The sequence below is a fragment of the Calidris pugnax genome, unplaced genomic scaffold (genome assembly GCF_001431845.1).
Source record: "Calidris pugnax isolate Ruff unplaced genomic scaffold, ASM143184v1 scaffold172, whole genome shotgun sequence".
NCBI lineage: Eukaryota > Metazoa > Chordata > Aves > Charadriiformes > Scolopacidae > Calidris > Calidris pugnax.
The window spans coordinates 1,196,656-1,311,173 of record NW_015090897.1 but is presented as its reverse complement, the minus strand read 5'-3'; the positions used below and the strand labels follow the sequence as shown (position 1 = coordinate 1,311,173).

Here is a 114,518-nt window from a genome sequence, read left to right as displayed (position 1 = left end):
GCCCCCTTCACCGCCCGCCACCCCTTGGGCTGGAGGGTCCCCGCAGCCCGGCCCCCCCTGCCCCCCCATCGCTCCCCACCACGGCGGCTCGGGAAGGGTTTTGGGGTCGGTTGGGAACCTGGAGCTGTGAAATGCAGCCTCCAGCCCCCCCCTTTGCACCCCCCTTTGCCAAAGCAAAGCCAAGGAAATCACTGCCGTGGAGTAGCGCGCCCGATAGCTCTGCACGAAAGCCTCTGCAGGAGATAATTGTTATTTTATGAGTAATAGACATACATATCTATATACACACTTTAAAGCAGGGACTTGCTTTTTATGAGGCTTCTCTCCAGACTCCAAGCTGCATTCTCTCCTCGCAGGAGTAATAAACTCTGCCCGGGGTTGCGGTGGTGCTCTCTCCCGGAGCGGAGAGCAGAAAAGGCAAAAAAAACCCAGCAAACTGGGTTAAAAGATGGGCTGATAACACTTCACACACAGTTTGCAGATGCAGGGAATGGCGAGGAGCTTCCCTCGCGCAGGATTTGCATTTGTGTTTTCACTCGGTGGAGTAAATCATGTTCCCTCCCCAGTTCTTAGAATATCATGTAATGCTGGTGTGCCCTTCACCGCATTTCCTAACAGGCACACCACTTCTGCAAAGTTTCATTATTAGAGAGATACACTCGTAGGTAGTGACTCAGATCCCTGATTTTGACATTACTTTTGTCCGTGCCCTTTCCCCGGATTTATTTGTGTCAGGCTGGGATGTCAACAGCAGTTTTAGTTCTGCTCCTACCCCCTAGGCTTCGCTGCCCGCATTAATGGTCACCAGTGTGGATTATGCCTAATTCCAAAGATTTACGTTGTCTGTCTGTAAGAGAGATGCCAGACTCTAAATTTGAGATCTGTTCTAATCAGCAAACAAAGTGGTTTTTTTTTATCAGCTTAGGTTGATTATTGACTATTTCTCCTCATGGGAGGAGTGAGGTAGGAAAAGCATCCTGCAGCATGCGTGTCACAAATCTGCAACCATGTCTTACAATCCTTTAGGGTTTCTGGGGTGATATTATTGGTTTTATTAGTTGGTTGTTGTTTTGTGGGGTTTTTTCCTATTTTTTTTAACTTGTAATTGCAAGCCCCCACTTAAATGCAGATTCATTTCACTCCTCGTGTTTAAAGCTCTTAGTGGATGTCTCAAGTCCCCGTAGCGGCTTTTTATCTTAAAGGTCATGTGCCTGAGTCAAGTTCCTCTTATTTTAACTTTAGCCCTTTCGGTATGAAACCAAGCCACGGTCCTGGGCCGAGGATCTGTAGGTACAAAAGGCTGATGTCTTGCCTGTGACCTGCTCCTGACCCCCAAAAATCTTCTATCTTGTCCTACTTCTGAGAACTCCCCATACATTTACGTCTGCTTTCCATGAATGTTTAGGAAGTTCACATATAACTGGTGTTGATACTTACTTTCCACTGGTTTTCTTCCTTCTCCTTTCAAACGGATCCTCCTCTTCATTTTTCTTTCTTCAACATTCCATACGATCATCTGCTTTTAATTTTCACGATTCCATAGGCACCCACTGGTGTGCAATGGAGGCACAGAATTACTCTACATTCAAAAAGGGAAGAACAAGGCAGTTTACACTGAAGCGTGGGTGACAACTTTCATTTGTGATGAGATTCTTCTTATTGTGGGTAGGGAATAGATGGGATTACTGTAGGCAGGTAAACATTTACCAGAAATATATTCCAAATCGGGTAGTCATTCTTTATTTTAACATAGATACGCAAGCAGCTTGAAAGCATTTGGCTCTTTTCTTGATGTGTAAACTAGAAAACTACAATTAGTCCAGACTGTGTGAATGTAATAAGCAAATAATTGGCAAAAGTACTAGCATCTGTGGTGGGTTTTGAAGGCAAAAGATTCTATTTAGAATGAGGTTGATGAAAGATGCTATTTTGGAGAAGGCTTAAAAGGGAATCAGAGTTTCCAAAATTTGAAAGCCGATTGAGGACCCAAACTGTGTTTATTTTACCCATTGAAACTAAGTTAAATAATCAGTTCTGCTCCTAATTAAGCCAAAGGGTTTCACTTGCCCTTGCTGAGGCAGGATGGGAAAGACGAGAAGTGACTGAAGAGTTAAATTGAGAAACCAGAGAATGAATTAGCAACAAACACGACAAAAGCCAAAAAGGCAGCCTGCCAAAAAATAGAGGCTTTAGCAATATTGAAATATTCTAGTACAGAATAAGAATATTAGAAAGATCTGTAAAATAAAGGCAGTTGGACAAACAAAACCTTTCCCACCTGCTGCCCAGCCCTTGTTCTGATGACAAGAGGACGACTGGGAAGGACCTGCAGAGCTCAGGAGAAGAAAAGGCCACCTGGTGCCAGAAAAAAACTCAGTAAATCCCTGCAACTGCTGCAAAAAAAATAAGGTCAATTTCTCAAAGCTGCTAAAGATCAGGTAATTAGGATCACTTTTTAGTGGTGTGGTTTCAGTAAGCCCTGCCAAGCACGATTTCAGTGTACCTGAAATACCCTAGGGTTTAAGTCAGTCATCAAATGATGTTTTTTAAAACAATATGGGGGGGAAGGATGTGTCTTGGTTTACATAATAATAAATATTTAGTGAGGAGGAACAATATTTGAAGTGGAAAAAAAATTGTCTTGGTTTACATAATAATAAATATTTAGAGAGGAGGAACAATATTTGAAGTGAAAAAAACCCCTCAAGCTGTATATATACATGTCAGATAACGTCTGCAGTCATGGAAAATCTTAGCCTGGAGTGAGCACCTGGAGGTCATCTCTCCGACCATCCTCCCATCCTACCCCAGATAAGTTTGCTCATTGCTACAACATCATCGTGCTTTTCCACACAGCTTTTACCTTAGCTCAGACACCGTCACCTGGGAGAACACAACGTCCTTGGGAAAGTTTCCCAGCTCTTTATTTTGACACTCTTTGGAAGGCAGGTCACTGTTTTCCTCAGCAGAAGGAAGGTGGGGTGAATTCGAGAAACAAATTGTTGAAGTTACCTGAAAAATAGGATATATGACAATTTATTCGTAAATGGATAAATTTAAACCGGAATCACGATGAATTATTTGTAGTTGACAGACTCGTGATAGTTATCTCACTGAATAAGATTGAGTTCTTAGGTTAAATTCAGACTCAACCAACTGTGCTCTGAACACATGAGGCTTTTATTTGTCCTGTAAAATAGATGGTGCCAAATCTTGAACTCACTGGCTATATCCACCTGTTACAAACCGAGCTATAAATGCTTAATTTATAGAATTAGGGTGCCAAACATCCTATCTAATATGAAACGTATGGGTGTTAAGAGCTTTCATTAGCTCCTGTTATCAGGCATTGTAAAACTGAAGGAAAAGGTGATGATGGTATCTTAACCCTTTCATTTTTCCTCAATATGTTTAATACTGGTGAATGGTCAGATAAAGCTTTTCATTGCGTGTTGCTCCTTAGTGGTTAAGAAAATAGCAAAGACATTTTGGTAGAGTAACCAAACATTGATTTATATGCATGCATTGCATTTTTATATCTTTCTTTCCGTAAGTTCTAACAAATTTCACCCTTGGTTGTTACCACAGGTGCTTTCAAAAAAGTAATCGAGCACTTTGGAAGGCTGGACATTGTGGTTAACAACGCTGGAGTGAACAATGAGAAGGACTGGGAAAGCACTATCCAAATTAACTTGGTAAGAATTCTCTTCTTTCATATGTACATACTTTTGTTTAACACTGGAATACGCCTAGAGGCCATCGTGCCAGGAATGGTTGGATTGGGAAGCACAGCTACTGGAGCAAAAACCATGTAACTACTGAGGTTCTAACAAATAAAGCTATAAAACCCAATGAAATTCCAGGAAGGTGGAACAATCATAGACTAGTTTGGGTTGGAAGGGACCTTAAAGCCTATCTGGTCCCACCCCTCTACCCTGGGCAGGGACACCTCCCACCAGACCAGGTTGCTCAAAGCCACGTTCAACCTGGCCTTGAACAGTACGGTGCCCAAAGCAGTAGAGCTGTCTCTACAGGAGAACAGTCTGTTTATTTGATTTATTTAGAACATTTTAGTTACTTGTGGGACTCAGCCTGTGCTACAGAGTAAGTTGCCATTTGTTGGTATTACAAGAAAACTCGTTCAACCAAGAGCTCCACATTTTCTCCACCAATGAAGCAGACATAGAACCTGAGCTCTTCACACAGGCCATGTCACCATCCTTGCCGATCGAAGCACATCACTTAAGAGTGCTTACTTGCTAAAACCCAGTACATTCAGTGAGCCTCTCAAATTTATTTTCAAACAGACTATTACCAGTCACAATATCCTAACTTAGAGTGACGTTCAAGCAAATTTTCAATGCCAAGAGCTTCAAACAGAAGGCATCAAGAAGCTCCATCTGCTATTTTTTTTCTCTTACTACCAGTGATGAGGCTGAAGCAGAGCAGAGGTGGGGCTGAACCACCTCAAGGAGCAGAAGAACTGGAATCCAAGTCTTACAAATCTATATGCTTAACTATCAAGATACTGCCCTTAAAAATAAAAATTTTAAAAAAAGGAAAATTTTCAAGTTTATAAATTATTGTATAGGTAAATTCACTATAAATGTCCTAATGACTTAATTCATAGTTGAAAGCTGGTGACTGGAATAAGAACATCTAAAGTGATGAAGCAGAGTAGAAGTACAGCCATGGGGCTTAAATCAAGGACACTCTAAGACCCAAATACCCTCATTTATCTTTTGATTTAGATATTCTTTCCCTCTCTAACCCTGAGTCAACCAACTACCTTATTTCCACAGGGCATTTCTAGCGAATTACTGTAATTTCCAAAAACCAAGATATAACATTTGGTACTTTTTGCTTTTTAACTATAACAATTGAAGAATAACTGCATTTAATATCTTATATTGGTTGGTTTCATAAAATATTTTTTGCTTTTGTAGACAAGGGAGCAAAATATGTGCATATTTAAAATGTCTTTATTTTGCCAACATCAGACATTTGAAGTATCCTTTGTATTATCCCGTCCTAATGACTTAATTCATAGTTGAAAGCTGGTGACTGGAATAAGAACATCTAAAGTGATGAAGCAGAGTAGAAGTACAGCCATGGGGCTTAAATCAAGGACACTCTAAGACCCAAATACCCTCATTTATCTTTTGATTTTGATATTATTTCCCTCTCTAACCCTGAGTCAACCAACTACCTTATTTCCACAGGGTATTTCTAGTGAGTTACTGTAATTTCCAAAAACCAAGATATAACATTTGGTACTTTTTGCTTTTTAACTATAACAATTGAAGAATAACTGCATTTAATATCTTATATTGGTTGGTTTCATAAAATATTTTTTGCTTTTGTAGACAAGGGAGCAAAATATGTGCATATTTAAAATGTCTTTATTTTGCCAACATCAGACATTTGAAGTATCCTTTGTATTATCCCTAAGAACAGGAATAACATCTAAGGACACACGTTTTGATACAAATTATGCACATATTTTCTACTTTTAAAAAGGGAAAAAAAAACCCCAACCTCTACATGCCAGTCTTCATCTTAATGATACCATTTCTATGTTGATAGCACAAATATTCCCTGCCCCAGTATAAAGTACAAAGTACAGAAGCAGAGCAGGGCAGCACAAGATAAATCAGAGCAAACACGTGTGGGGTGTGTTCTTTATGGCTAAAACACTCCACAGAACCGGTTGGTCTTCAGGAAAGCTTCTAAAGGAGTGTGAGGAAGTTCCCTGGTAGTACTGCTTGAGGAAGCATGAAGAACAGAACTGAAGAAGCAGGTTCCAAAAGTGGGGCTTAATTGGCTTAATTTAGAAGGAAAAAGGGGGAATAAAACACAGTTCCTACTTGTATCCATTAGAGTTTCCTGAGAGCGAGAGAAAGGACAGCTTGGTAAAGATGGGGGGAAAAGAGTATAAACAGCTAAAAAGAGATTTCTGTTGCAGCACCTCCCGCCATTTTACTATATTGTGTGCAAAAAAACCCCACCTTTTTTGTCACATCATTAACATTTCTATTAAATTTTTAAGTTAAGTATTCCAGCAATGCCATCCATTCCTCACTTCAAAACCCCAACACCGATAGCGTTGACTTGATCACTGCCAGCTTCATCAATGGCAGCTTCAACTGCTCGTACCCACACAAACGTACACTCTGGTTATTGTGGTATTTAAAACAATATCTTGGCAACCATTCAGCAATTCCATTTTAAATTAGATGACCCCTGTAGTTTCAACAGCCCGGGATGCGCACACACGCCCATGCACAGAAGGGCACAAGGACACAGCACGTATGTTCTTAGTGAGGTCCTACCTTCAGTCCTCCAGCATGACCAGACAGTTTCTTGCATTCAATTTCATGAGAATTTATGCCTGAGGAATCCAGAAATTTTATAATCTGACGTTTTTTTTCCCCTCTTCAAGTCCCTAAAGAAAGAAAAATGCCCACATCTTTATGAGCCTGGAACATAGTGTTAGTTCAACACCATTTGGGGTTCTAAGAAGCTTCCCTAATTTTATCTTGTCTTGGTGACATAGGCTTTTGGGAACCACAGTAATTATAATGGCCACTTAATTACAGTATCTCTTCTCTTTACAAATGCACTTAGCACATTTTACACTGGGACAATCCCAAAATTTATTTGGAGGTTCCTTTTTTGTGCTCGTATCAGAGGTTTCTGGAAACTGACAGTTAAGCGTAGCAGTACGGGCATCGATTATTCTTACATTTTAAATATTCCCTGAATCAAAAGTACAGAAGCACTTTGCATAATATTTTGACTCTCTTACTGTTTTCTTATGCCAACAAATTATTTTGTAGGTATATTTAAACCAAGTCCCCAAAGGAAATTAAATGACTCATGAATGTGACAGCAAAATCCCAGTTATCTCCTGTTTATGGGATGATTTTGCAGATCTTAACACATTATTCTGGCAAAACGGTAAATTGCAGGCCATAACATGGGCAAGCCAAAAAAAACCCAGTCATATGGGATCCATTATCTAAGTGTTGCCCAGAGAGAAGCAGAACTCAAATACACATGTGGAATTTGTTCAGGTGCATGACAGTCTCATCCTTCGTTACTGGGCAAAATGTGGCAGTACCCAAGGATGCCAAGTTTTTGCATTTTTCATGGGTTTGCATAGTTTATCTCCATAAATGACAAAGGTAACAAGTTTCTGTGAATTTAGGAAAGTCCTTTTCTTAATGAAGTCTGCCTAAGTTGGGATTTCTCCCTGCAAAAGACTTAGGTTGGTACCACAGAGCAGGGAATGCAATGCTGTGTATCTACATGTGGCCCCAAACGTAGCCTATGGTGACATAAAGGTTCCAGCAGCTCACAAACCTTCCAAAACCAATTCATTTGCTCATCTGTAAGGAACTAATCCTCAAAAGGCCAATTAACATCCCGGCAGAAACCAGAAGGGTAACTAGGCAAGCTTCAGAAGTGACTAATTTCATTTATTTTGGGGAAAAAGACTTCATGGTCATCACAAGGTCAATTGTGCAAGCCATAAAAGGGACCCCTTAGGAGAACACTGCAACCTTCTTCTAGTCCATCCGCATTGCTCTCCTTTCCCAGTGGAACAGGAGAAATGTCAAGGGCCAAACTTTCCTCCCAAAATAACATGACCAGGACACACAGCTGGATTCAGCAGGTGGGAATTGCCACCAGGACTCCCAGTACAGACAGGGGCCAGGACTGTGTCCTAATGCTACCAACACAGAACCAAACAGTGGGATCTGTAGAAGACAAAATTATATAGGTAAAGAGTTCACCAAACTTGCAGTCCAGGCAACCAGACATGGAGTAACTCTGTTGTTCAGTGGCTTATTTGATGTCAGGAGGAGGACTAAGTCCCTAGGGAGAGATGTGGCCACCAAAAAGTGACGAGTACCACTTTACCTTGCAACCAGTGGCACGAGGGTCAATCCGCCAAGTGCATAAAGAAGCCTCTAAATAGAATTATTTTTATTGTCCATCTTACATGAGGAAGAACACAGACTTACCTTAACTGCACAGTCAATCAAGCTGCCATTGATCAAAGTTGATGAACTTCCCAGCTCACAGTTTTAACATATGTTTACAGTAACCAATGCTGAAATACAATGAAAAGCAAATTTCTTTGAACTTAGAACTCCTTAAGCCCAGCTACTTGAAGGGCAACATTACTCTTGTGTCCTTCAGGAATGTCTGGGGCAGAGAAGTAAAGAAAACTGCACAATAAAAAAGCTTAACCCCAGTATTTCAGTCCCACATTGTACAAAAGCTGCTGATTTCAAGCAAATGATCAAATCCTACTGCATATTTCCTTCTCCTTTCTCCTCTCCCTCCCTGGGCTGCTTGTCTTCCACAGTTTGAGCTGGAAATTCAAACTCAAGAGCCTGCAATTTCATTTTATATAGCAAGGAAACTATTCCTCTACACAGGAATGCCAAGGGACTTGTGCGCTTGCTACAACCTGTTTGCTTCCTACAAAATCTACATTAAAGGCAAAATCAGTCCCACCTCCCCGTCCAGCAGCAAAAAGCTAAATTTTTCCATGAATATCACGAGCAGCACTTAGTCTCAGACTTCTGAAGCTCGTCTTATGCAGCTTGTGAAGCACTTTGCAACGTTTCCTTATAGATAACCATCGATTTACAACATCGCGGCATGAAAGTCAAATGATCTTGGGTCAAATTCCAGCCCTGTGCTGACCTGCTCTGTGAAACCACAAGCCAATGGCTCCTCATTTGTTTTTCGCTCGGTAGTCCAGGCTCTCGAATAGATTTAGCTCAAAAACCTATATATAATGTTGGGACTGATTCTTAATTACCATTTTCTTCTCTCAAATCAATTCATATTGCCTTATCACCTTGATAACAAGTCATCCTCAGCACTGAAATAACGCAGATAGAGTTATATAGTTTCTCAGCATAAAATAATTAGCATGCATAAGGAGACAGCAGAATTATCAAGCACGAGGTAGCCTATTTCTTAGTAAACAGGCATAAAAAAATTACGTCAGTTGGAAAACCTGCCTTGAAACACTAGGGAAAAAAAGCACTCTCTACTAAATTACTTTCAAAGCAGTTGTCACTTACAAAGGATGATGATAAATGACGTTCTGGGCACCATCACTGAAGGATGCTTTCTTGTTTTTGGTTTTTTTTTTAATAGATCAAGCTAAAATTAAACACAGAGTATGGAAATGGGCTTACAGGTGTAATGGTGGGGTACAAGAACATTGTACTGGCTAACGTGGGTTCCTAACACTGGAAAAATATTAAATAAGTCTCTATTGAAGACTCGGAGTCTCATTAGGATCAGAGTTTTAAGATATGGTCTCTTTTAGAACAATACAATTAAAACTGTACAGCCATGGGACACACAGAGATGTCAAGAATCACAGATTTTGTAAGATTCTTTCTGATTTTGACAGTGATACCTAAATTGCCATTTAACAGTTTGCTAAGTGGAATCATACAATTGTCTGGGTTGGAAGGGACCTTTCAGATCATTGAGTCCGACCATCAGCTGATTACTGAGATGGTACTTCCAAAAGCAACTGTAAATGTTTGAGTATTTGCAGAATTATTTTTTGAAGTTTATCACAGTAGCAGATATTAAGTTTGGGGTGTATTACTGTGTGGTGCTTCAGAACCTCTGATCTCCTCTAATTTAAAACCTGTAATTTATGGAAGCCAATACCAGGAGATGTTCCCACACTCACCCTCATAACTTCATCGGAAAGAATCCTAAATTTTCTGCCGGCAGTTGAGTAAAGTTTCCTCTCTCAGACCTGCAGAGCTCAGCGATGGTCCATCATTATGTGCTACAATACACTGTATTTTGGTAAGAAAACAAACAGCAGTATCACTAAGATGACAGGAGGACAACCCTTTAGATTATTTTTTGACTTTGAATGACACTAGTTTTCAGTGGCTGGGAGCAAAAAAAAAAAATCTAAGTAAGAGTCAGCTGTCCCAGTTTTCACTTTACCTGCATTTAATCACAAATTTGACAACTTTCCTACTCTTGGTTCTTGCCATGTTTATGGACAATATCCGTGTGGCTAATGGAACTGTAACAAAAGGAACTGTAAATAATTCAGCTGTAAGATGCAACACTCTTTGTTGTACAAAGTTAAGTCTCGCAGCACATTTTCATCTTCAAACAAGTTAGACTTTTTTTTTTTCTTAAAATTGGCGATTTTAAATGGTAACTTTCCCAAAATTTCTATTTGTAATGGACAAAATATGAACTATTGCTGGATAGGAGTGTGGGATAAAAGTATTATTCTTATAAGTGTGTGTGGAAATCTACAGGATCTGAAGATCCTTCAGTTAATTGAAAGGCAAACTGCAGATATCTTTCGTCACATCCCAAATCCAGGAAATGGGGCTACACAAACTGCATCATTCTTTGCCAGTTTTACTTTCCCTTGTGGCTTTCAGGGTATAAGGAACTAATGGCTGATAAGCTTTTTTCTGGAATTCAGATGAAGTATTCTGATGTCAACACATACGAAGCCAAAGTTTTACATGAGAGGAATTTATGAGGCTGCAATTTATGCACTTGCAAAGATGGATTTCATTACAAACCCCAAAAGAAATATGTTATTTTTCTTTAGAAAACTATTTTTTCTTTGGAAAATCTCGTTCCCGTTTGAGTGTTTAGCACCCAGACAGGATGGTCAGCTTCATTTTGGGCTGGAAAGTGGCACTACGGCTTCTGAGCACACGTTGTAGGAGTTCCCTTCTGCAGGAAGTTCTTCCTTGGAGAACTGTTGAGAGGAGAACTCTGGCAGGAGAATGGGAGATCTACCACACAACCTTCAGCTGAAGTGCAATCCGTTGAGCGGGCAGACAACTGGGGTTTTCTCTATATTTAGTTCAGAATTTACCTCCAGAATAATTCTTTGTGTGACCTGCCCAAACCTCAGAAATAACCACATCGCCCAAGATCACCCACACTTGACGAGAAGGTTTTTGCAAGGATAAGAGCAGCTGTAAGGGCAATACCTGAATAAAAGTCTGCCTTAATTCTGAAGACAACCTCTCACAATACCTACGAAAGGAGAAGGCTTCCCTGCCCTTGAAGAAACGCCGAGTTAACGAAGTCTGAGGAAAAAAAGGAGCAGTATAGTGATTTTGAGAGAAGAGTCAAGCTACTCACTTTTTCCTTGTCCTCTAATTGTGGTTTGGCCAAAGACTCCTCTAGCTCTGTTTTCTCCTCCAATGAGAAGGCTGGAGGAACAGAAAAATCCTCAAGGAGTCCCAAGCTACTTCCTTCTCAGGATTATTTATTCCCTCTAATCGTCCCAAGTGGAAATCTCTGTTTTCTGTTGGGCAGGTTGAGCCACTGCTCCAGGGTATGGCAGGACCCGAACCTGCTCTCCCAGGCAGCATTAACCCCATCCTCCCTAAAACCTCCTGTAGACAGCCTAGCATATAATACGTTAATTACTATTGTTATAATTAATAATAAATTATAATATTAATATTATATATTAAAAAAACACCACCCATGCTTAAGTCCAAGTCACTTGAGCTGCCAATGAGTTCATATTCAGAATAAGGACCCCTCACAGCAGCACTACTGGGCATTAACCATCTTCTTTTTCAATAAATCCTTTAAAATTTACTCATGGCAATCAATGTTAAACAGCACTCGACTACGTTTATAACGGCTCTGAAACTTTCCGGGACTTGCAAGAGAAATCTGATTTAGTCTGGTGTTTTACAAGCCACTGAAGACACTTCTTTGGAAAGTTTCTGTTAAAACATTCAATCAATAACATTCTTTTGATATTAATCAAAAAATTTTTTAAAGTACTTAAAACGAAAATTTCCAGGGGAAAAACAACCAAAAAAAGCTTTTTACGGGAATTTTTGGTTTAAGAAAAGTTTGGAATGTTATTTCAGAATTTTGAACTATTCATCTTTTGTGTTTTTCTTTTTTTTTTTTTTTTACATTATTCCAGAAAATTGGTACACTGAAAATATAACGACATTGAAAACATCACATAAAACGTTGCAATTATAGAAATTGAAAAAAAGCTGATTCTTTATCAAAATTCCAAAGCAAACTTGGTAATGAGGTCTCAGGTTGTTTTATCTCTGTCAATGGGCAGCTTAACCTCACGTTTCTTGGGCAAAAAACAAGGAATATTAACAAAGCAGGAGATGCAACACCCTCCCAAATTTGGGTCCTCTGAAAACCCGTAAATGCGAAGAGCAACTGAACTGAACTTGAATTAGGACCTTTACTTTCTGTTTTATACCACGTATGTCTGAAACTATCAGCTAATAAAAATGAAACGTAATACATGTCTTCAAATTATTTCAATTTTGCTTTGGGAATTTAGATAACGGTAGACAAATACTTAATGTTCTAATTTTAAAAGCTTTTCCTTTCCAGTACACCCAGCCACTATCCAGTAGGTTTTAGTCATATACAGATTTATTTTTTTTTAAACTGTGGTTTTTTATTAGTTTGGGAGATTTCCTTCTCCATGATTCACCATTCTGTAGAATTGGTCAAAACTCTCAGTGAAATAATTGTGCGCAGATGTGAACATAGTTGTAGGGCCACTTCATCTTTTGAACATCTTCATTTGGGTCAAATAAATAGCAATAAATGGTCATAAAAAACATTTTTAAATTGAAATAATATTTCCAGAAAAATGAAACTCAATACACTTGTTCATTTTAAGTAGAAATTGTAAACCAAATGGGAACTGATTATGGTGAGATCTAACAAAATTAGTAAGGAATTACGAAACTCATCACGGATGCAGGAATATTGCAACATTTCACTAAAATTAGTATCTTCCACTGTCTGCTGCCTTTCTATTATCGCTTCTAAAGTCTCTGCTGAAGTGACTTACTTTCTGGGAAATTCCACTTGATTCATGCTGGAGACCAATAACCCCAGGCCTGGCATTTCTTTAGGCATCTCATGGTTTAAAAGTCTGAAATTGGGCGAGATGAATCCCAGCAGAAGTTCTGGCTGCAGGAGGGTTCAAAAAACAGATCTTAAGGAATCGAGATAACACAGGTCTTAGTAAAATATTCTTCCTCAAAGATCTTTTAAAAAACATTTTAAAAATCACGTGCTGCAGATTAATATTAGACTAAATCCACGTTTCACACCTCTCTGAATTTTGAGAGGACAATTATATTGAGAGGACAATATAAAAGATGATTTATATTTGTCTTTTTGGGTTAATCTTCTTTTGAGAGGAATGGTAGTCAGAAAAGAATACATATTTTTAATGTTCTGGGACCAGAAATGTAAGTTATAACTTAATCCTAAGAAGAAATCTCATGCCTTGAGCCAACGGAGTCACAAATGTTAGTATTTGATTCCGTCTGTACATTTTTTATAACACAGTTTGTCTCAGTAAAAATGCTGGGAATCGGATCAGTTCATCCACCACTTGTATCCTCAGATAAAGCGTGTGTTTCATCAACAAATTATTTCTGTACTCTCTATTTCATTTCCTTCACAGCATTTCTTTCACATTGTAACATTTTAGTTCAAATATTGGTCTCCTAATAAGACCAATAATTAAGCTGCTGTTATTTCTACACAATGCAATTGCGCTTCTGAAGCTCTTGAGCTGCATTACTGTGGAATGTATCAAAATATAAATAAGATCACTGGTAAAGCAGTACAGATTCTAGGCACCATGATTAAAGCACGATTCGGTTTTTAGGAGCACAAAAGAAACCCAAGCTGCTGTTATTTCTACACAATGCAATTGCGCTTCTGAAGCTCTTGAGCTGCATTACTGTGGAATGTATTAAAATATAAATAAGATCACTGGTAAAGCAGTACAGATTCTAGGCACCATGATTAAAGCACGATTCGGTTTTTAGGAGCACAAAAGAAACATATTTTGACTATAATAATCCCTTTCCCCCCTGTATCAGACGTCTGTGATCAGAGGAACCTACCTCGGCCTAGAATACATGAGAAAAGGAAACGGAGGCGACGGAGGAGTGATCATTAACATCTCATCTTTGGCAGGTAAGAATATTTCCTGTATAAACATTTCCTACGCACTGGTTTGTTTCTGAAATAAATGAATCGTACCAATCAGTCACACCTTTCCCTCTTTCTTACACCTTTTCCCTGTTTATTCCCATTTTGAGCTGGTTTTCGTCATAGCAACCTAAGTAGTATCAAAGGGCCATGACTTTCATTTCCTTTTTAAACTCAGTTCAATGAAAAATTCAGTAATTTTCCCAACCTGTCAGTCTCATATTTAACAATCTTGCACATGATATTTGTTCCCTCTTCCTACTGCCTGGGAAAAATAATACATTGTGTTGGTTTACGCTCGGGTTGTTAGTGTTTTCCTTGGTATCCATGAGGAATACCAAATGGCAGTAATTTTATTCTGGGGTGTTCCTGTGCATTTTAGCAATGAAAGCAGTAAAAGGGTTCACCAGCACAGGTCAAAAATTAAACTTTCCACAGCAGGGCTGATGCCCCAGCAGCACTTGGGAAAGGGCAGGGGCAGGAAGTAGCCTGAGTCCATTTCCAACCAGCTCCAAGTGAGCACAAAATAATTCTGATTTTCAGACCTAACAGCTTGGCTTTTTTCAGTTTGGTAAGAGCTCAAAAGTGCCATTTTAATTATTTTCAACAAATTATTTCTGTACTCTCTATTTCATTTCCTTCACAGCATTTCTTTCACATTGTAACATTTTAGTTCAAATATTGGTCTCCTAATAAGACCAATAATTAAGCTGCTGTTATTTCTACACAATGCAATTGCGCTTCTGAAGCTCTTGAGCTGCATTACTGTGGAATGTATTAAAATATAAATAAGATCACTGGTAAAGCAGTACAGGCTCTAGGCACCATGATTAAAGCAAGATTCAGCTTTTAGGAGCACAAAAGAAACATATTTTGACTATAATAATCCCTTTCCCCCCTGTATCAGACGTCTGTGATCAGAGGAACCTACCTCGGCCTAGAATACATGAGAAAAGGAAACGGAGGCGATGGAGGAGTGATCATTAACATCTCATCTTTGGCAGGTAAGAATATTTCCTGTATAAACATTTCCTACGCACTGGTTTGTTTCTGAAATAAATGAATCGTACCAATCAGTCACACCTTTCCCTCTTTCTTACACCTTTTCCCTGTTTATTCCCATTTTGAGCTGGTTTTCGTCATAGCAACCTAAGTAGTGTCAAAGGGCCATGACTTTTATTTCCTTTTTAAACTCAGTTCAATGAAAAATTCAGTAATTTTCCCAACCTATCAGTCTCATATTTAATAATCTAGCGCACAATGTTTGTTCTCTCTTGCTACTGCCTGGGAAAAATAATACATTACATTGGTTTACTCTCGGGTTGTTAGTGTTTTCCTTGGTATCCATGAGGAATACCAAATGGCAGAAATTTTATTCTGGGGTATTCTTGTGCATTTTAGCAATGAAAGCAGTAAAAGGGTTCACCAGCACAGGTCAAAAATTAAACTTTCCACAGCAGGGCTGATGCCCCAGCAGCACTTGGGAAAGGGCAGGGGCAGGAAGTAGCCTGAGTCCATTTCCAACCAGCTCCAAGTGAGCACAAAATAATTCTGATTTTCAGACCTAACAGCTTGGCTTTTTTCAGTTTGGTAAGAGCTCAAAAGTGCCATTTTAATTATTTTATCAAAATTTGCATTTATTTACTTACTTTTTTGTAACATGAACGTTGTGCCGTAATGATTGCGGGAACCTGTCAAAAACAGTGTCTTTTTCTGCTTTGTTTATTTTTCCCGAGCTTGTATTTAGCAATTGTCACCAAGGTCAGCAGGGAGAACACGTTAGAAAAGCTGACATGCGCTAATTTTTACTGTTTATTTATTTACTACTCTTTGTGACACTCATTCTCCTCTCCAGTCTGAAGGTCCAAGTCCTGCAGTTTATTCCATATATAAAAGGCAAACTGCCACTGGCCTGTTTCCCATTCCCTCCCAGTGTTTTCTTTTCGGAGCGAGCTCCTGTTGATCATTAAACTCTCGAGTGGTTTTGATCCCCCCTGTCCAAGTTCTCTAACAGATTTTATCACCAGACACGCTCTACAGGCAGCAAATACTCTGGTGTCCTGCTGAGCAGCCACAAGAGTTATATTTAGTGCTTTTGTGACATTCAATAATATTTGCTTTACCCACTAATTAGTCTCTCGTTCTTCGCCGTGGGATTTTTGCCAATGACCTGAACTCGGGTCGGCATCGGGCCCGACTGTTTTATATTTCCAAGCACCCACAGAAGGACTTGAACGCTTCCTGTGAAGTGGATGCTCCAAGTGCTCATTCAGTTGGGTGAAAGCCAGCATGTCCACCCTTTCCAGTATCAAATCTTCCCTCTTTAGTGTCTCCAGGAGACAGGACTAAGCGAAAAAGGGAGAGAAAGACGGAAGGACAAGCAGCACGTACCCAACTCCCAACCCGCTGCATCGCGAAGCCATACAGCTTTCTGAATTTTAAGGGATTTGTGCATTCATCTCAAGAGGAAGCAATGCTGCCAAGCAACTGAGAGAGTGGGAAATGTGTTTTGCTGCCAGCTTGCCCCATAAAAGATAAGGCTAATGGCTGCAGGTTTTGGCACTGTAATAAGCTTCATTCCAAATTTAAAGAGCAAATTATTCTAAAATTTCTTCTGTAGGAAGCTACCTACAATAATTTTAACAGAATAGTTGCAAGCAACAGAAAAAGCACACAAAACTAAATTTAACTCCTGACATCATTTAGATAATTAAATTTAGCAATATGAAATTTGGCTCTTACCCTTTGGTGGCTGGTACCTACACACTTTTATTAAGCAAAGGGGGGAAAGGGAATTCATGTGTGTGCCTGTGCTTTTGCTTTGATAACCTCCAGACTTTCAAGGTGGTACTCTGTGAAACTGAATTTCTATCTGTCTGGATTCCTTTGTTTATTTCTTGACCTCGTTTCTCTTCCCTTTCACGTAACAATAAATTTGTCTTACTATGTTGAAAAAAAAAAATAGCATAAAATTCCTCCTCTGTGTTTTCCAGTTATTTTCTCTTTTGTATGTCTGTGAGCTGCAGCCTCATTGGGATTGGTTTTTTTCCTTTAAAACAAGTAAAACTGCTAGGAGATATTTAAAAAATAGTACCATAATATTTCTGTTGTGCTCATATTCCTCTATTTCCAATTATTTAAAGAACGGTGATGATCATCAAGTCACCAAACAGAGAGTGTTAAGGAATATTGTGATCACAACCCAGAGGGGAGAAGAAAAAACCCATTTTCCATAAAGCACATGGAGCTGAAGCATCACACGTTAATCCCAGCTAAACAGATAAATACAAGTTTAAGGGAACAACCAGCCACGAGGTGAAATTCTTCATTTCCCACCACTGAACAGTGTTGCTTTCACCGGATCACCAATGTAGAGCTTAAACCAAGATAACACCTTGAAGCTCTCAGGGGCATAATTAGAGCTTTGTGCCGTTTTAGAAAGTTCTTCCCTTCAGACCCAACGGCTTCAGGAGCAAAGAGCCCAGGCAGGTCTCCAACACACAGAATTTTTGTGCCAAATCCATCCTTAAAGCTGGGTAGCAGATTCCTCACCTCCACTGAGATAAGTCACACCTTTTCTTGGTTCTATCACATAAAGAATGAAAAAATGTATCTGAGCCATTAATTGGGATGACTTCCATTAGAATCAAACACTAAGGCATCAAAACCAGTACCCAGTTTTACAATATCATATTCAGGAGCACAGAGGAATTTTATCCCCTCGTTCAGGACAGGCTGTGGTTTCTATTCCCAAGACCCAAGCGTTCAGGTGGAAGCACAGCCTCCACGTGGCCTTCCCACAGTGGAAATTGTTGGCACACCAGGCAGAAACTTCTACGCACTCGTGGTCTCTCATCTCTTCTCAACCAGCATTTTGCCACCAAACTCAGTCTTAGTAGAATTAAGTTCTTAATTTTCCTCAAAAACCTCTGTTCTCTCTCCTTTTTCTACTATGAATAATGATTTTATGCTCTCTCACCGTAAATATCCAGTGTTGGCACCCATTTTTCATTTCACCTCTGCTTTTCCCTACAGAGGGTAGCAATGATATTATAATCATTATTATAATTATAAAGGATGGTTACTTCTTTCCTGTTCCCTTCTAAAAATCTTCATCCCAGCTTCTCATTCCAGAACAGGAGCCACTCTAGGAGGTACCAAACCATAAAATCATTTTCAGCCAACCTCATTCAATCTAGAAAATGCTTAAAAAAAGCTTTGCTGTCCACACCTCTGCTTCCATTTCCAAATAAATACCAAATAAACTCACAGTAAGACCATTGCACAGGTGGAGGGCTGGGCTTAGGGCAGCTGTGCAGGCCACATAAACAAGGGATTGAAGTCAGACATTATATTTATATTTACATTTTGATGTGTTACAAAGATGATACTAAAGCAGATACAGTAGTCAAAACAGACTTGGTTATTTCCCTTACCTTTTCCCCACGCTGTGTCCCTGAAATCACTGCAAATGACTGCAGGTGCCCAGTTTACCCAGTAGTAATGTCAGCAATCAAAGCTTATCTAAAACACTTTCTATATTTTATGCACTTTAAGTGCTTTACAGACTCATAGAAGGCGGCTCAAAAATCTCATCCTGGAGTGCTTTTTCCAGTCACACTTCATAGATACAACTTTTCCTCTTAAAGTTATACTTTTTTATCACTCTTCTCTTGCCTCCTCATGTGTTTATCAGTCTGGTATCTTTTCCCACCCTACCACCAGTTACAAAATAATTTGAAAATTTTCACTCATCTATTTTGTTGCATCTCTTTAAATTCCTCACTTATTTTTTTTAACATTATAGAACCTGTGTGTGTTTAAGGTAATCATAAATAGGAGTACCTGATGTCTTTATTCAGCTACCTTTTTATTTCTTTTCCAGGCCTCATGCCGGCTGCGTTCCAGCCCGTGTACTGTGCTACAAAGCACGGTGTCATCGGATTCACACGCTCCATAGCAGTAAGTATGTGTTTTTGGAAAACAGGATCAGCAGCTCCTTGGGATCACGCTCAGTTTTCTGTGTTCCCTCACTTTTGTCACACGACTGGGATGTATTTTCTTAAAGAAAGCAGAGTGTCCGAAGCAGTCATCGGATTCACACGCTCCATAGCAGTAAGTATGTGTTTTTGGAAAACAGGATCAGCAGCTCCTTGGGATCACGCTCAGTTTTCTGTGTTCCCTCACTTTTGTCACACGACTGGGATGTATTTTCTTAAAGAAAGCAGAGTGTCTGAAGCAGTCGGAAGCCTCCTTCCCCAAAAGCTGGAATAATTCAGACGTGTGTGTTTTGAAAAAGTCGGAAGCCTCCTTCCCCAAAAGCTGGAAAAATTCAGACATGTGTGTGTTTTGAAAGAAACTTTTGTTTTGAAAATATTTTTCATAACTCCATCCCGGTCATTTAACATATTGCTTTCCTTATTTGTAAGTAAGTCGGGTTGATGACTTTTTCTAATGATCAATAGGCACTAAATTCTACAAAAACTGACTTGAACACATAAATGTTTATCATTATTTGCTGTTACCAACTCTCAATACACTGAAAATGCAAAATGATGTGTCCAGGATAGGAGGTGTTAGCTGTTATATGACCACAGAGTAAGTCTTAGCCTCTGAATCCAAAACTTTCTCGTTAAAATGAACAAGCAGTAAAGGTAAAATAACTTGGAGGGAGCAGATATGATCCTTTGGATAGTTTGTGCATATTTTACCTCCCAACTCTCCACTCATATAACTTCTTTATTGGATTGACCTAAATAGATTAGTGCGGATAAGGGTCATGTATAACACACAAGCCATGGCATCAACCTGAAACTTGGGTTTCCATTTTTGTTTTCTCATGATAACACGAACATCACCAAGTTCAAAAAAAGAGGGTCTTCTAGAAAATTAGAAGAAATGCTGTCTCTATGGAATATGAAAATGGCAAGGAGAAAAAAGAATAACAAACAATGATTCTCTGTACTTACCAGGAAAGGCAGGATGTTGGACAGGTAGGACACAAAACGTGTAGGACTTCAGTTTCTGTTCTTCTCCAGACTAAAGGGCAGGTGACCATCTCAGGAAAAGGACATGTACATAATACCAAAAAGGATACCTGTTAAATGTTAAAATAAACAGAATTGGGCATTGAACAATTATGGTTATTCTTGGCTGTATCGTGTATAGTTCCTAAGTTCTGGGCCATGGCTAAGGAGGTCCATCCAGTGCTCACCATGGGCCTGGATGCATTGGGAGTAACCACAAATGAAGGGTCCCACCATTCCCAGAGCAGTTTGCGCTGTCATCATCTTCCTGAACTGCATCCTGAAACACTTCTGCCCCTTTCCTGGAGTTCAGAGGGGCTTTTCCTGCAGAGATGCTTGGTGGAGAATTCATCCCTTGGCAGGGACAATAGAGCAGCTGGAAAAGTTTAGCACTACGGTTGTAGGGGTAGAGACCAAATCCCATTTCTGTTGACGTGAGGGAGGTAAATACAATCTTAGAGTTAAATCTTGATTTGATTTCAGACAGTTTTCTTTTAATGAGAAAGTTCTTACAAGATTGGAAGCACATGGGAGATATTTTTTATTTGGTTTTGCTTATGAGAGTGATATCATCCCCCTAGAACACTGCTAAGGACGTGCCAAGAGCACTAATAACAAAAATATTAGAAAAAAACAGCTGCGTGGAAAGAAGAGTGTTGATTTCTTGTGGAATTGTTCTCCCAGCAACGCAGATGTTATTTTTCTAGTAATCTAGTACCATTACTAGAGAAAACGTGCCTCAGACTTAGCTGTTGAAACCAAACAATCAGTAGTAACAAAATCTGCTTACTGGGCAGGGCTGGAAAGCGCTTAGTGGTAAATCTCATTCCGTGAGAAGTCATTCACACGGTGCTATGTTGAAGTGTTGGTGACAAATGCCATAACTTCTTCTCTTTTCCAGTTAGCAGCAAGTATGGAAAACTACGGCGTGAGGCTCAACACAATTTGCCCAGGATTCGTCAACACGCCCATTCTGCAGTCGATAGACAAGGAGGAGAACATGGGACAATATTTTTCGTATAAGGACGAGATCAAAAATATGATGCAGTTCTACGGCGTGATGGAGTAAGTCAGATAGGAGGTTGTTCTTTATTAATGAAAAAGAAGCACACACAATAGTGCTTTCAGCAAAATTAACATAAAAGGGAAACACTGCCCAAGATAAAGGTCTACCAAATGTGTTATCCTATAGACAAGGAACAAATGGCTGCTATTTAAGGCTGTTTTAAGATTATCACCTACATAGTGATATTTCCCTTCATGTGTTCCCATTTCCCAGCAAAGTGCAGATGAATTTTCCAAGTATCAAGTTTTTAATAGCCCTTGGTGTTCTTTCGTAAGTGTGTTCAAACAAACTTGTTGCAAGATGCACGGTATATCGTTTATATTGAATTTTCATGAAGTTGCAAGTGATCCAAGATGGAAATCAGCCCAAGAACTGACAAAATTGGACTAAGTTGATAAGATGATGGTGGATGAGCTCAAGAAGTCCCCTACCTCGTTAAGGGATTGCAAATAAAGGCCAAAAAACCCTGATGATTTGTAAAGTTGCTGCTTGAACGTTGTACGACCTGATCAAGCAGACTGAATTTCTCCCCAGAAACACTCAGAGGTGGTAACCTCTGCTTCTCTTGAAAACAAATTTCTTCAAATATTTAATTTTCAGGGTATAGAGACTTACACTGAGTTGCTTTGCTTCTCCTTTTCCCACGTTCTGTTACATCATTGTTCGGAAATAACAACTTTTCTTCTTTTTTTTCCAGCCCATCCAGAATTGCTGAGGGACTGATAACAATCATTGAAGACGACACTCTAAACGGAGAAGTGATGAAGATTACAGCATCCCAAGGGATTCATTTTCAAGAATACAGCCAAACACCTTTTACATCATCAAAGAGATAAAAAATTGTTTTACACTAATTATTTTTGGCTTTTTTTAAATATAAAAAATTTTTTTAAATTGCAAATTTTTGGAAAAAAAAAGGTTAGTGTTGTGTCTGGAGCAGTGTTCAAACATTTGCACCGTAATAACAAAGAGATGGAGAAGAAAATCTGGTGTGGGAAAACGTTACCATCCTATTTTGATTCTATAAGTGCCAATAATAGAATTTATTCTGTAGAATAAACACACTGCTCTGAAGATTTTTGATTCTGCAGCAGCTGGGGCCAGTTTTTTCCTTCTGGTAGTTCTGATCTACCTACTCCAGGCGTATTTTGGTGGACCTGACTTACTTTTTATCATTCTTTTCACTGTTGTAACCGTCTGAGTATTTAAATCTCGAATTCCTCAGGCCGGGAATTTGGGTCAGGAATCCAGAAGACAAATATACCTATAAGGAGTTAGGAAATTATATTTTCTTAAGAAATGTAAAATAGAGCCAAAAGAAAAATTCTCTCTCCTTGCTTATATGTGCAACTAAATACGTTGCATATCACACAAGGAAGTACAGATTTTTATCTTCTTGGATTTTAGCTATTTATAAAATAGTTCTGAAATATTTTTGTTTTCTTTTATAGATTTATATATTTGAATTTTCTCTCTCTGTACATACAAGGATAAATACTTGGCATTGATTGAAATGTCTATTACTCATTAAATCTCATTTTCTAAACCTTTCAATCTAATTTCTTGCCTTGATTGATTAAAACCTCAGTTAAATCCTGAATAATCTGTTTTTTTCGTGTTTCATACATGTCCATTTTGGTATCATAGTACATATTATTAGAGGGAATGTGTCACATAGTGGAAATGAAAATAAAAATGAGCTTCCTACCTCCAGAGCTTCTGGGACCTTCTGAATCCAGGTCAATCCCCAGCTACATTTGTGAAGCAAACCCTTGTGCTCCATAGGTTGCTTGCTGACAAAAATCCATTTTTACATGGTAATTTATTTAGGCTCATAGCATGAGTTGACTTAATAACTGCTGGGAAAGCTGGGAAAAGTTAATATTTTACCCTCCTCAGGAGCACTGACTTTAATTTCACTAATATAAGCATTATTTTTTTCAGTGTTGTAGCTGGAAGAGTGGAAAGGAGGAGGGGAGGAGTGAGACTGTGGGGAGAAGAAAAGAAGCAGACACACATGCCTTGAATTACTCACCATTCTCTCCCTCCTCCCCCCTTTTTTGGCTGTTTTTACTATTTTTAAAGCCTATTTTGAACGCATACACGATGCTATCCCCGCCATCAGCATCCCTGAAAGCATCTGTGTATCCCTCTGGACTAACCACTACTGCCTGACAGTAGTTAGGTAGTAACTCAGTAGCTTCTCTTAATAACGTAATTCAATTAACAATGGGAATATTGCAAAGGTCACTATTTATAGTGATGATATATTTTGGCCTTGGATGTTTTTGTTCATCTCTGCCCCTTGCTGCCCCAAATCAAATACTTGTTCAACAAGGCTGAGTTTTCCAAGGGATCAATGAAAGAACATATAATTTAATGATGTTAGTTAGTCAAAGGCCAGAAGTCCGATGTATGCTCCCTGGAGGAAGAAAACCAGAAATTAGTGAATCAGAGCAAATCACTCCAGACATCTCACAAATTAACTTGCGGTATTGAACTGCAACAAAATCCTAATTCTGTGAATTGGCAGTATTCTAAGAACGGATTCCATTTATGGGGTATGTATCAATAGTCACACATGGAAAAATTAGGTTAATAAAATACGCAATTAGATTCCAGGACACCTGGAAAATCTGAGCCTGTATCTGGGAAAGAATCAAAGCCATATCTTTCTTGTATCTGTAGGTCTTTTCTTCTGGATTATTTTTGTAACTTGGAGACAGCTGTTTTCAAATGAAAGCCATGCAGGAAACTCCATGGAAAGCAGAGACTGCATTCACTTCCATCTGATAATCCCATAAGGAAGTCCCAGAACGCAAGACATGCTCATTTGATCAAATAAACATTTATACTAAGATAAATCTCAAATTATTAGCACATCTGGAACTCGCCAAAAAGAAACAAGGAAGTAAAAATGAAGCAAAACTCTCAATGCAAATTCTAATAGGAAAAAACTCATCAAATTTCTACATTTTTAATTAAAAAAAAAAAAAAAAGGTGCCCCAAACCAAATATTCCAGTTTGTTTCAGTTATTCTGTATTAAAACACATCGAGGCTTTTATCTGCCTAAGAAGAACAAGTCCTAAATATGTTTTGGAAAGGTTTCCTGTAAGACTTCCTTCCCCTCAACCTTTGGAGGGCTTCCAGGAAGCCAGAAAACGAGTGTATGTTTGATTTCCAGACAGACCCAGACGCAGGAGCAGTCAGTGGAAAGAGGAGTTAAAGGGAGAAAGTGAGTTTCATTCCTGCAAGGAGATTGTTTTGAAACTTCATCTTCGGTTAAAAGTCTTGACTTCATTCCAAGACTTAATTTATTTTGCCTGGGAGATGATCGTTTTAAGGCAACTGTTCCAGTTTTGTAGGGAAACTCAGCCAAATGGAAAAATAAATATTTTAAATGAGAGATACTAATTGCCAAGAACATAAAATGACAACTAATAATCTAGACTCATCTAATGATCATTATTTGTAATGAACATCCAGTTCCACGTGACCTGAGTTAACTTTTCAGTGGGTCTTTGTAGTTTCAAACAGGAATCTTTTAAGGGCAAAGAATAAATATTCCCAGGGAAATCCATTTCTTCAGTGTTTATGATCCTACATGAAAGCCCAAGTCATAAGGCATTTCCACCGTACTGGGACACGACAATGTTACTGTACCTGTATTAATGCCTTGATTCAAGGAAAGCCTTTTCAAAAAAGGTAAATATCCACTGCCATCAACGTAATTATGTGGATAACACATTATATTCTGTGCAGTTCGGAAGGACCTGGGACTGACTGACATGATGTGTATCATAAAACCACACGGTATCAATTTTAGTATTGAGGGGGTGATCCACGCAGCAACAAACCCTCCTGGGAGTTTCCCTAAATTAAGGATTAATTTACAATACGAGAGGCGAGAGTCTCTTCCTCTTGTTTGCAACAGAAGTTCTGCAAACAGCAAACCAAAAATAAACTTTAATCTGGTTTCCACCAAACTCTTCAATCCCTCTTTAAGGGCCCGGCGTTATTTACCTATCGCTGTGGCTCTGGGGCAGGACAAGACAACGACTTCCTTCCTCCAGCACTGAACTGCTCAAGAACTTCTACCAGGGGATTCTCCAGCCTGAACTTCCCTTTTAGCTCAGTCTCTTTGCTTCCCGTCAGGAGACGTTGACAGTTTTCAGCTCTGGCTCCAGGAGCCCAGATGGTTCAGTGAAAGTGAAGGATAACACCATATGACTTCATGGGTTTGGGTTGTTGTTTTTTTTTTTTTCTCCAGTACAAAAAGGAACAGCTTAATGTCAGGTCAAATTTATAATTCCAACTGAGAGGGGCAGTAAACAAGAAGAGTTATGGCTCTTACTCTGAAAAGGACAGTAAACAGGAAGAGAACAGGTCGGGTAAAAAAATATAAAAGGTGTCAAAAGGCTAAACCTAAAACATCTTTGAAATAAGTAACTTAATCCCGTTGTTTATGTGAAAGCCCATTATTATGAGCCATGGACCAAATCTGAACCTGAATGTTTTCTAGAAACCCAAGCCTCAGGGATTCAGAGAATAAAACGAGGGTCTTCACAGTAAAAATCAACCTTAATGAAAAAAAAATAATAAAATTAATCAATTCCAAGCAATCATGCTTTAAGCAGTGAAGTGTTTGCAACAGTCACATATTGAGCTCCTTTTATTTTCCCACAAGCTCTAATTCACTGCTGGCATCTGCTGGGCAAACCTGACAGAGGTTCTGCTGCTGCACAATTAATGCCCTGCTACAGAATTGGGCTTTTTCAGGTTTTACTTCCACGAGAGGGTTTCCAGCCCCCCTGTGCTCACCTGGATAGGACAGGTTTGACATCTGGTCCAGGTTTGACATCTGGTCACAGGTTTGACATCTGGTCCAGGGTTTCTGGATAGTTTAAGGCTCCAGATTTAGCCCCTCATGAGGTGGAAATTCACTGTAGTGACACCCAAGGCGGCGACAAAAAAACCTTTTTAATCCTTTATCTATCACCCTGACCTCACCACCTCCATCTCTGCATCTTTCCCCCTGGACTACCTTAAACAGGAGAGTTCAGCTCGATGACCTACACTCCAGCTGCACCAAAAGTCAACTGTTGATTTTCAGCAGTCACCAAGAACAAATTCTCTGAAAACATCGCCCATTTCACCGATTTCAGACAAAATGCAAGGCCGATTTGTTAGCTCACACGATGGTCCAGCTCCACAGAAGCAGCCCAAAGGTTTTCAGCAGCATTGTTCTCTTTTCAGAGTGAGCTTTCCTCAACAGCTGCAATCTGAAGAAGATTAGGAAGAAATAAAGCAGAATAGGAAATAAGGCACTTTGAACTCTTTACTAGAGGACACGGGAGGGAGCACACTTCTGCCTGCTTTCGGAAAAAAAAGCCCAAAGAGAACTTTGAGTGCACTTTCCCACAGCTGCAAACAAAACCCACAGAAGAGAAGAGGAAATAAAGATATTTTCGGAAGGGAGGAATGCAAAACTCTTGAGAAAAATAGTTGTGTTTTAGCTCATCTAAGCCAGCTCCATTTACATAAATGACTAACACTTCAGAACCTCGTTTGACCTTGAGGCCGAGTAGCTGCAATTAACACTACAACCTTCTGGACACACTGAGGCCAAGGCTGCAGCTCCCAAAGACCCACAGCTGGGCAGAAAACACTCAAATCTCCGCCACTGACTCTGGAGCCGCTGCTCCAAAAGTGAATCATCTTCCTTGGACACAATCCTTCTGGCAACCTCACCTCAAACAGAGAGAGCACATTCCTTTACGGGGCTGTTTTGTTGGTTTTTTTTTTTTTTTCTCCTCTGCATTTGAAATATCTGTTTAAATACACAGCCCTCAGCAAGGCTGACAAATTAGCTGACACTTATCAAAACCACGGCTCCTGTTTTGATTTAAGGGAGCTTCTTTCCCTGGGATGTCTTAATGCAAGCCTGGAGAAAATGCAGCTAAATCTGGGGATTTGTGCCTGCCCAGTGCCAGCACTTCATCTTGTACTTCTATTTTTCTAGAGGAAGAACAGGACATATTGACTTTATTTTATTTTTTTTATACACACACACACACACATATACACACATAAATATCTCCACATCTATGTATCTATATATCTACAGGCTCACAGAACATACAGATAATATAATTTCTATAATTACCTTTTTTCTAGAGCAACATACACCATTTACGCACGTACCTGAAGCCAGTAGCTTTTCTAAAAGTTGCAAAGTGTTATTTATCAGTGACATTCATCTGCCAAATCTGTTCCGTGAAGCTCATGGAATATGCTGAAATCTATACAAGCTACATTTCATTCAGCTGGTTTTACCTACTCTAAATCCAATTTCCAAATTCATTTTTCCTCTCAGTTCCTGAATTCTATAAAAATTAGATTTGCTCTTTAAATGAAGCGTTCACACATTAACCAATGTATAATCTTTGACATATTGTGTATATCTAAAATTCCACATGCTGAGGCAAATCTACTGCCTTACCTGTTATACTATATTTTATTTTATATATTATCATAGATGGGTCCATTTCACAGTCACTGAAATACTTGCAATTCTATGCACTGGACATTTTCCAAATATTTCACGATGGACTCTTTGTGGCAGGAGGAATTTGGGTTTTTTCATGGGTTTTTCCCCTGCTGGTGCCTGAGCTGCAAATATTACTTTTGACTTGTGGAAGGCGAAAACAAAATAAAGCAAAAAAAACCCCAAACCCTTCCAAAAAAACCAACTTCCCTCTGAAAGCCACCTATCCAAAGAATAACAGCAAGCCAAAAAAGCAGAAGAAAGCAAACATTGCCGTTGCGTTTTTTGAACAGAACTGTCCCCTGAGTGACACAGGGAGTTCTGCCTAAAAAAATAAATTGATAATAATAATAATTATGGTACAGTGTAGCCAAAACCAGAAATGTGTTCAGGAGGCCCATCCCTGGTACTGTGATCCTTGAAAAAAAATCATCAAATATATAATCTGAGTAGTCTTATTATTCCTTGTCATTCCTCATTATGTTTAATAGCTTAACCCTTCCAAAAAAAAAAAAAAAACAACCAAGAAACAAAAACAAACCAGAGAACAAAATATTTCCATAAATTACAAAGTTAGTCCTGCTGAGCTGAACTGAAGATAAGTAGCTGTTTCTCCCAGTCTGGATGTTTGTCTATGAAACATATACGGTGCAAACTCTGGGGCTAAAAATAATAAGATTTATTTGTATGAACATCAAAGGGCACATATTGGTGTGAACAGTAAAGTTGCTTTTGGCCACTAATGTTCCCTCAAGTTGTCATCATACCATAAAATGTTGGAAAAATAAGTATTTATCCAGAGTAAGGAAGAAGAATGGTTCAGTAATCACTCTCCACACTGGAATGAAATCCAGACTGCATTTCCAAGGAGAGTTTCTCAGAAAGTTTGACCATGAAAATATGTTGGTGGCATAAATTAAAATACTCGGTGCCAACAAAGTTCTGCAGGGCCTGTTTCACAGATATGGGGACTGAAAACCTATTAAAATTTCATTTTCAATTAGTGAGAGCTTGAAAAGCAATCATAGCTGTTCAAATAAACTTAATATGTGTAATTTCTTTAAATTTCAAGCCTTGGTGATGTGTTTACCTTGGTGGGAGATGTCCCGGCCAAGGGCAGGGGGTTGGAACTGGATGAGCTTTAGGGTCCCTTCCAACCCAAACCATTCTACGATTTACAATAAAATATTTTTTTTCCCCAATTAAATGGAACTTGGGCACAGAAACAACAGTCATTTTGGAGGAACAGCCATATGTAAAGAAATGGTTGAAAATGCACGTTCAGCTTCAGGGAAACGCTTAGATCCCATCACCTCCTGCATGACAGTGCTCTCCACCTTCTGGAGAAACATGGGCTGCATTAGCTCTCTGCCTCCAGTTTCCCTTAATATCTGGATATTCAAAGAAGAATTCAGTTAAAAGGTCATTTTTGGCATATCCCAGAAAACTAAAGTTTATCTCCAAATGTATTTGGTCTTCTGAGCTGCCCAGCTCTGGAGGAAATGCAGAAGAAAATGTTAGTTTCATGGACTTGGGCACAAATTAACGATAAACCCTGCCCCAGAGCGTGTGACAAACTGTCAAGAGTCATGAATGGGAGGTGAAAATACACATAAACTGAGGTCTCACCTGCAATTTCTACCTGAAATTCCAGTGTTGAACCAAACTGAGCACAGATACCCTTTCCCTCCTCTCCAGGGAGAGGTGATGGAGTCCCCAGGTCCAGAAAGTCAACAAACAATGTTCTAGAAGAAATGGAAAGAAAAAGGAAGAGCCAGCATGAGACTTTACAGTCCTGAGTGCAGATTAGCATGAATTAGCAAAAATTAAGTCTACCCACCGAGAGTACAGCATTCTGGTACAGGAATCATTCTAAATTTTCAATATTTATAGGGATTTGCTTTGGGGCGCAAATAAAAATTTGCAGTTTTATGCTGGCAAAGGTATCCTCAACAAATATTAACACTTATTGCTATCGAATTCTGGAGTATAATTACATTTTACAGCACTTGCAGAAACTGGCAAACAACAGTTAATAAGCAGCATGACTACGCTTGGAAATCAGCTACCTCTATAATATAACTCTGAGGAATGATCTGACCTGCAGAACGATAGTTATTCCTTTTAAATTATTTAATGGACTTTTTTTTCCTTGCACGCTGCTATTTTTTGTATATTTAAACCACACAGAACACATGAACAGGCCCTTAACCATCTGCAGGGCAACCTACCCTACTGCATCCTCAATATCTGCCCGACATTGGAGGTTGGGGGTTTTTTTAGGTGACCAGCAGCGGTGACAGTGATGTCTGGCGCAGGAGCTGGAGTCCTGGAGCAGAAACACAAATTATAGTCATAAAGACAGAGAATGCAAATCCTTGAATTAGACTCAGGGTGTATTCATGTCCCATTAAAACACAGAGGCTGAAAACGCAACTATTACCATCAGATTTCTAAACCCTCCTCGAATTTGTCGACTCAGTTAGCAATTCACACGTTTTGGTCACGTTTTCACTCTCTAGTAATTCTCCAGAGCCGAGCTTTGCAAGCGAGCTGTGCAAGCAGGAGAGTCCTGTGGTTCCCCAGATCCCAACCCAACTCAGTAGCTCTGTTTGTAGGGCAGTTGCCAAGCCCTGAGTCACCGAGTCAGCCCGCGACATGCCCGCTTGTATAACTTGTGTGCTTTGGCAGCATCCGAGGGCTCTGCGTGCTTCGTGATGGACTAAAAAAAAAAAAAAAATGAAATGAAATGGAGTGATAAATTTGTACAAAATTAGTTTTAAGACTGTACTCATTAAATCCAGCGGGGACCAGTGTGTGTTTCTACATCCTGCACCATCTTCTTACCTGGTGGCCAAAGGAAGGAGGGAAACTTGAAGGTAGTAAAAAGCAAACTTCTTGCCAGTCACATTTTTCACTAAAAGAACAGCTTTAAAATCCCCCAGGACACCGGATCATCTCTGACAGCACAACCTGGTAGATATACCAAAAGGCTAAACTCAATTAATTTATCACACATACCGTGGACTTCAGCTTCCTGCAGAGCAACAGCCACCTCCGTGCGGAGGGAGGAATCACGTTCTGTCTGTCTCATGCTCTCTCTCCATCTACTTAATCGAATTTGGGAAAAGGGTAGCAAACTTCAAGCACATTTGTTCATTTTTGAAGCTAAAGTTGAATGCCATACTGAAACTATTGGTCTCCACCACTCAGAGATCTGTTCCACTATTTCGCTGTGGATTTCGTACCTCCCAGAGTTGCTTCCCAATTAAACAGCTTGAGAACAACAAAAACCAATACATGTTTTGAGATATGATTTGCTTCTAACACCTAGCCAATGGTCAGGTTTTTTAAACCACCAGTCTCACAGGCAGCATTTCAGTTCTGAATTTAAAGAGCTTCCACTCACCAACTTATTTTTTTTCCTCCTAAACCAGAGGTTTATTTAGTGCAACAACCAACTCTTATCAATTTGATGACTCCGTGGCATCCCCTCAAGGTGGTATAATACAATCCAACTCCATATCAGATTTTTAAGCTTGTCAGAGCTTGCTTGGCTGCTCCTATCTATCTTTCACTGGAAGGAAAGGAAGTGGTTTGTGCTTTCTTGTCTCATTCTGCCTTTGAGGATTTCCAGTGGCCCAGGTTGAAACCCAGAATATTAATTATCGTGTGTACCATTATGTCAACATAATCTGGAGGAAACAGATTTTTTTCTGGGTTTCCTGTTCTAAATGATATGGGTTAGAGTCAGGCAGAACACACGATAGTTGAGGACTGGGGCCCCTCCACATGCATCCAAGTTCTTCCTTATCCAGTAAAGCTTCGGTTTTCATTTCATGTTCTGTTGGTGCAGGGCTGAAATTAAATCATATTATTATTTTTCATATTTGACCTTTCCACAGCTACAACTTCATGTTTTTACACTTTGAGGTGGGGTGTCTGATGGTCAAGGATGAGAAGGTGAAGATAGCCACTAAGGAAGGGAATCTGTAGAGCTTGAGGTCACCTTAGCAGACACAGAACTGGAGTGTTTCCCCCCATACTTAGAATCAGACTGTTATTGGGTTAGTTTCACTGGAATTCTGGTCGAACACATTCCACAGACGACTAAATACAGAAGAATTTGAAGAGGAATTTGTCATTCACTGGCTGGAGGTCAGTCCAGAGCCTGAGAGATGAAGTGTCAAAACTCCAATGGGGGAAGAACATGAACCAGCTCCAGTAAAAGCACGAGGAGACAGACAGAAATCCCCCCAAGCTGCAGGAAAGCCTTGTCAGAGGCACTTCCTCTTCAACAGAGAACTCTAAGATGTTCTAGGTCATCTAGATAATCTCATCCAGGCTCCCTGTCCCATGAAAGGTTGGACCAGATGATCTTTCAAGGTCTCCCCTCCAACCTGGCCTGTCATATGGCTCTGCACATCACTTTAACCCCCTCCACGTGGACCATTCTATGGTTCTTCTAGAACTACCCATTTGCAGACCACCACAGCATCCCAGAGCAGCCTGAACTCTAATCTGTTGACAAACTGCTCATGACAGATGGTGGCAATCAAAGGCATAAAGATCCCCTGGACAGTGGGTGGCTAGGAACATCTTTCTGAGAAGAATGTTGGTTCTAGGCTTTGGGTCAGAAGGAAGAGAAAGGCAAAAGGCCTTTTTGGATGCAAAGTTCTCGGTTTCTCTTGCAGTCACTGAGTGTGGCTGCAAAGTTCCACTTCCCATGTCACATCCAGGGGTTTGGAAATTAGACACAGAAGAAGGGGCTGCGGGATTTTGTCTTCTACCAAGTAACTGATAACAACATTTTAATTGTAGCGTAACAGGGAAAAACAGAAACAGAAACTAAAATAACCCAACAGAAAAACCTGACTGAAACCGGTTGTGAGGTTGGCCACTGCCTGGAACAGTAGATGTCCTGCTTGCACATGCACGTCCTGGTGAAGGAAGTGCTGGTGGCAGCAGGAGGACACCAAACAAAATTCCCTGTTTCTGAGTTAGAAATCTTAGAAATACTTAGAAATCGTGCATCAATTTGGACAGCCCTTTCAACAAATCTAAGTGTATTTATTTTATATTTTAATGCTTCAATTTAAAATTAAACATTTTGCTTCCCTCGAGACATATATTGTCAACTCTCAGCTTCTGTTCATATTCTGATCCACAAAATTTCATGAAATGAAATATGCATTACTTATTTGTTTGCGTGCTTCCCTCCAGAGTCCGCTGTGGGATTTTTGGAATGCTGATTACTTCACAGTTTTTCCTCTGCACTATTGGGAATCCTGCTGGGGATCTAGACAGAGAGAAAATTAAGCAAAATTAAATAAGTTATAGAAGGCCCAGTCTTGCAATCACCTTCTGAGCTACTATCTATCTCATGTTTTATTGCACTTCCCATTCTCACATTAATGAAGCATATTCTTAATTTTTAATGCTTGATTGTGCAATAAAGAATGACTACAATCTACAGGGGAGGACCTGAAATGGGGAGACATTAAAGGTTAACTCCTACTTTCAAAAAGTCTATGGGCTTTTACAGGTTTCTTTAATGGAGGCAGTATTTCGTATGGCAAAAACATCAGGTGCTTGACGGCTCAGGGGCATTGAAAAGAATTTCTGAGTAGTTCTTTAACCACTTGACCTGTCCTTTTTATCCAAACCACAGCTGCCCTTTGCACCCAGCAATATTTAATTAGCAGTGGAAGGCAAAACAACATTTTTCTGGGAAATGCTAAGAAATAAAACAACCTGTTACATTTCCCCCAACCCTATCCCCCCCCACAGACAGCTATTTCACTCCAAGTGTTGCAATTTTATATGCTAAGAACTTTGATTTGCAGATTGAATTTTAAAGGAAGAGTTCCTGTAGTGTGGAAACTCTGTTTTTTTCTCACCAGAACTTCATTTCGGTTTGTTTCTGGAAGCTGCTTGTCTGGATTGAAACTGAAAGCAAATGCGGTTTTGCCCTCAGGGTTTAGAACAAACCAAGGAAGAACGCAGATTAAGTAGTAAAGGAAGAACATTTACACATGAAATTTCATTTTTCAAAACATTCAGGAAAAATCAGTGACCTGCAGGAAATATGCAACTGGGAAATGAGATGGCTAGATAAGCAATAAATGATCTTTTCTTTTTTTTTTTGCTGAACGTGGTGCCAGTTTGAATTTTCAAGAATTAGCTGTGAAATACATCATGAAAAGCATAAGGTTGAGTCAAAAACCCAGTAGCAAGGTACTTAGCTAAGATTTAGCACCAAAAAAGTCCTTATAAAGAATGTATTTATAGAGGGATTAAAGAGCACGTGTATAATGTACAAATATACCTGTTAATGAAGTCTCCTGAGGAAGCAGTGAAAGCCCTGTTGCTTGAACTGTAAAATAAAGGCTGAAAGTTACCTGGTAATCATAGAAAATACCACACTAGAGATAAACCCAAACACAGCACATGTAGAGATAAACTTATACGCCACTTGATCTGTAGTAAAGAAGGTGGTAAAGTTCAGGAGATTAAATTGTTTTGATTTATTATCTCAGCAGGGTTAATTTGTTTCATATATATACCATTTGTCTGGGGTTTTTAATCAATCTAGACAGTTCTCTGGTTAATTATTAAAGCGCCATATCTTCTGCATGGACTTCTTGTAGCTGATGTAATGGAAACAGAAACGAAGAGGTTTTTCTATGTGATTCTGTGAACACACTGTTCAGAGCAGGAGAACAGGGACATCCCACCGCATTATTTGACTGTTAAGAAAGGAAATGCCGCTTAGAAGTTACGCAATTCCGCCTCAGACGTCAGTGTATTGGTGGTAACGTCCTACAAACATTAACAGTTAGGAGTTATGAATTCATATATATGCAACAAAAATCACCCATCCTTTGAAAAGCTCTTGCTGTGCCTAGGTATGGGGCTATCTCCATCCTCTCGTCCAGACTTTCAGATGACCCGTCAGAACCTCCCACGCGCCCCACGACAGGCACCAGACTTTTATTTTGCTCCTACATTTAAAAGAGGATCCAGGAGGAAAATGACTTCCTGTATCTACAGCCACAGGTCACAACAGCCCCGAGCTCCGCTGGTCACAGAAGACTTATCTGTCTTTATCTTTTTATTTTTTATTATTTTCATAAGTTCCTTATCTGTCACGATCTTGGCTTCCTGCTTTTGGGGAACACTTTGTATAGATTACTCTGATCTTGTTCTTTTTCCTAAAATGCTTCCAAATTAAAAAAAAAACAACAACAACAACGGATTTTGATGCAGGAGAATTAAATTAGAAATCAGAAAACTATCAATTAACAGGGCAGGCCCCAAACCCTGAACTGATGACATGAAGTGGGAACATTCAATAGCTAGTTTATGGTTTTTGGGCTTTTCTCAACAGAAAAACAGGGATCAAAATGGTTAGGAAAGCCCCAGTAGTGGAACAGCACAACCTTTTCCGTTCCTTCTACCATCAGGGCAGGGAAAGAAAAATGAATTTAAAAGTTACATGTCTGAAATAAAGGCATGCATCTTCCCCCGCATGGCTTAGGGAGTATTTCTCCAGCACACGGGCTTTTCATTTAGTCTTCTTGGAGCCATTTTCTCCATTAAAAAATGAAAGCAACCTAGAGTGGAAGTGTTTCCCCCTGCTTTATGTAAACAGTGAATTTATTGGGGAGCACACTGGCATTGTCAGAGCACGGGCAGCAGAAAGCAAGCGGTAGTAACGGGACATCCCGATCAACATGGGAGGCTCTTCCCACCACCTGAAATTGATATCCATCCTCAAAATAACTGCAAAAAACACCAAGAATGTTGCTACCTCTCCAAAGCAGCAGCCTGTTCTTTAGTTTAGTCCTTTGACTTTGATGCTACATAAAAATTCTTGACCTTCTGGTGCCTTTCCAAAAAAAACCATCTCGTTTCTCCATTCCAGCCCAAGATCCTGTCTCTTGCTCAATTCTGTTGCCCAACGATAGAAGACCGTTCCTTTTTCCCAGCCGAGCCGGTGCCAACAGCAGCAAACAGAAACCATTTGTACAAAGTCCCTACTCTACAGCCACCCTCAAGATATGGCAGCGAGCTTTGAATTACACAGCATGTTTGGCCATCATTAAAATTCTGAATAAATCATTACACAACTCCCTACGGAACTGGACCAGCAATATCAAACTATTTTCCCCCCTGTTCTCTGCTTTATCAGTGACTTTACACAGGCCATTATTGAACCCACTGCTGCTTCTCAGCATCAGGCAATTGGAATGGAGAAGGCAATGGAATTTGGAGAAGTCACTCTGACCTTCCTAAAATGCCTCTAATTTTTTAAGGGATGTTTTGAAACCAATCAAAAGAACAATTTCTTTTTTTTTTTCCCCAGCTCTAGTACTCTGTTTACCTGTAAGAAGTCGTGGCTCTTCAAAGTAATCTCAAATGTTAATTGAAAATGAAAACTGAAAAAAAGGAGCTTTTTCAGTGGGAGGGTTGAATATCCTCACTGGGCAAACCACCAAGAAAATTCAGCAGAAATAAGCTTTATAAGAATATCGCCCTTTGTAAACTCATTTAACTTTCTCCATCAAAACTTCAAATATGTTATTCTCTGTTATCTGAGGTTGCATAAATCCAATTTCTTGGGAAAAAAAAGTCAGAGTATGGGAAGAAGATAATGAAAAGTTGCGATGAAAATGCGTTCTTGTATTGAGTGGGAAAGAAGTAAAAAGATTTAGACGAAACTTTGGAGTGGTTTTCATTTTGCAGTTCACCTTTGTGCCAGCTTGTGTTCCTCTTGTTGCTGGCTAATAGGTCACACAATTAAAACATATTAGTATAGGATTTCAAAGTTAACTTTTTTTTCCCCTCTATCTTCGGTATCCAGTCCTTCTACACCACTCAAAACCCCCTAGGCAGACCTGCTGGATGTGATCACCCAACGTATCTCCATATGGGCTTCACAGACAGGATTTGGCGTGGTTTGTTCTATAAAAATCCACCACGTTGGGATTTCTGCAAATTTTATCCCCTTTAATGTCCCTTTCTTAATAGATTTCACTCTGAGGATCTTTCACATATTCAGATCTTGATTTTATTTTACAGATCTCATCTCATTGTATTGACTTCTAGCTCAGTGGTTTATATTGAGCAATTCCTCTTATTCTTTGTACCTACAAAAGCATAAGCAACTATAAGTTGATTTTTGCTTGGTTTTTTCTTGGTTTCTTCCCTACCACTTTTCTGAACTAATAATCAATATCAGGAACAAGATGAAGGCCACATCAGAGCTGAGTGTGAAAGAAGAGGGAAGGCAAAGAGAGGCCACTGGGTGTTCTGAAGGTCAAGGGAAGTAGCTCTCAGTTCCCATGAGATACATGAGGAGCCAGAGACCCAGACTTCCAAAATAACTTACACTGCCAACTCTTCTGTTTAATAAATAATTAGTAACTGACTAATCTACTTGAATTTTGCAAACTAAAAACAACTTGAAACCTTATTACACAACAGAAAGAGGGTAAGTATAATGTTCAAGATCTTTTCCTGTAGCAATATGGTTTTGTGCACAGGACACACGCAGAAATAGATGAATAAAAATAGAAGACCGTATAAAAAGAATTTGAACTAAACTGTTCAGTCTTTCGTGATGTCGGATATCGTCATTATTTTCCCCATAAGTATTTTGATTAATTCAGGATCTCTGCAAAGGAGAGTCTTACTATGAATCACCTCGAGTTTGGCTGGTTTTCGCAAGGCCACAGGAATGTTCCCACTCTGAAACATATATTTAATTGGAAGGAATTAATCAACTGTTTAGAGCAGAGGTAAAACGCAACAGACTCCATGTGCTTGAGAGCTCAGTAGTTTTTAGGAGACTTGGCTCAGCAGTAAATTGTCTTGCAATATTTCGATGAGTTCTTACTAAAAATTTGAAATACCCTCAGCATAAAGATTCTCACCTCTCTTCTCTGTTCTTCTTACCCTTCTCTTCTCACTCCACGCCCAACGCTGTGAGCTGTGCTGTAGATAGAGATGTTGCTAACAATTGTCTGAGAATATTTATCCAGAAATCCTAAACCAGTTACAAATGAATTAAATTATTCAAGCCACAGGGGAAAATTTTTTTTGGCAAATCCCATTATTTCCAGAACACGAAAGGGTTAAAATTTTACTGGGTTATGATGGAGGCCAGCTCTGCAGAGAGCTCCAGTCACCCCGCAAGCAAGAGGAAGAGGGCATTGCAACACAACGGGCTCTGAACAGCCTGTACCATCCGCAGCTGGTACCACGTCAATGCTAATTAGAGAGAGTTGACACAACTTTTGTGAGGCGGCATGGAGAAAGATGTCTCAACTCGGGAAAACTTGCACAGTTTTTTCTTGAGTAACGTTGGGGTTTAGGAAGTATCTGATTTGTACAATGTTCACCTGGGAAAGAGACAGATGTTACGTGCGTGGACTCAAATCTGAAAGGAAAGAAAGGGAAGTTAATCTGCCCGAGTGCCGGCGAAGCAGCGTGCGGTAAATGGATACTGTGAGAAAGAAAAACAGAGTATTTGTACAAAGTAATTCAGCTTCCGAGGCAGAAGAGAGAAATTTGCTCAGATTACACCTTATGACAATAACACAGCTCTTTTCAGAAGAGCTGCCAGATGGGACATAACTAGTCCAGGTGCCTGATTAACAAAATCTGCAAGACAAGAACGTAAAATCACACCTGACAGTGCCTTGGGAAGACAAACACCATCAACGTCGATGTCCTCCCCACTTCCTTCTTCTTCCCCCAGCTTTATACCCTGAGCATGACATCCTATGGGATGGAATGTCCCAACTGGGGTCAGCTCTCCCAGCTGTGTCCCCTCCCAGCCCCTTGTGCCCCCCAGCCCGTTGCTGGTGGGACGGGGTGAGGAGCAGGAACATGCTCTACATGAACACCACTTAGCAATAATTAAAAAGCCCTCCTGTTATCAACACTGTTGTGGTCACAGATACAAAAGACAGCACCACACGAACAACTGCCCTCCTGTTATCAACACTGTTGTGGTCACAAATACAAAAGACAGCACCACACCAGCAACTACGAGGAAAATTAACTCTATCCCAGCCAAAACCAGTGCATTCACACACACACACACACACATGCAAAAGATCAGAACAAACAAAATACTTTAACAAGATACAGGTGAAATACGCAATCAGAGTCAGCTCAGCCCAATTTATAAACCAGGTTGTTATAAGCCATGAAAAGAGAAAAGCCTCAAAGAGGAGAGACGGAGGCACTGAAATCACCATCTACTCAACATTTTCTTTTTAAGAAAAGTAAAACAATATCAAACACTACCGACAAGCGTGTACTTTAGAGTTGTTTTTTTTTAAAAAATGAATTTTCTCTGTGCAAACAGACACATACAGACACAAAGCAAATAGCTCTCTCAAGGCTTTAAGCCTATTGTTTTTTGGAGAGGAGGACCTTGGTACATATTTAACAGTGCACACCTTGAATTTGAGGTATCTGAGCATCGAAAGAGACAGAACTAGATGATCTTTAAAGTCCTTTCCAACTGGAACCATTCTATGATTCTATGGGAAATTGCAAGTGCACTTCTGAACTCACAGATACAACGGCATTTTCCCCACGGCACAGGAGAATTCTGTTGCAAAAAGACAAATAAAGCTGAGAAAAATGCCAAACGGTTACTTGTGTGAATGGTGACCTCAAAGCAGGTCCTCAAAGGTCAGTGAGAAGCCAATAATGCAGAGGATGAATTGCAATGAAAACTATAGCACTTCTTCTTCTTGTTAAAAAAAAACAAACGAAAAACACAGCTTAAGAACATGCATTGAAAACATGAATTTTACAGTGACCCAGATGAGAGGAATTAAGAAAAATGTCTGACATAACTTTTTTTTTTTCCTGGAAATGTTTGTGAAGTATGTCTTGGCCCACTTAAAGACCCCCATACTGGAAAAAAAGTTAATAAATAATTATTATAATTAATAAATAATTAATATAATGTCCATTGAGGACACAAGCAAATGGCCAGTAAATGTCCCCTTGGGGCTTGCTTTCTTGTCTCTGCTTCTAAAAGAACCCTGAGCTATTAGTTCACAGGATGGAAATATTTTGGCTGGGCAGGGGAAGAGCAGTGGCCACCATGGGCTGAGGCACAAAAGTCATGGTTGCATGTGCGTTAAATCCAGCAGGAGAAGATGAGTGTTGGTGTTGGTGACACTCTGAGTATCATCAAGGGAGGAATGAAACCCCCTCAGGGGCAGAAAGCTCAGTATTGCATTGGGTATCGACGGGAGTTTATCAGGATGCTCTCCAGGCTGGCTCCAACCTCTCTCTCTCTTAGGTTTGGCCAGATAAAAACCACCCAACCTTCTGCAGTAACTCAAAAGCAGAAAAGCTCTCTTATGAGTGGACATGTGGGCAGGGAAGTCCAGGACATGGCAAAATAAGTGTCATCTGAAGCAAGTAAGTTCTCCAAGAGCTGGAAACACGTGGGACAACAGCCAGGTAGAGTCCAGCATTGGATTGCGAAGATGGTTTCTAGATGGGAGTGACTGTCACAGCCAGTAAAGTGACATGAGGTCCCAGAAAAAAGGATGTGGCAGATATGGAAAACCAAATGTAGGTTGGAGGAGCAAAAAAGTCGACTCTGTGGAGAGCAAATTCACCCTCCTGTCCAGTGAATCTAGTCTGGAGTGGCTCTCCGGTTATCTGAGCCATTTGCCACTTTAAATACTGTAAATCAAACACATTTGTTGTTGAAAAAATTCACTTGCCTTAGAGGAATTAAAGGAAATGTCCAGAAAATCTCAAGTGTAATAATAATAGCACTATTATTATTGCAGCACTAAGGACTGGGAAAAAGTAGGCTTTTTTTTTTTTATAAAAAAGTGAAGTTTGTGCCTGTATGTGGCAGCAGAGAGGGCCAGTGGCCACACGAGTGACGATGTGCATCCACAAAGTCACAGTTTACAAATATTCTCAGTTCCTGGTGCAGCTTCCCCAGTGTTGATGGCAAGTGCTGCAAACAAAACTGAAAATGTCTATTAACGTTTATTAGCAGCTTCTCTTTATTTCATGGGATGAATCATCTCTTGGCTCCCCGAAACTCCAAGTTAATCTTAGAGCCACTCCTGCACTGACTCATCCTCGCCAGTATTATTATTATTGTGATGGGGACTCCAGTGAGATGCTCCAGTCCGTGTTACTGGTGCCATAACACACATCTGATTCATCCCAAAGAGCGTGGTGCCAGCGAGCACAGCACAGTCCCAGGATGGATGGGACAAGGGAAACAAAGTCAGAAACCTGACGTACCTTTTGTTAAAGGATTAGGAACTGGACAAGGCACTTGACAGCTCTCAAATATCCAGCTGAGTGTTGTGAGCACTGGAGTGATTTGCACTGAATTAGAAGGCACAAGAGCCCCACGAAGCCCTGAGGAAACAGAGAAGAAAATCATTCACTTGCGGGAAGGGCATCATCAAGCAGGAGCTTCCTCATTTCTGCTCTTGCCTCAAGAAAGAAAAAAAGAAAAAAAAGGGGGGAAACACTCTGACCCCTCTGACCTTGAGGGACAATTTTCATCATAGAAATACAGAATGGTTTGGGTTGGAAGGACCTTGAAGACCATCCAGTGCCACCCCCTGCCCTGGGCAGGGACACCTCCCACCAGCCCAGGTTGCTCCAAGCCCCCTCCAACCTGGCCTTGAACCCCTCCAGGGATGGGGCAGCCACAGCTTCTCTGGGCAACCTGGGCCAGGCTCTCACCACCCTCACACCAAACAAGTTCTTCCTGAGATCTCAGCTCCATCTCCCCTCTTTCAGTTTAAAACTGTTCCCCCTGGTCCTATGAAATGAAAGAAAACAGCAAATGTAATGTAAACTCAGCCAAGTCTTGCAATAGCGTAGCACAAAAACTTGAATATAGTTCATACAGAAAAATTAAATAAGAGAATTTGTAACTGATGTAAGAAAGGTGTGAGAATCCAGAGCGCCCTGAAGCTGAATAAGGCAAATTGGGATTTACTCAAGGCGTCTACATTATCCACCTTCAAATCTGAAATTGAAGAAATGAATTCCTTTCTCGTGTTTCGTTTCTCTTTTCCACCCAACCCCACACAGCCAAGATAAATCTATTCAGGGAAACTGCGCAAGAGTCGCGGAGACCTCGACGATGGATCTGTAACGCTTGTGTTATGGAGATAACTGTGGTTTTACTGATAAGACATTCAATTTACATATCTCTTGCAAGTGATACAACTCGTCCCTCTCACTGTTAGATTCCTCTCACGGTGATTTTTATATACAACACCGAAGCTCAGCCCTTTCTGGACAACTTTTCTATGGAAACAGTTTGCTCTGAAGAATAAAATAATCCTGTCTCCAGCTTCCATATCGGTTCTGAACGTAGAAATCCACCCCTTCTAAAGCTTTCACTGGGCAATGCAAGATCCCTCATTTTCCACCACATTCCTCCAGGCCTAATTCCGATGTAATTCCTAAATCCTGTATTTAATTTACACGCTGGGATCACTTTCAGTGGAATGCCAGGTGTAGGATACCTGCCCCGTTTGGCTGGCCTGGCCCAGGAAACTCCGGGCGGGTTCCTTATCTCCATATCTGGGATTGTAAATTCCTGAGGGCAGCGACCGAGACCTCAACACTGGATCCTGCTGAACACACTCGGGGAGGGAAACACCACCGGTAAGTTTCCATGACTTCACCAGCTGCCAAACATTTTTGACTACAATAATTGCCAGCCGAGGGGGGAAGTTCCCCATCGCCCGTATCGGCTGCAGAACCCGATGGAAATTTAAGCAGCGTATTGAAACTGGGTGATAACCAAGGGAACATAACACAAAGCCCTCTGGGCACCAAAATACTGCCGAATTAATGGGGTTTGAGTTTGTTACACCATCAGGTTGCGTTCTGTAGCGACCATCTCCTTCCCATCCATTCCGAAAAAAAACCCAAGGAACTTCCTATTGCTTCTATTTCAACAATATTTCAACCGAAATCAGTAGGAATAATCCTCAAAGATTCAACGTGCTGTGGGTGCCCTATTTGGACACAGCACACTGACCATGGTGTGACTTTTACTCTTTTCCAGCTGTACATTTGCTTTTTCGGGTACTTGGAAACTCGGGCAGGGGGAGCATTTTTTTAACCGAACTCAAGAAAATTCAGTAATTCGCGTTTTACAAGTAAGATCACTTACCTTCACTGCAAACTCCCAAGCACTGTGTGCCAAAGCCAGCTGGAGCACACAGCAGGGGAGGTTTTTATTGTACTGATTAGATTATTTATAGAGATAAGAGGGAGATACCACTGGGTGCGGTCACAGGAATTCTTAGGTGTCAAAAGAGCTCATGGCTGGGGGGTAATGGCTTTTTTCTCATTTTGGGAAGAAAAATCAGCAAATCCAGTTTGACTTCGGAAACCTTTCCTGCCATTTATTGATCCCTGACATGTACAAAAGAGCATTTATAGTTCCACTTCCAAAACACACTTATATATTGCTTGACAAGGGTTTAACCCCCCTCTCCATCTGCCTTGTTTTGAAGCACTTTCATTATTTCTCTCACAACGACACCATCAGTTTAGGCAGAACCCAGTTAATTCCACAAATGTAATAAAAAAACCCAAACCACATGCATGGAATATTCATAAATCACAGTTTCTACTTAAATGCGTAATCCTGCTTTGCTTCTGAAATTGTAGCACCGCCAGCAGTTAATAACAAGCAGAGGGTTGAAAGCTTTATCAGGGCTCTAAGAATGATATAAACACATGAATAAATAGGTATCCAAGAAAAGGTGTGTATACACCGAAATTCTGACTGTATAATAATGCACAGAAGTCTGTTTTCAAAAATTTGGTGAGTCCAATTCAGCCAAAAAGTGACATTAACCATCCTGTTTGCAAAATTTTATTTTATCAGTCCAACAGTGGTATTTTCAAAATATAATATTGCCCATTTTCCTCCTTTCTAAGACATGAGCACACAGTTGCTGGGTGCTGCTGCTGAGTAGAACTTCCCTTACTGTTTTCCAAAGAACTGGGATAAGGCAGCTACATTTCATTTGCAGCCTTATATTCTTATAAAGTGTCCTTCTGACTGGAAGAAGAACTTTCTTTTCCGCTCTAAGAAACATCAACATGTCCTTAGTATCAAATACACGGTGAGTTACAATAATTTATTATTTTATAACATAGACAGTGAGCTAGGAAATTTCTTTCAAGTGCCTAAAGATGATAGTGCATCTAAATTTTAATTGGTTATTTCCGAGATTTCATAGTATTCCAAATATAAGTGCTTTCGGACTCCTTCATTTTCTTTTGAGTGTTTTCATGAGTTTTGTACAAATGAAAACACTCAGATCTCATAAACAAACAAGTGGACAAAACTATTTTTCTTTGGCCACAAGAAAACACAGCAAAAACAAAAACAAAAAAAAAATCACTTAAAAGAATAACAAAGATGCAAAGGTTATTTCTGGACCTAAATATGTACTATTTAATTGAAATATATATCAGTCCAAGGACACCAATATACTGATGTTCATTGCCACAATGGGATGCACATCTAAAACAACCCTGCAGAGATTATTTTTTTTATTTAAAAAAAAAACGTTTGGCTGGCCTGGCCCAGGAAACTCCGGGCGGGTTCCTTATCTCCATATCTGGGATTGTAAATTCCTGAGGGCAGCGACCGAGACCTCAACACTGGATCCTGCTGAACACACTCGGGGAGGGAAACACCACCGGTAAGTTTCCATGACTTCACCAGCTGCCAAACATTTTTGACTACAATAATTGCCAGCCGAGGGGGGAAGTTCCCCATCGCCCGTATCGGCTGCAGAACCCGATGGAAATTTAAGCAGCGTATTGAAACTGGGTGATAACCAAGGGAACATAACACAAAGCCCTCTGGGCACCAAAATACTGCCGAATTAATGGGGTTTGAGTTTGTTACACCATCAGGTTGCGTTCTGTAGCGACCATCTCCTTCCCATCCATTCCGAAAAAAAACCCAAGGAACTTCCTATTGCTTCTATTTCAACAATATTTCAACCGAAATCAGTAGGAATAATCCTCAAAGATTCAACGTGCTGTGAGTGCCCTATTTGGACACAGCACACTGACCATGGTGTGACTTTTACTCTTTTCCAGCTGTACATTTGCTTTTTCGGGTACTTGGAAACTCGGGCAGGGGGAGCATTTTTTTAACCGAAATCAAGAAAATTCAGTAATTCGTGTTTTACAAGTAAGATCACTTACCTTCACTGCAAACTCCCAAGCACTGTGTGCCAAAGCCAGCTGGAGCACACAGCAGGGGAGGTTTTTATTGTACTGATTAGATTATTTATAGAGATAAGAGGGAGATACCACTGGGTGCGGTCACAGGAATTCTTAGGTGTCAAAAGAGCTCATGGCTGGGGGGTAATGGCTTTTTTCTCATTTTGGGAAGAAAAATCAGCAAATCCAGTTTGACTTCGGAAACCTTTCCTGCCATTTATTGATCCCTGACATGTACAAAAGAGCATTTATAGTTCCACTTCCAAAACACACTTATATATTGCTTGACAAGGGTTTAACCCCCCTCTCCATCTGCCTTGTTTTGAAGCACTTTCATTATTTCTCTCACAACGACACCATCAGTTTAGGCAGAACCCAGTTAATTCCACAAATGTAATAAAAAAACCCAAACCACATGCATGGAATATTCATAAATCACAGTTTCTACTTAAATGCGTAATCCTGCTTTGCTTCTGAAATTGTAGCACCGCCAGCAGTTAATAACAAGCAGAGGGTTGAAAGCTTTATCAGGGCTCTAAGAATGATATAAACACATGAATAAATAGGTATCCAAGAAAAGGTGTGTATACACCGAAATTCTGACTGTATAATAATGCACAGAAGTCTGTTTTCAAAAATTTGGTGAGTCCAATTCAGCCAAAAAGTGACATTAACCATCCTGTTTGCAAAATTTTATTTTATCAGTCCAACAGTGGTATTTTCAAAATATAATATTGCCCATTTTCCTCCTTTCTAAGACATGAGCACACAGTTGCTGGGTGCTGCTGCTGAGTAGAACTTCCCTTACTGTTTTCCAAAGAACTGGGATAAGGCAGCTACATTTCATTTGCAGCCTTATATTCTTATAAAGTGTCCTTCTGACTGGAAGAAGAACTTCTCTTTTATGCTCTGAGAAACATCCACATGTCCTTAGTATCAAATACACGGTGAGTTACAATGATTTATTATTTTATAATATAGACAGTGAGCTAGAAAATTTCTTTCAAGTGCCTAAAGATGATAGTGCATCTAAATTTTAATTGGTTATTTCCGAGATTTCATAGTATTCCAAATACAAGTGCTTTCAGAATCCTTCATTTTCTTTGGAGTGTTTTCATGAGTTTTGTACAAATGAAAACACTCAGATCTCATAAACAAACAAGTGGACAAAACTATTTTTCTTTGGCCACAAGAAAACACAGCAAAAACAAAAACGATCTCATAAACAAACAAGTGGACAAAACTACTTTTTTTTGGCCACAAGAAAACACAGAAAAAAAAAATCACTTAAAAGAATAACAAAGATGCAAAGGTTATTTCTGGACCTAAAAATGTACTATTTAATTGAAAAATATATCAGTCCAAGGACACCAATATACTGATGTTCATTGCCACAATGGGATGCACATCTAAAACAACCCTGCAGAGATTATTTTTTTTATTTAAAAAAAAAAGAAAACCCAAAATGCTTATTCCTAATTTTTCCAGCTGGGGTTAAACCACAACATCCTACTGAATGTTCTTAAAGAAAAACAGGCTGGTAGAACATACACCAACATCTTATAATATAAAAAAAGGCCCATGTTGAAAACAATACCCACCTGCTTTGTAAAATTTTGGGATGCCCACCCTGAGGGCCCCAGCAGACCCTCTGCCTGGCTGCTGCTTTGTTAAAACTCTTAATTAACTTCTAAGGGGAGGAAAGGGAACTCACTCCCCAAGAAAAACCTATCAGCCTCATCTTGAAAAAACATAGGACAATTAAAAGCCAGGAATACTCAGGGTAGGGGGCATTTTGTTTCTTAACATCACACAAAAAAATTTTTCTGCATCAAAACTTCTGCTCCGGGTGTTTTGATGACAAACCCTGGCCCTGATTTTATCTTTGGGGTAAAAGATGCAAAGGTTTCCCATCGCCTTTGGTGTTCCCTCACAAAAGGAAACAAAGGGCAGGAAAGCAGTTAAGAGATATTTTAAATAAATTATACCAAAACCCAGTGGTAGTGGAAGTGACCAAAGTTCTGTATCACTCAGGATTTGACCAACTGCAACAATAAAACACTTAATAATTATTTACAGTTATAAAGGGCTCAGTTATCACAACCCCAGTTTGGTGTTTGCGGAGCAATTCATTTTAGGTCAGAAAAGGTAAAAAACGCGCCTCTGCTGCCATCGTGTGGAAAGTGCCCGTTTTGCATCGGTTGGGTTCCCTTTGCTGCATCAAACACCATTTCTAGAGGAAATTGCTTTCTCTTTCACTACCCTGCCCTTACCTATTGGACATGTAAACGTTTTTTAATCGGGCAGTATCAGTTTAGCATGAACCATAGGTTTAGGATGGATATCAGGAAAAATTTTTACACGGAAAAGGGTTGTGAAGCCTTGGCAGAGGCTGCCCATGGCAGTGCTGGAGTCACCATCCCTGGAGGTGTTTAAAAGCCGGGCAGACGTGGTGCTGAGGGACAGGGGTCAGTGGTGGGCTTGGCAGCGTAGAAGAGCACCAAGACTCTAAAGAAAATCCAACAAGTCATTTCCTCAAATAACAGAACTTTTAATTAATATACTCTTAGATCCCACTCACTCACTGTGCAACGACTGACCTGCCACAGACTTCTTTACACGTAATAAAAGCAAGAGTTCAACTTGTGAGTATCAGCACTTAAACAACCTTATAAACCCGTGCAAGACTGACGTGGCCATAAAAACCTCCGCTCACCACTAATAAATCACTCCTCCTCTTTATTTTAATGGCATCAGGGTAAACCCAAATGCTAACAGTTACGTCTAGATTTACAGCCCTGTACCTGAGCTCAGCACCTGGATCCACGTGCTTTAGTGTGTGGTTAGTTCTATTCATATTTAAAAATTTGGAAGTATATAGAGTAGAAATATATAGGCTTCAAACAAAGGAGAGTAAAGTTCCACTATAATTTGTCTGTGCACAATCAGAGAAACTTTATGTGTCTCTTTATGTGGGAGATAGTTTGAACTCTTACCTCAAAGCCATATATTCCAGAGGGGAAAGGCCATGCAGAGTGTAACGAGCAGCAGTTTCCCAACCACCCCCAAACTGACCTTCCCCACTGTCCTGCTCAGTCTCTGCAGGGGCAATCACTGATGGCCCCACACAGACAGACGTGTGGTTTCTAGGGGTCTGTGGAGTGGAAAACAGAGGACCCTGTAGCTTGGTTCCAGAAAGAAAATGAAAGAGTCACATGGAACACAGAGAGATTAATTCAATCAACACCTTAAAACTACAAAACGCCTTTGAACGTCCACCAATCCACTGCAGAAATGCTATTGTTTAATTCAGCTGGAAAAAAAAGAAAACCTCTATTTGCCAGAGTGATACCTTCCACTTCATAGAGTCATTTAGGTTGGAAAAGACCTTTAAGATCAAGTTCAACCATCAACCCAACAATGACAAAAAACCACCACTAACCCATGTCCCTCAGCACCACATCTGCCCGGCTTTTGAACACCTCCAGGGATGGTGACTCCACCATGTAGACAAGGGAAAGGGGACAGAGAAAGGGAAGGAGACCAGAGTAATTTCTCTGTCCATAGTCTCTGGTGGAGACCTAGGGATGCGTCCTCTGTGCTGCTGATGGAGACAGTCAGATCACACATGCTGGAAAAAGCTTCTAAGAAGATGCTTGTGTCCATAACATGTCACTGCCCAGCACTGTACCACAAAGCACTGCAGGACATGAGGCAGAACTTAAAAAGGGATTTATCAGGTTGGTTTCTTTTAAGTGTTCCACTTTAACTTAATAGAATCACCTGGTGTGCCACTGAGATGGTCCCACCACGAGCTTCACCTCCAGGGATGGTGACTCCACCATGTAGACAAGGGAAAGGGGACAGAGAAAGGGAAGGAGACCAGAGTAATTTCTCTGTCCATAGTCTCTGGTGGAGACCTAGGGATGCGTCCTCTGTGCTGCTGATGGAGACAGTCAGATCACACATGCTGGAAAAAGCTTCTAAGAAGATGCTTGTGTCCATAACATGTCACTGCCCAGCACTGTACCACAAAGCACTGCAGGACATGAGGCAGAACTTAAAAAGGGATTTATCAGGTTGGTTTCTTTTAAGTGTTCCACTTTAACTTAATAGAATCACCTGGTGTGCCACTGAGATGGTCCCACCACGAGCTTATGGTCCAATTACATTATCACAACCAACAAATGGAGATAAAGGTCACAATGAAGAATGTACCTGATTTTATTACCCAAAATCACCTGTTGCTTGTTCTGATGCCTCCTACTTTACTTTTTGTATCCACAAAGTACATAAGGTGGGTTTAATGGGATGTGAGAACACTCCTGAAAGGAAAGGAACACACATAAAATTATGATTTCTGGAGCGTTCGTTTTTCTAACCTAATGAAAACTTCTCTGTGCCCCATTTAAAGCCATCTTGCCCAGGAGTTTCTTCATGCACCTTAGAAAACTCTTGTCAACACGAGGCGCGCAGGTGGAACATGTCAGAGAACAGGGAGCATCAGTTGCTTTCAAAACATCCCAGTTTACACAGAGGATTGTGGTATTTTCAATAGGTTTTGTTGTAGGACTTGGAGCACCACAGCCCATACCCTGCAGAAAATCCCTCTGCCAAATGGCATTGCCACCTTGCTTCCTAAAATGGGGTTTGTTTATATAGGAAAATAAACCAACAAACTCCTGGTGCTCCCAGTTCTCTCAGCAGATCCCCACAGGCTGGGAGGATTCCAGAGACTCTCCCAGGACGACCTTGAGGAGAAAGCCCTGCTTAAAATATTGGCAGCACATGAATTCCTGCTTTTAATGGCAACCACTTTACATCGTTTAGCCCATTTAGCAGGATTTAGGGATGAATCTAATAGAATCACAAACTCTCAGGAAAAAAAAGTCTGGGGGGTGGAGGGGGAAGAAAAATAAAATGGTGAGAGCTGGAATACCTGGTGGCTGCCAACAGGACTTGAGCAAGCGCGGCTTTACACAGAGGATTGTGGTGTTTTCAATAGGTTTTGTTGTAGGACTTGGAGCACCACAGCCCATACCCTGCAGAAAATCCCTCTGCCAAATGGCATTGCCACCTTGCTTCCTAAAATGGGGTTTGTTTATATAGGAAAATAAACCAACAAACTCCTGGTGCTCCCAGTTCTCTCAGCAGATCCCCACAGGCTGGGAGGATTCCAGAGACTCTCCCAGGACGACCTTGAGGAGAAAGCCCTGCTTAAAATATTGGCAGCACATGAATTCCTGCTTTTAATGGCAACCACTTTACATCGTTTAGCCCATTTAGCAGGATTTAGGGATGAATCTAATAGAATCACAAACTCTCAGGAAAAAAAAGTCTGGGGGGTGGAGGGGGAAGAAAAATAAAATGGTGAGAGCTGGAATACCTGGTGGCTGCCAACAGGACTTGAGTAAGCGCGGGGTGAGCAGGTGAAATAAAATCTAGTGGCTGTGAGGGGCCTGATGACAGCTCCAGGTGGGCTTCCCCTGCTCCACTGGTTCCACTTCAACTCACTTCTGCATCTGTTACATATTGAGGGGGTGGTTTTATTCGTGGCTTTGGATCCGTCGGAGCAGGTGAGCGTGTGTGCAGGAGACAGCCGAAAAATAAAAAGAGGAGTTAAAAGGAAGGCATGAAGCAGCTGGGAGAAAAGCAGGCAAACAAAGGCATCCATGTTTTAATTGGGTCTGTGCCCACTGAGTGCAGACAAAAATGACTAAAACAGGTTAATTTCAAAGTAAACCAGGGGAGAGGAATTTGACGTGAGTAATCTCTCTTGGCAAGCACTGCCCAAATAGCAGCAAATACATGCACGTACCACGGGCAAGTCCCTTCCCACCCTTCTTAGTTAGGATATTACTTAAAACTCACTTTATAATCTTACCTGTTTTCCTCTGTATTTGTGTGTTGACAGTGGCCCCGAGTCAGGAAAGCACCTGGTACACGCTTGAGATCCAAACGTGTAGTGGCAGAGAGACGAGGTAATTCCCCACAAAATGCCTTTCCTGAATAGGAATTCTCAGGCCAAAGGTGACGAAATGATGCTTTTGTTCTCAGGCTATTTTTGGAGGGAAGAGGGGGGGAAAAAAAAAAAAAAAAGAGGAAAAAAAGGGGAGAAAGGGGGGAATAAAGTAAAGTAGAGGAAAAAAAAGAAGGGGAGGAGAAAAAAAGAAGGGGAGGAGAAAAAAAAGAAGGGGAGGAGAAAAAAAAGAAGGGGAGGAGAAAAAAAAGAAGGGGAGGAGAAAAAAAAGAAGGGGAGGAGAAAAAAAAGAAGGGGAGGAGAAAAAAAAGAAGGGGAGGAGAAAAAAAAGAAGGGGAGGAGAAAAAAAAGAAGGGGAGGAGAAAAAAAAGAAGGGGAGGAGAAAAAAAAGAAGGGGAGGAGAAAAAAAAGAAGGGGAGGAGAAAAAAAAGAAGGGGAGGAGAAAAAAAAGAAGGGGAGGAGAAAAAAAAGAAGGGGAGGAGAAAAAAAGAAGAGAACACACAGACTTCTCTCCAAAGTATTTCTTATATTCTGGGTTATATTGAAAGGGTTTGGGGTTGGTTATTTTTACATATAACTTCATTTTAATACCATAATTGCTGGTTAGGACAATAAGCAGCCATATGTTTGGGGTATATGAGAAAGTATTAAAATAAATTATAACAAATAATTTCCTTTGTATTGCTGTGAGTACTTAATTCTGACAGGAACTGGGAAGGACTCCGCAGTGCAATAAATTATAATTTCACATCTGACAAGTTCAGAGGTGCTGGGCAAACGTTTAAGCACTTGAGCAGCTCCTCCCTCAGAGGGACTATAAAGGAATTCAAAAATCCAAACATCTGCATTAAGGCACAGTGACATGACACGTTGTCTCGTCTTCAGTCACCAAAGCCCATTTCAGATGTTGCCCTTCCTTCCTTCCCTTCCTTCAGGTCCTCCATGAAAAGAGGGGAGATTGAGATGAGATGTGGGGAAGATGAGATGTGAGGAAGAAGTTCTTTGGTGTGAGGGTGGTGAGAGCCTGGCCCAGGTTGCCCAGAGAAGCTGTGGCTGCCCCATCCCTGGAGGGGTTCAAGGCCAGGTTGGAGGGGGCTTGGAGCAACCTGGGCTGGTGGGAGGTGTCCCTGCCTGTTTAAACAAAGGCTTAAAACATCTGTCAGCTCTTCAAGCTGGAATGAGAACTAATATCACACCTGCTGCAAAAGAATAAGGAGAGAAAAAGACACAGGGAGGGGAGAGAAGCGATGCATGAGTTAGTCCTGGGGATTTAGGGAGTAGGAAAAAAGAGCTTAAGGTCAATTTAGAGATGTATTGGTCGATTTTCATCAGTTCTCTCCAATACTTGAAGAAATTTAGTTTTCTCCAGAGCACAGTTAGGGTGGCAGACAAAAACAATGTATCACAATGTCATTATAAAAATAAATGAAGAATCAAACAGGCCATTTTCATTTCTTTCGTAGTGATTTTAAACAGAAAGAGCTTTATCCTCTTCAAGACAGTTACAAAAACAACTTGTTGCTGGCCGTCTTGATAGAACTTTATTGCCCCTTTTGTGAAACCAGAATCGATCACCTTCATTTTTACATGGAAAACATGTCACACAGCTGTAAGAAATACTGGATACACTTGTTGCTTTCAAGTTCCTGCAGGTATTTTAAACAACTCTATCTCAAAATGCCATTTCACAGAGAAAACAGCTTGGCTAGAGGAGATCACCCCACCATATATTTGTTTCTTATTCAGGAAGCAACCCATCTCCCTCGGTTCAAGTATCCAAGTGGATGAATGGACACCTCTGAATGGTGCTACTGTGATTAAATTTTCAACATTCTGCTGCACAGAAAGACTAGAATTATATTCCTACCAGATGTCGTGCTGGAATGGTTTTATGCTCTGCAGAGAGACTGCAGGGTATGATTTATCACCCTACCTGGAGTGAGACGACGGCCAATGGAGCGTCACCAGTGATGAACGACAATTCCAGCTGATGGGAATTTACTAAAGGAAGCCAAAAAAATGGCATCCTCACACTTGAGAGCTTGGAAAAGCAGCCTGGAGCACTGAGACCTGCCGGAATTTCTGTAACTGGTGGCCTTCCACTGTCTGCTTTCAAGGGGGGAATTTCACAGCGTCCATTCCGGGGCCCAAGGCCACACACGGTGTCACTTTGCTCATCTCTGGGAAAAGGTTTTAAAAAGATTTAAACATCAGCACGCGGTGTCACTTTGCTCATCTCTGGGAAAAGGATTTAAACATCAGCACAGCTTTACACAGACACAAATTTTCCAACTGACATAGCTTTACTTAAAAAAAAAAAAAAAAAAAGGACTCCAAATTAGGTGTTTTCAAATCCTTGTGACCTGAAACCTGGATTTCCAACACATCGGGCCTGAATCTCTCTGCTACAAGAAAATAAGAAAGATTTTTCAATTCTTTGAGAGATGAATCAGTTCCCATGTCTCAGGATGCTGTACGTAATCTGGGAGGATTCGAAATCTGCACACACCTGTTCCAGTGAAATAACTTTCAGGAGGAGTCCAGGTCTTTATTTTCGATAACAGATCAACAGAAAAATAAAAGCAGCAAACCTTGTTCACATTATACTAATGTCCCTCAAATGCCAGGACTTTTTTTTTTTCAAAATATTTAATGAAAATATCAAATATTTAAACTTACTGACCCCCACCCTTTTTATTTTTTTTTTTTTTTAACATTTTAACATTAATATTTGGGGTTTTGAAGTTCCAGTCAGCATTGCATTAACTGTTGCTCTAACAAGTGTTAATGCAGTTCCTGCCTTCCCTCTGAAGGGCTATAAAAACTTGCTGCTTTCAGGATCGAGGTAAGGATATAAATCTTGGCTCCAGGTGTTTCTGAACCACTTTCCATAATCTGAAATTAAACCAGGCTTGACCAACTCTGAATAAAGTCCAAATGCAGTATAGGTTTGTACCAAGTGAAACTATCCTGAGTATGGAAAATAAACCCAAAATTCCTGACGTATTGGCTTTCTGGAAGGCAGATGAAATCAACTTTAAAACCAGATTTAAAAACCCAGCTGTACAAGGGGTACGCAAGAGGGATGAATGAGGGCTGAGCACCATCCAGATCACATTCTCAATGGTAAGAACTACAGTAAGCAACCAAAAATTCCACCCTCAACTAACAATTCACTTTAAATTAGAACTTGCAGTTACTCTTCCAAATGTAAGTCCATAGCTATCCTGTATATCAGAAAAACACGCTTAGGGAGAGCGTAACAAAGACAAACAATGACCTTTTCAGCATCGCTCCTGGTGCTGTTTCAGTGTTACACTTCAGCTTTGCTTCATTAGAAGGAAAATTAGCTTAAATGCTCCACGGACACAGCGCTGGTGTGGACCCCCTGAATATACTCCTCTACTGTCTGCACCAGCCAAGGTCTCCCTCCAGAAAAGATTCCTGTCTCTATACATTTACAGAGGCATATATTTATATTTAGCTCAGAATGACAGAAGAATAATGGAGATTTCCACTAGAAACACCGGGAGTTTAAGATTTGGAGGCAGTAACTCAGTGAATCACAACAGCCCAGTTATTTTTAGAGTGGTTATTTTCTCATCGTTGTCATTTTGCCTCAATAGCTATAATATATTAACAATAATATTCATTTTGCTAATAATTCTTCAAGTTTGATTTTTTTTTTCTCAAGTACTTAAAACCAAACACTAACTTGGACATTTTTTCCCTTAAATAAAATACAAACAGTATTTTACATTATCTGCCTAAACTATTGTTAATGACCTTTCTTGTGCTGTTTCCAAGTAAATGATCTGTCCCCTCTCCAGCCAACAGCAGCAGTAAAATCCTCTAGTGATGTGAGAACAATGATGTGCCATTTTGTTAAAAACAGGGTAAAATCAGGAAAGGCCAAAGGCTATTGGGAAATGCAGTGTGAAATCTTAGGTTTCTTCTCAGCTCTCAACTTTTAGACCACCCTCAGTTTTGCAAAACCTCCAGGAGCATCTGAAAACCTAAAAAGAAGGTGAATCTGAAGGAAACAAGCCCCAGCCCTTTGAGGAGAGGCTGGAATAGCAAGTGTGCACATTAAAATAAAGTGGAGGAAGAAGCTACAGGGATTATTATGGATTAAAAAAACGGAATATTTACCATTTTAGAAAAGTGGCTTCTCCTGGCTCACTACAGGACGGAGATATGGAAAGCAGATCAGGTTTCTGCTTATCAACGAAATTATGAAATACTTAATGACTTTGCAAGTAAAAACCAGCCCAGCAAGTGCGAGCGGCTTTAACGAACCCGGCGACGCGTTCGGATGGAGAGCTTTTTAAGAATCTGAAGAAAAATAAAGTAGCCTAATGAAGGACAGTTAAACCGACGGCATAATTTATGTCAGATTATGTCCAGAAAATGGCATTGTCACAGTTTGACCCACCTATATATCAAAGGAGTGCTGAAGCTCCCGCCAGCAGAGGCGGTTGGGCCCAGCTGGGCTTCATTAGGCGTTTCCAGCAGAGGGCTAGACCCTCCTGCCTCTGTTGACAGATGGTTGAGTAATACTTTATTTGGTTGCTTTTCCGCAAAAAGGGCTGAAATGAAATGCTTTTGCTGACAGGAACCTTCCCAGGAACTTGGATGTGCAGCGGTACCTGCTTCTCCCAGCTCATCGGGTGCAATCTCAGCTATTTCAGTCCAGGGGCTTTGAATCTTCCTCCTTTTCAGACTCCTGAGTAGCCTTGAGGTCTCCAGCCCACAAGTTGTTAAAGCTCAGTACCAGGCAGGGGGTCTCAAAAATCCAAAGAAAGAAAAAAAAAAAAAAAAATGCATGAAGTCTTTCATACTAAACAGGCACCATGGTTAAGTGAGCTGAGTGCTCAGCCTAAAGGTGTTTATCTCTTTAATGGGAGTTTAAATGTCAAATCATTACCCAGCAGTTAAAAGCTGTGATTAGGCACCAAGCAGTATGTTACCTTCCACCACTGAGAGTATGGATTGAAGGTCCCTTTGAAGGGAGCTTGGTTTAAAGTTACAGTTTCTGCACACACATTCCTAAGAATCCATCAAGTTTATCTAGATTGGCTTTTTGTGCTTTCCCGAGAAAAATGTCTTAATTTCCTTCATGTGACACAAACACTAGATATGTGACACAAACACTAGATATGTGACACCAGCAAAGGACTCAAAAGGAGAAGCAGCGCCTTCTTCAGCATCTTCCTTTTAAAGGGATATTTAGGTGAGAAATTCCATTTAATACTATGCCTCCAATATTCTTCATCAAGCATCACAGCACATACCGAGGTAACATTCCCCCAAAACCCCCAAATTTTGACCCAAGAAAAAAGGAAGTGAAAAGATAGAATTGTTTTGCCTGGATAAATCAGGGGGAACAGGTAAAGAAACACAACTATATGGGTACAGATGGCTGCAATTTTGAAAAGGTTCTGAAGATAACAGATATTCCTCATTTTTTCTTTCAGACAATTCTCTGGAACTTCTAGAGTGACAGATAAGATACTGATAAGGCTCACTGTTAAGGAAAAACTTAGAAAAATCTAGCAGGAAAAAAAAAAAGTGTAAAAGACAACGCAAAGCTGAAGTAAACTTACAAGAAGGCTGTTAGGACACAGATTTAACCTGAAATACCCTTTTCCCTGATTTAGCTGAGCAGCTGCCGCTAGAAAGGAGGAATAGCAAATCCAAATCTGTCACAAATGCTCTGGAAGAGGGGATTATTTTGTGATATGATAATTTTGCTGATAATATTCAGGTTGTTGAGAAATACTGAGAAAGAAATATTTACTGAAAACACTACCTGAGTGAAAGAAATTGCTGACAAAGTTCAATACTGACAAACAGAAAACAAGATATGTGACAGCCCTAGCTTCGCAGCGCTGGGCTCCGAGTCGGTTATCCCTGTCCAAAATTGAGATACTGGATGTCCAGATGGGTGTAAGAGGCAAAATAGCCCTTTTTGAAACTCGCAGAGACTTTACATTTTGCTGTGAAGAACTCGTGTCTCAAAGAGAAAGTAGAAAAGGGAAAATCAGAATACAATTTATCTAGAATCCCAGGCTAACAGCTCTTCAGATAACACTAAACTGCTAGTTTCCTGCTGACCTGCTAATGTTCAGCAAGCATTGGGTTTGCACTTGAAGTTTACTGTCTATGTATTTTATCTCTATTCTTTCTCTCCAATCATGCAATTTATACACAAATATAGTCACAATTTTACCAGCAGGCTCTACTACAGCTTCCTCGGGGTATTTCCCTGCATTACCTTTTCTAGGCCACCACCTCCCTCATGGTCCACATCCTGCAGAAGGTCCACGGTGGTCTCCCTCTTCCTTTTTCCCTTTATTTTGAGAAATATCCCAAGCCACCTCATATCTCTACCAACACAACAGGGCAAGGTAAGATGAGCAGCACTTTTGCTATCCTACTTGACCGATCCTGTTTCTTTATTCCCTCTATTTCTTGCAGCTGTCTCTCTCTGAAATGCAAGGCATAGAAGTATTGGCAAGCAAAATACTCACACATTCACCTGATACAGTAATAAACACCATTCATAGTTTCTTCCTTACTGAAGGAGAGAAAAATGGATCAGCTTAAGCACAATGTTATTCCAAGAAGATAATGCAGGGGCTTAAGGTAATAGACATGCTCAAAGCTGTATTACAATAATGTGGCTGGAAACAGTGTTTCTGGCATTTCTTAAAGCTCTTGCTTTCGGCTTCTTTTTCTTTCAAATAATCGCAGAGTAAATGCTGTTTATCCGCAAATACAGGCAGCATTGATATTTTTCTTTATTGATTTTCAACAACAGGAAAAAATGAAGATAAAACTAGCAAGGAGAGGCAGCTTTGGCACCAACCACAGAAGCAGTGAGCTCTGTCTTCTCCCCCAGGTGTGTGTTCCAGACATTAAACACACCAAGCAGTTTCTGAAAGAGAAAAGCGCAGATTCAGTTTGTAAAGAAGGAAAACATTAGCAGGTCGGGTAGGAGGAAAGTAGAAAGGAGAAAAAAATAGGGGAATAAAGCTCCTTTTTAGCTACAAAAGTAGTTCTAGCTGAATTTACAATAAGGATTATGTGACATACCTGCTAATAATTATTAATTAGCTGGAATTCACTGGGCCTAGCCATAATTATGTGCAATAGTGTGTTCTTCGCTGACAGCAGGAAAACCTTTCTTATCAAGGGAGTAGATAGGCATTGAGAGATGCCCAAAATGCAAACCAGCCATTTCTACCACGATTTTAAGAAAATACTCTTGTGTATCTTCTCTTAAAAGTTAGAAAAAAAATTAAACAAATCATAGGGATTGTATCTGCAACAGGCTCAGTGCTACAAATAAGGGCCCATATGAAGAATAAAAAGAGAAAATAAAATTGAACTTCTCTTTAAAAAGAAAACCCCCACCATTTGGAAATATTCTCTGTATTGCAGGCAGCTTTATCATTTTAAAATTTAGGAAGTTAAGCTTTTTATAATAAGCTGTGTAATTTAACATGTTTACCTGAAGTTCATATTTCTAAGCTATAGAGGATTTTTATGCAGAAACAGGGCTGATTTTGTCGGCTCGTTGGGAAGTTCTTCAGTCTTTAATCTTCCACCCGAGCACAGAGGCCTCTCTGCAGACGGGCACCGTCGCTCCATTACTCAGAGCTGTTCTTATCTCCCCCAGGACCCAGGGACCCGCAGCCAACCTTCCTCCTGATAAGCCCCTGTGGGCTACTGTTATCTGGGAAAAGCAGCAAACGTCAGTCTTTGAGGGGAAAAAATGCAGCTTAAAGACTAAACTGTTTATATTGCAGTAGACACCTCTGTCTACGTTTGCCAATAAACTACATTGAAAGAGAAAACACGTATCATAATTTATATGCTTTGTTTATAGGTTCTATTTGCACTAGAAGTCAATTTTTTATTTGGTATAATGACTAACAGAGCAGCAAAAAAACCAGAATGTTCCTCTAGTAAATTATCTGCCTTAAACTCCAGGTTTTAAAGCATTATTTTTGCATGAATAGCAGGCTTGCTTTACATGGAACAGGATATTATTCCTTAAATCACTCCAAGTACAGTTTCAGTTTTTAACAGGAAAGCACCAACCCTATTTTCAAATAGAAACCTTGAATTCAGGTAAGCTTGAGTTTAGTAAAAACTCATTAGTTTTAAGGCGTTATGAAAAAAGTCAAAGGGAAGCAAGGATTAGTCCCTACTCGATTTTATCGTTTCTGTTAACGTTAAACTAAGCTATGTTTTAACCTTTTTCTTCACATATTTAAACATATTTTTCCCTTCAGTTCAGTACAAAATTCAAGGCACTGACCATCACATTCCATCCTCACCTTGACTGAAGGTCTATGAAACCCTTTGAAAAGCCTGCAAGAAAATACAGAGTGTGCCTTACAGAGGAGAGAAGGATGGAGCAGAAATGGCTGTAACTCCTTCTGCTCGATTTCACAGGCTTGAAAATAACTCATTCTGTGCACTAATCGCTATTTTAGCAGCCAGCTTCTTACTGTGCCTGGGCTTGTCTTTCCTTAACGACCTGTTTATTTCTCCTTTTTCACCCCATTACAAAAATGAAACAGTTTAGAAATCATTGGAAAGCATTTAAAGATTAATGAAAGTGACTGAATGTTGCTAATTCATTGATTAAAGGAGTGTTTGGTGTGCTTTACAGAGCGAGGAATAATGACAGCATTTATTCATCGTTAGACTTGCTACTACAATGTTTTATTACTACATGGCCACGTAGTCATGGCTGTCTTCTTAAGAGAGGCAAAGAAATATACGGACATATATCAGAACACACAGCTCCAGCTGGCCTGTAACACCTTAAAAAAAAAAAAAAAAAAAAGAAAAACACACCCAAAAACTCCAACAATGCTTTAGTTCTCATTGTATTCGAGGTGGCTGTGATGGCTGTGATACAAGGTCTGACCTTATATATATCCTAAAACGTCACAGCACTCAGAAATCACCAGAGCAGCCCTAAAGGAGGTTGGGAAGAGCCCCTCCAAGGAGGCACTAAAATAGGAGACAAAGTACCAAAGTCCTCACTCACCTCATAAATCATCAAAGAGGCGAATTAAGCTGTGCAGGCAAGTTATTAACATGAAAGTCCTTAGTGGTGAAGGGACTTTCAGTGCCCAGGAAACTGCAGGTGATGCCCAATGAGTATCGGAGTTATATCACACTCAACGGAGAAACCCAGATAATTAGAGAGAGAGGATCAGGGCAGGACCTGGTAGGAAAGAACAGGGCTCATGGGTGTGACTCACCAGTAAAGACATCCCTCTGACAAGCTTCTGTCCTAGTGACTGGTTGATCAGCTAAAATATGCCCAAAAAAGGCTGGAAAGCAAAAAATTGACTTCACACGGCAGCGAAAGTAAAATAGCGAAGACTTTTCACACTCCATCTGGATGGAGTCAGAGAGGGCCTCACCCTGAAGAGCTTCAGTAGGGGCCTCAGCAAAGAAGGAAAAATAAATATACCAATAGAGAGCTTATATTAAAATTTGCATTAAATTTGTATTTAAATATTAGCAATGCACATTGGACTATAATTTTATTTTTTTTAGAGACCACAATGAACATTGGACCATAAATTGTTTTGTAGAGAAACAAAAACCCCCAGCATGCCCCCCCAGGCCCTCAGTACCCCTCGCCAATCATGCGTGTGCTGGACACGAGCTCCTCCTTGGCCTTGCTGTGGGTGTTCTGAAGTGTGAGATGTTGATATTTTTGTTTTAACAGAGCACTGAAGGTGATCTGATGGAAACATGGAGAATGCAGAGGGGATGACCTAAAATCCTGGAAGCAGAACAATAAAAAAAAAAGGCTTTGACCAGAAACACCAGTTCAGATTCCAAGCCCAACCACCTCCCTTCCAAAGGGATGCAGCCTCATTTTCTTCCCTCGAGTGAAAAAAAAACAGTTATTTCAACACCTTCGTTTTCACACCACTGCTCACCAGTTTCCCAGTTTGAGAGGGGTTCCTGGGTGGAATGTTTGCCGAACTTCTGAGAAGGGCTGGAATCTGAATCATCACTTCTCTTTCCACACATCACCTTTGAAGATTAAGTCGGAATCATCATTTTCCATTGGTGACGAGAAGAGCTATTCCATTGTATTACCAGCGTGACCGTCCCGCTACACTGCATTTTCCCCACTCTTTTAAGCTATTTTAATTTCAAATGGCTCTCAATATTGGCATAGTTTTCATTAAATGCACTGAACCTAACTTTTCTAGCATTATTTAAATGGAACATGTCCTGCTAACACCTGCTTTTGGCTCATCCAGAGCCTTTTTCCCCCGCCCCGCTTCCCTCATAGTTCCATTTTTGTCTCCCCCAGAAGTATCTCCTGCTACACGGCCGTTATTTCAACCAGGAAATTTCAACCTCCATATTCTGGGCATACATTTTTGAAGGCCGTAAACATCCCGCCAAGGGCTTCAGTTTGCTCTTTTCTCAAGAGCACGTCTCTCCTTAAGCCAGAAGTGATTCATGGGTCACGATGATGAGCAAGACCATCAGAAAACTCACTTAAATCAAAACCCAGAAGTACCTCAAAGCCATGCCTGTAAGAAAAATACTGTCACTCAAGGCCAAAGTCGTGACATTAACTGTGAAATAACTGAAGATGTTCATTGTTTTCAGTGTCCTCCCAATTGGTAGAACAATGTCTTTTCTTTTTCATGCTAAAATAACATAATGGTAGCATCCCTTCCCTGCAGAGAGGTGAGGCAGTTTTATACGGCAGAGAATTTACTATCAGTGCATCAACGTGGTATTATGCAAGTCAAAGTCAGTTTCAAATTAAAAGTTTTAACAGTTTTTAATATGCCCTTCAATCACAAAATATGTAGAGCAATAAATTGTTTTCTGGCTCATCTTCATGTAATATAGAGAATAAGGAAATGTTCCAACAGTTCTATACGACAAAACCTACAGAAAACTCGAGTCACTGGTCTTAAACTGTTCTAAAAGGAATTTGATAAAGTATTCAGGCTCCCCCCGTATCAGCACCTATTTTTCTGTAGTTCGCACGAAAGCACAACTATTTTATCTGAAATTATCACAGCTGTCAACTACTTTTATAACTACAAGAAGCCGGAGCTTAAGTTACTACTAATACATGAGCTCAAGCAAGTTCATGAACTTCCCCTGTAGTTCCTTCCATGGGTTCCGATGGAATGGTTTCAATTAAGAGAACTCTTAAAATCAGACTACGGTTTTTTTTTCCCCCCTAAGTAATTCTCCAAGTAGGCACAAACAATGACCCAAACCCCGCAGAGCTCTCAGGAGGAACACAAGGGGAACCACTTCACCTTCCAGCTGGAGAAAGCCGACAGAAAGAAGTTACTATAAGTGACGGATGCAACGATACGGGGATAAATTCTCTTTAATCCCAGATCCCAAGGGAGTCTGATAGGGAAGACACGGCACTTCCAGCTTCATCACCTACAAACAAACGAACGTGTGCTTCTAATAATAACTGGAGAGCCTTCATGGATATTAAAACTCATTTGCATTGATAGCAACGAAATGTTTCAAACTCCATTCATTATATTGCTTGGCTTACCCCCTTACAGTTAAACTCAGGGTGAGAGGAGGATTTGTGTCCTATTTTTATAATATAGTGCAATCTCCAATATGAAATATTACTTTAAATGCCTTACATGTGCCTACATGTTTATTGCACAATACGAAAGGTTTCCAAACACATTCCCTGAGGAGCAGGTTTGCTTTTGCCTGTACATTTTATGGTCATTTTACACAGCAACAGGGGAGAAGTGTGTTTGGTGTTGGGTTTTTTTAAACACAATGAAAAAAATACGCCTCCGAATCAACAAAAAATGGTCAGGGGAAAAAAAAATAATAATCAGAAGCACATGTAATAAATAGGGCTGTTTTAACACTTGAAAACTGACCCGATTCCAAAACATAGATTCCCTTTAATCCTATTTTTCATGACTTTTCAGACACACATTTGCCCCTTCATTAAGCCAATTCGAACATAAATTAAAGAAAGATGCAATAAACAAGTTTCCACGAATACGTACATGGGGTTTCTGCACAGGAACATCTTCACTCCTTGCTCAGCAGGAGCCCAGAGAGCAAATCCTTCACCAGGACCACTGCAACTCAAGCCATTCCCTCTCCTGCTGCCCAGTGAGAGCAGAGGCTGCTGCTCCAGCTGAGCCCCCACACACCAATGCAGCGTCCTGAGCTGCATCACAGAGATGATGCAAATGGAAAAGAGAGAAAAAAAGAAACAAAACTCACAATAAAAACCCCCAGCACCCCTCAGGATGTATTTTCAGAGAAGTATACTTGTCTCATCAGCTATGAAATGCAGTTCACAGCACAGTCAGAGGGGAAGGTGCAGCAGCAGGAGGAAATCCCTTCATCTGCCAAAAAACTCCAGCTTTAGGGAAACTCTTCTCTGCAGTCACAGAAAGTATTGGAGGAGCTTTAACAGCAGCTCTCCAAATCCTGGTTCATATTTCAACATGTGCTCAGTGAAGGCAGGAGGGGAACAGACGTACAAGTGGGAAAGTTTATGAAGACCTTGCAGGATGTTTTAGAAATATATATTAAGAAATGCATTTAGAAATAATTATATTTCTAATTAAAATACCCTGAGGCATAATATTCATTGATGTCTCTTATGCTAAAAAATGAATGGTTATGAACCTAACGTTAACTCTAGAATCAGCAGAAATATAATTTTGCTATTGTGCTGTGTGGCATATGAAATTTCTTTTACACTAACTGGAAAGGTAAAGGGGAAGGGAACACCAACAGACATTGCTGTTAACCTGGAGCAGTTTATTTCACAAATAGCAAAACGCCTCACTATTTCCAAACCAAGCACCTGCTCTGAACAGACTCTAACGAGGATGAGGTCTGTAACCATAGATACAACATCTTGCTCTCTTAAATAAGGTCACATTGAATAAAAAAGGTCCTAAGTGTACTACAGCTCCTGAAATACACCATAGGATGCTTGAGTGCAGGAATATCAGATTGAGTACCACTTCTTTTCCCCATCTGGAACACTCAAGCCACGACTGTTTTAACCAGAACCCTTGTATTGATTGCATCTTCCTAATTATCCTACAAAAACCACAACAGAGACCTCTATTGCTTCTGTGGTATCTGGGCAGATTTCTGAGCAACACACTATCATTAAGCAATTTTTGCAGATCTAATACCTCTCCCAAATAAAGCATATTTTGCTGTCTGAGGTTTATAAGTGAACTACTTAGATTTTCACCACGTAGAGTTAAAAAAATATCCCAGAAAGAAACTGAAAAGGAACTACAGGTAGCACAAAGTGTTCAGAAAGGTAACAGCAATGCCAAATAAATAATATATTCCAGATTAAAATTACAGCCACAACTGTTTGAAATGATGGCTAACTCCCAGTGTCAAAACAAGCAGCTGATAGAAAAAGCTGGTTTAGCCCCCCGTTCACTGATGATTAGTGAAGAAATTTAAGCATCTCTAGTAAAAAAAATCAGTAAATTCCACAAATATCAGTAGCTTCTGATGCATTTTGATCATCTTTCTTTTCTCTCTCTCCAGAAAAACTAACCTTTACAAGACAAGAATGCACTTCTCAAACTTCAGTGTGCCCATATCTTTTTAGCTTTTTGTTACTATAATAAAATAAAAATAGACAGAATAGATCAGACAAAAAAGCCAATGAGCAAGGAAAGAAAGGGGAAAAAAGGAACAAAATAGCCACTAGAAAAACTGGGGGTTTGTATGAGCAATAGGGTTGTGGGGTGGCTGGATCACAACACAAAGTTTGCTGTGAAGCCATCTGGGCGCCAGACAGCTCTCCCCACAACTCAACACATACTCTTGGTGAAGGAATTAAAAAAGAATAGCTCATTTGAAAAAAGAAAAAAAAACCAAAAAACTATCACCTATTTGATCCTCCACGGGGAGAGAAGCTGCTCTCATCAGGCTCAGCTAAACTGAAGTCACAATGCCTACCTGCTACCAGCAGCTTAAGCTAAAAAAAAATAAAAAGAATAAAAAATTTAATATATATGCAGTATTTTTTCACATTGGAATACTTCTTCAAAACTCTGTAATAAATACACCGCATTAATTTCGTTGCTCTTATTTTCTGGTATTTTTACATTAGAATTCAAACAAGGTGGCTCTTACTAATCACTGCGAGACTGACGGGGAAGGAAAAGCAAGTAACCTCCCTCCACGTAGTGGTGAAGGGACTTTCAGTGCCCAGGAAACTGCAGGTGATGCCCAATGAGTATCGGAGTTATATCACACTCAACGGAGAAACCCAGATAATTAGAGAGAGAGGATCAGGGCAGGACCTGGTAGGAAAGAACAGGGCTCATGGGTGTGACTCACCAGTAAAGACATCCCTCTGACAAGCTTCTGTCCTAGTGACTGGTTGATCAGCTAAAATATGCCCAAAAAAGGCTGGAAAGCAAAAAATTGACTTCACACGGCAGCGAAAGTAAAATAGCGAAGACTTTTCACACTCCATCTGGATGGAGTCAGAGAGGGCCTCACCCTGAAGAGCTTCAGTAGGGGCCTCAGCAAAGAAGGAAAAATAAATATACCAATAGAGAGCTTATATTAAAATTTGCATTAAATTTGTATTTAAATATTAGCAATGCACATTGGACTATAATTTTATTTTTTTTAGAGACCACAATGAACATTGGACCATAAATTGTTTTGTAGAGAAACAAAAACCCCCAGCATGCCCCCCCAGGCCCTCAGTACCCCTCGCCAATCATGCGTGTGCTGGACACGAGCTCCTCCTTGGCCTTGCTGTGGGTGTTCTGAAGTGTGAGATGTTGATATTTCTGTTTTAACAGAGATCTGAAGGTGATCTGATGGAAACACGGAGAACGCAAAGGGGATGACCTAAAATCCTGGAAGCAGAACAACAAAAAAAAGGCTTTGACCAGAAACACCAGTTCAGATTCCAAGCCCAACCACCTCCCTTCCAAAGGGATGCAGCCTCACGGTTGGACAAGATGATCTTTAAGGTCCCTTCCAACCTAGAAGATTCTGTGATTCTGTGATTCTTCCCTCGAGTGAAAAAACACTGGAAGCAGAACAATAAAAAAAAAAGGCTTTGACCAGAAACACCAGTTCAGATTCCAAGCCCAACCACCTCCCTTCCAAAGGGATGCAGCCTCATTTTCTTCCCTCGAGTGAAAAAAAAACAGTTATTTCAACACCTTCGTTTTCACACCACTGCTCACCAGTTTCCCAGTTTGAGAGGGGTTCCTGGGTGGAATGTTTGCCGAACTTCTGAGAAGGGCTGGAATCTGAATCATCACTTCTCTTTCCACACATCACCTTTGAAGATTAAGTCGGAATCATCATTTTCCATTGGTGACGAGAAGAGCTATTCCATTGTATTACCAGCGTGACCGTCCCACTACACTGCATTTTCCCCACTCTTTTAAGCTATTTTAATTTCAAATGGCTCTCAATATTGGCATAGTTTTCATTAAATGCACTGAACCTAACTTTTCTAGCATTATTTAAATGGAACATGTCCTGCTAACACCTGCTTTTGGCTCATCCAGAGCCTTTTTCCCCCGCCCCGCTTCCCTCATAGTTCCATTTTTGTCTCCCCCAGAAGTATCTCCTGCTACACGGCCGTTATTTCAACCAGGAAATTTCAACCTCCATATTCTGGGCATACATTTTTGAAGGCCGTAAACATCCCGCCAAGGGCTTCAGTTTGCTCTTTTCTCAAGAGCACGTCTCTCCTTAAGCCAGAAGTGATTCATGGGTCACGATGATGAGCAAGACCATCAGAAAACTCACTTAAATCAAAACCCAGAAGTACCTCGAAGCCATGCCTGTAAGAAAAATACTGTCACTCAAGGCCAAAGTCGTGACATTAACTGTGAAATAACTGAAGATGTTCATTGTTTTCAGTGTCCTCCCAATTGGTAGAACAATGTCTTTTCTTTTTCATGCTAAAATAACATAATGGTAGCATCCCTTCCCTGCAGAGAGGTGAGGCAGTTTTATACGGCAGAGAATTTACTATCAGTGCATCAACGTGGTATTATGCAAGTCAAAGTCAGTTTCAAATTAAAAGTTTTAACAGTTTTTAATATGCCCTTCAATCACAAAATATGTAGAGCAATAAATTGTTTTCTGGCTCATCTTCATGTAATATAGAGAATAAGGAAATGTTCCAACAGTTCTATACGACAAAACCTACAGAAAACTCGAGTCACTGGTCTTAAACTGTTCTAAAAGGAATTTGATAAAGTATTCAGGCTCCCCCCGTATCAGCACCTATTTTTCTGTAGTTCGCACGAAAGCACAACTATTTTATCTGAAATTATCACAGCTGTCAACTACTTTTATAACTACAAGAAGCCGGAGCTTAAGTTACTACTAATACATGAGCTCAAGCAAGTTCATGAACTTCCCCTGTAGTTCCTTCCATGGGTTCCGATGGAATGGTTTCAATTAAGAGAACTCTTAAAATCAGACTACGGTTTTTTTTTCCCCCCTAAGTAATTCTCCAAGTAGGCACAAACAATGACCCAAACCCCGCAGAGCTCTCAGGAGGAACACAAGGGGAACCACTTCACCTTCCAGCTGGAGAAAGCCGACAGAAAGAAGTTACTATAAGTGACGGATGCAACGATACGGGGATAAATTCTCTTTAATCCCAGATCCCAAGGGAGTCTGATAGGGAAGACACGGCACTTCCAGCTTCATCACCTACAAACAAACGAACGTGTGCTTCTAATAATAACTGGAGAGCCTTCATGGATATTAAAACTCATTTGCATTGATAGCAACGAAATGTTTCAAACTCCATTCATTATATTGCTTGGCTTACCCCCTTACAGTTAAACTCAGGGTGAGAGGAGGATTTGTGTCCTATTTTTATAATATAGTGCAATCTCCAATATGAAATATTACTTTAAATGCCTTACATGTGCCTACATGTTTATTGCACAATATGAAAGGTTTCCAAACACATTCCCTGAGGATCAGGTTTGCTTTTGCCTGTACATTTTATGGTCATTTTACACAGCAACAGGGGAGAAGTGTGTTTGGTGTTGGGTTTTTTTAAACACAATGAAAAAAATACACCTCCAAATCGACAAAAAACGGTCATGGGTTTTTTTAAACACAATGAAAAAAATACGCCTCCGAATCAACAAAAAATGGTCAGGGGAAAAAAAAATAATAATCAGAAGCACATGTAATAAATAGGGCTATTTTAACACTTGAAAACTGACCCAATTCCAAAATGTAGATTCCCTTTCATCCTATTTTTCATGACTTTTCAGACACACATTTGCCCCTTCTTTAAGCCAATTCGAACATAAATTAAAGAAAGATGCAATAAACAAGTTTCCATGAATACGTACATGGGGTTTCTGCACAGGAACGTCTTCCCTCCTTGCTCAGCAGGAGCCCAGAGAGCAAATCCTTCACCAGGACCACTGCAACTCAAGCCATTCCCTCTCCTGCTGCCCAGTGAGAGCAGAGGCTGCTGCTCCAGCTGAGCCCCCACACACCAATGCAGCGTCCTGAGCTGCATCACAGAGATGATGCAAATGGAAAAGAGAGAAAAAAAGAAACAAAACTCACAATAAAAACCCCCAGCACCCCTCAGGATGTATTTTCAGAGAAGTATACTTGTCTCATCAGCTATGAAATGCAGTTCACAGCACAGTCAGAGGGGAAGGTGCAGCAGCAGGAGGAAATCCCTTCATCTGCCAAAAACTCCAGCTTTAGGGAAACTCTTCTCTGCAGTCACGGAAAGTACTGGAGGAGCTTTAACAGCAGCTCTCCAAATCCTGGTTCATATTTCAACATGTGCTCAGTGAAGGCAGGAGGGGAACAGACGTACAAGTGGGAAAGTTTATGAAGACCTTGCAGGATGTTTTAGAAATATATATTAAGAAATGCATTTAGAAATAATTATATTTCTAATTAAAATAGTACTGGAGGAGCTTTAACAGCAGCTCTCCAAATCCTGGTTCATATTTCAACATGTGCTCAGTGAAGGGCAGGATGGGAACAGACGTACAAGTGGGAAAGTTTAGGAAGACCTTGCAGGATGTTTTAGAAATATATATTAAGAAATACATTTAGAAATAATTCTATTTCTAATTAAAATACCCTGAGGCATAATATTCATTGATGTCTCATGCTAAAAATGAATCATTAGAAATAATTATATTTCTAATTAAAATACCCTGAGGCATAATATTCATTGATGTCTCTTATGCTAAAAAATGAATGGTTATGAACCTAACGTTAACTCTAGAATCAGCAGAAATATAATTTTGCTATTGTGCTGTGTGGCATATGAAATTTCTTTTACACTAACTGGAAAGGTAAAGGGGAAGGGAACACCAACAGACATTGCTGTTAACCTGGAGCAGTTTATTTCACAAATAGCAAAACGCCTCACTATTTCCAAACCAAGCACCTGCTCTGAACAGACTCTAACGAGGATGAGGTCTGTAACCATAGATACAACATCTTGCTCTCTTAAATAAGGTCACATTGAATAAAAAAGGTCCTAAGTGTACTACAGCTCCTGAAATACACCATAGGATGCTTGAGTGCAGGAATATCAGATTGAGTACCACTTCTTTTCCCCATCTGGAACACTCAAGCCACGACTGTTTTAACCAGAACCCTTGTATTGATTGCATCTTCCTAATTATCCTACAAAAACCACAACAGAGACCTCTATTGCTTCTGTGGTATCTGGGCAGATTTCTGAGCAACACACTATCATTAAGCAATTTTTGCAGATCTAATACCTCTCCCAAATAAAGCATATTTTGCTGTCTGAGGTTTATAAGTGAACTACTTAGATTTTCACCACGTAGAGTTAAAAAAATATCCCAGAAAGAAACTGAAAAGGAACTACAGGTAGCACAAAGTGTTCAGAAAGGTAACAGCAATGCCAAATAAATAATATATTCCAGATTAAAATTACAGCCACAACTGTTTGAAATGATGGCTAACTCCCAGTGTCAAAACAAGCAGCTGATAGAAAAAGCTGGTTTAGCCCCCCGTTCACTGATGATTAGTGAAGAAATTTAAGCATCTCTAGTAAAAAGTCAGTAAATTCCACAAATATCAGTAGCTTCTGATGCATTTTGATCATCTTTCTTTTCTCTCTCTCCAGAAAAACTAACCTTTACAAGACAAGAATGCACTTCTCAAACTTCAGTGTGCCCATATCTTTTTAGCTTTTTGTTACTATAATAAAATAAAAATAGACAGAATAGATCAGACAAAAAAGCCAATGAGCAAGGAAAGAAAGGGGAAAAAAGGAACAAAATAGCCACTAGAAAAACTGGGGGCTTGTATGAGCAATAGGGTTGTGGGGTGGCTGGATCACAACACAAAGTTTGCTGTGAAGCCATCTGGGCGCCAGACAGCTCTCCCCACAACTCAACACATACTCTTGGTGAAGGAATTAAAAAAGAATAGCTCATTTGAAAAAAGAAAAAAAAACCAAAAAACTATCACCTATTTGATCCTCCACGGGGAGAGAAGCTGCTCTCATCAGGCTCAGCTAAACTGAAGTCACAATGCCTACCTGCTACCAGCAGCTTAAGCTAAAAAAAAATAAAAAGAATAAAAAATTTAATATATATGCAGTATTTTTTCACATTGGAATACTTCTTCAAAACTCTGTAATAAATACACCGCATTAATTTCGTTGCTCTTATTTTCTGGTATTTTTACATTAGAATTCAAACAAGGTGGCTCTTACTAATCACTGCGAGACTGACGGGGAAGGAAAAGCAAGTAACCTCCCTCCACACTGAACCTAGATTTCTGTTCTACTAATTATTCTGTTAATTAATTCCACAAGAGGGGGAAGGAAAAGCAAGTAACCTCCCTCCACGCTGAACCTAGATTTCTGTTCTGCTAATTATTCTGTTAATTAATTCTACAAGAGTTTTTTTCCTTAATGGAACCGATTTCAAGGCAACAAATATTCTGTAACATGCAAATTTAAAAGAAAGTAAAACTTCAAACATTGTGAGTTGAGGTCTGTCCTGCACCACGTTTGCTGTGGGGCTGGAGACTGAACTGAGCCCGACGGGGGACACGAGAGCAAACCCAGACAGAAACAAGAAAAGATCTCCAAAAATAAGCGTAAGAAACAGGACACACTTAGTAATAAGGGCTTTGAGCATCCTTCTGATGATGCAAAACAGTCCCAAGTTGGGCATAAACCCTGATCCGAGCCTGTCTGGGACTCGGGTACAAGCAGACCTGGGTGATCTGCAGAATTCTTATTTTTTCTAGATCACGTTTTCGTTTCAGTAAATAAATTAAAGTACATACTCGCCTTAGATAAGACAGTCAAAAAATAAAAATAAAAAAATCATAGAATCATAGAATGGTTTGGGTTGACAGGCATCTTTAAAGATCATCTCGTTCCACCCCCTGCCCTGGGCAGGGACACCTCCCACCAGCCCAGGTTGCTCCAAGCCCCCTCCAACCTGCCCTTGAACCCCTCCAGGGATGGGGCAGCCACAGCTTCTCTGGGCAACCTGGGCCAGTGAAAAGGTTGAATCTTAATGGAAATCCTGAAAGTTAAATTTCCTTAATGGAAATTTAGAATCTTGCTAAAAATACCAAGTTAAAAAGTGTATTTTTGTGGAAGCTTCAGTTTTAGCATTCTGCTTTAATGGAATTATGTTTCATTATCCCATGCACTGCATAAATACTTGCAGTTATTATTGTTCCAGTTAAATAAATTCCAGGTTCAATTATTCTATTGATGTTGAAGGAAATGGAGTTGTCAAAACAATTCTTAACTATAAAATTAATAATATATATTTTAAAATGAATAATTAAATTGACTAGCTTTAAGAGGCAGCAGTAGCTCAGTTAATGATTCACAATCCGAGAACAACAGGACTTTTTCCAGGCCACTGGAAAGAGCTTTTTCTAACACTTTCTTCCTCAAACACATTCAGTGATAAATCTCTGTAACTTGACCCACTGATACCAACCACCACGTCCCATCTCTGCTGTAACATCCACAAACAGGCTCATTGCTCCAGCTCCTGCCACCAACATCATCAAATATCACACAGAATAATTTATCCTGCTTCACATAAAAGCCTCTTCAATTCCACGGCAAAGAGAAAAAATTAAATAAAATTAATATTTCGAGATATTTGATCCTTACTGATTTAAAGCAGTAACTTTAACTGCATAGGAATATACTTTTTTCCTCTGGTAATTACTTTATATAGATTTCCACAAGATGGTGCTGTAGCCCTATTTCAGAAAATAACACTTTTTTTTCCTGGTGAATTGATCAAACACTTAGAAGAAAAGCTGTTTATTTCATTTTGGGGATAACAAACAGTGATTTGCAAAGTCTATTTTCAATTAAAGAGTAAAAAGTGTTCCCATCATCTTACTTTGCAATTTGTTTTTTTTTTTAAAACAACTGGAAAAGTAAGTTTTATTGCAAAAATTGCAAACCCTTCAACTGAAGTTTATATAGCATAATGGATCACTGCACGTTCTTCTGTTTGTATGTAAAATAAAGTCAATTTATATCCCATCTGGTTATAGAAAAAAAAAATCATAATTACTGTTAAAACCTATAAATCACTTTTTACAGCATAATGTCAAACAGCTGCTTTCGCCTCCATTTGCAAACTCTGCCAAAAGAACCCACTGGTTTGGTGAAATTAAACCCCCCAAAAAAGTCATTTTAAGCAAAGTGAGTGTTGTAGCACAAAGAACATGGAGATTATAAATAAATAAATCTGATCAAACCAAAGATGTATGAGGTTTGATAATATGTTTATGGAAGTCTTACATCTATTTATGCCTCTAAAGAGAGATTTTTAATATGGCTTTTGAATCTAAAGATGTTGGGTATCTTTGTGTACTGGCTGGGTTCCATCTGTGCTGCTGGGCAGAGCACTAAAACACTCATCACACCTTCCACAGCCAAAGGCTCCGAACTTATTCCCACATTTTAGCATTTGGGATCAAACCCACCCTCACTTTTGTCCATGTTAAATGGAAGCCATAACGCACTGGTGCTCTCAGCATCAATATTTACATTTAAAAAAAAAACAAACAACAAAAAAGATATATATATGAAATTGAGTATTTAAGTCTTCATTAAGACTTATTCTGCATTACAGATGGTAAGAGGGAAGGTAGGAAAAGCCTCGTGGGGGTAACACACACATCCCAGCTGGAATGTTTCCAACAGGATGCAAACCCTGCACTTGAAGAACCATATTACTTAGCACCCCGCTAACAAATGTCAACGCAGAAATACACCCCTGCAAGGACTTCACAGAGCAGGGGGGAAAGCTAGTCCAACAGCTTTCAAACCAAAAATTGAGGCTGAGGGAACAGAATTAATACACAGCCGCATTAGAAAATATTTATTCAAAGGAATAAAAGAACTGGCCATGATTACAAATTCTATATATTAAAAAATTAATGCTGTACAAACACACATATTAGTTTTGATATCCGTAAAGTCTCCAGAGAGGAGGTCTGAAGACTGGGCCTTTCAGGTCTTCTCAGAGGTGTTGCTTGATGTTTTCAACAATTCTGAGGTTTCTTCAATTCTGAAAATAAATTTTGTTTACACACACACTTACCAAAATACGGTAAAAAATAACTCACCTTTAACTTTCTAATGAACCCGAAATACTAACAAGCAACACAAACCTTAAGTTTCTTCATCCCTCCTCTGCAATTGGTTGGAATTTAAATGCCTACCACAGCTCCATAAATTTTAAGTTTACATAAAGAAAGAAGTAACCCATACAATAACATTAAATCACAAAAAATGGCTACAGCTTTTTTTTTTTTCCCCAGGCCAGGCACTTAGAGAAAAGAAATCTCCTGCTAAAGAAATATTATACAGCAATATTTTTCTCCTCAAGTGTAAAAAAAAAAATTTTCTTACTAAAGATAATGTCATTACACATCTCAGGACTAGTATCAAATATACATTAACACAGTTATCGCAATGCTTGGGCTGAAATTGCTTTTACTTTTCCTTAAATAATAAAAAACAGAGTTAAGACCTTGTAGTTATTTTTCAGGAAGAGAAGGTGCAGGGAATTCCTACCAGAAGATAAATAATATTCCTATTCCTTGTCAAGCAGATTCTAAACACTCTTTAATCTCCAGTTAATACTATTAAGAAGGCTTTCTATTGCTTTTTAGAAACCAAAACAGTGACTCATCCCACAAACACAGGGCTGTAGGTGGATTTATTATCCATGGGGGTCATAAGGAAATGCCACACCTGAGGCAGAGACCTTTGAGGTTTGGAACACAGATGTAGGATCTCTCTGTGCCTCAGTCCAGCACAGCTCCCTCCCGGGAAAGGAATTCCTCCTGCCCTTTCCCATTACTTACATTTTCCTTATCCTTTCCATTCTTTGCCTTGTTGTCTCCTGCAATTTAAAAGCAACAAAGTCAGAGAACTCTTCAAAGCGAACATTCTTCAGATGGACTTCCCACCTGAAAAAATCCATAGGGAAAGATGTGACTTTTAAGCAGTGTTTACATATCCGAAGGATTTGGGCGAGACAGACCCCGCTGTAGCTTTGCACAGTTTCCTTGTTGTTCACATAGTTTATACGACTAAAACGAATGCTTACTTTTTCTCTTGACCTCAGAAAGGAACCAGCTAAGGATTTTCCAGTTTCACTCACCTTTGGAAGGTCTGTCAGGTCAGGAGAATGGAGGGTGGTGGCTCCAGGAGATGGGTCTGTGGGTAAGGGCGAGCTGCATCCAGGCGGCTGCTGGAGCCTCTCGGGCTTCTCCTCCCTCCTCTCTCTGTCTGGGGGGAAAGACTCGGGATTTGTGTCACCTTTGCCTTTTTGCTCTCCTATTGCAAGGTCAGCTTTCGGAGAGCTTGATTTACAGGATGGACTGACAGAAGAGAGTGCATTGTTTAGAGGGGGGGGGTAAAGAAAAGCTACTGGGAAGGGTCCAAAACGGGTTTCAAGATCCCTAGGAATGCTGCCTTTACCCTGATTGCAGCAAAATCAACATTTAAGAAAGTCTAATTACTGGGTCAAACATTTTAGAGTAATTTCAAAAAGTTTGCCTGGTTTTTATTGTAAACTACCTGTTCAAACACGTCATTAGTTTGTGCTAAGTGCTGTCTTATAAGCGTTAGAAATATAAACAAAATCATCACCTTCTTGCTTAGCTTAAAATTTGTATCAAGCTCTTGCTGTTTCCCTAGCTCTCCCCCCTCCGGGATAGGTTTAGTGTCCACTCAGCAGAAACACACTTTTCTTCTACATTGGGAAAGACTTTGATAATATTTGCAATTTTAGAATTCTATTGGCAGGGAAGGGAATTTAGTATTTAGAGAGAAAAAAATGTTCCCACACTCTCATGCTTAGTAAGGCCATCATCTATGGCTCATATCTTTGGAACATGTTTAGCTACCTTATTCTGCATTTATAATCATATTAAATTATTTTAAATCAATTAAATTTTCTTCTATACAGCTGTGATTCCTGAAGAGCACTACAACCAAGGAGAATCAAAGCATCCAAACACAGTACGTCTCAGATACAAGAGTTCAGACCGCCTGCCACAACTCCTATGCCTAAAATTGCCTGAATCATATTTTACTAAAAACAGGAATAACAAATTCAGAAGAATTCTAGAAGTCTGAAAATATGGAAATTCTCTCTCAAAGCCCATCAGCCTGCCAGCTGACTACAAAGCCCTGAAGTGTCAGTAACATACACTAACCCTACAAAAGGCAGTTAAACACGTCGCAAACTTTAAGGTCTGTAAAAAGAAGGTCCCATTTCTGAGACTAGAAAATTAAAACAAACTTTGACATAACCAGGAAACTGCCTTCCTAATTTCCATGGAAACCGGGTTACCAAGAGCCCCTTTTAATTTCAGTGCAACAGCCCAACAGTGGGCAAAAATGTCTGCTAAGTGAGAACGGGAAATAGAATATTCTCCTTACTGCTGGTGGGAGGAATAACAGCTGCCATAGGGGAAACTGGCCTAATTAATAACGAGAATAAGGAATTAAATCATTAATAAAGGGAATGTTAAGGGCTAAAGAGCTACCATTGAGGAAGAAAGAAGAATTACTTATGGTCAGGGTAATGTTTTTAATTTCTTTCCCACTTAAATTACAAGAAATAAATGAAACAAATGAACCTTATCAAATTTAAGTTGGAAATGGAAGAAAAAAAAGTTGTCTCGCTCTTTAAAATCAGAAAGTTTAGCAGAAATGCTCGTTGGAGAGCTGCAAACTGCTTCCAAAGGGATGGGACTATAGAGAGTCTCCAGCACTGATTTGAAAAACAACACGAATTATGAGTGAAAGAGCCCTGGTTTGTCCTAAGCCCCGTTATAAAAGTAAAAATCAACACCATAAATGTGATGCTATTTGATTATAACAAACACGTGGCAGCAGACATAATTCCTTCTGTGCTTACAAATAGCTTATTTTTAAAACATTATGATAATGAAACTGCACTGGAGAGCAGATAACATTACTGTTTTTTCAGAGCTTTAGCTATAGCACCTTAATTGTATTTTTAAAACATTATGATAATGAAACTGCGCTGGAGAGCAGATAACATTACTGTTTTTCAGAGCTTTAGCTATAGCACTTTAATTAAATTTGCATCTTTGAGATTTTTAGTAGAGTTATTTGTAACTATTAATTACTATTGCTGTATATTTTCATGAATGCTTTAAAGATTATTTATTTCAGTAAATAAAGCTTCTAAAGAATAAAATACAAACATGAAATGGCCAGCAGTTTAATTTCTAACTTGCAGCATGCATTTAAATTCAGAGGTTGCTAAATTGCAATTGTGTACTTAAAAACACTACTTTATTCCGTCAAGGTCAGCAAGAAGCATTTAGCATAGGATGTTAATTAAGAAGAAAAGCATTAATACTCACCAGGAGAAACTGGAATCCTACTAGAAGTACATTCTTGGCTTATATTTGTGAAGTCTGTAGGGAAGTCTCTCTGAAATACAAGTTGACTGCATTTTAGCCATATACCCTCTTTAAATCATCTTTTGATTAAAAAAAAATATATTTAAGTATTAATTATGTACGCATTTGCTAGCCCAGCCGGGTATGTTGGCACTGCACAAATTTCTTTACAGGACTAATTTTGGATTTTTTTTAATCCAAAACTTCCAAACAGCCATTGCATTAAAAAATTAAGTTTATTTTATGGGGGCCTTTTTAGTATCAATATTGCTGTCACAAACAGGTCAAATCTGGGTCCAAATGTCCATCTAACCTGGGTGTGAGCAGAATGAACACACAGCCTGTGCTAACAGTTACATCTTGACAGTGACCTTCACAAAATCAGTGCACCTTCTACTTCTGGCTGATATTGAGAAATGCAGCTCCTCCAGCCTAAAATTTCAGCCTGTAGAAATTCATTCCACTTAAATGCTTAGAACTCAAAGGGCTACTTTAAGCTACTTTCCCAGGCTCCTAAATGAGAGGGCTATTTTAAGGTTTTCAGTCGAACTCAATCCACTTTAGAAAAAGTTGTTCACAAACAAGGAAAACAAAATTAAAGCTGTATTAACAATAACTGTGTTTTGAGTGCAGTTTTCTAATTTCAAATTATGAAAAAAGCCTGGATTTTTTCATTTAAGTTATTGTTATGATTTCAAATCTCAGCCTTTGGTAAAGTATATCACTTTAGGGAATTTTATAGCCAAGTATTTGAATGAAGGATAAATAATAGGTATTGTGTGGGAAGAAGCTGGAAAAAACTGTAATAATGGATATCTCTTAAAAAATATATATATATATATTAAAAAAATAGCTGTCTGTACTGACTGCTTCTGCTCAGTTCCTTTGACTGCAATGGATTTGGTAGCTTTGAGAGGTTCCCAGAGCTAAATGCACAGCTGCTGCTGCTTTGGCAGCGGGGCAAGCCAGACCTTGGACTGTTCCTGCTCCGCTGGCTGGAAGCCAAGGCTTCCCTGGAAAAGGCAAGAGGAAGAAGAAAGGCACAATTCTGAGCTGCTGCTATATCTGTGCAGCACGGCCGGGATGGAATGTCACGGAACAAAGAGGCAGCAATCCTCTGGCCCAAAGGATTAGTTCTTGGCAGTTTTCAAACGCCTATTGCAAAAAAAGTTAGGGTTTTGAAGACTTTTTACTATGAAAACCAGCTTATTTTGCTTTGAAAAAGGACAAGCAACAATGCCACACACAAACTACATTTAAACTTCTTTCTGCAGATGACTCCTTTCAGTAACATGCAGTACAGAAATATAATTAACATTAATATCACTCAAAAATTTCCATTAAGTATTTTCCAAATACTATTCCAAACCTTTGAAGAACTGCAATAAACATGTTACTTAAGTAATAATAAACCAAATTTAGGGAAGGAAAAGAACAAGCTTAGTCTGCAATCCAAGCTTGAGAATGTCAATCCTTATCACTAGAGCTCTGGCCTTTAGAAATTACCCAGTGCTCAGTCTGAACACTTCTTTATTTTGAGATTTTATACACCTACCACACTTTCAGGGCACAAAGGAGAAAAAAAAAAAAAGTGTCTTGGTAATACTTGTATACAACATTTTCAAATTTGCAGGGTCAACAACATACACAGAGCTCCCGGTTACAAATAAATTCAACATTTTTACAACTACAGAGGAAAACACAACGCTCATCAACTATATTCTACAAAGGTTGTCCACTTCTGGAAAGCATCTGAAGGATACACATGAGATACATATGCAAATACCTTTGAAATTAAGCATGTGATCACAAAGTTGATGCTAGGGTTCACTGCATCTCAAAATCCTGACATGTGTACGTATATGAAATTATACAATGTGCATTCAAGGACCTTTCAACAGCATGAGAAATAACACAGTCTTAATGCAACAAAATACTTGATCTGTTCTGACAAACACACCAAACGTAGCCACATCACAACAACAGCACTTTCACAGATTTAAAAATGCAATTACTATAATGGACAAGAAACAGGAAAGAGGGAAGGGGGAGTGCAAAAAAGAGAAAGATCATTGATTAGGCTAGAAATTTCAACGAGCCACAAACTAAGACTAAGACTAAAATAAAAATTCATTTTTCTATTAACCCTGTATTTTCCATTGAGCATACTGACTATTTTTGTCAATGCTAGTTATATAGAATGAAGATTTAATCTTCCAGAGGCAGTATCTGTATCTGATTAGAGTCTGGAGAATTAAAAAATGTAATTGTATCAACAGCAACAACATTTGCAGGCCAGTATAAGAAATTCAAAATAATGCAAACCAGAATAAGGAAACCCTGAAATGTGTCAATAGCTTGATGAAACTCTCAACTACAGAAACATCAGGCTTTCAAAGGCAGCATAATTAAGCGTCTTCAAAAGCTTCCTCCTACAATTTCACTAGGAAATAAAAACACACACAGTTAAAAAAAAAAAAAAATAGGCTTAGCTAAACCTGCTGTTCCTGCAAGGAAAGAATTTCCAACAGAGAGTTTTGCCTCAGAGAGCATGAGAAAAAAAACTGCACTTAACAACAATTAAGAAAAAAAAAATACCAACAACTACTTAAACAGCACTTCCATTCCGATCACAACTTTAAAAACAGGAAAAAAGTACTCATCAGGAGGCAGGATGAGCAGAAAGAGGCTGAAAAAAACCCTGTGTCTAAGCAATTTTTGTTATAGAAAAAAAAACCAACAGACATTAACATACCTTTTTGGATTGCAACAACAGTTGTGTTTCGAGAAGCAAAACTCGACTCAACAAGTTATTCCAGTCCTTCTCATCGATGATCACCTTCCCTTTCAGTTTCTCTTCCAAACTATGCAGTTTGTCTTCCACCCAGTCCAGCTTCTGAAGCTTCTCCTGGCAATCAGCAAGCTGGCTCTTGAGGAACTCCACCTCAGAATTATCTTCTATGACCTGGAAATGCAGATAAGAACACACGACTGCTGATTTCAAAACCGATATAATTCATCATTTGATCAATGAAATTAAGTGGAATCTTCCTCCAATTCATTAAACACATTCTGTTCTATTAGAAAATTATTTTTCTTTCAGAATTGCCATAATAGGAACATTTGTGCAACTTGCCTTTTAAAAGAAACTGTTGACAGAACTGGCTCTTGAAAGTGCAGTAAAATATAACTGACTTTTAAAATACATTTATTATATATCTGTCAGTTATACCTAAGGAGCATCCAGCTGTCTTTTAAAAACCTTCATCCCTTTAGAAGAGCCCTGTAGAAAAAGTTAAGAATACATGCAGATGGCATCTTAAAATAAAAGTTCTTACTTGTTTGCCTTGAACTTCCACAACATCATGATCCAGGAACGATTCCTCTTTATCACCTCCCTGTGCTGGAAGGGGGAGTGGATGCAGGTCAACACTAACTTCATTTCCTGTGTGCCGCTCCACCTGAGGCTTCTTTTGAGGATGTTGGGAAAAAAAAAAAAGAAAAAAAAAATTAAAAAATTCACTGGTGTCATTCATTACAAGAACATTTCAATTCATCAGCCAAGTAACTGACAGAAAAAACCTATTAGTTTAGTATTTATTTTTTTTAAAGTTGACAATCTTATCCCAACCAGCTGCAAAACACAGAAAGCAAGAGCAGGCAGTTCAACTTAAAAAAAAAAAATCATATAGACATGAAACTGTAAAACAAATCTGGACAGATTTTACTATATGTACTGTGTACCCTGGTTTCCTTCCATAAAGGGTAATAAAGGCATTAATGTTCTCTCGTATTGTAAGGTGTGTTAGTTGTAAGTGTGGAATGGGAGGTATATTAACACACACGGTGAGGTTTATAAGTATAGATAGTTCCAACATCAAAACCACCACTCAAACACTCAGAAAATAAGAAGTTTAACTAGGAAGATTAGAACTCTCTCTTTTTCTTGACAGCAAAATAGCCCTATTCGCTACACATTTCATTTCCTTTGAATGCTTCCCTCGGAGAGAATAACGAGAGAGACAAATTTTGCCTCTCTTTGTGTCCTGTCACAAAACAAAACAAATTACCTAATGATTAAGAACCCACAATTACAGCTTCCTCGATGTTTTAGTAAAGCTGAAACTCTCCTCATCCAGGGAATTCTTAATACACTCCCATCTACTCCCCTCCAGTTCTACCATTCAACAACCAAAAGTGCCAGAGAAGTCATTCCACATATTTTCTTTGTGAAGTTTTCCTTGCTGCTAAGAGCAGTATTTTCCTTCTAAATAGAAATCACAGACATTTAATGGGCAGTCCTAGTCTTAAAAGTTTTGTGGTACAAACAAGATTAACCTTTAGATGTACAACATAAAAACTTGTTTCCTACCTGTTTGGAATTCAGAGCGCTGCTGCTAGGAACAGCAAGCACATCCTCACAATTTGACCATACTTCACATTTAAAACATCTGAGTTTTTTCCTTGTTTGGGATTTAACCTTCAAAGTGAAGAGGAGAAAATATTGTACATTATGCTTCTAACACAGGAATATTTTCAGGGGGGTAAATGGGAATGGGATGACACATCCCATTTTCTGCCATCAATAACAGGCAAGAATATTGCGTGGCACACACACACACATTCAGACCTCTGCAGCATAATAATGTCTAAAACCCTTTAAGCATGACCCAAATTTACAGAGAAAACAGATCTGGAAGTGAATGACATATTCATACCCTCATTAACACTTAAGCAAGGCTGCATCAAAGCTGGTTGTAAAGAGAAAAGGCAACTTGCACTAGAGTTTAAAGACAAATATGAAAAAAATGTAGTTATGCCCCTAAATGTAAAAAATGAAATATACATAAGTCCTGAAGACTGTTATAAACTCAAACAAAATCCTGTCAAATATGAAGACTGAAAATTCCTTTTATTAAAGCATCCACTGATACACAGCATACACTGGTGAAAAATAATGCCTTAACAACACAAGGCAAACACAGGTAATGAAAATAATCCTATATGAGATGTGTATCACTGAAAGACAAATAAGCATCATGTTTAAATTAAATGTTACCAGAACTTCAGCACATCAGATGGTATTTGCTTTGGTTTTAAATCTATCTGAAATGTCTACTGAGTTAGGCAAATATTCCCTGTGTTGAGAAGTGCAAAGGAAAATATATCACTTACTGTAAAGTTATCAAGTACTAGATTAATCTTAATTCAAATATTTTTTTGTTTACACTATGAAGCATTGACAGTTGCATGTCTTTTGTATTCCTGATAGCACTCAGGCACCTTGCAATGGAACTTCAGACTCATTTCCCCTGCTTTGACCATCAGCAATGCTGCACCTTCAAATAAACTGGTTTTCAGCTTCCCCCTGCAGCACCAGGCATGTCAAAAGCAGCTTATCTCACAGGAAAGTTACTATTTATTCAGTACCTTATTCGAGTTACTTAATTCCTTATGCTTTTTCACCACACAGTTGATGATGTCGCAAACAATCTGCATTTTTCTTTCTGCAAAGCCAAACTGAAGGAACTGCTGTTTTGTTAAAACTGGTTTATATTGAAATTGATCTCGAAGCAGCTGCAACAAGAGAAGAGATTACTTCACTTCCAAAATCACCACGCAATTTGTGGTAGAAACAGCCTGCTCAGGCTCTTAATTTTCTACAATCTTTTCTTTCATTCTGCTCTTGAGCAGCTAAACCTTTTCTCATTTGGTTATTTATATATTCTCAGCTGTTTCCTCTGACTAGACTTTCAACATAACTCCTCCAGAAACATTTCATTCCCATCACTCTTCTAAAGTTTAACTCGGCGTCTTAAGATGCATAAAATAAATTACTGCAGACATTAATATTTAAGGAGTTAAACAAAAAGTTTCTGAAGTGAAGGCACAAGAAGAAGCTGTGTTGATCTCAGCGAGTGCGTCAGAAGCTTCAGTGAGGCTCCCACAGAGCCTCTTTGTGAAGGAGTCTCTATCGGCCTCAGACAGAAAACCAGCCTCAATAAGCCAGGACTAATTAATGCAGCAAGTCACCTTTTATAAAAATGCACTTATGGATAGTTTTGAGGATGGTTCAAAATTATTTTCATTTGGTTCCAATGAATAAACTGTTAAATATTGGACTGTATATATTCATATGGTATAGTGTTTTAAAATAGCTGTATTTTTTAATTGTGCTTTCATTACAATTATTGAAGTTCGTTGGGATTTTTTGCTAGCTATGATTTCTTCTGAGGTCACTTCTGTAAAAGTGTAATAAATACTTTGGTTTAATTCAAAACTATCATAAAACAATAATGCTACTGTTCCTGCAAGTGTCTCAAAATATTTGGCTAACAATATCCATCCTGATTTTCATAAAATTATAAATAAAGATTTACCACACAGTGACTTACTACTCATTTTAAATCTTAACAGAATTACAATTCACATTCATTGCCAAAAATCTTCCTTTTCTAGTAATACTCGTAGTAGATGTTTCATGCTTATGAGGCCACAGCCAAAACTGTGTCTCTCTGCAAAGCCCATGAAGAGAGGTACCTTATAAATAGCTTCAACAAAACGCAAGTCACTCTTTGCTGTGAGTTCCACGTCGCACTTCACCAAAAGCTCTGCTATGTGAGTGGAAAAGGATGTAAAACAATAGCTGATGATGGGTAAAAATGCAGCTGGGTCACCCTTTACTAACCTAGTAAGAAACAAAAGCGGAAGATAACAAAAGCTTTTCATTACATTAATTTAAACATTTCACTTGAAAGGTGTTTTAATATCACAGGATGTTATATACAAGTGTCTCCTTCATTTTAAGGTTTTTTCCAGGCATTTCTCATTCAGCAGCCTTTACTGTTATCTGTAAAATGCTCAAAACAACTCATATAATAAGCTCATATAATTCCAACATTGTCTGGTCTAAAGCCCACCAGCATTTCCATCTCAAGATTCAACCTCTTTTTTTTTTCCTTAATCTTTACAGGATGAAATGTCCTGAAGAAAATTTTGGTAGCACTTACAAAGAAATTATAAAAGTGAGAGATTAATCCAAAAAAAAAAAAAAAAAAAAAAGGAGAGAAAAAATAACACCACAAAAAGAAGAAAGCAAAGCAAGATAATGAGACAGCTCAGGAATATTCTAAGGACCGCTCAGCACAGCAAAACTGCATCCTTTTATCTTCCAGTTGATACACATCAAACCCCAGCTTCCCCCAGACACATGTTCTGCTTACTTATCACTGGCTGCAGCGCTAATATTTATACAGATCTTGTTTACTCTTCTGGCTGTCATATGTATCAGCATAAATTTATTCACACTGCCACTTACACTGTGTAATCCACATCTCTTGGATAATTTAACAGGCGAAGTCCTTGTTCTATTTTTCTTATACTTCCTTTTAGGTCTCCTGTTGCCATTATTCCAAATGCTATTCTTCTTTCAGATTATGAAATAAATGTAATATAGTATATTCTCCTGCTTAAAAAAAAAAAAGGCACACAAAAGTTACAAAATGCAGTAGAATTACCACTGAAATTCAAAAGTTTTCACTCTTCTGTTCTAGACACTGCTATTTCTAAAGTGTTACAATATAGCACAGAGCTAGGGCTTGATAGCAATTAATATCAGTCATTATTTTCATTCATTCTAAATGAGATCAATTAGTAACCCTCAATCCAATCAACTATCAAAGATCTTTATATTTAAAAGATATTTGAAAGCATATTAAGAATTTAGGATTGGCTAAATCCACTAAAACTGAGTGAAAACAAGTTTATGCACCGTTTCAAAGGAAGCTCCACAAGCAATGAAAACCTTTCGCATTTTTCAGGTTTTTTTGCTGCTTTTTATTCTTTTCTTCACCTGGCCCCAAGAGCCATGTTTGGATATATAAATACCAGAAGGCAGGACTAGCAACTCATCACAGAATATACCTCTATTTAGCTGTGCATTAAATACACTTAAAATTGTTCAGGTGGTAACAGACTGTGGGTATTTCAAAATAGGTGTGAATTTACTGGCACAATAACCAAAAGGTTTTTATTTAACTTCCACATTGTAACACGCAATTTGAGAGTCCCCACAGAAGAAAAAGACTCATTTAAGGACAGTGCAAAAGGTGCCTTTCTCCCTGCAGAAATATCCTGCAAGGAAAGTGAAGAAAGAAAAAAAGGAAAAAAAAAAGGAGAAGGGTGGGGAAAAAATAAAACAAAACAAAACAAAACAAAACCAAAAAAAAAAAAAAACAAAAAAAAAAAACCACAAAAAAAAAAACCAAAACACCAAAGCATGAAATCACCATCATCCAAATCAGTTTTCAGATCTATCAGAAGGATAAATGAGAACTGGTCAGTAAATTCTTAAATGGAGGGAGAGGAAATTGCAGAGAAGAAAATAAAATTAAAAAATAAATTGCTGCAAGAGATCCAAAAAATACTGGCAACTCCCCCTGTCTGGCAGACAGTCCAAAGACAGACCTGAAGCAGTACCTTCAAATACCATTATTAACAATAATCTTAAAGAACCTCATCTCTGACTCCACTGCTTCAAAATACTTTATATTTAGAGACAGACTAAGAGCACTATTTACTGTATCTTGCATACGTTTGTTTATAAGCAACCAATGTCAGTTTTTCTCCAACTCAAGACCTTTAAAGACTGGATGACAGACCAGCTCTTAAGTCATGACTGAAAACACTGAGAGAATTTGAGGAAGTCCATTAGCAAACAGCCAAACTCAGTGGTTTTTGAACTGGTTAGAGAAGAAACAAGGAAGAGAAAAAAGCGTAGAAAGTTGACACTTCCCACAAAAAAAAAGTTCTCCTTCCTCTCATCCTTGAGATTTGGTTGTGATTGGCTCAATCCTCTACAGTACTTCCCCCAAAAGCCACAGTAAGAGTAATGATTTCAGCTCTAAAGTCTTAAAACAGAAACTTATTGTTGATTTTTTCTGCTAGAACCTGGGAGATAATTGCCTGCCGCTGTCTTCACTGAATTTCTTTTCTCGACAGAAAACAAATACTTTGAAGCCTACCCAGCCAAGCAGTGAAGAGGCATTGCCTGACAGCCTATATATATTAAGAGACTGTCTCAAGACACAGAGTTTTATATGATTTCTCTTGCTGACACACCAGATTCAGACAAAAAGAAACCAAACACAATCTCCAAAGAGATTATGTCTAGCCTTGTCAGAAATCAGCTCCGATGGATACTCCAGTTCGCAGCTTTGTTATTTGGTCCTAATCATTAAAGCAATGAGTCTCTTCAAAAGGTACTTATTGACAATACACAATAAAAATAGATTTACAGTTAAAGCTTACACTCACAATGTCTAGGTTTGTTTTGGTTTTGGCTTCTTTTTGGGTTTTTTTTTCTTTCTTTTGTTGTTTTTTTTTTCTTCTTGTGTCATGGTTTAGCGATACTGGGGTTTTTTTAATCAGTTATGTTGATGGTTGGACTAGATGATCTTAAAGGTCCCTTCCAACCTAGACAATTCTATGATTGTATGTACACACATGTTCTGCCCTTGTTAAAATATTTTCTTCCTATTTAATTATTAGGTTCTTCCTCTTCAAGCATTAGCTTCTGAGCTATTAGCCATGCTAAATGTAAGTACACAACACTCATTGTTAAAGGCTGGGGACAATTTAACCTCAAGTATTTAGAAACTGAGGCAGCTATTCTTCCTGCATTACCTAACAAAGTGATCCACCCTATGGTTTTTCCAATTGAACCAATCCTCAAGTACCAAAGAGTCTGACATAAAACTGAAGCTCTAATCTGCAACGTAAATATTCATAGAAGACACTCTCATAGAAATTCATCTGATCGTATTAGCTGTTTCCAAAAAGTATCAACAATCCTTTCCATACCTGACCTCTAAATGCAAAACCCAGCAGCTACCATCATTACAAGCTGAATCGCAGAATGGTTTGGGTTGGGAGGGACCTTAAAGCCCCCCCAGTGCCACCCCCTGCCCTGGGCAGGGACACCTCCCACCAGCCCAGGTTGCTCCAAGCCCCCTCCAACCTGGCCTTGAACCCCTCCAGGGATGGGGCAGCCACAGCTTCTCTGGGCAACCTGGGCCAGGCTCTCACCACCCTCACACCAAACAAGTTCTTCCAAATATCTAAAACTGAGAGGAGATAGCTCAAGAGATGATAAAAATCAAATTAAAAAAAACCAAAACAAAAAAACAAAACAAAAAAAAAAACCCCAAAAAAAAACCAAAAAAAAAAAACCAAAAACAGAGCTAAGTTTGTAGAAAATACTTTAACATGCTGGGAAGGTGAACACTAAGAAGTGCCACGGGTCTGTATGAATTCATGTCAGAGCAGTTACAGAACATCAACTACCCAGAATAACATCAGGTACAACAAAGGTTTAGGAGATGATAACCCAGAGCTGCAAGCGGTTTAAAGAACAACTCTAAAAATCACACAATGTACTCAAAGAACTAATGAACGCCCCCCCCCCCCAAAAAAAAGCCAAAACCCCACCAAAAGCCAAACAGTAAAATACCAAAAAAAGTATGCAAATCCTCAAGTATCTCGGTACCCCTAGACCAGCCGGACAGGGGGTCTCCCCGGCTCGGCCCTGGGGCTCGACGGCCCTGAGGGGGACGGGGACAGACCGCCGGGCCCTGAGGGGGGGAGAGGGACGTGGACAGACCGCCGGGCCCTGAGGGGGTGGACAAACTCCTGGGCCCTGAGGGGGACAGGGACAGACCGCCGGGCCCTGAGGTGGGGGGGACACCGACGCCGGGCCCTGAGGGAGCCCGTTCCGCTCACCCGCGCCCTCCGCCGCGGGACCCGGCCTCCCTGCCGCCCCCTCAGCCGCTCCCGGGCTCAGACCAAATCTGCCGCCGCCGCCACAGCCCAACGGCCACTTCCGCTTCCCGCGCCTCCCTCCGCGTGACGTCACTTCCAGCAACAACAGCACACGTCACACCTGCCAAACCAGGAGACGGGGTGGCGGCGGCGGCCTCCCTGCGCGCCGGAGGGGCCTCCCTGGCTTCTCCGCCGCCTCTCCCCGCCGCCCGGGGGCTGCCCAGCCCCGTCCCGCCCGGCGAGGCTCACACGCACCGATCCGGGGCCGGGCTCGTCGCGGCGGCGGTCGGGACCCCCAGCTCGCACAGGTACGGGCCGCCGCCGGCTCCCCTCAGGCGGGCGCCGGCGGTCGGACGGACGGGCGGCGCATCCAATCAGGAGCCGGGGGCGCTGCGGGTGGACCAATGGCGCGCGGGGGGCGGGACCCGCGGGGCCAGGCCCGCCGGTGGGCGCTGAGGGAGGGCGGCCCGACCCCTGCCCCGGCTCAGGCCCAGGCCCCGGCCGGTCCCGGCTCCCCGGGGCGGGGAGAAGCGGGGTCCGGTGAGGCGGCGTCCTCTCAGCTAGGGCGGGGGAGGCCGGGCTGTGGTGCTGGAACGGTCGCCTGGGGTCGGGTCTGAGGGGCCCTGGCGTGAGGGGGAGCGGGCAGGCCTCGGGCACCGGGGCAGCTGCCATGAATGGAGGTTCCGTCGTGATAACGTCATAAAAAGGGACATTTGCCTCTTCGGATAATTGTGGTCGCAATCGAGAGCGTGTGTTGTGTTGTATTTAATAAAACAGAGGCCGGTACAGCATTAATCACAGAATTATTTGGCTGGAAGGGACCTTACAGCCCCCTCAGTGCCACTCCTGCCCTGGGCAGGGACACCTCCCACCAGCCCAGGTTGCTCCAAGCCCCCTCCAACCTGCCCTTGAACCCCTCCAGGGATGGGGCAGCCACAGCTTCTCTGGGCAACCTGGGCCAGGCTCTCACCACCCTCACACCAAACAAGTTCTTGCCCACATCTTACCTCAGTCTCCCCTCTTTCAGTGTCAAACCTAGCTTATTATTTAGCTTTTAGTATCCTGTCGTGCTCTTCCAAGAATTTATGATGCAGTAACAAGGTAACCTGAAGAAGACATGCTTAAAATTGAAATCAGACTCAGGTATCTGACAGAGATGGAAAATCAGCGATTTATAAACAAAGCTTGATGTTATTTTTGCAGTGATAGTTATCACTGCCAGACTATCAAGATGTTTCAAGTATAAGCTAAAGTAACAAAATTATAAGTTTGGAAACATACGTTTAAGTGGCCTGTTGAATCTGGAAATTGAAAATGTTTGCTCAGAATAGTTCAAAAACATAGTCTGGACACTATTACTTAAAGGGCTTTATAATAACAATGAGTTTACTCATCTGTTTTTATGAGCGAGTTCTCAAAGCATTCATCCTGGATTGCTGCAAAGCAATGGGGAAAACAAGATGTGATTTCACAAATGGCTTATAAGCTGCTGAATAGCTACACGCAAATTAAAGCTTGTGGGTTTCCGGCAGCTGGTTCTAGAATGGTTTAAATTTTGTCTCGCTTTGTTTCTTCTCTGAAATTTCTTCAGTTAGTACTGAAAATAGAAACTATGTAAATTTTTATTATTTTTTATCTTTAAAAAGACTTTTGAAATTATTTCGGCAGTGCCATCTTCTGTGTAAGTATGTGAATACGTTATCAGCAGGCTAGTTTCTTGAATAACATAGTAATTGTTTTCTGTCTTGGAGCCTCTTTCTAGTGTTAAATAATTTAGACGTGATTATGTTGTTGGTGTTAGATCGTAATTAGCTTTTGTGTGGGGTGAAAAACGCTGTAAGCGCCAATGAAAACTGTTGATATTCTTGTTAGCTCAGCGCTCCTTAATGGAATATATTTTGTGAACAGGAACTTCTAGCTGAATAGTACAATAAAGATATTAAACTAGCAACTGAAATTTGGGTGTTTGATTTAGGGCTAAGTAACCTTGAGTAGGAAAACTTGGTCCTCTGTGTTTCCTCTCCGAATTCTTTACAAGTAGTGCATATGGAACAGAAAGATAACCTGACTTTGAAAGAGGTTTGAAAGCTGTTATAAAGTTGCCAGATGCTTATCTGATAGCATAAAGTTCACTTGATAATTCACTGGGCACAGCCTTTCTATGAACTGGTTCTGATAACGCTGCTGGTCTTTCTCTTTTGTCTTTCTGGTGTATTTTTTGTTTGTTTGTTTAATTAGTATTTTCAGAAGACTTTTAATAGTTGGGAGTTAACAAATGTGTATAGAAACGTGGCTTTGTTCTAATAATAAAAACTAATGTGAGAAAAGATGGCAAAAATGCTAGCAAAATTAATTAATTAATTAAAACTTAATTTGCCTTACCAAAAGTTACCACAAAAAAGAGATTTCTGCATTTAACAAAACTTCCCTTTCTCTCTACTTGAGTTTACATGGAATAGGTTCCCTCATTTCATCTTTTGTAAAACGTCGGGTTTAATATTGCAACGTTCTCATTTTTTTTTTTTCTTGCTGATTTCTATTGCTTTAGTGGTTAAGGACTTGAACTAATGATGGGGAATTACAGGCTGGTTTTACTCCCGGTTCTTTCTGTTCCTGAAACTAGTATTTTGCCCTTTGGCTATTTTATCATTTTGTTTAGAGTCAGGGCTATATTTCCAGGCAGATTTTATTTTTGTATTTACATGAAGAGCTACACGGAGAAAGCATGCAGATTACTTTTGAGTTACATCTGTACGTATACATTTACATCTTTCAAACCCCTACATTTTTGACATAATTGAATGGAATGCTCGTTAATATTCAGTTATTCAGATCATCTCATCTTCTGAGGGTGAGCACAGCCTCTAAATTTGGCATCTGCATATTTGAAAGTGTAATGCCTTGTTGTCAGTGTTCAGTTTACTCACGGGGCTAAGGTCAAGAATTGCCTGAAGCCTCTCAAGATATTTAGAGTTATCTATTTACTAAGTACTGTACTTAAGTAATTAACAAGCTCATGTACAGCGCCTAGCAAAATGGGAACTTTATCTTAATTGAATCCTCCAGCGCAGTGATAGTAACCCTTTTTGAAATGTTGTATTTGTCAGAAATACTCCTTATCTGCTCTTTTCATCCCTTAGGACGGTCTCCTCTCCTCCTCCCAGCCCCTGGCTGTTACAGCCTCCCCTCGCAACTGGTTTTCACCTTGGTGCTAAAAAAAAAAGGTGGCACTGAGCAACTGCAGCTCTGGGAATGTCTCTCTAATAGAAGTTGCTACCTCTTATTTTAATCTAGCTAGGCAATGAAAAATAAAGCCGCAGCTCTTCATCTTGTGAAGAAACATGGTCCTGACTGACATTCAGGATATGTTCTTTTTATTACCATCTCCAACAAAGTTTGACGAGAAATAATGAATGCGGTGATAAGTAAGATAGAGAAGATTTGTCATGAATCTTTTATGCTGCTTGAAAAGATATTTTGGGTGCTCAGAAACAAGAAACTGAATCCTTAATGCATTAACATGGAAGTCGTTAAGCTTTGTCTTAATGTCAGGCACAGCCTAATTTTGTGTGCTACTCGCTACTCAGGACATTGTTGTTTCTCCTTACGTATTATAGCAATTAATTGATTCCAAATAAGCTATTTGTACTAAGTTTTAAAGGAAGTCTGAAAAGAATAATTCCAAATGTTCTGATGTTTAAGGCTTCTTAACTTGCATAGGACGTAGATATGTTTGGTACTGTTTACAGAAGCCTATTGTTCATTTTGTGTATAAATTTTTGGAAAAAATCTAGGTTTCTTATGGGTTTTGTTTTCAGTATTTATTCAGTTGCTCTATTGGAGACAGATTACATCATGAGCATAACTTTGTTAAAACTCACTTTTTTTTTTTCCCCTATTCAGATCAGTCCTACAAGTTTCTTTTTCCAGTGTGTCTTACAAGTATTTATAAAGGTTTAATTTGGATTTTATGTCCAGCAGGCTCGCAGATGGGTCAGGGACTCTGGAGAGTTGCTAGGAACCAGCAACTGCAACACCAAGGTTACGGTGGCCAAGGCTACCTTACCAGAGACCATGGGAGGAGGATGGCTGCTAACAACCTTCCCAGCACAAGCCATCGCAAACAAGCCCAAGGAGGCATCGACATCTACCACCTGTTGAAGGCAAGAAAATCTAAAGAACAAGAAGGATTCATTAACCTGGAAATGCTGCCACCAGAGCTTAGTTTTACCATTTTGTCATACCTGAATGCAACTGATCTCTGTCTGGCCTCGTGCGTCTGGCAGGATCTTGCTAATGATGAGCTTCTCTGGCAAGGGTAAGCAAAAAAAACCAAAAGTATCACGTGGGCATAGTAAAAATAATTATTAGATTTTAAATTTGTCTCAACGTGGGCTTTTTGTAATTCTAACTTGGGTGAAAGATTCCTACAGTAAATGAGATTTGACATGAATATTGTTAAAAATGTGTTATTCTGGATTTCTCATTTTCATAACTATATAAATATTGGAGATTACTCGTGCTTGGTACAAGTATACAAACCCACCTGTTTGATATATCATGGGGAAAAAACCCAAGGACTTGTGTTCACTTTTGTATTAACTCAAAGCACATCTCAAATATTTGTATTATTACTTCTCTGAATTTCAAGCAAATACTTGAGAAAGCAAACCTACTCAGCTGAAGCTGCAGGTAGAAAGGGGGTATTATTACTTCTCTGAATTTCAAGCAAATGTCTAGCTTAGGAAAGCAAACCTATTCAGCTGAAGCTGCAGGTAGAAAGGGATGAGAACTCATCTTCTATACTCATCTTAGAGCAACATTCATGGATGGGTTTTGGAAGATGGTAATGAAAGGGGGAAAGAAAAGGTCAGTTCCACAAATGTGTCAAGTGGAAACACATTTATATAAATACTTCTGCAGAGTTTGTATGTCCAGGAAATAAATAAAAAAAAAAAACAACCAACTTTCTTTCAAATAAAATTGTATAAGATCAAAATTTAATGAAAAATATTTTCTTTGATATTTGGTGTTTTACCACAGTAGGAAAGACTCATGAAATTACACTAATCTTTAGAGGAGAAGATATGCGGAAGTTTTATCTTCTTTCACAAAGTATTCTTACCCCTTAACTTAGCAGACATTGAGCAGTATCACTGTAATAGTTGGGTGCTTGGTAGGTCCCTGGGCCAAAGCTTGAAGATACTAGAGCTTCTTAGTTGTATGTAGCATATATTCTCAACATACAGCGGAAAAAAATAGGTATTTTCCTCAGAGTTCACCTTGGGAAATAGCTCAGGCATTTTTAGTGAAACCTTTCCAAATAGTCAGTTCAAAATGAAGAAACTGAGAAGTGATGGGAGATACAGAGGGATGGGGTTGGATCAAGTCATTAGGACTGGTCAAGACTGGAAAACGGACAGTCAGCTGGAAAATGACCTGAAAGCTGTGAGTTAATGACATCATTTTGTGCCCATTGGCTGCATAACTGGGGCACAAGAAAAGAAATACAATTTTTTTATACTGTCCTAGTGCCACAGGAGAACAACTTGTCCCAGTTACCCATGTTCAGGTACTGGGAGTGCCAGAGGTCCCAGCTGTGTGGATGTCATTACAATGCCACCTACTGGGATATATTTTGAGATTGCACTCAGACACACTAAAACCTGTGGGACAAGAAAACAGTAATCATGTAAATGAAGACTTTTAGCAACGATTATGCAAAAGGCTTAATGACTAAGTGTTCTGAGCAACCTGGTTCTAACTTTTCCTATAGTTTGAGTGTTTGGCTTTGCAATGTTGATTGTGCTTTGCTTCTGTGAAATACATGAAATGCAGAAAAGAGCTTTGATAACAGACTGATTCTGTTTTCATAGGTTGTGCAAATCCACTTGGGGTCACTGTTCTATATACAATAAGAATCCACCTCTAGGATTTTCTTTTAGAAAATTGTATATGCAGCTAGATGAGGGCAGTCTCACCTTTAATGCCAACCCCGATGAGGTAAGTAAACTGTCGTAATAAACAGTTAAAATCATTGTGATCATTGCTGTGTAATTATAGCCATATTAAAGCCAAGTTTTAATAGGTGTTTGGTTTACTGTAGGAATGGTTAATACCCAGTTACAGCCCCATCCTGATCTTTTTTTGTGTATGGTGCACATCATTTACATGGCTCACCTCTTAAGTGCTGTGTACAGCAGTCTGACCTATGGATGCCAGAAATTCATAACCACTTGGCTTAGGAGGGAGGCAGAGATCCCAACGGAAGAGAACAGGGAATTTAAAAAGGACAATAATACTCTTACATAAATTAAAATGCTAAAATGCTTCTGCAGCGCACGAGTTTGATCCCCCTTCAGTTAAAGCAGGGTGAGGTATAAAGTAATCCCAATTAGTTCAATGACAATTAAGGTTTCTTGTAAGGGATTTTTAAATATGTCCACTCTCAAGGAGCAAATCTTGAAACACTGTGAAAAGATGTCCCAAAGATCAGTATGATTTGATTTCGGTGGGTTTGTTGTGCATAAACACAATCTTTCTTTATAGTATATAACAACATATATTTATTTTCAAAAAATATCCCATGTCAAATGAAAAGATGCCCATTTCCTAATTCACATAACTCACTGGAAAACTTGATTTCTGCGTCTTTCCAAGAAGAAAAGAGTTTGAGAGTAGACAGCTTTTGCCTGGGAAATACGCAATTAAAGCCCAAGTGACAGAGGGAGTCTTTTGGGTACAAACCCAGACTCCTGCTTCATGTTTCCTGGGAAAAGAAGGTATACACTACTGGAAAAAAGGATTGTTAACTTCCTGCTTATCTATATATACACAAGGAAGTGGTAATTGAATAAATCCAAAATAAGAAAAGGATTAAGAGAAATGAAAAGATAACATTCTAGGAGCCAACAGTTCACTCTGCTGGTGTGATACAGAAAACAAACTTGTGACCACGGGGTGAAATAAATAAAACAGTCTTAGGAATCATTACAGTAGTGTAATTTGGTTTAAATTCTTGCTTTATCTCATATTCTGCTTGATAAAGAAACCCCCTTCTGTTATTAGGCGCAAATTACAGTATTTTGTAATTTCTCTGGCAGAGCTCTGACTGGAGCTGTGACACGCGGTGCTGAGACGCCGTATCAGCACCTTGCCTCAGGAGAGATTAGCATTGATTTTCAGCAGGATTTTAGTGAATTTAGTAATAAATGTAACACTTTTCAAATGAGACACAATATTTAGGTAACTTAAACGTGTTTTCAAGAATATAGCGAGTTTTAACTGGTAGTAGCTTTGTGAGCCCAAATTTTTCTTTGTCTTCCAGTTTGTTTTAACGTAATTTTTCACTAACTGTCTTAGCTTATAATTCCAACCTAACTTAAAGTCATCTTGGTAGGCTTAAAGTATTTGGAGCATTCAGAAAAGGCACTGAGTAAAAGATGCATTATTTTTAAATGAAATTCAGATCTGCAAATTAGAGCTACCTTATAGTAGTTAATTAGCTACTATTAGCTGCGATTGGCTAATATACCTAAATTAGATGTTAAATTTATTATGCTACACTTACTTCTGGGTTCATCGTGGTTATATTGTACAATAGTAGAAGAAATCATCTGCTTCAGGCCTAGTAAGAGCTGAGAACTTCAGGGTATCTCCTAAGGGCTTCTGTTCCTCTCTCCCTGTGGAGCACCATAGCCTGGCAGGAATTATTCAGGGCCTGAGTTCTGGGAGAATTCACAAATACTATTGCTTTTCTTGTTTACCACTGTGCTATTGGCAGAATTATTCTTATAAGGACACTGTGACTGGAATTTATGATATGACCATTCCACTATTACAAATTGCGTCTCGAATTTCCTGCCAAACTCTTGCTTTACATTTGATAACAGACCTGATCAAATTACTGTAAAAATAGGAATACTTACAAGCCACAGGAGCAAGATTTCTCCAAAGGACACGTTCCATGTCATGAAAATGGGTAACCAGGCTCCCCAGCAGCAGCTCCAGAGCTAGCGGTGGCTCACGGGGTAGGGACGAGCATCTCCACACCTTGTGGTAGGATTCTCCGGTTGGCCATTGTCGTGTGCATGGTGTTGTGGTATCTGCTGTAACTTCACGTCTCGGTCGTGTGCATGAGCTTGCCTGATTCCCAGCAGGTGCTCACATTCTGCTCAAAGGATGTACCTAATCACATCTCATGGAATCTGGAGAAAAACCCAACCCAGTGCATGTTTGGTTTCTCATTATTTTTTTTCTTTGATTTTGTCTTCGGGTTTGGTTTTGGTTTGGTTTGTTTTCATATGGCAACACCATTGTAGCCAAGATTTTGGAACTTGGTTTTTATTGCTTTGGTGAGAAGGGGGTGGTTTAGCGTTAGTGTTAATCCTTGACTATGAATTATTACGTTGTTTAATCTGCCGACGTGGTCTCTGCTGTATTTTCCTCTAGAGGGTATGGTGGATGTGAAGCATTTCTCACACAGTGCTCATTTCATACCTCACACGCTTACAGTGCAGAATTTGTAAGCAACCAGAAGTTACTTCCCACCATTCTGTATACTGTTTCTAACTCCCTACCAAACAGTTTGTCAAGTTCATTACATGGGGCTATGCTCTGTAATTAAAATTGGAACCAAAGGTGGAAAAGAGAATTCTGTGGTCATTCGGTCAGGAAAGAAGATCTAATTTTTGCTTTGTTCCTAATGGTAACAATTCTAACTGATTCAATTGAATAGCATGTATTTTTATGGATCTGTTGGAATTTGGACTGTGCTGAAACTCTCAGAGTTTAGCGAAGTCAGGATTTCCTTTATGTAGCAGAATAACGACAAAGTAGTGTAAGACTCTTCTCATTGTCTCATTCATTACCAGCTGCCCTGAGGTTTGGCCAGAGAGGTCAGTTTTCTGACCTTTCCTTGATTATAACTGAATAGTTGGACACTTGCATAAAGCTACCCTACCTCACTTTTAATTAGATGTAGCCTGTTGAGATGGCATATATCTGTGCTATATATTTCTAAGCAGTTTTTGAAAACTTATCCTATTTTGTAGTGATCTACTAACAAGTCAAAAACTTTTGTGCTGTTAATTTAGAATGTGTGGGGTTGTTGTGAATGCATTTCTAACCAGAGGTGTCAAAGGCATCTACAAGAGGTTTGATGTTGGCTACAGTACCGAAATGCTCAGAAAATACTCTTAGAAGAGAAGGGAATCAATGCAGATATGAAACCAATGCTGAAACAGCAAACTTTTTTGATTTTTGGCTATCCTGTGTGGATTAGATGAATGGAAAAGCTCTGTGGAGCAGGTAGAAATGGAGCTGGGAGGAAGGAACAAGTGTAAAATATAACGTTGAAATAAAACGAATGGCTTCTGTCGTTACTATTAGTCTATAGTTATGGCTGCTATTTGCATATATAATTTAAATCAGCACTTCCATACATTAAGGTTTTATCCAGAGCTGGCTGAAGTTGAGTGGGAGGATCTGCCTTCAGTCCAATCTTTCTCAAGAGCACCACCAGAGAACTGATAAATAACCTCAGCACAGATTTTAGCAGGGTGTAGAGAGAGAGAACTACTTATCTCAGCCAGTGTACCTGCCACAAGGGACTGTTTTAGCTACCAAATACTAATTACTGAAGCCAGTGCCTAAGTCTCATTAAGTCAGGATATATGTAAAGGAGATGCTCTGCTGCTGGTCTTATATCAATTGCCAAAATAATTGAGGAATTAATACGCAGCTGATGTTCATTTTGGTCTCCCATTTTTAGTTTCCTATTTAGCTCTAATTCAAGAAAGTAGTTATAACCTTATGTTGTCCATACACATTATGGACAAACTTCAATATGATCTAATTTGGACTTAAATGCCAGTTTATGGACCAATATGTGTGTCATTATGGTCCTAAATAAAGATTCTTCTTAAAAACAGGACCTAAAATTGCTAGGGTTTGGGTTTTCTTTTGTCTTGCTTGAAATTTTATTTATAGTATAAAACAATCTTTTAACAAAAAAAAAATGCTAATTAACTGCTATTTTCTATAAGTATGTAAGCAAAAATTTTGGACTGATAAAAACAGCTAGATAATATTACAGGTGTTTGTGGGCATCTCACTCATGTTATCAACATCTTAAGCATATATATTCTATTTTCTTTTTGGGGTTTGATTTCTGGGGTCATAAGGAAACTAGTTTTATGCTTTGGGATATTTCAATGAACAGAAAGAATCCAGAATATCACTGGAATATTTTATAATGAAATTTGGCATGTATATTCTATAAGAAATGTGTGCTTGGCAAAGCGTGGAAAATTCTGGAAATCATAACATGGATATAAAATCTAAACAATTGTCCTATCTTTTTAAACTTTTTTGTGTGTGTTAGGCACAGTGTTCTTATTTATGTGTATGCATATTTCTATATGTTGATATTTACCTCTGCTTTGAAATCAGCCTGCTTGTGTTTATTTGCATTATTACACATTTAAACAAATGCATTTAATGCATCTATTTGAATGTGGTACATCGTATACATGTGAGAGCATTAGTGTTTTGATGAAATATATTAAAGACTAAACACATTATGGCTAAGATTTTCTTATTTACAAAAGCTATGGAATTGAAAGTTATGGTCCCTGCAGCATTTTATTTACAAAACAAAAGTATGAAAACCAAAATACTGGTCTACGCTGTAAAAAAAATATTAAAGGACCCTCATGCCCGTGACGGGGTTCATAATTTTAAATTTCCTACTATGAGTCTATGTAAAATCTCAACCATAACAATAAAATGTTTCTTTGCATTTGATTTATACTTTTAGAGTGTATTGTGCATGTTGAAATGTGATTTTTGAGGAAGAGGAATCATTCTGAAAAACAAACCTCAACTCATTTAGTAGGATTATGTTCCTACATTGCCAAGTATCTTGTTCCTAAACACATTATGAAGATTAAACATATTTATACGTATGTGTATTTTACCCCAGGGAGTCAACTACTTCATGTCCAAAGGCATACTGGACGATTCCCCGAAAGAAATAGCGAAGTTTATCTTTTGCACAAGAACACTAAATTGGAAGAAGCTGAGAATCTACCTTGATGAAAGGTAATTGGAATTTCTCCTGAGCCATTTCCTCTTCGTTCTCAGTGTACAGCACCATTCCACAATATTTGGCTTGTATTTTACTATTTTACTGCTTTTTTTTACTTGGGGTTTCTTTTTTTCCTATCTCATATGGATGTTAATCAGAAAAAGCAGTTATCACTTTCCCGAGTGATGATGGCTTTGCAACTACTGTTGAATCATCTAACTGTTATTTGGTTGATCTTTTTCAAGATTGGAAGTCTCAGCCACGTTCTGTGATGCCATAGAGCATCCTCTCCCTGCTCTACCATCCTCTTCCTCCCCAACGCTTTCTCTCACCCTCTGATCACCATGGGGTAGGTTGGAGTCAGGAGAGAGGAGCACCAACACAGTCAGGGGGAGTTAAAAAGAGGAGGAGAGTAATAACTTTGACCTAAATAGGAAGAGCAGAGGGAACAGCAGGAATAAAAGGAGTTGTTCTGTAGTGTTATCACCGCTGACAGTCCTATGCTGTAAAACTTCAGATTCTCCTTCTAGTTGGCACTAGAAAAAAATTACAAAACCATTTAACGGATGGGATTGCAAGTTGATATTAGCAGCCCCTACAGCCATTCATCTTCCCTTCATAAACAGAGTAATCAGGCACTAAAAATAAAAACTAGGGTTCTGAATGTTGAAACTGCCCTCTTAGTACTGAAATGTTTAATAGGAAGGATAAACATAGGAGAATATTCTTTGGTTCACTTTAAATTTGCTTCCAAATGCCCTTCAGATGCCTCTTGCACATCTGTTCATGTAGAATAGTCTGAATCCTTTAGATGTTTCTGTGGTCAGTGGAAAATGCTTGTGAGCATCGCACCCTGATGGACCTGGATTTTACAGGGGTTTTCTGAGCAAACTTCATCTAACTTCAGCCTGGTCTTAACAAGGTGCTCCTGCAGTGGCTTCTACGTAGGCACCAAAAGCTGTGACACGTATGAATCTATTCCCTTTATAGTCCACATAGAGGCTTTGCTTCCTTTAAACTGCCTGACAAAGCCATTAAAAAAAGACAGTAATTCAATCTGCATATAAAGAAACGTAGAATTCTGATTAATGTGTATTTTTATAGTATTTGGCTACTGCTGTGCCTGAAGAACATGTGCTTCTATTATCTTTGTGCTGTTAGTGATAATTTTGTCTTACAGCGAAAAGCAAAGCTCCTAAACTGCTCTAAATCTTTCCTTTTTATTTTTTTAAGAGCTACATGTTCGTATTGAAATGGTTCATAGAAAGTTGTCTAATTCTGGGGGGTTTCGTTGTACCAGGCGGGATGTTTTGGATGACCTCGTGACGCTGCACAACTTCCGAAACCAGTTCCTGCCCAACGCCCTGCGAGAGTTCTTCCGGCACATCCACGCCCCCGAGGAGCGTGGCGAGTACCTGGAGACCCTCATCACCAAGTTCTCCCACCGCTTCTGCGCCTGTAACCCCGACCTCATGAGGGAGCTCGGCCTTAGCCCCGGTGAGCAAATTAAAAAATATATAAAAAAAAAGAGCTTTGATTCAGTGGATCGGTCTTTACATTTCTGTTCGGTGCGGCTGTTTATAACATTTTTAAAATCATAGAATCATAGAATTTCCCAGGCCGGAAGGGACCTCCAAGGGTCATCTAGTCCGACCTCCCCGCAGTCAGCAGGGACACCCCCAACCAGACCAGGTTGCCCAGGGCCTCATCGAGCCTCTCCTTGATTATCTCCAGGGAAGGGGCCTCAACCACCTCCCTGGGCAACCTGTTCCAGTGCTCCACCACCCTCACAGTAAAGAACCCCCTTCTAATCTCCAGTCTAAATCTGTTCCCCTCCAGCTTGAAGCCATTGCCCCTCGTCCTGTCACTGCAGGCCTTTCTAAACAGGTTCTCCCCAGCCTTCCTGTAGCTCCCTTCAGGTACTGGAAGGCTGCTGTTAGGTCTCCCCGGAGCCTCCTCTTCTCCAGGCTGAACAACCCCAGCTCCCTCAGCCCGTCCTTGTAGCAGAGGTGCTCCATCCCCCTGATCATCCTTGTGGCCCTCTTCTGGACCCTCTCCATCAGGTCTATATCCTTCTTATATTGAGGGCTCCAGACCTGCACACAATACGCAGCACCTAAATAAGTATTTCTGAAAGTACAGAGGTGGCACGGGAGGGTTCAGTGTACGGGTGCTGCCCCACTCGGGTTGAAAAAAATCAAAATTAACAGAGAGATGCTTTTCTTAGCCCCAGCTGATAAGTGGGGTTTGTTTTCACGTTATCTTCCCTTCCCTTTTGTCTGCACTCAGGCTCTGTAGTATCTCCAAGTCCCCTCTTGCAAAGACTTTATGCACTTAACATTTTACCCTGTGGATAGTCCAGCAGAACAGAGAGGGGCTGTTGGGCCTCGCTCAAGTTAACGAGCATTTCTAATTGGCTGGGGAGAGCCGGGTTTGGGCAGGAGAACTGCTTACATATTTAAAGATAAGCCTCAGCAGGATGTTGGCCTTAGTTTACAAGAACTTCAAGAATCTGTTTAAATGAACGTGCGTAAAGCCCTTAGTGACTTTGGGCTAATGGAGAAATATTAAGAGATTTGTAAATGCTCAATTGGCATTGTGCTGACATTATTACTTTGAAAATTGCTGTATTAAATGTTATTTCGCTGGGATACCCTTTTAAGTGGTTACATATGTGTATATAAATACAATTATAAGCCCAGATGATGAAGACCCTACGGTTCTTGGACGGGGAATAATATTTTTAATACTCATGGTTTCCTTTTTAATTTTATTTCTTTATTTATCCTCTCTTGTGTAGATGCAGTTTACGTACTGTGCTACTCTCTGATTCTGCTTTCCATCGACCTCACCAGCCCTCATGTGAAGAACAAAATGTCAAAGAGGGAGTTCATCCGAAACACGCGACGAGCCGCGCAGAACATCAGCGAAGATTTTGTGGGGCACCTTTACGACAACATCTACCTGATCGGCCACGTGGCTGCCTAAAAGCACAATTTGCTAGCACTTAACATTTGTAATTTTGAAAGATTACGTACGTCGATTCAAGAAATGAATTATTTTGTAGAGATGGGGGTTATTTTAGTGCTGGTCATTCTAACCTCTGTATGCAATCAGAGTCGGTGTGTGTCCGTGTGTGTATGTGTAAACTACCTTTTCTATCTATTTACCGTGGGGAACGGAAGGATTGGGAGATTTGTTTTTTCATAATTTTTTTAGGTTTTTTTTGCACAAAACAATGCCATTAGTCTGACACGGCCACTTACGGATGTTCAACTGACAGTGCAGCCTGAGCTGACAGGGTGGAGACTCTGTGCGTTAGACCCGCTTGAAACTTTAATAAGTTCCTTCTTTTTAGAATACCATGTAATGTGTATATATTTAACTAAAGAGATTTATAATCATAATTATTTTATTGTAAGATATTTTAACTAAAATTGCTCCTTTTATCTCTTAAAATAGCGTTGTACTTCTTTCTTTGGCATTTTTTTTTTCCACAATGCTGACTACCTCAGGTGCGTAATTTAGGTGAAACGTTGGTGTGAGTACTGCAATAAAGTTTATTCTAGGAGATGACAGAACACTTGTAAAAAGACGGTATTTCATACTGTATTCACTGACTTGAATTAGCTTATTGCCAGCCTGCTCTACACACAATTCTAAAGGGTTCTTTTGCAGATTAATCTGGGTTTTCTTTATGCAGGAAGCCTGTGGCAGAGGCAGGGATTGAATGTGGGTCATATCCCTCATAGGCAGGTGCTTTGCCCGTGCTGCTGCTCTCTGTTTGGCACTGAGGGGGGGTTACATTTGTCTTAGGTACGAGGAGGGTGATGACAATGACACCACATAAGGGCTACATAAATGACAGGAAGAAAAAAGAATGAGCTGCTGCTGCTCGTTGTGTTTAGTACCTTGGAGCTCTCCTCCACATGCAAAAACGCACCCAAAAAAAAGTTGTATTTTCTTATTATGTTACATTTGATCAGGTGTAAATGCCCTTTGTGTTTGCCTTTTGGCCACAGCCAAAGCTAGGAATCTTCCAGGCAGGTTTTACACTATCCCTGCCCTCTCCCAGGATAACTTCTCATCGCTTCCCCCTGGGGTGTTTCATATGTTTCAGAAAGCCCACGGGTGCATTTCACAGCAGCCAGTTAATCCCAAACACAGCTAAAGATGATACGGTCTGTTGGGGAGCTTTATTCAAGGCATGGGTATCTGGTCCTGGAAAAAAAAGAAAACAAAACAAAAAAAAAAGCTGACAAGCTGCAAAACTTTTAATGTAATCTGAAAAATCAACACTAAGGAGAAGGGTCTCTATTGTCCTTAAAGTGATCTTATGATATGGCTTTCTAGAAAACATCCCTCAGAAGGTCTGTGCTTAAAAGGAAGAATTCTGTGAATTTTGAAATTAAAACCAATCTTAGCAGGAAATGTTTTCATCGCAAACCACAAATGCAGAGTGAGGCCTGATTCTCTTCTGACGGGTATTTGTGGTGGCCTCAGCGATACTGGTCTTGATTTTGCTCTGATCCAAAAGTATGACTTGCTAATCTGCATTTCTCTTAATTTCCAGTTAATTTCCTCAGTTCCCATCCTCAGCCAGACGCAGAGCAAAGCCTCCAGGCAGCTGGAACGTGGGTTTCCTGGAATAGACAAGTTCATCATTAACGAGGGTTAGAAAGCTCCAAGGCCAGTGTAACAGCCAAGGCGATGAATTAGAAAGAAGATGGTAGAGTTAAGGTTTCTGCAAGAGATGAGTCACGAGGGAGAAAACCCAAAACAACCCAAAATCGCCCCAAACCAACCCGGAACCGTGTACAGACAGCAGGGTATCTGGTCCTGGATCTTCTCCTGGGATTCTGTGGAGTGTTGGATGGTGCCCAACGTTGTGTTACCAACGCAGCAGCCAACCCGGCACACCAGGGGTGTGTTCCGGCAGAGGTAACCAAGAAACACAAAATAGAATAGACATTTCTTCTGGCCTTTTTTTTTCTTTTGAAGTCTTTGGGTCTTTCTCCAAATGGCAGAGGTAACCAAGAAACACAAAATAGAAGAGACATTTCTTCTGGCTTTTTTTTCTTGTGAAGTTTGGGTCTTTCTCCAAAGTGTCAGAGAACTATTTTTAATTTTTTTTTTTTTTTCATTTTAAAAATCTAGACTTTTCATTAATTTAGGAAATTTTCTGTCTTAAAATAAAAACACGTTTCAAGCAGGTATAACAATACACTCATGCAAAGTGAGAAAGGTAAAAGTTTGAATTCTCTTAGTCGTCCTCCAAAAGTCCTCTAAAAAATGAAGTTTTGGGCAGTGGCTTCTTCAATGCCCTGTTGGTTTCTCCACACATGTTGTAAAAGAAAATAATGGTAGATACTTTCTTAACCTGGGTGTCCCCAAGTGCCCTCAGTGGTGTGATGTGAAAGTAGCTGCTGGATCAGGCACTTGGAAGAACTTGAGGATCCCAAGGCTTATTCTGCTCCTAAAAGGCACTAAAGATGGTTTCAAAGGGCCATTTTGAATTTTTTGCTGATTTTTGTATACACAGATGTGACAGAATCTCTTCTTTGGTCACGTAGGGGTGACAATGACACTGGTGTCTATCCAAATTTCTCCATTTTCTCAAAACTAACTTTCTGGAATACCTTCCATTCATACTCCAAACAACAGATTCACACAGCCTTGGCTTTTTTAAATAAATTCAAGCAGCTTCAACACACAAAAGCCCAAATAACTGTAAGTTAGAGATGCAGTTACCGATTTTTCACATGGGCAAGAAATTAGCATTCAGGGAAGAAAAAAATCAATTTATTCTCATCAGCCTTCCCCTGCCACCCCCACAGTGGAAAAAAAAGCAAAATTATAAACAGTTTAAAAATACAGGTTTAGGAAAATAAACTGTGGAGCTGGGCAAATAAATGTTGCTGCTTCCCCTGCAGTGCGCTGCAGTTCACTGATGTGCTTTGCATAAACAAATCCATCAAGGGGAATTGCTCTTTTTCTTTTTTTTTTTCTTTTTTTTTTGAAGCAGTAATAGTTTGATTCTCTGGGTGAGGGTGTCGCTGTGCAATCTGATACCTTTTATAGTTGGGTTTTTTTTTTAGAAAAACAAGTATTAAATTATTTTAAGTACCGAAGGAGAATGCAGGTCTGCCTACTTGGTTGTGTTAAAATGTCGTAGTGACAATATTAGGTATTTAGAAAAGTCAAATTTTCTTGCCTTATATTGGATGGGGGATATTTTTATTATTTTAATTTTTTTTCTTTTCCCATATTTCATGGGAGTATCAGAACTAATAAACATTAAGGCTGGTGACTTGTTCTGTGCCGCTGTAAAATCTCCCGCCATTAAAGCGGACAAAGGACAGACTTAAAGGATTTCCTGTGTCTCCCATAGGCACAGCCCCGTTTCCTCTGCCTTAAAGAGAAACACTATACAGGCTTGTCTAATCTGCTTATAAGAGGGATTTTTAGTAAGGCAAAATTTTATGGGATCCCCTAGTATTATTGATCAGATGTTAAAAGTTAAGGCTGGCCGTAGGATGGGTGTAATTAAATCAAAGCTGGCCAGCTGGGGTTAGGCACAGAAATGGGTGTCGATGGAAAAGCTTCGGAGGGATCACATCGTCCCTCCCTCTGCTTTTTGCTGAGGGTGATGTCAGTAAATGTGCAGTTTTGGCTTTCACATTCCTATAAAACAAACTTGAGAGAAGAGGCGGATCGGAAAGTATTTACACAGAATAATTCCATCCCTCTGCGAAATCTTCCTCCCTTAAAAATTAACTGTCTGCATTTGCTTTAAAATTTAACAAAAAAGCAAAAAGCTGCAGTTCATGGCAAGAGTGAAGAGACTCATTTTCAGAGCCATGGTTCACTCCTCGCTCCTGTTGCAGAAAACGAGCAAAAAAGCACTTTTCAGACTGCTAGCAATCCCTCAAAGGCGTGGGGTTTTTTTTAAGTTTAAAAATACTACTTTTTGTTGTGTGCCCACCACAGAAATCGGGCGTATTTCTCTGCGAGCGGCGTGCTGGGGGCACCAGCTCTTTTCCAACAGAGTTATTCCTTTGTCAAAGCCTCCGCTTTCTTCTGGGCAGCGTCGGGGAGGAATGTTGGATTTAATTTAAAATGATTAATGAGATTTTGTCAGGCTCCCCCACCTTGGCCACCGCTGCAGTTCGTCAGCACAACAACCTGGGGAACCCGGACGCCGCTCTGTCGCCCCAAAACGGCTTTCCAGGAAAAAAATAAACCCGGGGAACTGGTGCCAGGTACATGTCAATGGTATTGTCTTTCAGCCGCTGACAGCTTAACTCGGAGTTGGGACATTTACACGTTCTGAGGAAGTGGAGCCCATTTGTTATTTCAGTAGTTTGCTTTGACAGTGGGCACCAGCAGCAGCTGCGGTTTTCGGAGCAGGCGCTTTGCTGTGACTCTTACGGAAAAGCCTATCGTCCACGCAGCCCAGAAATTCTTTAAAAAGGGGAGAAAAAAATTATCAAAGCTGATTTGGGTAAGTTTTTCTAGAGAAAGAGCATCTCTGCAGCCTGCCTGGGTCCCATCCCCTGAGCCCTATGTGTGCCCAGGGACACATGGGCCAAGAGCCGAACCCAGCCGTGCTCATGGACCTTTTTCTATTTACCCCTAACTTTGGAAAAATGAGCAATTCTTTCAAAATGTAACATGGAGCTGTTGGAGCAGGGCCAGAGGAGGCCCTGGAGATGCTGGGAGGGCTGGAGCCCCTCTGCTGTGAGGACAGGCTGAGAGAGTTGGGGGGGTTCAGCCTGGAGAAGAGAAGGCTCCGGGGAGACCTTAGAGCCCCTTCCAGTCCCTCAAGGGGCTCCAGGAGAGATGGGGAGGGACTCTGGATCAGGGAGGAGAGCCCTAGGAGGAGGGGGAAGGGTTTGACACTGAAAGAGGGGAGATGGAGCTGAGATGTGGGGAAGAACTTGTTTGGTGTGAGGGTGGTGAGAGCCTGGCCCAGGTTGCCCAGAGAAGCTGTGGCTGCCCCATCCCTGGAGGGGTTCAAGGGCAGGTTGGAGGGGGCTTGGAGCAACCTGGGCTGGTGGGAGGTGTCCCTGCCCAGGGCAGGGGGTGGCACTGGGGGGGCTTTAAGGTCCCTTCCAACCCAAACCGTTGTATGATTCTGTGTTTCTGTGGTACTGAAAATTATTTATGATTTGTCTTTTTCGCTTTCCTTGTGGAAATTGATTCTGTTGGGCTACAGCTTGAGCGTTGTGTTCTCCTTACGCACAAACTGAAAAGAAGAATTTAATTTCTAAAGCAGCTGATAGAGGGGTGTTATCACCTGCCACACAGCCACCTTCTCAAAGCTTTTCTACTGCAGGTATTTAATACAAGCACTGTGTGAGTCAGAAAGCATTTATCCTCATAGAGAAGAGTAATAGTAAAATTCAGTGTCCGTGATGCACGGGGGATGTGGGAAACAAAGAGCAGAGTGTTGGTCTAAAAGAGAAGGTGTTTTGGTTTCAGTAAATTATAATCTAATTTTCTCAAGTGCCCTCATAGTTTCACCCCCTTGTAGCCCACGTGGCTGGCAGTGCCCCCCAGCAGCCTTCAAACATCTTCCATCTCAAAACAGATTTGTCACCTGCCATGTCACAAAATCTGGAAGTTCTGCTCAAAGGCAGAAGAAAACCCAGCTGGTTGGGCGGCTGGGAGGGGTTTTTGTACTGTCAGGTATGTGTGGTGTGTACTTCTCCCTGCCTTTGCCTCATTTTTCACTTCCTTCATTTCCAAAAAAGCTTGTTTTTGTCTTTCTTAACCATCATTTATCTTGGGGGGAAAAACAAAACAAAACAAAACAAAACACAAACAACAACCAAACAAACCCCAAGAAAGATTATGAAGCTTTGAGACTAAAAAATAAAATTGAGATTTTTCAGTTTTTGCATAACTTTAAAATAAAAGTTAATATACTTTATATTTTAACATAAAGTTAAAATTTTTGCCAATAAAGACTGTGAATTTCATGTCAGCCCAAACTGTTCTGAGAGCAGAATGAAGTCACAGCTGCCCCCCAAAAGGCTAGAATGTGGAATTGGTGCTACCGTGCTCACAAAAATATCACTTACATCAAAGTTATTAAATGTTTACAAAATCCTCACCTGCTGTTTTAATTATTGTTATTTATTTCACGTATTGTTTTAACTGGAAATTGTCGATTATTATTTTTATTCCTCATTGTGTCAGTCTTACCTGCCACAGATCAAACCAAGTTTCTGTGAAGGAACCGCCCAAAATCCATCGCTGCGGAAAATAATACATCAGGTTCAGAATAATAAAGCAATGACTGATGAAGCTCTGACTTAAATGGTGGTAGTTAGAAATCATTATATAAAAATGAAAATGACTTTTAAGCAGGCAGGTGGTGCAATCCATTCTGAACACAAGTCCTTACAGGGGGGTGCAAGCAGATGAATAGCCCAATCCCCGTTCTGCTGACCATGCAGATCTAGGAACACGTGCTTTTAAAGTTCCTGAGAAGCCAATGAAACTGATTTTTCTTACTACTGGTGTCTGTAAGCCCCAGGCAGGGGGGCAGGACACCCACAAAGCCCCCCTCCTGACAGGAGCAGCGTTTGGCTCCGGCTCCTCCCGTGATTTGTTGAGACAGATGCCAACCCTGGGGGGAAAGTTGGTTTAATACCAAATTTATTCCTGATAGGAAAACTTGCACAACAAAGGCGGAATTGAAAAAAGAAAAGAAAAACAAAAAAAAAGAAGAATACACTTGAAAACAGCACCATAGAGGCAGTGCAGTCACAAGGTCTGCCCTGAGCATCTTCCCTCCTCACTGAGCATCCTTCCCCCATCTCTGAGCATCCTCCCCGCTCTCCTTGAGCATCCTTCCCTCTGAGCATCTCAACTCTCTCTCTGAGCCTCCTTCCCCCCCTCCCTGAGCATCCTTCCCCCCCTCCCTGAGCATCCTTGCCCCCCTCCCTGAGCATCCTTGCCCCCCTCACTGGGCATCCTCCCCCTTCTCTGAGCATCCTTCCCACCTTGCTGAGTATCCCCTCCTGGCTGAGCATCCTTCTCCCTCTCTGAGCATCTTCCCCCCCTCTTGCTGAGGACCCTCCCCTCCTCTCTGAGCATCCTTCCCCCCTCCCCAGTCAAAGCAGCCCAGGGCTTTCCTTGGTGCCCGCTGCCCAGAAGAAGGGACCCCAGTGTCGGGTCAGGGTGACATTAGAAGACAACCCACCGTTCCTGCAGCACCAGCTGCTTCTCTGCTTTGGGGAAACTCCAAGTTTCCACCAGCTCAGAGTCTGCCCTTCTCCTTTTAGCCCTGAAACAGGATTTTCTCCTACCTCCACACGTAATTATTCTCTCTGCAGCTCTTCTTGCTGCAGGTTCCTCACTCACACACGTCCTCCTGCCAGCAAAAGGCTGGGTGTGAGAGCGAGGGGCACAAACTCCCTGCTCTGCAGAGCTCTCGTTATCCAAAGATCATTAAAAAAAATAATAATAAAAGATACAGTGCGTTTGCAAGGACCTATCCCTGGATACAAGTATGTTTTGAATTAAAGCGAGACCAGAAATGACTGCAACATAAAGAAGACTTCGCTGGCTAGAAAATCTGGGAAACTCATGTCTTTTCCAGATCTATCTATTGCATCGTATTTTAAAGTGAGCAGGTTTCATGTTTTTCAGCCAGGCATTCTTGGAAGCGTGTCCCTGACTGTAAGTGTAATAACTTTGGGGTTGGTTTTTTTTTTTCCTTCAACTTGCTCAGACACATTTTTTTCTGTCTCTTTTCCAACATTTCCCTTGCTGCTCTTAAAACCTACCACGTAACAAGAACTTCCTAACGATACCTCCTACTTTTTCAGTGGGGTTTCCTGACTTTAGCGGGATCTTTCTAGGTATAGTTGCTCTTAGGAAGGTTTGGAGACAAAAAAATATAGGAAAAAAAGGAAGAGAAAGAAAGAGAGAAAGAGAGAGAGAGAGAGAGAAAGAGAGAAAGAGAGAAAGAAAGAGAGAAAGAAAGAGAAAGAGAGAAAGAGAGAAAGAGAGAGAGAAAGAGAGAGAGAGAGAAAGAGAGAGAGAAAGAGAGAAAGAAAGCGAGAAAGAAAGAGAAAGAGAGAAAGAGAGAGAGAGAGAGAGAAAGAGAGAGAGAGAGAAAGAGAGAGAGAGAGAGAGAGAGAGAGAGAAAGAGAGAAAGAGAGAAAGAGAGAAAGAGAGAAAGAGAGAAAGAGAGAAAGAGAGAAAGAGAGAAAGAGAGAAAGAGAGAAAGAGAGAAAGAGAGAAAGAGAGAAAGAGAGAAAGAGAGAAAGAGAGAAAGAGAGAAAGAGAGAAAGAGAGAAAGAGAGAAAGAGAGAAAGAGAGAAAGAGAGAAAGAGAGAAAGAGAGAAAGAGAGAAAGAGAGAAAGAGAGAAAGAGAGAAAGAGAGAAAGAGAGAAAGAGAGAAAGAGAGAAAGAGAGAAAGAGAGAAAGAGAGAAAGAGAGAAAGAGAGAAAGAGAGAAAGAGAGAAAGAGAGAAAGAGAGAAAGAGAGAAAGAGAGAAAGAGAGAAAGAGAGAAAGAGAGAAAGAGAGAAAGAGAGAAAGAGAGAAAGAGAGAAAGAGAGAAAGAGAGAAAGAGAGAAAGAGAGAAAGAGAGAAAGAGAGAAAGAGAGAAAGAGAGAAAGAGAGAAAGAGAGAAAGAGAGAAAGAGAGAAAGAGAGAAAGAGAGAAAGAGAGAAAGAGAGAAAGAGAGAAAGAGAGAAAGAGAGAAAGAGAGAAAGAGAGAAAGAGAGAAAGAGAGAAAGAGAGAAAGAGAGAAAGAGAGAAAGAGAGAAAGAGAGAAAGAGAGAAAGAGAGAAAGAGAGAGAGAGAGAGAGAGAGAGAAAGAAAGAAAGAAAGAAAGAAAGAAAGAAAGAAAGAAAGAAAGAAAGAAAGAAAGAAAGAAAGAAAGAAAGAAAGAAAGAAAGAAAGAAAGAAAGAAAGAAAGAAGAGAAAGGAAGGGAGGAAGGGAGAAAGGAAGGAAGGAAGAAAGAAAGGAGAAAGAAGGAAAGAAGGAGAGAAAGAGAGAAGGAAAGAAGAAAAGAAGGAGAGAAAGAGAAAAGAAGGAGAGAAAGAAAAGAAAGAGAGAAAGAGAGAAAGAAAGGGAGGAAGAAAGGAAGAAAGGAAAGCAAAAAAAGGAAAGAAAGAAGAAAGACGACAAAGCTGACAGGGTTTATATGTACATATTTATGCCCTGTGTATACGCGGGGCTCCTGGCGCGCTGTGATGGATTGACTGCCTCCCGAGAGATGTTTATAAAACCCGGCAGGTCCCGAATTTCTCCAGATCTGGAAACACCCGAAGAAAACCCAAGCGCCCCCGTCGGCTCCGTCCCCGCGGGCTCCGGGGGCTCCGGCGAGTAACCCCGAGGGGCTGGGGGTCCCCCTGCCCCGACCCCGGCACGGGGGGGCTGCTCCATGTGGATCCCATTACCATCATTTGCTCCCAGTATAAAGAGGATTAAAGCCATTAGAATGAGAATAATTTAATGATCTTTCCATTTCGTGCCGCTCGCGAGTGGGAAGGGAGAGGGGACCCTCCCCCGAGTGAGCGAGTCGGGGGCTGTGATTGCTTTTTGAAGGGGGTTGTTTTTAAAGAGAAAGGAAGAAAAGGGAGAGGGTGGGGGGGGTGGGGGGGGGAACCCTGGCGACTGTCAGTTGTTTTCCAAACACGGGATTAATGCTGGCCAGACCTTTGCCGCAAACCCTACTGTTTCCCAATATCTTTGCCGACCTGTAATCGTTTGCTAAATCTCAGCGATGAATAACGAAAGCAAAAGAACCCCCCCCCACCCCCCAAAAAATTAAAAAAAGCTCAGATGCTCTGTTTTTTGTTGTTGTTGCTTTGGAGGTGTGAAGGTGGAGAAAGTGTTTTTGTGGGTTTCTCTCTCGGTTCGGTTTGTTGGGTCGGTTTGGTTGGTTGGTTGGTTTTTTTTCTCCTCCCTGACAGGCAAAATCCCCTACATTGGATCACTTGGAATAAAGCCCTAATTAATCCCGACGAAAGGATTGAAACATTTAAAAATAGCAGGCGGGTTTTCATGTGATAAAGAGATTACCGTTTGTTCAGTCTCTTTTCTTTTTTTTTTTTCAAGGAAAGCACCCTGAACAAGTGACAAAACGCTTATATACACACACAGAAATATATATAATATATATATACATCAATATATATGCACACACTGTAGCTACATGTTCGTTTATGTGTCTTTGTGACTCCGGACCTCAGGTTTTTTTTTCAGGTTTCGTTTGCACGGATAAAATTAAGAGCTTAAACCCATGTTTAAGGAAGGCTCAGCGAGGGGGGAGGAGGCAGGACAGGCAGGACCGAACCCCCCCCTCTGCCCCTGCCCAGAGACGCAAAGTCACTGGAACCAGTTTATTAATCTTAAATGGGCAGAGCGGGCGACATAACCCTCCCGTCCCGGCCGAGTAAGGCCGAAATTAAGGAATAAATTCCGACTTTACCCCCCGGCAGGTCGGGCGCTGTTGGAAGAAGAAGTGGAGCCGCTTTCGGGGCAAAAAAAAGCGCATTTTCAGCCCTAACGCTCTGCTCCCTGAAGGCTCCGGGCGGTGCCTTTTCCTCCTTAATGGTTTTGCCAACAAGCAGATCGATGGGTCGGTTTGGTTGGTTGGTTGTTTTTTTCCTTCTCCCTGACAGGCAAAATCCCCTACATTGGATCACTTGGAATAAAGCCCTAATTAATCCCGACGAAAGGATTGAAACATTTAAAAATAGCAGGCGGGTTTTCATGTGATAAAGAGATTACCGTTTGTTCAGTCTCTTTTCTTTTTTTTTTTTCAAGGAAAGCACCCTGAACAAGTGACAAAACGCTTATATATACACACAGAAATATATATAATATATATATACATCAATATATATGCACACACTGTAGCTACATGTTCGTTTATGTGTCTTTGTGACTCCGGACCTCAGGTTTTTTTTTCAGGTTTCGTTTGCACGGATAAAATTAAGAGCTTAAACCCATGTTTAAGGAAGGCTCAGCGAGGGGGGAGGAGGCAGGACAGGCAGGACCGAACCCCCCCCTCTGCCCCTGCCCAGAGACGCAAAGTCACTGGAACCAGTTTATTAATCTTAAATGGGCAGAGCGGGCGACATAACCCTCCCGTCCCGGCCGAGTAAGGCCGAAATTAAGGAATAAATTCCGACTTTACCCCCCGGCAGGTCGGGCGCTGGTGGAGGAAGAAGAGGAGCCGCTTTCAGGGAAAAAAAAGGGCATTTTCAGCCCTAACGCTCTGCTCCTTGAAGGCTCCGGGTGATGCTTTTTCCTCCTTAATGGTTTTGCCAACGAGCAGATCGAAAAAAAAAGAAAACCTTGTAGGAAGACGTTGGGGATCTGCGGGGGAGAGAAACCTTCCTGTGCCCCCCCCTTCCCCCCGGCAGACGCGAAAATCCTCCCCAAAATACGGTGGGTGCGCAGCTCTCCGCGGCTCTGCGCGCAGGGAACAGGTCGGGTTAAAAGCCGAGAACTGGCCCTGCGGGGGGGTGGTGTTTGTAAAATAGTGGATCTTTCAGGGTGAAATTTAGGCGTAGAAGGGAAAGTCCTTCTTGCCAGAAGTTATTTTTCCACTGCCGGAGAAGTTACTGATTTGAAATATATTTTTTTCTTTCATCTTATAAAAGTTCTCGCCCCGCTTTCCCCGTCACTAATGGATTTATCCCAAATCCCGACCTTCATTTGCTCCTTTAGCGAATTCTCGTTACCCGGGGTGTCCGTGTGTCCCCCCCCCCCCATCCTCAATAAAACCTGTAAAAGTGGCTTTTTTCTTTTTTTTTTTTGCCATCCCACTGGGTTAAATTCCTCCTTTGCCGGGCGGAATCGCCGGCACCGCGGGTTTGGTCCTTTAGAGCCGATAAAAGCGCTGCGCGGCCGCGGAGCTGCGCGGAGGGAGGGAGGCGGGGGGGAGAGAGGGGGCAGCGTCCGTCTGTCGCTGGGGGACGGACGGACGGACGGACGGACAGACAGGCGGACAGGCGGACAGATAGAGAGCTACGAGGGGGGAACGGAAGGACAGACGGAGCTGCCGGGGGACGGACGGACAGACGGACAGAAGCTGCCGGGGGACGGAAGGACAGAGGGACAGAGAGCTGCCGGGGGAGGATGGACAGAGAAACAGCCAGCCAGACAGAAGCTGCCGGGCGACGGACAGACAGACAGAGAATTGCCGGGGAAGGACAGACAGAGAGAAGCTGCCGCGGACAGACGGACAGAAGCTGCCGGGGGGCGAACGGACGGACAGAGATGCCGGGGAAGGACAGACGGACGGAAAGAGGGACAGAGAGTGGCCGGGGAAGGACAGACGGACGGAAAGAAGCTGCCGGGGGATGGACGAACGGAAAACTGCGGGGCGAGGGAAGGACAGACAGACAGACAGAGCTGCCGGAGGACGGACGGACAGACAGAGGGACAGAAGGTGCCGGGGACGGACGGACAGACAGACGGACAGACAGAGGGAGAGAAGCTGCCGGGGACAGACGGACAGACAGAGGGACAGAAGCTGCCGGGGGAGCGCGGCGCTCCCCGGGGTGCCCCAGCCGCCCCCCGCCCTCCCTAAAACGCCGAGAGGAGGGAAAAAGAGAAGAAAAACCCCATAAACC

General features: G+C 40.3%; 3 protein-coding genes and 4 long non-coding RNA genes across 22 annotated transcripts; 2 read left to right on the top strand and 5 right to left on the bottom strand.

Moving 5' to 3' along the window:
- Positions 1-1,491: 1,491 nt before the first annotated feature.
- On the bottom strand, positions 1,492-12,961 carry LOC106891706. 4 transcript variants are annotated; one of them, XR_001412768.1, is made up of 9 exons: positions 12,896-12,961; positions 11,028-11,126; positions 9,737-9,848; positions 9,108-9,189; positions 8,031-8,119; positions 6,333-6,445; positions 2,864-3,012; positions 2,279-2,393; positions 1,492-1,579 (listed from the first exon to the last, which is right to left on the bottom strand). It is a non-coding gene; the product is annotated as an uncharacterized LOC106891706 (long non-coding RNA). The 4 variants fall into 4 exon arrangements; XR_001412767.1 differs by lacking the exon at positions 9,108-9,189; XR_001412769.1 differs by lacking the exon at positions 9,108-9,189 and having other exon boundaries at positions 2,279-2,355.
- Positions 3,615-22,747, top strand: HPGD (hydroxyprostaglandin dehydrogenase 15-(NAD)). Its single transcript, XM_014948418.1, has 5 exons — positions 3,615-3,695; positions 14,963-15,059; positions 18,941-19,017; positions 20,983-21,146; positions 21,845-22,747. The coding sequence occupies exons 2-5, from the start codon at positions 15,002-15,004 to the stop codon at positions 21,981-21,983; spliced, it is 438 nt and encodes a 145-aa protein (XP_014803904.1). The 5' UTR covers positions 3,615-3,695; positions 14,963-15,001; the 3' UTR covers positions 21,984-22,747.
- A 547-nt stretch (positions 22,748-23,294) lies between these two features.
- LOC106891707 lies at positions 23,295-26,425 on the bottom strand. 2 transcript variants are annotated; one of them, XR_001412773.1, is made up of 4 exons: positions 26,193-26,425; positions 25,970-26,091; positions 25,172-25,503; positions 23,295-23,569 (listed from the first exon to the last, which is right to left on the bottom strand). It is a non-coding gene; the product is annotated as an uncharacterized LOC106891707 (long non-coding RNA). The 2 variants fall into 2 exon arrangements; XR_001412772.1 differs by having other exon boundaries at positions 25,172-26,091.
- A 2,898-nt stretch (positions 26,426-29,323) lies between these two features.
- LOC106891695 lies at positions 29,324-34,416 on the bottom strand. Its single transcript, XR_001412747.1, has 6 exons — positions 34,024-34,416; positions 32,893-32,994; positions 30,543-30,668; positions 30,139-30,417; positions 29,927-30,024; positions 29,324-29,440 (listed from the first exon to the last, which is right to left on the bottom strand). It is a non-coding gene; the product is annotated as an uncharacterized LOC106891695 (long non-coding RNA).
- Positions 34,417-55,770: 21,354 nt separating this feature from the next.
- LOC106891693 lies at positions 55,771-60,209 on the bottom strand. Its single transcript, XR_001412746.1, has 3 exons — positions 60,038-60,209; positions 58,484-58,708; positions 55,771-57,907 (listed from the first exon to the last, which is right to left on the bottom strand). It is a non-coding gene; the product is annotated as an uncharacterized LOC106891693 (long non-coding RNA).
- A 13,203-nt stretch (positions 60,210-73,412) lies between these two features.
- Positions 73,413-88,051, bottom strand: CEP44 (centrosomal protein 44kDa). 11 transcript variants are annotated; one of them, XR_001412761.1, is made up of 11 exons: positions 87,778-87,888; positions 84,317-84,466; positions 83,539-83,686; positions 82,429-82,575; positions 81,371-81,478; positions 80,337-80,468; positions 79,754-79,963; positions 76,960-77,029; positions 74,718-74,841; positions 74,419-74,456; positions 73,413-73,616 (listed from the first exon to the last, which is right to left on the bottom strand). XR_001412761.1 is itself a non-coding variant. In XM_014948409.1 (11 exons), exons 2-11 carry the CDS (start codon positions 84,403-84,405, stop codon positions 73,559-73,561), a joined length of 1,128 nt encoding a protein of 375 aa, XP_014803895.1. In that variant the 5' UTR covers positions 84,406-84,466; positions 87,938-88,051; the 3' UTR covers positions 73,413-73,558. The 11 variants fall into 11 exon arrangements, 10 of the variants coding, with proteins under 10 accessions (XP_014803895.1, XP_014803896.1, XP_014803892.1 ...); XM_014948409.1 differs by lacking the exon at positions 87,778-87,888 and adding an exon at positions 87,938-88,051 and having other exon boundaries at positions 74,718-74,845; XM_014948410.1 differs by lacking the exon at positions 87,778-87,888 and adding an exon at positions 87,938-88,020 and having other exon boundaries at positions 74,718-74,845; positions 84,317-84,463.
- On the top strand, positions 87,914-102,486 carry FBXO8 (F-box protein 8). Of its 2 annotated transcripts, none has more exons than XM_014948416.1 (6): positions 87,914-88,124; positions 91,798-92,134; positions 93,693-93,819; positions 98,801-98,919; positions 100,206-100,402; positions 101,706-102,483. In XM_014948416.1, the coding sequence occupies exons 2-6, from the start codon at positions 91,806-91,808 to the stop codon at positions 101,891-101,893; spliced, it is 960 nt and encodes a 319-aa protein (XP_014803902.1). In that variant the 5' UTR covers positions 87,914-88,124; positions 91,798-91,805; the 3' UTR covers positions 101,894-102,483. The 2 variants fall into 2 exon arrangements, with proteins under 2 accessions (XP_014803902.1, XP_014803903.1); XM_014948417.1 differs by having other exon boundaries at positions 87,940-88,124; positions 91,795-92,134; positions 101,706-102,486.
- Positions 102,487-114,518: the final 12,032 nt, after the last annotated feature.

Bases quoted from the DNA above. Each gene is read 5' to 3' on its own strand.
- FBXO8 (XM_014948417.1), top strand. From the start codon at position 91,806: ATGGGTCAGGGACTCTGGAGAGTTGCTAGGAACCAGCAACTGCAACAC. The intron at 92,135-93,692 runs GTAAGCAAAAAA...CTGTTTTCATAG, and splicing joins GATGAGCTTCTCTGGCAAGG to GTTGTGCAAATCCACTTGGG. The intron at 93,820-98,800 runs GTAAGTAAACTG...ATTTTACCCCAG, and splicing joins TTAATGCCAACCCCGATGAG to GGAGTCAACTACTTCATGTC.
- HPGD (XM_014948418.1), top strand. From the start codon at position 15,002: ATGAGAAAAGGAAACGGAGGCGATGGAGGAGTGATCATTAACATCTCA. The intron at 15,060-18,940 runs GTAAGAATATTT...TTTCTTTTCCAG, and splicing joins TAACATCTCATCTTTGGCAG to GCCTCATGCCGGCTGCGTTC. The intron at 19,018-20,982 runs GTAAGTATGTGT...TCTCTTTTCCAG, and splicing joins GATTCACACGCTCCATAGCA to TTAGCAGCAAGTATGGAAAA.
- CEP44 (XM_014948409.1), bottom strand. From the start codon at position 84,405: ATGGCAACAGGAGACCTAAAAGGAAGTATAAGAAAAATAGAACAAGGA. The intron at 77,030-79,753 runs GTATGTTAATGT...CTTGTATTTCAG, and splicing joins TGTTGTTGCAATCCAAAAAG to AGAGACTTCCCTACAGACTT. The intron at 74,457-74,717 runs GTGAGTGAAACT...TTTAAATTGCAG, and splicing joins ACCTGACAGACCTTCCAAAG to GAGACAACAAGGCAAAGAAT.